General features: G+C 42.7%; 1 protein-coding gene across 2 annotated transcripts; it reads left to right on the forward strand.

Moving 5' to 3' along the window:
* Positions 1-1,057: 1,057 nt before the first annotated feature.
* Positions 1,058-106,325, forward strand: MB21D2 (Mab-21 domain containing 2). Of its 2 annotated transcripts, none has more exons than XM_030860616.2 (2): positions 1,058-1,304; positions 103,274-106,325. In XM_030860616.2, the coding sequence occupies exons 1-2, from the start codon at positions 1,094-1,096 to the stop codon at positions 104,536-104,538; spliced, it is 1,476 nt and encodes a 491-aa protein (XP_030716476.1). In that variant the 5' UTR covers positions 1,058-1,093; the 3' UTR covers positions 104,539-106,325. The 2 variants fall into 2 exon arrangements, with proteins under 2 accessions (XP_030716476.1, XP_030716491.1); XM_030860631.2 differs by lacking the exon at positions 1,058-1,304 and adding an exon at positions 1,567-1,695.
* The last annotated feature ends 37,854 nt before the right edge of the window (positions 106,326-144,179 follow it).

Consider the following 144,179-nt stretch of genomic DNA (forward strand, 5'->3'; position numbering starts at 1 on the left):
GAGATTCTGGCACTCTGCCTGGCAAATAGTGGACGCTCGAATTGTATTTGCTGTATGAGAGAATTTTCACCTGTCATTCAACATTCATTGGAACCTGGGGCAAGTCATTGTTCTTCCCCCTCCCCCACACCTACCCTTGAGTTTTCCTATCTTTATATTGGAGGGGGCTGAACCGCATTAAGTCATTGTATGTTAAGTTTAATAGGCTGTTATCCAGGAAAAATTAATTACCTCGGGCAAAGGTTGGGATACTTTAGTGGCTAATGGGCGTGTCTATACGGGACGGGGTGGGCACTGTCTTTTTTTTTTTGATACGCTTAATCATATCATATTTGGCAATCTGTGCAGAAATGGCAGAAGATTGGTTTATATTCCTTAAGGCAGGTTCCTTCACCACCTAAAGTCTTTGGAGTTCTAGAGATGGAAACGCTCCCATAGGGATGCCCTCGCCCAGGACACCGCCCTTAAAATCAGACAGAGGAAGGCTCCCTTCATGAACGCGCTTGGCAAGCCCTGCCCCCAAAAGGGGTGGAGGTAGAGAAAGAATAGGTCTACACCTCTCTCGTATGCCCGAGTACAGATTGGCAAGTGGCATAGCCGCGCAGACCTCTGTCATTTATTTATTTTTCTTTCCACTGGGTGCGCTGTCCCTTTAAATGGGGGACGCTGGTGCTGGCTCCGTAACACCGGAGCCGGCAGCTTGTTGATTTCAGAGCTGGTGAATTTCACATTGTTTCTACTTCACTTTCCTCGCCCGGGGGAGGCTCGGGTTGGCTCTACAACCGCTACCGCAGTTGCCAGCTAGGTCCAGGGGAGGGCAGAGACCTGCAGCATCTGGGCGGGCGTGGGGCCGCAGGGAAGGGTGTCGGGGCCACACACGCACTCTCGCTGCAGTCCAGATCCTTCTGAAGCCCGGACGCCCGGAGCGCACCGAGCCGGAACCGCCCGCCTAGACGCCCGCCCGCCAGCCCGCCCACGGGCCGGGGTCACAGCCAGGGAGCCGGCGAGGGGAGGAGACCCAGGGGGGCTGGGTGGGGGGGCGGGGGTGGGTGCTGCCGCCGCCGCCGCGGAGCTGCTACTCGGCGCGTTTTGTATGAAGATGGCGGCTCCCACCGCCAGCAAGGCAGCCTCCCTGGGCTGTAACAACAAGCCTGCGTTCCCGGAGCTGGATTTCAGGTCGGGAGCTCGGGTGGAGGAATTGAACAAACTCATCCAAGAATTCACGAAGCACGACCAGCGGGAATATGACGACCAGAGAGCACTGGAGATTCACACAGCCAAGGATTTCATCTTTTCCATGCTGGGTAAGGAGGAAAAAGAGGGAGGGATGTGTGTGTGTGTGTTTGTGAGTGTGTGTGTGTGTGTTTGTGAGTGTGTGTGTGTGTGAGATGGGAAGCGGGGTAAAGAACCCATTCCCCTTTCTCGCGCGCTCTTTCCTTCTTGATTTTCTTCCCGGAGCCGCCGGGTGCCTGGGGTATAACCCATCTCTGTTCCGCCTCTTCCCTTCTTTCTCCGCGGCAACCTGAGCTGCCTTCCCTCCCCTCCCTACTATACTTTGTGCCGGGTCCCTTTTCCACCCCAGTTCGCTGGCTCTTTTGTTAATTTCTCACCGACGGGGGCCTGGAAGGCAGGTGAAGTGTTCGTGGTGAAACGTCTCACTGTTTGGGGGAAGCCCCTGGAAGCCGCGCGGTCCAGGTGAGAACCGGCTGCGCCTTTCAATTAAGGGATTTGTCTCCAAAGACAAGGACCTGCTCCTTCCCAACGCCGAGTCTCGGGTCCTCTCCAGAGCTCGGGGCGCGGAGACAACCTGGGGCTCTGGCTCGGCGCCGGAGCGACAAGTTGCTCTCTAGTCTCGCTTGCGGCGCGGCGCTGTCAAGCCGGGCCCCCGGTGGCCAAACTTGTTGGGTGTTCCCTGGTAACCCGCTCAAGTAGGCTGGGCGCAGGGAGTTCCTGCAACTTTGATTTGCAAGTAGATTTCCCCTTGAAGCGGTCGGAAGCATTTCCGGTGCTTCTCCGGGCTTCTTGCTGAGCTCGGAATTCCTAATTCCCAGCTCGAAAACGACCACGCTCAAGATCTCTGACCCCGAGGAGCGCCAGCCCCTTCCTCTTTGTGTGCTGTCTATGCACCGGCCGAGAGAGGTGTCCTGGGTTTCGAACCCCGGCGACGTCCGGGTTTAGAATAATGCCGCCCCTCCCACCCCCCCAGCCTGGCACCTACAGTTCCTTACACAACTGAATGTTGTGTAAAGGAAAATAATTGAGTCAGGCCAGGGAGACCGAACCCCTCCCCAAGTGTCCTGTCGTTCGGCTTAGTGCTGTGAGTGTCCGCTGCTGGGAGCCTCTAGCGTAGCTTGCGGCTCCACCAGTGCAACTCTGCCTGAATGCAGTACGTGGCCTGGCGGTGAACTCTCTGCAGAACTGGGACTCCAGTGTAGCGCTGCCCCACCGCGTGTCTCTGTGCGCTCGACAAATACATTCGTAGGCAATTTTCCAGGTAGTGGGAAATTTAATTGAAATAGGTCTTGGACCACAGAGGAAGACTGAGCTTTTGCCTTCCTCCTGCCGTCTACTTGGATTTCAGCCGGCTGTCTGCTGTCCTTGCTGGTTCTATCATCGGGTATTTTCTCTCGGTTTGCTTCCTCCCCACAGCCCAGGTTGGGGGTAATACAAATTGTACGTGTGCCGGCGGTGGGTAGTAACGCTTTGGGAAGTTCGATGAAGCATGTTAAAACTTGGGGCTGGATTTTACTTTTTGCTCCACACTCCCCAAGTGTATCCAAGGTTGTGTATGGGGTTGAAAAGCTCTCCATTGAGAGATTCGACCCTTCAACTAATATTGAATTAAATGTGGTGTGTGTGTGTGTGCGCGCGCGCGCGCGTGCGTGTGCGTGTTTAAATAACTCCCTAACCTTGCGGTGGGAAGCTTACAAGCTTACAAAGCTTTCAGATCCGAAAACCAGCACAGTGATTGTCAGAAGGGTGGGGATACACAGAGAAGGCTCAGGGCAAGTTATTTAAGTTGCTTAATCATGTCCTTTCTCTTTGACGTATATAATGGAAGTCTGCCATTGTGTTGTTATAGCGCTGGCCTCAATTCCAATGTCTCCTGTCCTAGGTCGTTCACTAGGAAAAGGTGCTCGGTCACCATCAGTCAGGATAGTCATGGAACAGAAAATGGGAGGCTGTGGGGAGGGGTAAGTTTAAGTGCCCAGCTCATGAGGAAATCCTGTGCTAACCCCACAGCTGATAACGCTGATTTCTCAAAGCCTTTACGAAGGGTGAATTATTGCGGGTGCTTAATTTATTTTGTGTTTAATGTCATGAGTGGCATGGTGTTGGCAGGTAAACGAAATTCCCTTTTATTCATTTTTACCCAGTTGATCTTGCAAGAGAAGTCTTTCTTGCCCCCTGGGAATTTGATATTTCCACCTGCGGGAGAGAAAATTCAGGAGAATGTTGTTTAAGCCTCTTGCCCCTCTGGACACTAGCAGGCAGATGGCGAAATGAGCTTGCCTGTGTGTGGTGCTGCATTCATTTGTGAGTTGCTTGCTTTCCTTTAATGAGGTGCTGGCTGCTCTAGACAAGTGAAGGTTTGGCGACAGCAAGGGTCCCTGTGTGGATTTACTTTTCCTAAAGGGGATTTTCGCTTGGCTTGAAAAAACAAAATCTCTTTTTGTGCACTTTGTTTCACTTGCCGCAGTCCACAGTCTTTCATGAATATGCGAATGATGTGTCTTAATGACCCTCAGCTTGTTAAGGTGTTAACAGGGGTGGCACCAGGCCCTTATTTCTGGGAGCTTCTGGGGGGTGGGTGTGAGTCCTCCTGGCTTTGTTCCGCTTCTGTCTGAGCGGCACCTGAGGATTGTTGACAGCCTGAAAACATTATCCCCTCACACAGAACGAAATGGCAGAGGAGTTTGGTGCAAACCTCTTTAATGGAGCTTTGGATAACGCTACCTCTGTTTTTAGGCAGCTGGCAGGGGCAGCCACTTTCTGTATGAGATTGTTAGCCTGGACTAAAGCCCCCGCCCACCGGCTTCCCAGATCCTTTTTGTTTTATCGAGATTGGAGGCAACTTTACTACGCAGAAGGGCGAAGTTGTGGTAGGCTGTTGTCATAAACGGTGACCCGTCAGCACCGGGAAACTCCACTGTCCTATCAAAACAGGGGTCTGCCTAGTCTGTGGAGTTGATCTGAGCCTGCTGCTGGTCACCCAGCTGTCCATGGTCTGTCCTGGCCTTCTCTGCTTGTCCAGAGATTCTGATTCCTTTGGAGGCAGGTATTTGCGGGAGTCCTCTAGACTCACTATTTATTTCTCTACACCTTGATCTTTTAGGAGAATGATTGCTGTTATTATCTAGTTAATATGTGAGAGCCCAGATTGTGGGAGAGACTGGCAGTGCATAATAAACACCATTTATCAGAATTCAGGGAAATTGCCAGAGTTCATTAATATTTTAATAATATTTGGTATTTGCATAATGTCTCTGCCAGCTCTTTTGTCATCTTCATTCCCTGGTGAGGTCGAATGAAGACTGGTTGTGTCCCCATTGAACAGATGCAGAACAGGGGTTATGAAGAAGCTAGAAGAGCCAGGAAGAAATAAGAAGTCACTTCCCCTTCAGTCCAAATGGTTGGTACCATGGTGTGGTCATTAGAGTAGTTATCACTTACTGACTGCCTTCTCTGTGCCAGGAACTGCACACAACCTTAGGAGTGGTATTGCTTTCCCATTACGCAGACGAGGATATTGAAATTTACTAGGGTTAAGAATCATCCAGGGTCCCATGGCTAATAAATGGAAGAGATGTTGCTAAAACTCTCTTGGCCCTATTCTAAGTCTTCTTCTATCAAGAACTGAGGTATTAAATCCAGAGGAGGGGCTTTGTTTAAAAAAAAAAATTGTCTCTCCTTTCAGAATTTGTTTCTGCTTTCAGCTGTATTAGGGTAATCCAATCAGCATTTGACACGAGTTCTGGAGCAGTCTGAGTTGGAGTATTTTATTCCATAGAAAGATCATTCGTTTGAATTTCAGGTTAAGACACTGATGGTCATTAGAATAAAATGTTAAAATCTATAGTTCCTGTCTCAGTCTGCCTCTTGCTGGCTAGGTGGTCTTAGGTTTTTCATCCATTAAACACAGATAATAGTATTTTCATCTATTAAACATGGAATAATAGTAATGCACTGTTTCAGAATTATGTGTGTGAATATGAAGTTATTTTGTAAACTGACAAGGAATGTATATATGATTTTATTATTTATTTAAAGAAATGGGCATTGTTAGAAAATCTAGTGAACTTACACTGGAACTATTTCTGCAGCTTCCTATCAGAAAGACTATAGAGAATGATTAGAGGTGACCTAGGAGAATATAGGCTCTGGCTGGAGAGGGCATGATTAATTCCAAGCCACATTGCCATTTGTTAAGTTCATACTGTATGCTGGCCCTTGTGCTAGCTACTTTGCATAAATATATTCATGTAATTTTCTTCCAGAAACTTTTTAAGGATACATCCCATCATGCCTGTTTTAGAGGTGCAGTAGGTGGTGTTAATCCCCCTTTAAAGATGAAACACTAAGGCTCAAAGAGGTCAAGTACTTATGCCAAGATCTTACGGAGTTTGAGTTTGAACCCAAGTATTCCTGACTCGAAAGCTCATGTTCCTTCCACTGTGTGGGCAATCAGTTTCTATCACTCTTGGGCCAGACAACCAAAAAGGCCCCACCCCGTGGGGAATGCTATACTCAGTACCCTGCTTAGCCTGCACGAGCAGAGATGGTCTCTTTTGGTCTGTATTTCTTACTTTCGTGCGTTCAACAAATATTTACTGAATGTTATACTGTTTGCCAAGCAGTATGCAGGGTCCTAAGGATAAAATAATGAGCAGAAACTTTAATTCATATGAGCCTGTGGAGACCCCCTCCCTCTTCTGCTTTGCCCATCAACTTTAAGAGAATAGTTTGCTGACTCTTGTCTCCTTTCAGGCCCATGGTTGTGGTGTTTCTGAGTGCTGTCGGAAACTACCATATTTTTTAGGTACTTTCTATATCTACAGACTAGGCCATTTTGAAGCCCTGTCTTTCGAGTGTTTGAATGTCACTTTTCCTTAACGAATTCATCCAGCAATCTTTACTGAGGGAATTTATTGTGAATCTTTGCTTTGTGGGCCTCCAAGTCTTGGTACGTTCCTTAGTGTTCTGGTCACTAATGTGCTGTGGTATCTGTATAATGGACATCATCTTTGAAGTCTGTTCCAGCTCTGAAAACATTATGCATCTGGGGCAGGGAAGTCCCTCTGAACATTTATTTTTGCTTCTGGTTTGAGTTTGCTGCCCTTCATGACAGAAGAGCCCTGGAACCATTGATGATCCCTGGTCTTGCTATGATGCCTTGTTGGGCCACCCATTGGATAATGCATTGCTTGTGATTAGACTGGGTCCCTTTTGTATTCACAGAAACAGTGGAGTCTCTCATGTCAAACTAGGAATTTGTCCTTGAATGTTAGCTCTTTAGATTCTCCTGGAGCTTTTTAACAATTTGGAACCTCTGGTCCTGTTTTAGACCTATTGAATCCGAATCCCTAGAGATCCCCAAACTGGCTGCTCAGCACGCTGACATTGTGTCCCGTGTTAGGCGTGATGTTGTTCGTTCCCTGTCCAGTAGAGCTGCTTGTGCACACAATGAGCTGATCCCAGTTGACTTTTGAGACTAGAACTGGGCTGCTGCGTCTAATGAGCAGATATGTCCCCTGGCTTCTGGTAAAGCTGGAGTCCTTCCCCCTGGGACAGAGACAGGGAGGCATAGTGATTGAGATGATTATTAGAATGTTTCCTCTGTGTCAGAGGTTGTAATAGGGTTTCCCATCATTGGATCTTTTCCCAAGGACACCATAACCCTTTGAAGTAAAGAAGAATGGAGAACTCTAGGATTAGAAAAATTCAGGAATTTGTCCAAGTTTACTAGCAAGTAAGTGGTATAGCTGGGACTTAACCAAGGTCAGGCTGATGGAAAACCCTTGCTTTCAACAGTGATACTATTCTGCCTTCTAGAGGGGCAGGAGAACTGGATTCTAGCCCCAACTCCTCCAGTTAACTTGCTCTGTGATTTTGGGCAAGTCACTTAACAGACTCTTGAGTCTCAGAGTCTGAATATGTAAGTTGGGGCAAATAATTATACCTACCTCCTGTGTTCAGATGCATTCAGTTCTGAAGATGAAGGTACAAAAGAAGGACATTTCTGAGTTCTAGTAAAGCTCTGTTTTGTACTGTGTGGAATGTGTGTTACCCTAAGTCACCTAACCTTTTTTGGGCCTTTTTTTTGCCCACTTTCCAATTGTAGAAAATACAAAGAAGAAAGTAAAATCACCTCCAAATTCTAATTACTGTTAATACTTGATGTACATTTTTTCTGGACGTCTATGTTTATAAAACACGCTTACGGGCTTCCCTGATGGTGCAGTGGTTGAGAGTCCACCTGCCGATGCAGGGGACACGGGTTCGTGCCCCGGTCCGGAAAGATCCCACATGCCGCGGAGCGGCTGGGCCCGTGAGCCATGGCCGCTGAGCCTGTGCGTCCGGAGCCTGTGCTCCGCAACGGGAGAGGCCACAACAGTGAGAGGCCCGCGTACCGCAAAAAAAACAAAAAAACAAAAAACCACGCTTACACCCACTCATACTTACATGCTTGCAGTTTTACATACATAATCCTATTGGATATGTGGGGTTTTTTTTAGTAAATTTATCAATGTGCTGTCATCTACTGCACTTTTGGAAAGGAGCTATAACCTGTGTTAAGATGTTTTCTTGCTTCTTTCATTCATCTTTTATTTCAAAAGAAGATACTGTTCTGGAACTTAGAGCACATTCTGTGGTTTAATGATTGGAGAATGAAGAACCTTCTTCTTGGTGACTTCTGAGGGTTTGGCCATCTCCTTTCAATGCCATCTCCTACTTGTGTCTTTGCATGTTCTACATGGTCTCATAACATTACCCGAATTTCTCACTTTCTTCTTTTGCTTGGGCTGTTTTCTCTATCAGGATTTCTTAACCTGGGTCCATGGAAACAAAAACTTGGAATCTGTGAACTTGATTGGGGAAAAAGTACCTCTTTATTTTTATTGACCGCTAACTGCAATATTGCATTTCCTTTCATTATAAAAGTAGGTAACAAACCACAGTAGTATTAGCAGTACCTCTGTTTTTTGCTTTTGTTGCCAATAGAAATCACAGATATTTTCACTTCACATTACAGATATTACAGACATCTCAAAAAGCCATTCACTGCTGCTTTGAAATTATGGTAGATGTTAGACTTGCTGCTAGATTTTATTGAATGCATTATACTCTATCACAAATTTGTTTTTTAACTGCATTTTGTGTTTTAATACCAATTTTCTTTGAAGTCCTGTGTAATTTTATCATTCATTTAAATATACTTGTGTTTTTTGCAGGGGTCGCCAGGCTTTTCCAGCCTGTCAAGACATCTGTGTCACAGAAGCAGTTAAGAGTCTCAGCATTCTGACATCTCATCTCTGCTTTGTTTTCTTCTCCCAGCTCAAATGCCACTTGACTAATGAAGCTTTCCTATATCTCTCCAAGGAGAAAAATTTCCCTTCCCTCTGTGTTCTCCTAACACCTGGTCCTCTTTCATAGCCCTTACCACATGTTCCCCACGCTGTAGGCTGAATAATCCCTGCTCATTTACCTTTGCAGCGCCCAGTGGGCTTACGTAAACAGTAGGTGCCAACAGAGTGTTACGTGACTTCATGCATTTTAAAAGAGCCTTTCTGTGCACAGCTTCTGATTTCAGGCTCTATTTAAGGCATGAGCGCTTTCTGACATTGTCTCTTTATGGTTGCTCCCCTCATTAAGCCATATTCCGTCATCGTCTCTGGAGTCAAGAAAATCTTGATCTGATCTCCTCATGTGGTAGGGGAGTTCTTTCCTAGATTCCAATAATAACATCCTTAAGACTTATCATAGGGCAGTTTAAGAAATGTCCCAATTAATTTGCCGTAGCTTGTTGACCAAGAGTGGCAAACCGTGACTTGTGGGAAATCCCCCTTTCCTGAAGACCCTGACTTTTCTTCCCTGGGCATCCAGGGTACTTGCGAACCTCCTGCACTCCCACACCTGGGGCTTTAAAGGATGCATAGAAAGCATAAGTCACCTTTCTCATGAAGGTGTTCCTTGTGCTTACCAGTCAACCTCCAGGTGTTTGGATGCCTATTCTAGCATCCTAATTGCAGCAATTATTTATGATTATAAGCTAATTTGCCATCAATACTTTATCTTTGTGCAGTGCTTTATAGATTCAATACATATTAGCATCTGATACGGTGTGGTATTATTCTTTGGACCAGCCTTTGAGAAAGGACCTAGTAACCCCCATTTACAGATGGGAATACTGAGACTCTGGGAGGTGATACGACTTAGTTGGAGGTTATAGAGTAGGTTGTAGAACAGGACTCAACCCAGATCTCCGGTGTCTTCTGCTCCAGCATATAGCCTGCAAAGAGCTTATGGCTTTTCTACCCAGATATCTTTCATGGTTGCTGGGGTGAGTCTGTGTTCCCAGACCAGGCAAGGGTAGCAGCTTTCATACCTCTCTGGCTTTTCTACTCTCTACTGGGCCAAGGGTACACAGTGGGTAAGGCTGTCTGAGGGCGGCATGGCTCAGTACATACCCTGTAGGCACGCATTCTCCATGTCTGTTTGTTAGCCTCGCGTATCTGAGGGCCTGTGACAGCATTCACAATGGACTTGGGTGACTACTTGCCAGCTGAGCGATCTCTTTAAGGACAGTTCATAATTATGCCATTATGTGAGGCCCTGTCTCCAGGAAACAGCTATCTGTTTTTCGTCCACTTAAGTGCCTTTTCATGAATTCCCTCTGCACAAGATAAAGAGACAGATTACTAGGGACAGTGCTGCTATGAATAAAGCTGGCACGGGGAGCTGTTGTTCAGTTTGTTTATTTTTTATATTTTTTTTCCCTCAACACAGGAAGACTTGATTAATACTTGTGAGTTAAGTCAGTAGTGGGAGTTGGTGTAAGGCTTGTTGAGGTTTTTGTTTCTTCTAATGAGTATTTGAATATTTACAGTGTGCATAGAATTGAGTATTCATTCATTAATTCATAAAATTCATTCAACATATGTCGGAGTGCCTACCATGAACTAGTGTAATTACTGTGGTGAAGATCCTGTATTGTAAGAGTACAGAGTGGTGAGTTAGAGAAGCAAGGTCACTACCTCATTAAGACTTATGTTCTCTGGGGAATTCAACAAGATTTAAGCACATGAGTAAATAGGGATGTGTGCTTAAAAAAAAAAAAAAAGCACAGACCCTTATGATGGAAGGTTGGGTAGGATGGAGTGAAGAGTGATAGAGAAGGCCTCTCTGAAGCAGAGACATTTGAACTGGAAAGATAAGAAGGACCTGGCCACCTGAAGACTGATGGAAGTGTATTCAAGTAGGTAGAACATCATGTGCAAAGGCCCTGGGGTGGGTCCATTTGAAAGCAGCTTTCAAGGCTGCTTTAAATTATAGCAAGTCTGATTTGGTCTCTACGAGGAGGAATGGTCTATGTTTGGATTAGGCCCACAGTGGAAGGAATGGGCTGCCTGCCTTGGAATATAGCGAGTTTCCTGCAGGTGGAGGTTTTCCAAGTGGGGCCACCCTTTGGCTAGGCTCTTGTTGATAGCATTCAGGGACTGGAGGAGAGGGAGACAGTGTAGAAAGGTTGGGTTACAGATCCTCAAAAGGCCCTTTGTAGCCATGTAATTCTCTGATTTCACCTCTGATAGCCCTAAGCTAACAACAGTGAATTCTGTATTAGATGGTTTATGCGTCAAACTGCAGTTTTCATGGGAAAATGATAAACCTGTATTTTTTCATCTGGACTTCCACAGTGTACAAAATACTTTCATAGGCATAATCTAGTTTTGACTTCTCACAACAACCATATAGAGTAGGTATTATTATTGTCTCTGTTTTAACATAGGAAGAAACCCGTCGTCAAGAGAAGTAACTCACTCAAGGTCACTGAATGGTTGAGGTGGAATCAAATTGAAATCCTTTGAAGTTCACCCCAAATTCTTTGTATTAGGCTGATTCTAGAAACCTCCCTTATCCCACGCCACCTCAGGGTATGGAAGAAGGAGGATTTCTGGTCCAGAGAGAGGCACTGAGGATTGGTAAGAAGAACTAGGCTAATAGACTGCAGGTCTGCACGTGCCTGTTGTCGGGATGCAACTTGGAAGCACTTTTCTAGGCTGCTTCAAGATCACCCTTTTAGCAGCTGCAGCTGTTCCTGATAGCAGCTGCTTGTACGGATGATGCTGTGATTAATAAAGAAATCTCAACAGTTTGTTCTCAACTGTGCCCTTGGTGTGCGCAGCCTGCTTTAACACAGGCTGTGTTTCTGATCTGGAACAACAGAATCCTGCTGGCATATGGTGCCCCAGGGGCTCATAGCCCAGTTGTGAGAAGGGGCGGTCCCTCTAGTTCCGAACCAGGGAGCCAAAGGCCCACCAGGGACTGAGTGGTAAGGAAAGTGTGTGCAGTGTGCCGCGTGGTAAATGCCAGCTGGTTCTTGATGTCAGAGTCAGGGATGCCGGGCAGTAGGGGGCTGCACTGGTGAAGGAGATCACCTCTCACCTCCCTTGTAGGTCAAACTGTGGCTGCCAGTTTATCACCTCTGATTTGGAATCTGAGGCCCCAGAGAAGGGCCATAGTTCATCCACTACTGTACAGCTAGTTTGGGGGCAGAATCATGGTTAGAACCCAGGTTTCCCGTCTACCTGCTGTGTGTGTGTGTGTGTGTGTGTGTGTGTGTGTTGGTGTTACTTCTATCATGCCATTTCCAAATAAGTTTTCCCTTTGAATGAAAAACTATCTGTGTAACTGAAAATAATAATAACCACACTCAAATAATGTCTACCATGTTCCAAGAATAGTTCTAAGTGCTTTATACTTTATGTACATTATCTAAATTAATCCTAGCGACAACCCTATGAGGAAGGTATTATTCTTATTTACTGATGAGCAATCCAAAGCACAGAGAGATTAAGCAATTTGCCCGAAGTCACAAAGCTAGTGGTAGACTGGCAATTTGAACCCAGGAAACCTAGCTTCAGGCAGAAAATAGCAAATAACTGTGGATCTTTTTTTACCTCATTAAGAAAAAAAACCTTTCCTCCTGCAAAGTGGAAATCATTGATGGAATACTACAATTTAAAAATTGTTTTAATTTATTTATTTATTTTTGGCTGCGTTGGGTCTTTGTTGCTGCACGTGGGCTGTCTCTAGATGCAGCGAGTGGGGACTACTCTTCGTTGTGGTGTGTGGGCTTCTCATTGCAGTGGCTTCTCTTGTTGTGGAGCACTGGCTCTAGGCGCGTGGGCTTCGGTAGTTGTGGCACGTGGGCTCTAGAGCGCGGGCTCAGTAGTTGTGGCGCAAGGGCTTAGTTGCTCCGTGGCATGTGGGATCTTCCTGGACCAGGGATCGAACCCGTGTCCCCTGCATTGGCAGGCAGATTCTTAACCGCTGTGCCACCAGGGAAGTCCTGGAATACTACAATTTTAATGCTGTTAGGAAACTTGGAAGTTAGGTGGCCTGAGTTGCTCCCTCCTCCATTTTACAGAAGTGGAAACTGAGGCCCAGAAGGGAAAGGGGACTCGATCATCCTGAACACTGATTTTACTTTTGGGCAGAGTGGAGGTGAGTTAAATGTCTGGCAAGTGACTGCTTCCTGAGAAAGGTGTTTGTACCTAAGACTGTCCACTCAGTAGCATCTGCTCCCTGGGGAGCATCTGCCTGGGTTTAAAGTGAAGGGGAATCACTTTGAGAGGGCTGTGCTTCTAGATAGGGAACATTTCCCTGCTACAGAGCTGCCTTGTAGTTTGAAGTTTTTTTAAGCTATTAGGTGAAGAATGCTGAATAAATAACCTGGTGGGCACACTATTTCTGGTGTGTCATGTTTGCTTTTTGTCTTCTGATTGTTCCTTGTCTTTCTCTCTCGTTCCCCCTGCCGCCCACCCCGTGACGTGTGTCCTTTTCTCACTTCTCTGCTGTCTACACAGCTTTGAGTATCACAATGAATATTTTTGTCTCTGAACAGTCTGTATCTACGGTAAGGAAGGAGGCTGGCTGAGTAGACTGTGGGACACTGGGTCCAGCCTATGTTTGGGAGGAGTTGAAGCTCCATGGGCTAGTAAGACTCCTGGCAATGGACCTTCCCTCTCTGCTGCTGCTGAGACCTCAGAGCCTTAGGAGGATTTAGAGAGTTGTAATAGGATTCGAAGAATTATAGAGGAGTTAAGCTGGTGGGGATCTTCCTGAGACCAGTTCATCCACCCCATCATGTCGCTGGTGGGGAAATTTAACCCCATGGCGGCGGACAGTAACTTGCTCAAGGTCAAGCTGGTGGTGGTGATGATAATGACTGTATTGGGAAACTCTTCCCTGCTGTTTATCAGGCATTGTTCCAAGTGCTTTGTAATCATTAACCCAGGTAATCCTCACAACAATACTGCGATGGTAGCAATACTGCTACCATCCCCCTGCTTTACCTGTAAAGCAACTACAGCAGTTAAGTCACTTGCTCAAGCTGGTGAGAGGCTGGATTCAAATCTAGGCAGTTGAGCTCTTAACCCCATGTACCTTTCCATGACATGAGCGCCATCACCATGCCAGGCGCTGTGCTCGTTGCTGGCATAAAACATGAGGTGATGCTAAACGTTGAGGGAGAGGATGGAAGTGAGGGAATAGTGGGCAGAGTGGAGAAGAGGTTGGTTTGATTGTCCGGCGAGCCAGTTGCTAATACGATTCTTCTGGCTCCTGGTCCAGACTCTTTTCATTCTATCACTTGGCCTTTCTTGGCAGCCCTCAGGACAAACATTCTTTTGATGCTTGTGGTTTATGTTTATTGAAAGTCCTTTGTGTGAAATACCATCTCATCCATGCCATCTCCTCATTTTGAAAGTAAGAAGGTGTGTCTCAGCTAATTGATTGATTTAAGGCTCTATAAAGGTCAACTGGGCCCTTGATGCTAAGTAAATTAGGGCAAGTCTTATGAAGGTACAGGCTCTACCCCCCTCTTTCCCCCCATGTCATTCCGGATTTAGAACATTTAATTAGGACATAGTTAATGTAGTCTATCATTGTGGGGGGAATGGGAGCTCATCGTTTTTCAGTGAAAGGCAGATGCCAAATGCACTCTTAAGACAGTTACTGTGAAATCAAAATTTATAAATCGAATTGGGTTTTAAGTGAACTCAGGGATCTGACTCTTTAGTGCAGTAAGTGACTACTTTTGAAAAGGGAATAATTCTTTAGGTAAAAATTGGATCTAGCCGCCCTGCTTTGTAAGGGCAGATGTTTGTACGTTGACTTGGCATTGGCTTCATGCTACAAGATCAGTCGTTGGGATGAAATCACTTCTTGAAAATCTGGTGCTCGTGATGCAGAGGATTGGAACTGGAATCCTCAGAGAAGCCTCATCCCCAACCTACTTACTCATTTTTTCCTGGAATAAAATCTCAGGGGAATGGAGCATCCGGGATGGGCAAGCCCATCTGGACAGCGTAGAAACTCATGGAGAGAATTTTATCCTCTCTGGTTCTTGGGGAAGAGGATGGATGGGAAATGATCCTTCTGAGTATCTTTGTGTCATTCAGGACCAACCTACCTCTGTTCCTGTCCCCTGGGTCGCATCCTCTCTGCAGGCCCAGCCTTCTTCCCTGGGGATTACTTCTGCCCCTTTTATCTGCAGTTTCTCCTTCATTACTGATTCCTTCTTAAACACTCACACGTGCATTCTCCATATTCCTTCAACAGAGATCTTTGAGAATTTCTGTGCAACAAGCCCTCTGTGAGCAGTAGGAATACAGTGGGGAACAAACCTTCATATTTGGTTACAAGTCTTAGAAGGAGATGGACAGTGAAAAAAAGTTGTAGGTTATGACTAATGCCCTGAAGGAAATACCAACAAGAACAGAACAGGGTGCTGTGATGTGTCTTTCCTTCTCCAACTTGCCCTTGTGGACCATTCTCTCCTAAACTCTCTTCCCTTGGCTTCCATCCAGCATACTCTTGCTGGTTTTCTCCTTTTCCTCAGTCGCCGTGTAAGGGACAGATCTGTATTTCTTTGTCCAGCCCTTGGTGATCCTTCCGTCTTTTCTCCCCTCACGCTTTCTCTGATCCTCTCGTAGTGTCATTTTGCATCTCCCTTGCTGCCTTCCGAGCCTGTGCCCCAGCCTGGGCTTCACTGCCTCTTGGACAAGTCCACTTGGTTGACCCAAAGGTGCCACGAATTGAGTGTCCAAAGTGAATCTGTCTGTGCTTCAAGCCTGCTCCTCCTGGATCAGCCACACCACCTTTCACCAGAGTCATAAGACAGGAACTCGGGAATCATCCTGAGGCCCTCTCTCGTCCTCCTACCCCAAAGCTGAAAAGGAACTGAGGCCTGTCCATTCTGCCTCATCCTTTAGGCTCTGTTTTCTTCTCTCCATTCCCACTGTCACCACCTTAGTTAGGGTCACTACTGTCAGTTTCCTGGGTTACTGCAATAATCTCCCTGGGTTTTCTGCTTCCAGTCCCTTAAATCCATTCTCCATGCTGAGTCACCTTTTAAATAGGCCTAAACCCTCGGGGACAACCCATCATTCTTCACAGTAAAGTTAAACTCCTTAGTGTATTTTACAGTCTTTGGAGACCCAGCTCCTGCTCACATCTCTGGCTTCACCTCCTGCTACCCCTTCAGTTTCGCTGTATGTTTCTTATACACCTGCTTTGAGATGGGCGCTCTGTAAGGTGCTGACACTGCAATCTCTCTTGAAGTAAAAGCCTAAACATTCTGAACAGGATTAGAAGGACTCAGTGCTCTGTTTCCTAAGGCCTTTTCAAGCCCCATCTCAAACCTCAGATGTCCTCACTCTTTTGGTTTCAGCCACACAGGCGTTTCAATTCTTTGGAAATACCATATCCCCACCACTGAGGCCCTTTGCTGGAATGCACCATCCCTCCTCCCACACACCCATGCAACCAACGCCTTAACGTCTACTTCCCTAGATGACCTCAGCTCAATCCAAATGTCACTTCTCGAGGAGGCCTTTCAGGCTAGCCCAGGACGGGTCACCTTCTCCTAAACCTGCATTCTATGTTCATAGGTGTCTTAGTTGCACTGATCCGTTATGAGTTTGCTGATGTCTGACGTTTCCCATTGTCATGAAGGCTCAGTGATAGCTTATCTCAGACCTATTCTTGCTTGTCTTTTTCTACTTGCCTGAAACACAGTTGTTCAATAAGCATTGCTAGTGTGGTTGGCTACTTTGCTTTTGTTCTTGAACTTGAACAGTTAGGTAAAACACAGTTCACAATAGGCATTGAACTAGTCATTGTGTGCCGAGTTTTAAGGACATACCTTGGTGTGTTCAGGGGACTTCTCTTCCCAGACTCCCACCTCTCTGCAGCTTACAGCCATGGAATTATAAAAATGTACACTTTAGAAATTATCTAGTTCAGTCATTTCCAACCTTTTCTAAACATGAGAGTCTTTTTTTTTTTCAATTAAAAAATGATGAGGACTCAAATGGTAGTGGTTATATTTTTACTATCAGTTTATTGGAGAAAAAATGAGTAGTTATAGAAAGCTACTATGAATTTAGCTAACCATGTGAATTACTTTGAATTTTTTCATAATAGTGTCCATATATACTTGAAAAATAGTAGTATGTAGGCTTGAGAGGTAGTGCTTGGTGGGCACATGGATTTCTAGCACCAATAACTCCATGCCCTTGTGGTCCCTTAGTTAGGAACTAGCCACTTGGCTCTCCCTTTATTATGCAAATTTACATCAGATTTAGAACTGATTACCTGTGGGTTTGGTTTCCCCTATATGTGTTTGATTTGACCAACATGGTGGGTTTTTTTTTTTTGCGGTACGCGGGCCTCTCCCTGTTGTGGCCTCTCCGGTTGCGGAGCACAGGCTCCGGACGCGCAGGCTCCGCGGCCATGGCTCACGGGCCCAACCGCTCCGCGGCATGTGGGATCTTCCCGGACCGGGGCACGAACCCGTGTCCCCTGCATCGGCAGGCAGACTCTCAACCACTGCGCCACCAGGGAAGCCCAACATGGTGTTTTTAAATATCTAGAGCAAACATTTAAAAGTTGGGAGATTTTTCACAAAGCCAGATTTCCAGCTTGAAAAATGAGAAGGACTCCATTTATTTCCTGTGTGGCCATAATCTCCTGGTACTGAATAGCGGCTGTGTCCTTTAGAGGCACCACACTTTCTCCAGTTTGTCACAGTCCTCGCTCTATCTCTGTCGCTATATAGCAAGTTCATGGTAGAATGGGGACTAGAAACCCAGTGACTTCACCTGACGTGGGCCAGTGAGGCCAACTCCATCTCCACAGAGGCTTGTGAGCAGAAAGAGCCCTGGGCCCAGAGTCAGGAAACCTGAATCCTTGTCTGCTCGCTGTTACTGACTAGCTTGGTGACCTTGAACAAGCTGCATAACTTCTCTGAACCTCAGTTTTGTCGTTTTATAGTAAATACCTCTTAAGGCTCACCGAGTTGTTGGATCTCTGGACGGAAAGTTGTTTAGTCTAATGGAACATGTTGGTTATTAACTCCCTCATCTTCTCTTTCCTTGTCTTTCTTTTTCCTCTTACTGTTATAGAGGGATCTACCGTTTATTGTTGCACCTTGATGTTCATTTGAGAAATATGAGAAGGGAGCTATTGATTTCTCTCCCCAACCCTTTCTTAGCCACATCATGTCTGGAGGCAGCTCTAATCCTTTCGTCTCATGCCGTCTGCTCCTGCTGGGGGTACCATGGCCATAAGCAAGCTCCTGCTTGTGACATCCAAGACACCCCAGAGTTGAATTCCAAATATCAAAGAACTGGAGCCCACTGATTGCCTGTGGAGATGCTCAGTAACTAGCCAGCTCTGTCATTGCTCACATCTATGAAATACTAACGGGATACCAGGCTAACATGGAGGATTTCGTTTTTAGTGGCAATATCCTTGTAGCCAGATTTGTGGAACAAACAAATTTCATTGTTTCAGAGGAACCATACTGGTTATTTTTGTCCTTCTGGATCTGGAAGGGAGAGGAGGCATCAGTACCACAAAAGAGGAAATAAATAGGAGTGTCAGCCTCTGAGATTACAAGCAGGGTGGATCCTGGAAAACAAAAATGGGGACTTTGGAGTCAGGCAGACCTGGGTCTGTTACTGCATAGCTGTGTGACCTTGACTAGCTTGTGTGACCTTGAGCCAACCAGCCTTTTTGATGCTTTTCTTCATTCATAAAGCAGAGATAAAAGAATGTATTTCATCTTTTAATTTTATACTCAGTTTTAGTTTTTAAGGATTTTGCATAGAATGCTAACTTCATAGGGTTGTTTTAAGGATGAAATTAGTGCATGTTTAATATGTTAAATGAGCAACACAGTACACGAAACTGCCCCCTCTTCCAACTTTTGGCTGAAAATCCTTTTTTACTTCCTTTATATAGGATTAATAGGTCAGCCTGTGAACAGGGAAGCAGAACATAAAGTTGCCTGAATAAAGGTCTAGTGGACTTCTTTGCGCAAACCTTTTGGTTTAACATTTTACGGAGCAGGTAGAGTGGCGCTCCTACTGATTTTTTTTTTTTTTTTAGTTTTGTAAATAAAAAGCTAGGTTTTCCAGGAAACAAAGAAATTTTTTTGCCTTTATTAGTTTCCCAGACATTTCCAAAAGTGTAGGACTGACCAGCAGGATGCTTACTGTGGCCACCCTGTGAACCCAGCCCGAGGGGCCTTTGCAAGGGGAACAGAACACCCCTTGGCTGGATTAAAGTAATTGAAGTAAAGCTGAGGTTTTCAATCTGATGCTTATACGAATAATTTTCACTTAGAAGAGAGAGAGATAGTTTAGGGGAGACCGGACTTGGAGATGGTTGGGGTGTGTATTCAGCTGTGGGAGAATGTGGAACTCTCACTCAAAAGTCTGCATGTGGAGTTTAAGGTTACACTAATCCTTTTGAGAATTTAGGGTGGTGCTGGAGGTTGCGCACCTGCTGGTGAAATGAAGAAGGTGGGCACTGGACCGGAAGTAAAGGTATTAAGAAAAGGCATCCCCACCTACACGTCCCTTGAGAAGTGAGGGCCATGGCGAGATTCCCTAGCAGGTCCCCCAGTCCCTCACCCACCCCCCAGTTCTCTTCATTTCCTGCATCTGTAGGAAATCCCTGTGGCCAGCTGGTTGTGCGGAGAGGGTTGATGAAATTGGATTGATCATGAGTTGGATACGGAGAAGAATCATTTTTTTTACTTGAAGTACACTTGATTTATGATGTTGTGTTAGTTTCAGGTGTATAGCAGAAGATTCAGTTATACATATACATACATACGTATTTTTTTTTCAGACTCTTTTCCGTTACAGGTTATTACAAGATATTGAATATAGTTCCCTGTGCTATACAGTAGATCCTTGTTGTTTATTTTATATGTATTAATGTGTATCTGTTAATCCCAAACTCCTAATTTACTCCTCCCCACGCACTTTCTCCTTTGGTAACCATAAATTTGTTTTCTATGTCTGTGAGTCTGTTTTGTAAATAAGTTCATTTGTATCATTTTTTTTTTTTTTTAGATTCTACATATAAGTGATATGATATTTGCCTTTCTTTGTCTGACTTACTTCACTTAGTATGATAATCTCTAGGTCCATCCATGTTGCTGCAAGAGGCATTATTTTACTCTTTCTTAAGGCTGAGTAATATTCCATTGTGTGTATATACCACACCTTCTTTATCTGTTCTTCTGTCGATGGACACTTAGGCTGCTTCCATGTCCTGGCTATTGTTAGTAGTGCTGCTATGAACATTGGGGTGCATGTATCTTTTCAAATTAGGGTTTTCATTTTTTCTGGATATGTGCCCAGGAAGGGGATTGCTGGGTCACATGGTAACTCTATTTTTAGTTTTTTAAGGATACCAAGAAGAATCTTGAAGAGACTGAGAAGGGCTTGGGAATGTGCTCCGAGATTTCAGACAAAGAAGAGATTTCTTACCAATCCTTATCTTTCTTATTAGTCTTACCTTTTTGCATTGTGATTGGATGAGAAGAAGCCTAAGGGGGTCTTCCCCTTGAGGGATAGCTGCCTTATGAAATGGGGGCATCTCTGGTCAGAATGCTTGCTCCTGTTGCTCAGGTGGGAGATGGAGGGGTGGGGTGCTGGGTGGAGAGAAGAGGGCTTCTTTTTTTTTTTTTTTTGCGGTACGCGGGCCTCTCACTGTCATGGCCTCTCCCGTTGTGGAGTACAGGCTCCGGACGCGCAGACTCAGCGGCCATGGCTCACGGGCCCAACCGCTCCGCGGCATGTGGGATCTTCCCGGACCGGGGCACGAACCCGTGTCCCCTGCATCGGCAGGCGGACTCTCAACCACTGCGCCACCAGGGAAGCCCAAGAGGGCTTCTTAAAGAACGGAGAGGTGGAGCTTCATCTCCAGTTTGAGGAATAGAAGGGGAAACTCTGACAATGTTCTCAGGAAAAAAATTAGACTGTATGTTATGGACCATGGGCAACAAGTTTATAGGATTCTGGCAGCTTTTAAATGTTCTTGGGTTTGGTGTTCTATTTACCTGTTGTCTCTCTGTTGTGATGAGAGGTTGAGATCTTCCAGGATGAAAAAGGTCATGTATTTGTCTTCAGGTAGAGGGTTGGTCAGAAAGCTGGGCGGCACTATGCTGTACTCCAGAATCAGCTGGGGAGAGAAGGGCCTGGGCTGGGCTCTGAGAGATGGTCAGCGAAGCCTGCCTCGACAAGGCTAAGGATTGTTAAGGACGTTTCCCAAGCATTGCAGAAAATGGACTATGGTTTTATATGACCGGCGTTGGATACCTCATTCTGTTACTGTGTGTCTTCATCTTCAGCAAGGCACTTCCTCTCTCCAGCCCTGACTTTCCCCAACTGTCAAATGAAGAAATTGAGCTGCCCTAGTCTGTGATGCTAGGATTCCGTAAGTAGAATCATCTCTTAACTGATACCAAAACTTGCATCAAATAGCTCTACTTTTGAATCCTGGGATAGACATGGAGATTTGCTGCAGTGGTTGGTTTGGGGACAGTTATTTATTTTTCGAGGGAGTGTCTGGAGGGCAGTTTCTGTTCTCATCTGAGGCAGTCCTGGTGTCATGTCACAGGACACATGGGGAAGCCCAGATTCCCTCCTGTGGCTCTCAGAAGAGTGACTTATAGATTCCAGGGGAATTTAGCCCCTGTCAGGGTTTGGTCACTTGGCCCCTTCTGCTGTCAGTGGTACGAAAGCTCAGGGCTTTCTCCTGAGCAGCCTGTGTCGTTGCTATGGAAGGCCCCAAGGAGGCAGTTTACATTGGAGGTGACAGCCAAAGCTTTTTGTGCAAAGTAAGTAGGACACCAAATGGGAAATTCATCTTAATCTTCTTTAAATACTTCCTGCTCATCTGGCAAGGTTTTAAGTAATAAGGTTCAGAGGTGTCTAATATCATTTCCCCCCCTCTGTACATAATTCTGTGCCCATTGTGTAGCTCTATTAGAAGCACTCGGGTAATTATAGAGCTGCTTTCTGCTTTTCAATTGCTGTAACATTAGCCCCAGAGTCTGCCCAGACTGGCCGTATTAATAAGCAATGACTGAAAATTAAAAAGAATTCAGCAGAGTTTTCTGAGGCTTTCTCCCTCAGAATGTGCTACTACAGGCAAGCAGTGTGGTCAATGGCGATGCACTTCGGGTTAGGAGTTCAGAGGCTCAGTTTCTAAATCTTCATCTGTAAAATGGAGACAAAAGTCTCTGAACTCCGAGTCACTGGTGGGTGTGAGGACCAGCGAGCCTGCTGGGTGTGAAGGTAGGTACTTTGGAAGCTCATGACGGATCGTACATGTGATAAGCAGTGGGGGTTGTCTGAGCAACAAGGAGCTGCCACTTTCTCATGTGCTTCTTATGTGTGTATTTTGTGGAATAGAAATATTATATTTCATATTTGGGCTAATAATTGTAATATTTGTTTGACACGGGAATAGTGTACAAAGTGCTTTTACCCCCAAACCCTGTGAGGTAAGTGGTTTTGTTTTTTCCCCTCCTACCAACCCAGCAATTAAGGTGTAGATGGGTTAAATAATATGCCTAAAATCAGATTAAACTGTTGGAAAGTAATTTGTTAAAACTTTTGTCTTGTGTTCACAGCTTTTGGAGCTTTTCTTCTCTCATGTAGCGCAGTTTTACTTCGGGAAGGGCTACCCATCACCTCTGTAACAATAACAATAGTTGACATTTATTGAAGCTTGGTCTATGCTAGCACATTTTATAGATGGGGAAGGTGAGACACAGAGAGGTTAAGTAGCTTGCCAAAGGTGACACAGCTCATGTGGAAGACCAGTTCGAGCTTTTTCTATACTATTACTACAACTACTAAAAACATTAACATTGACATTTCTTGTTAACTCCTGTCTTTGCCCCTCTGTCACGGTCGATTTGATTGTCAAAATCCCTCTTTTGCTTTTCTCTTACTGATTTGGAAACAGGAAAAGTCAGTGCTTTTCTGACTCTCCTATTAGATTTGTTATTCTAATCCAGATGTTTTATGTCAGCTGTCTGCAGCCTGAATTTTGCTTGTAGACCTAATGTGTTTGGCCCTGATTGTATTAAAAACAAACACACTGTTGAATTAGATGACAGCATCTCAGGCGACTATTTAAAACAAATCTAGTAGCTAGTGGGAAGCAGCACAGGGAGACCAGCTCGGTGCTTTGTGACCACCTAGAGGGTTGGGATAGGGAGGGTGGGAGGGAGACACAAGAGGGGAGGAGATATGGAAATATATGTATATGTATAGCTGATTCACTTTGTTATACAACAGAAACTAACACACCATTGTAAAGCAATTATACTCCAATAAAGATGTTAAAAAAATTAATAAACAATATAAGGAGAATCCAGACTTCAAAGGTGTAAATTCAAGCATAGAGGTAGAATAAAGGGAGCGAAGTGGATAAATTTATTGCTACTGCCTAAATGACCTGCCTTCTATTACCAAAGTCAAAGATTATGTAATCAATCTTTTGTGTAACTAAAAAATAAATAAAACAAATCTAGATTTCTGGTTTCTCATGTAAAATTGTGGCAATATGGGATCTGCTTATCCACACACTAGAAAGGGAGTAGCATCTCAGACTACTCTCTTTACCCTGGAAATGATCTTCATTTCTTTCTCCCTATCTCCTTTCTCCATCCCCCTCCTAACTACTAGACTGAGATCCCTAGGAGTATATGCTTTATGCAAGAGAAAAAAATAAGTAAATTTTGGCATAGAGATGAAATTCAGTAAGTGTATGTTGAGTTGAATTAAAGTGGGTGGCTTAAGAAATAGGCCTGGTTTGGTAACAGAACATTTGCTATTTGTGAGGTGACTCGTTCTTAGGGTACTTTTTGCGCAGGTGGGCATATAGGGCTTAATCTGTTATGTAAGGGAATAAGGGCTCTATCCCTCTCCTTGAAGGTCTGTGACTCATCAAAAGTTTTAAAAGATGATATGCTCAGACCTGCTCTTAATAAAAGTACTTGATTATACTGCCCAGCATTTTGGAAATAGGAGGAAACCATTTTCTTTACAACAAATGGTAGAATTGATGAGTCAAATGAGATAACATATGTGAAAGCCCTTTCTGTGTTGTTGGGTATGAAACCAATAAGTTATTGGAGACGTTTGGAGAGCATTATCCCCTTATTACCATTTCAAGCTCAAGATAGCCTTTGAAATCTTTGCTCACTGCCACTTTGTCCCTGGCTCAACAAGCCACTTAACCTCTCTGAGCCATTTCCACAAATGTATGTAAATGTGGCTAATGCTGTCTCCCTCCCCCGCTTTGCCAAAGAGAAAGTGTCCAGTATATATGCTGAATAAGTGAATGAATAAATAAATAAATATGGTGATTTTTGAGACCTTATGCACACATTTTTGAGACCGAGCTAATGCACTTAACGCATCAGGCAGAGTGTCCGTGTATAGTAGACAGCTTGCAGTTTTTAGTTTAGGTTGGTTTTTAAACCTTTCTCCTGCATGCAGGCTTGAGAATGATCTAAATTCTTGGACGAAGGGAGCTGAGGGCTGGCAGGTATGCTGGCAGGCAGGTGACAGGAACACAGAGCCCCAGCTGCGTGAGAGATACTGGATAGAGAGGAGCAAACTCCTACCTGTGCCAGAGCTGCCCTCGATGCTCTGGTCCGTGTCTTTTCCCATCCAGAGCATGCTGCAGGCAGATAATTAGGCATGGGCAAGATGAGTCCAGACGTATGGAAATCTGGACCTGGACATGAAGACTATTGGAAATAAAATGTCAGATCTGGAAGGGCCCGTAGCAGTCATCAGGCTGAACACTTTCTTTTTATGAAAGCTGTGTAGAGATGTGGAAAGAACAAAGAGCAAGGACTTTGGAGTTGGACAGTCCTTGGTCTAAATTTCTGCTTTGCCTTTTCCTATCTAAATGTTAGCATGAGTCTTAACTTCCTTGACCCTCATGGCAATTCACTGGATGTTTGTGAGGTTGAATTAAGTATAAAACATTCTTAGCCCAACGCCTGATGTGTAGTTGGTACCTAAGAAAGATGGCCACCCTCCTTGTTATGGAAAAGAAATGGAAGCCCAGAGAGATAGGACAAAGGTACCAGCCATGCGGGGTGGAGCTGGTGCTGATACTTCCTGATGTGGGAGTGTGGTGGGAAAGGACAGGGTGAAGGGGAGTGGGGGAGGAGACGTGGACTTACTATGACCAAGATTGAGTTGCCTCTTTGGGAGAGGGAGCTAAGACAGTAAGTTTAGGACCATCAAGGCAGGACCTTACTCGCCTGTTTGACATAAAATGGCTCAGCCAATTAATTTGAGCAGGAAGCTTCCAGTGGAACTTTCTATGAGTCAGAAGATGATGTGTGTTTTTTAGTCTAAATAAATCTTTTGTTTCATCTTCCCCTTAGTGGTGTTCTTTTTCTTTGAGATAAGCTGTTAAGAAATGATGAGAAAATGACCTCTAAAAGTACAACTTTGAGCATGTCACCATCATTTTTCCTCCACTGAAGACAGTCTTTGAATTTTTATTATTATATGTTAAAATCTCCATTCTTCCTCTCCCCATTGCAGTGCCTAGATCTGATATTTCTGAGAGGCCTGCACATTCTATAACATAACCACCTGCCATGGGAGATGTGAGGGCGGCCGTTATGACTTCACGCCATGTTCTCATGTCATATATCGTTTTTGCTGAAATTCACTTGTTTCAGAGGTTTTTACAAGATAGCACAATCACTTGGCTTCATGGCTTTCAGAATTTATGATCCTCTGCAGTCAGGAAGAGGCATGGTTTGCCAACTGTTAACTTTATAGGTAAGGTATTTTCTTTACTCATTTCTTACAAAACAGACTTTTTCAATACCTAGAAAATTATCTTGCAGGAAGCTCAGGTTGTTTTCCTCCTTCATGTATTATAAGTACCCATATTTCAAGGCCCAGCCTGAAAACCATCTTAATGGAGACCTCCTGAATCCTCTCGTCAGAAGGATTCCCTCTGCCTCCTCTCAAGAGAATTATAGGATGTGCATGTGTGAGGGGGGAGTGAATAAATAATATTGTAATTTTTCTGCTGGTGACTTTCCACTTGTCTGTTTGTTGAAGGCAGGGACGGTGTGGATTTCTTCCATACCCTTCCTGTGGCTGGTCCCTGCTCTGCCTGTGTGAATGGTGAGGGAGGGGCGTATTCTGAGTCTTTCCGCTAGACTTTGGATCGCTTGGATCTGGAGTTCAAAGGGCAGAGAGCTAGTGCCTTTTGTGCAGCATCATTCCCTGCTGAGAAAAGCAAGAATGAACCTTTTAGGAAAAATATTTGCAAGGAGGCGAGGGATTTAGAAGCTTTAATTAGATTGCAAAAGACAATGAGTGAAGACAAAGCATTTTAAGTGAAATAATTCATATAAACTGCTCAGTGCTTGCCTAGCACTTAGCAAGCTCTCAGGGAGCTGTGAGATGATATGGTAATGGCTTAATCACATATCTTACTGGCTAAAGGAGGGAATCCTCGATTATAAATTATAATCCCTGCCCTCTGGGCATGCCTGGTCTAACAGATAATAGAATAGTCTCTGAGGACCAAAGACTTTGTCCTCAAGTTTACCTGATGACCATAAAACATTAGACAAACTAATTGGATTTTGTGGTAGGATTTTTACAGGTAGAAATTCTTTTTTTTTGGTTCTTGAGAGATTGATGGTTGTTTAGGAACATGCAAGCTTAAATGGATTTTTGTTTCTTTTATCAGATGGAATTTACTAGAGTTTCTAAGATATTTTGCTCTTTTAACCTCACAGCTTGTTAATGATTCCCAAGTCTTGCCTTGGCCTCTGAGCTTTGACTTCTAGACACGTTTCTTTGGTTTAGTCATTACTTAATAGATTTAAAAGCAGAAAACTATCAGGGCAGGAATTTTTCATTGTTATTTAATGAGTTTAGGTGTACAGGACTGGCCCTGAAAAAAACAAACTTGATTCCTGGGATTCTTCTGTTTTTGTCCTGTCCGTTTTGGTGGTTACCACTGGGTAAGTAGTGGTACCTGGTGCTGGGGTGCAAAGGAGTGAGGAGACCTTGCTCCAGAACAGGGCAGTAGTGTTGGTGCCCTTCTACTCCCCAGAGAAGCAATCTAAATAAAGCTTTGCTGACTACTCCCCTTGCAAACGCTTGCCGCCTATAAGCCTTGCTACTCAAGGTGTGACCCTTGGACCGGCAGCATCACCTGGGCACTTGTTAGAAATGCAGACTTTCAGGCCCTTCCCTACGCCTGCTGAACAGAAACCACATTTGAACAAGGTCTCAAGGTGAACCATATGCACATGCATTCAACTTGGAGAGGCACTGTCCATTCTAGAACTACAACAGGTGGAAAAGGTCTCAGAACCATTAGCGTTTGAAAAATATGCTGCTTTTAATTTCTACTTAAAAGCAAAACAACTGGTTAAGCAAGTTGGGGGGGGGTTGTGGCTGGGCTAAAACCCTTATTTAAATTTTCTTATTTTGGAGAACTTCAAAGATATAAAAGCAGGGAGACTAGTAAAATGAATCCCCATTTACCTGTCACCTAGCTTCAGTTGTTATCAGCTCGGCTGATTTTGTTTCATCAGTAACCCCCATCCTACACTGGATTATTTTAAAGCAAATCCCAGACATATAATTCTCCCCTAAGGATTTCTTTTTCCTTTTTCAAAATTGGTGGTAAAATATATAGAAAATAAAATTTACTAACTTAACCATTCACAGTTCAGTGGTGTTCAGTACTGCATTCATATTTCTGTGCAGCCGATCTTGAGAACTCTTTCCATCTTGCAAAACTGAAACTTTGTAAACATTAAGCAACATCTTTTGCCTTTTTAACATAGCCACAGTACCATCACACCTCAAAAGATGTTCCATTAATTCCTTAATAGCATCAAATACCCCAGCAGTGCTCAGATTTCCCAGAGTGTAGTTTAGCTTAAAGAAATCAAAGGCATTCAGTTTGGCATCTTCTCTGCATGAAGTTGGTGGCCTAGTTTGTTCAGTGAAGAATCTCGAGACAATGGTGAGAGTGGTTTTTCTCCTTTCCCAACCTGAAGCTGGGTAGGATTTTGTGTGAAGACTTTGTAATTTCTGATCTTATTCTATTTCCGGGTATCAAGAATTTTGCAGTAAAAAGAGCATGGGACTTTTGAATAAGAAGAATTAAGTCAGAGTCAATCACTGCTTCGTAGAATTGGGCAAAATATTTACCCTGTTACCATTTCAGGCACAAGATGACTATGAAAATTGAATTAAATTCTAATACCGTATAGCAATCAGAATGTATGAACTAGAGTCATATTTTCAACATAGGACAATGTCAAAATCATAACGTTTAGAAGAGAAAGTTGCAGAACGGTTTGTACAACAACACTGTTTATTTAATGTTCAACAAAAAACAATACTATGCATTGTTTATGATTACACACGGAGTAAAAGCACATGAAAACACATGCTTGAGAATGACACCTGCACATTTTAGGGTAGGAATCAGCACTCTAAATGGAATGGAATAATCGTATCTATATTCTCTATTCAAAAATCTGAAGGAGGGCTTCCCTGGTGGCGCAGTGGTTGAGAGTCTGCCTGCCAATGCACGGGACACGGGTTCGTGCCCCAGTCTGGGAAGATCCCACATGCCGTGGAGCGGCTGGGCCCGTAAGCCATGGCCGCTGAGCCTGCGCGTCCGGAGCCTGTGCTCTGCAACGGGAGAGTCCGCAACAGTGAGAGGCCCGTGTACCGCAAATTAAAAAAAAAAAAATCTGAAGGAAATGTGGCAAAGTATCAAGATTTGCCTGATGGATACATAGGTATCCATGGTATTATCTCTGTTACATACGTTTGGAAATATTTTAAAAGAAAGGCTTTTAAAAAGCTGGTCAATGTATGTACACATATTTTGTGAACTCAAGTACTCAAAAATGTTCACGTGATTTATTAATGCGCCCAGCTCATCACAAAAAATTGGATGCTGTGGACAAAAATTATGAAAATGATTTAACTGGTGGGGTTCAAGACAAAAAAAGTGAAAAGGGACCACTGTGAAATGTGGGAAATTTGTCTCAAATTTCCGCTGGTCTGTGCCCTGCCCACCTTGTCTACGTAGATTCTGGTGACGTTCCAAAGAGTTATAGTGGTGGGTCAGGCCCATTTTGATTTTATTGGAATTTATAGCTCTGCTGCTTCTGAGGAAGCTTTGAGGTGGCAAAGTCCCAGCTCTGCCGTGGCCTTGGAAGCATTTTACACTCCCAGAGCCTGCCTATTGCTCTCGCTTTCATCTGTTGCTGTCCCAGTCCTAGAGAGCACTACTTCTGAGTCCTCTGAGACAGATAGTGTTTTTAAAGATCACTGAGAAAGGGGGCTTCTCGGAGGACTGTTTCATGTTTAATCACCTCTCCCTTCGGAATGGCCTTCCTCACATCCGGGTTTTCCTGCTGTGCGAGTGGAGACCACTGATGAGTGGTCTCATTATAATAATCCTTGCCTAGAGGATGTGATAAAGGTCACAAACTTGATATTTATTCATGAGCGGAGTATAGAACTGAAACTGATCATAGCGGATCTTCTTTCTGGCAAAAAGGAGGAGGATTTGGGCTTTCAAACCAAAATACATTTGCTGGGGGTGGGAGCAGACACGTTGTTAATTGAGCCACATTGACAAAAATGATAGAATATGTCTTCCCAAGAGTTTAAATACTGTGCTATTTCTGAGGTCGTCTAGAGGCAAGATCCCTTCGTTGTGGATGTTTTATTGTTTGTAATTAAATGGAGCTCACAACTGTAGTCACATTGGTATCTGAAGACAGCCCGAAGGTCTGCCTCTGGTCTAATGTAACCCTTGCTACTATGATTTTATTTGCCTCACAGAACCGATTTTTTCCTCTTAATCATATTTATTGCTCTTATCTCAACTCTCAAATATGTCTAATCTTCCAGAAACATATATAATTATCTTTTAAGGGTCTGAATCGTGCCAGACGTAGCAGAAGAATTGCTTCTCTGCTCTCGCATGTCACTAAATCTTGCTGTACCAGGTTTTACCTCTTTGGAGTAGGAATGATACTCTGTCCTTTCCCATCTCTAAGTGATTCATGGATTTGTCCTCTTATTTAGGTATTCATCAGATGTTTTTTGAGCTCAGAAACATTCATGTGTTCATTTATTTAATAATTATTGAATGTCAGTTTTGTGCCGAGCGGTAGGATAGACGTTAGAGACATGTAACTGAATGAGGCAGATGATCCTTGCTCTCCTGGACCTCAGAGGCTACTCCAATAACATCCTAAAAGGGAGGCAGGGAGTTCTTTTCAGGAATTAGAAGCAATGGGAATGATCTTTGTTGGCTCTCAGTCCCTTGAGGTCTCAGTGCTTACAAGGCTGGGATAAAGGGCAAATATCACAGAGAATGACAACCAGAGCCCAGTACATTTGGGGACAAGAGCAGATAACATTGATGCCACTTCTTTTTGTCTACATCACATTTATACCTTTCTAGTGATAAAATTCCACAGGATCAAGGTTTTGTCATCTGACTCGGAGGGCTCCCACTGGCCCGTCCTGCCAAGTTTCTCCAGAGGCTTCCCTCTGTTTGCCTCCAGAGGTACAGATATGCTTATTAATTTAACCAGTTTGTGACATAAACTTCAGCAATTTCTGTAGCAAAGACCTGCTGGAGAGCCTGCTTTTTCCCAGCAGGGTGTTGGTAACTGACAGCTCAGATTCCATGACTGTCAGTACAGTTTTCTTACAACAAAGGTATGCATTTATTTAGGGTATTTGGAGGGTTTGTCAGTTACATTTAATCTTTCATTTCAAAAAATAGTGGTATGGGGGAGTGGCTGACGTTTCTCTTAGAACCATAAAACACTGGCCTGCAAGGACCTGTAGAGATCTTCCATCTTCCCCCTTCCCCAGCTAACAGGTGGGGAAACCAAGGTCCAGAGTGGCTGGAAATTAGCCTTTGTTCTCCTGGTGAGTCACTACCGGATCTAGGACTTTTCTCTAGTCTTAGGTTCCTTCTGCTATTATGGTGGTTCTCACTTGGATTCAAGGGTGGGATATAGAAGTCCAGAAAGGATGCTTTTGTTTTGAGTTTTCATCTTTGTATCTGTTTACAAAGACAGATGCTTGTTACAGAAAATTCAATTAATACTGAAAGATATTAAGAAAGCAAAAATCCTTTGAAATCCCAGCACCCAGAGATAATTATACTGAACATTTTGGAGATGTTCATATTGGGGAACATCCTTCCAGGCAATCCTCTATATAATTTTATACATTTTTATCTGTCTTAGTATACAGTTAGAGATGTATATAATTCTTTATAATTTTCAGTAAATGGGAAGAGCAACATTTTCTTGCAATTATTTTTCCTTTAATCTGAAAAATGATTATCAACTTATTTTAAGTGCAGATGGAAATATTCTCCTATTGGTTTGTATTTTACTCATATTAATATATCCCCAGTAATGTAAATTATATTCTTACTATTCTTAAATTTAATCATAAATATCAAGGCAGGTTATGTCTTTGAAGAGGTGGCTGTGAAGAGATGAGCTACTCAGGTCCCCTTTGAGGGAAGGGCTGGCTGACAGTTGCACAAGAGCGTGGTCTGCAGACAGCCTTGTGCTAGCTGTCAGCTCTGTGAGGGTCCCCTGGGCTGGGCTGCGCAGAGAGCTGCTCACCCTAGGACATGGCTTCCTGGGGCCACCTGCATTGGGGTAATATCTGGTGACATCAGGCGATAGGAAAGGAGTATGAGGTCTCCCCAGAAACCAGAACACCCCCTGATAGGCTTTGGATGCTTTGCTGCCTCCTCTTCTGCCCAATCCTGCTTCCTCCTCCCCTTACAAGGGACCCCTAATTAACATCTTGAACCCCAAACTCCGTCTCAGCTTCTGCTTCTGGAGAACCCAACTTGCAACAGTGGATATTGTCCTCGTGGTAATCATGGGTGCAGCAGGAATGCCTACTGCAGCCCCTCCTGGGAGCCAGTGGAATCCTAGGGAGCTCAGGAATCTCATTCTTTCCTCCTCTCCGAGTGAGCTCACCCTCTCACCCCTCCTCAGAGGTTTGGCATTTGAAGAATTTGGCCTTGGGCGAGCTCACTGCTCCTTGGGTTTAAGGGAAAGCTTAAAGGCTTTCTTGCTGTGAGGTATTCTCTGCAATAAAGATCTATTTTAATTGTTTATGACATTAGTCAGTTAAAGATTCATTTACTTTGGGGACTTCCTTGGCAACCCAGTAGTTAGGGCTCCCCCTTCCAATGCAGGGGGTGCGGTTTCAATCCCTGGTCGGGGAGCTAGGATCCCACATGCCTTGTGGCCAAAAAACCAAAACATAAAACAGAAGCAATATGGTAACAAATTCAATAAAGACTTAAAAAAAAAAAAAGATTCATCTGCTTTGGGAGAAATTTCTCTAGAACTGTTGAAAGCTCCTGCCTAAGAGTTGATTAAGAAGGGTTTGTTGTTGTTTTTGGGTTGTTTTTTTTTTTTTTTGCCTCCAGCAGATACCCCTTTCTTTAGCTCTCCCCCTTCTTCCAACCTGCTGCACGGTGATCGGCTTCCTGTCTTGAGGTTTCCTATTTGCATAATCTCTCCAATCATTCTTTCATTTCTGGGAGAAATTAATAATCTCACTAATCAGCTAGAAAGGAATACGGAGATGGAGGAAGCAGTGAATGCCTTTTCGAGGCCCGATGGGGGTTTGTTCCAGTCACTGCCTTTGCTCAAATGCTGTGTCGTCTTGGTTATTGTTGGGAGCATCCGTGGGTCCCGCCTCTCCATCTTCATGAGGTCCCCTTGGAGACTTTTAATTTCAAGGCTGTTTGTGCTGCCAGCCCTTGTGCTGGTGGCATCTGGCTTAAAAAGAGCCACATGTGCTCTGTGGTCCCTTGGAATCTCTCCTTTCTCTTTATTAAATACTGGTGGGGGCAGAGAGAGCCGTTCTTGATCTCTCCCCTCCTAACCCCTAAGATGCAGGTTTTTTGGGTGCTTTTAATCTTCAGCCTTAGCCAGCAACTGCTGTGTGCATTTTGGAATCTGTGAATTTTAGGGAGATAAGGAATGCATGCTGAAGGTTTAGTCATTGCTTCTTTACTACCTATTCTGTCTCTTTTTTCCCCGGGGGTGGGGGGCTGGGGCAGGTGTCTGTTCGTATTTTGCTGACACAGTGATCCTGTTCTTCAGCACAAAATGCCCACCACGTGATCAGCATGCGTGTAGCTTGGGCTGAAGAGTGGAATTGGGATTCTCACAGTAAGGTCTGCAAGACACAGTTCATATAAATGCAGACATTCAATAAGCCTCACTTGCCTAACGGATGTTTTGTTAAGTCTATAAAAAAGTTAGTTTTTCATGAGAGGGCAGACTAGACCAGAAGGTGCTGCTGAATAAGTCTTTATTCTATAGAAGGTAATAGGCAAAAATCTGGTTTCAAAGAAGTTGTTGAGCTTTTTATTTCTTGTCTAGTTTTCTCTATAGGGGGAGAAAGGTCTATAAAGGCACTCACCTGTGTCCACCTTTTTAATAACTTAGTCCTGCCACTGAATTTGCCTGGGGGAAGAGAACTTATAAGTAGATGATACACCATAGCGTCAAAAAGCCTTTTGAAGGCTTTTAGTTCACATTCACCATTTTGGATGTTGAGAGATGGGGAAAAGGGGATGGTAAACATTTGGTTGGGGGACAGTCCCTACCTAATTCCAGGTTTTTTTTCTCCACCATCGTGCTGCCTCTCTGCGGTTTTTTTCTTTTGCAACAGTAGGTTTGTGTGAAAAGGACGTTACGATTTACTTGGGAACCCTGAATTCCCAACAACTGATATCTTTGGTCCTTCCAAGTTCTGAGAACAAAGATGCCCATCAGAATTTTGACATGGAAAACCCTGGAGAGAAAGATGTGTAAAACCTGTGCATCAGTCTGTAATACTTGCATATGAGTAGCCTGGTGTCACTCAGTTGTCATTTATTCTTGTTAATAAAGATGCATTGGGGGCTTCCCTGGTGGCGCAGTGGTTGGGGGTCCGCCTGCCGATGTGGGGGGCGCGGGTTCGTGCCCTGGTCCGGGAGGATCCCATGTGCCGCGGCCTCTGGGCCTGCGCGTCCGGAGCCTGTGCTCCGCGGCGGGAGAGGCCACAACAGTGAGAGGCCCGTGTACAGGAAAAAAAAAAAAAAAAGATGCATTGGCTAGGAGTTTGAGCAAGTATTTGAATAACTACAGATAAATGTTGTAAAATTTGTATGTATAGTATGTAACTACAAATAAACAATATTTGAGTAATTTCAGATGAAGAGTGTGGACCATGAGAAGATCTCTGTATGAAGCTTTGTGGGGGACAGTGAGGTAAACTCTACCTTTATTCTCACTGACATGGGTGGCCGGGGAAGCCTTTGCGGATGAGTTTATATTTGAGATGGGCAGAGCTTGGAGTGGAGAACTGGGAATGGCACTGAAGAAAGGTTCAGATACTGAAAAAGTACATACATCACCTGTTTGGTGGAGGGTACCTAGTTTGAAATGGTTCTGAACACTCAGAATAATTGTCAGACTTCCTTACTTTGAAAGCTTAATTTCAGATTTAAAAAAAAAGTTATGACCTAGATAGTTATGAATGTTACTTTAAAGATGAGCTTGGAATCATCTGGAATGATTTGAGGGTAATACAGCTTGAGCACAAAATAATAGATGTAGTAATCTCTGAGAATTCATTCCGTCTCCTAAGTTAGAACTCTGAGAAAATGTTAAGTATTGCAGCCAAGGCCTTTATGGAATCTGTGGGGTCCTGGCTAACATGAATCCTGTGTGGTACAGGGTCTGAGACTTGCCTACAGATCAGTTGCTTTTCATCTCTTACTTCTTTCTTCTTTCTCCCTCTTTCTCTTTCATGCATTCATCCATAATCATTTTTAATTACTGTGGGCAGATATAGTTCTTTTTTTTTTTTTTTTAATTTATTTATTTATTTATTTATGGCTGTGTTGGGTCTTCGTTTCTGTGCGAGGGCTTTCTCTAGTTGTGGCGAGTGGGGGCCACTCTTCATTGCGGTGCGCGGGCCTCTCACTGTTGCGGCCTCTCTTGTTGCGGAGCACAGGCTCCAGACGCACAGGCTCAGTAGTTGTGGCTCATGGGCCCAGCCGCTCCGCGGCATGTGGGATCCTCCCAGACCAGGGCTCGAACCCGTGTCCCCTGCATCGGCAGGCAGATTCTCAACCACTGCGCCACCAGGGAAGCCCCAGATATAGTTCTTGATTCTGGAAATAAGTGATGAGAAAGCCTCTCGAGTTTCACTCAGAAAACAGGCTATTGTATTTCTGAATAATAAGCATAAGGTGCTACAAGGGCAACATAGGGAGACCATCTAACCCAGATTTGGAGCCCTAAGGAGGTTTCCGGAGAAAGCTGGAGCCTTAGGGACCAGGAGTAGGAAGTAGCCAGACCAACATGTAGGAAAAATGTGGAAAGGAAGACCGTTCTAACCAGAGGGCGTGTTGTGTTCAGAGGCCATGAGCCCAAGGAAAACGTGGTCCCTGGGGGAGCCGCAAATAGCTTAGAATGACTGACAATGGAGGGACAGTAGGAAGTGGCCGGAAGCGAGGCTGAGGGTCAACAGGGTTTAGATAATGTAGAGCCTGTGAACCGACCTGGAAATATAGGGCATTATATATATATATATATATATATATATTTTTTTTTTTTTGTGGTACCCGGGCCTCTCACTGTCGTGGCCTCTCCCGTTGCGGAGCACAGGTTCTGGACGCGCAGGCGCAGCGGCCATGGCTCACGGGCCCAGGCCCTCCGAGGCATGTGGGATCTTCCCGGACCGGGGCACGAACCCGTGTCCCCTGCATCGGCAGGCGGACTCTCAACCACAGCGCCACCAGGGAAGCCCGGGGCATTATCTTTAAGATAAAGGGCAATTGAAGGGTTTTTTTTTAGCAGGGGCGTGAACTGCTCTTTAGGAAGACCACCATGGCTACCATGTTGATAACAGATTGAATAGACTAACTGAAGAAGACCGGTTAGATGTGTGTTGCAATGGTCCAGGAGAGGGATGACGAGAGCCTGAGCTGGAGTAGGAGCAGCAATTATGGCGAAAACAGGAGAGGGTCAAGAGACAGGGGGCTTCCCTGGTGGCTCAGTGGTTGAGAATCCGCTTGCCAATGCAGGGGACATGGGTTCGAGCCCTGGTCCAGGAAGATCCCACATGCCGCGGAGCAGCTAAGCCTGGGCACCACAACTACTGAGCCCGCCTGCGAGCCACAACTACTGAGCCTGTGTGCCACAACTACTGAAATCTGCAAGCCTAGATAGAGCCCGTGCTCCGCAACAAGAGAAGCCACCGCAATGAGAAGCCCGCACACCGCAACAGAGTAGCCACCGCTCGCCGCAACTAGGGAAAGCCCGCGCACAGCAACGAAAACCCAGTGCAGCCAAAAAAAAAAAAGTAAATAAATTTATTTTAAAAAAAGAGAAGGTGAAACTGATCGGTTGAGGGGGTTTGATGTGGGTGGTAAAGGAGAGGCAGAAATCTAAGGTGATGGCCAGGTTGCTCTCCTGGGCACAAGAATACATGGTGGAGGCATTCACAGCAAAGAAAGACAGAGAGCAAAGGGGAGCAAGGTTTTGTGTGAGATAGAGAGGTTGGCATTGGCCCTATTGAGTTGGCAGTGCCTCGGGAATGTCCTAGTAATTGTATTGACATTCCACCTTTGCCATCAGGTGTCCTAACACTCTAGGTAGTGAGCGTAGAATGTCAGAAGTATAGGGACTTCCAAGTTTGGCATGGATCCTCTGATTTTCCACATCAGGGAAGTGGAGTCCAGAGTGGTAGAACAGCCTGCTGACGGTCAGTCACACAGCTACTTACTGATTGATCTGGGCCTAGTATCTGAGTCTCCAGCATCTGTGTAGAAGTATTTCCACTCTGACTGTAGCATCTGAAAAATGTATAGAAGTAAATAAATGCGTATAACCATGTAGTCCCCTGCTTGGGAAGAACTGCTGGCAGTAAAAATGTGGGCCATAAATCCATGTGGGGACTATGCCCTGTTTGCATCTCATTTGCTTCCATCTGCCTTGACTTAACGTGATTATGGCAACTTTGTTAGGCAAGTGGTTGCTTAACACAGTGGAAAGTCTTAATTACTCTTTAATGCTATGTGTGGAGGGAAAGTCAACTTTAATGTTTAATCATTTGGCTGTCTCTTATTTTAGTATTCCATTTGTGTACCCATAAAATATATAAATGCATATTTTTTTACATTTCCCTTCTCATTCCAGATTTCAGTGACACAAAAACATTTTCTTTTTAAAGTATTATTGCTATATAAACACTGCGACTTTAATGAAAAATTAAAAATTAAAAATCCACCCACAGTCTTTCCATAATAACAACAACAAAAAAATCAAGCTTTATGTTCTTTTACTTCTTTTCTCTCTACATCCATATGGTAATTCTAATTCATATTCAGTTTTCTGAATTTTTTCTTCCATCAGATATTTTACCGTATTGTTCGTTTGTCCATCCATCCATCCATCCATCCATCCATCCATCCATCCATTCATTCATTCATTCATCCATCTCCTTGGCAAGCATCTGAGTATCTTCTAAATGCCGGGTCCAGTGCATGGTGTTAGGGGATACAGCAGCATCAGTCCTCGCGAAGCTGACATTTGGAGAATAGGGGAATGGTTGGTGGGTAACATATTAATAAGTAACAAAACCTAATAGAAAAAAAACCTTACAATTGAGTTACTAAACATGGTGCAGGCTGTTGTTTTCATGTTGTAGATGTAACATACCTACTTTCTTGTTGTTCAGCATGGTATCAGTCAGGGTCTCAGGAGGAAACAGGTGGCACACCCAAATTAGGGAACACAGAGGAGCGTTTCCTAGAGGGAAATTTACAAAGGTGTGGACAGCGTGTAGGAAACCCCCAGGATGGTGCGGTACTCCAGGGCTGGGGACCATAAAGCACATGTTTGCCTGAAGGGGCCATAGGAGGAGACATTTTAAATGTAAACGTGTAAAAAGCATCTTCCAGCATTGTGCCCAGTGCTGAAGAGAAGGGAGGGAATGTTCTAGGGGAGTCTTCTGCTTCCAGGGAGTGGAGCTCACAGAACAGGACAGCAGATCAGAGAGCGGTAAGGGAAGGATAACAGGGGAGAGGCACTAAGAGGCTGCTTGGTTTCTTCAGCTGTGAAATTGGCTGAATGGTGGGCGTGGGGGGATGGGAAGAGAAGGGAGGGAAGCCTGGGTTGACCTCGGTGGTTCCTTCAGGCAGAGCTTTTCAGACTGGGGCAATAGACAGGTTATAGATGAGGAGGGGGAATGGGCGTGGAGGCCTCCTGGGACTTCTGGTCCTGGAAGCCTCTTCCCCTTCACCCCAGTATCATACTCACTCTCTTCTGTGTGCTATGACATGGTGACGCTGGGAAGTATCCAGGGGCTCTTTGAGTTATTAAGTACTGTCATTCTAGAAATTCTCCCTGAGGTGTCTGAATTGACACCCTTGAGTGCTGGTAACCATTACTCAACTCTAATGTAATCATATCAATAGTTACTTCCTGTACCGTGGCTTTCCATTGTCGAGGTGGGGGGAGGCAGATGGTGCCGGGAAGGGCTTGGAGCGAAGTGCATAAGCCCTGCCCCCCACTCTTGGTGTATAGGACGGGTGGGGGGTTGCTTCCTTGGGGTTTGTGTCTTCTAAACTGGTGAATTTCATGCTCGCTGCTTTGCTGAGCATTGCCCGTTTGGGGATCTGTTGGGCTTGGGGAGCTAATCACTTAGGCTGAGCCTCAAGGAAAAGGCAATAGAGGTCAGGATCCAATGGCATGTTTAATAGCTGTGTGTGTGTGTGTGTGTGTGTGTGTGCGCGCGCGCGCGCGCGCGCGTGCACGCGCACACCTTTGTCTTTCTGAAAGAGGGAAACCTTGGCTGTGGCCTCTGTTTTCAAAGACATAGTGTGGGGTCTTTAATGTTATCAAGTTATTTATTCGTCCATTGTTTTCTTTTTGCCTCATCTCATGCCTCTAGCCTCTTGGTGTTCTCCACTCTGGGTTCCTTCAAGGTCCTTTAACCCGACTCATTTCCTCTTGACTTCAGACCTTGGAACATGCTCTCTCTGCCCTCTCCCTCTCTCTCTCCTATTCTTCAGGTCTTTCCCTGACCCCACAGATAAGGCTAGATTTTTCGGTTCTATTCCCACGTCTGTACCTGTACTTGTCAGCTCTTCTCCATAGAAGATGCTCCCTACGAGGACAGGTATTGTGTCGTTCTTGGCACCATTGTATGCCTAGCTTCCTGCACAGTGTCTTTTTGTTGAGAAAAAGGAAGCATGTTTTACAGTAGTCAGGTTTTTTCTGACATTATTCATCCATGTTTAGTAGGTCCCATCACCTCCTAGATAACCATAATTTTTAATAAGTTAGTACCCTTCCTTTTCCAAAGAACCTGGATACCTTCAATCTGCAAATAGTTGTAACTTTCCACGCTAGGGGACTGTCAGCATGGGTGGCATGGGCAGAAGGTGGATTGTGTATAGAAGTGACTGACTCATGAACATGCTCACCTTCCATGTGAATTAAAGCTTTATAATTGGAAATTCTTATTTGTATAATATCCACTGGTGGCCTCATAATAACCTCTGAAAGTTCTTTATCCACATCTTGCAACTAAGAGATGTTCCTGGTAACTGAGTAGTGTCTGGTTGAGAAGTCGCATTGAATATTTGCTCTGGGGATGGAGATGACCAATTAGGCCACATTGATTAGAAAGAAAGCAGTATGGAGTTATAGAAGGAGACCATTCTGTTCGGAAGTAATATATTTTAACCTAAGCAAGGCATGTGATGAGAAGCTATCCCTGGACCTGCCTGTTTCAATGTGGGTTTTGTATTTTTAAATATAAAGGTAGCGTGGTCAAAACACCCAGCTGATCTAGGGCACTCACTCATTGCCCTCACTATGCTGTAAATGTTCTGGTTTATTTACCCATTTTACAGATAAGAAGCTGAGAGTCAGAGGATATCATTTCCCAGGGAGACTCAGTTGGGGGGATGGAGTTGAGGTTCAGATCCAGGTTTCCTGACTCATGTTGGGGAAATCCTCTCTGGGCACTTGAGAGTAAAGGGCAGCCCTGATTGCATGGTTTGGGGATCATTGTGTGCCTGAGCAGTTCTGGGCCAAGATCATCAGATTTGGTTGTATGAATGTATTTCATGATGGTTGTTAATTCGTCTCCTCCAGAAAGTCATTCTGACAAATCTCAGGCCCTTGTTCCACTCGAGCATCATCCATCCAAGTACTATTGCTGTACAATTTATTTTCCTCTGGGAATTGCTTCTCATGCCTCTGATAGAACGTGAGTGCTGCAGCTGCCCTGTTTCTTGCTGTTCAGTTCCCTTTCCTTGCTAAGTTTGGCAGTTGTAGACAGTGCTGGTGGCTGCCCAGAGAGCCGTGGTCTTTTCCATTATTCATGATGTTAGTGGCAGGTCTCTTGCTTTGGCCTGTGCAGGCTGGAATAGACTCATTGGTGGCAGGGGGTGCAGCTACTTCTCTTTCCTGTGGAACTGGCCATCACCCCAAGTGCAAGCCGAGGTCTAGGGCTATTGGGGTGGGGTTTGCAGAGTGAAGTGTCTCATCTGGGTAATTGGCAGCCTTCACTCTCCCTTGGCACAGCCAGGAAACCCAGCTGTGATTAGAGTCTGGGCAGTGTAAGCCATGTACTGTGTTGTGCTTGGGGTTTATTCTAGTGATGTGGGAAACAGGATTTGAGCATCAGACCTCAGCTGGAGCGAGCTTTCGGATTCTGGATCTCTTCCTTCACTGTGTCTTGTCTCCTTCACCACCCAATCCAGCCACATTATTCTTCCTCTTCTTATCCCATTATTAAATACAGTACATTTATTTTAACAGCTAGTCTGTGGCCTACTTAATCAGTTAGTGTTTTATTAGATGGACACATTTTCAGTTAGTAACATAATCCCCAAACTCTCTGTCATTGCCTCTGTCATTTCCCACTGTGCTTTCTATGGTAGTTTGCTTAGCTATCCACTAATACCAGTCTGCTGGGTTACCTTCAGTTTTTAATGATTATATGATGTAGTGAATAGCATGGACGTGTTGCCCTCACAGAATCCCAGGGATGTTCTTCCTAGGATTATTCTTTCCTAAGAAAGAAAGAATTCTTCCTTCCTTCAACATAGCTCAGTCCAATCTTTCATTTTAAAGACCAGAAAGTGAGGTCCTGATGTGTTTTATTTATTTTTTTATTTATTTTTATTTTTTGTAAGAGGCTTTTTTGGGTTTTTTTTTACATCTTTATTGGGGTATAATTGTTTTACAATGGTGTGTTAGTTTCTGCTTTATAACAAATTAAATCAGTTATACATATACATATGTTCCCGTATCTCTTCCCTCTTGCGTCTCCCTCCCTCCCACCCTCCCTATCCCACCCCTCCAGGCGGTCACAAAGCCCCGAGCTGATCTCGCTGTGCTATGCGGCTGCCTCCCACTAGCTATCTGCCTTACGTTTGGTAGTGTTTATGTGTCCATGCCTCTGTCTTGCTTTGTCACAACTCACCCTTCCCCCTCCCCGTATCCTCAAGTCCATTCTCTAGTAGGTCTGTGTCTTTATTCTGGTCTTGCCCCTAGGTTCTTCATGACCATTTTTTTTCTTTTTAAGTTCCACATATATGTGTTAGCATACGGTATTTGTTTTTCTCTTTCTGACTTACTTCACTCTGTATGACAGACTCTCGGTCCATCCACCTCATTACAAATAGCTCAATTTCGTTTCTTTTTATGGCTGAGTAATATTCCATTGTATATATGTGCCACATCTTCTTTATCCATTCATCCAATGATGGACACTTAGGTTGTTTCCATCTCCGGGCTATTGTAAATAGAGCTGCAATGAACATTTTGGTGCATGACTCTTTTTGAATTATGGTTTTCTCAGTGTATATGCCCAGTAGTGGGATTGCTGGGTCATATGGTAGTTGAATTTTTAGTTTTTTAAGGAACCTCCATACTGTTCTCCATAGTGGCTGTACCAATTCACATTCCCACCAGCAGTGTAAGAGTGTTCCCTTTTCTCCACACCCTCTCCAGCATTTATTGTTTCTACTGATGTGTTTTAAAATGTTGCCTGTATGTCTCCCCCTACTTCATCTACCTCCGAGATGATGTCTTTCTCTGCTACTGATGCCTGATTGGCTAGGAATGGAAGAAAGCAAGGGCCAGTGATACCCCTTTCTCCATTTACTGGCAGTTAGGAATTTCAGCAGCAGCAAAGTGTCAGAAAACTCAACATAAAACTGCTTAAGCAAAATGTGAATTTATTGACATGCATCACTGAAAAGTCCAGGGGTAGGTTTGCTCTACCTGCCTCTTCTGTTTCAAGTTCATTGGGGAAACCTCTGCCTTATTTATGTCTCATTGGCTCTGAGTAAATCAGTTACCCACTCCTGAAGCAGTCACTGTCATCAGAGGGATGGTCAGGCTAATGGGCATAGATAGGGGGTGGGATTACCCCTGGAGCAATGGAAGGTGAATCCCTTCCTTTTATGTGGACTGAGAGTGGAGAAGGGGTGGTTCTTCAAATGAAAATCTTGTTCCTGGGCTATGGGGAGGATGGACGCAGACGATGATCGTCCACCATAAACACGCACCCAACCCTTCCAACTTCTGGATTTGGCTGTCCTAGCGAGAATGGGGTAGGGAGTGGAGGACCACCAAGATGCACGAAGGTCACAGAATCAGAGTTGTTCGAGCTGGAAGGGCTTTTACGGGTCTCTGTTTCAGGTACTGATTGCTGCATGAAGAACTACCCTAAAACCTAGTAGCTTGAAGTAAGGACTTTTGTATTAGATGACCCTGTGAGACAGGAATTCAGACTCTACATAGGGGATGGCTTGTAATTGCTCTGTGGTTTCTGCACCTCAGTTGAGAGCTGGCCAGACACCTCTCTGCCTTGCTCCTTCCAGCCTCTCCCCCACCTCTAGTTTTTCTTTGTGACTAGTTTGGCTTATGTCATAGCATGACAGACTCTGTGTAAGTCAGACTTCTTATGAGGAAGATGAAGGTTCCCAGAGAGAAAGCTCCAAGAGGCTGAAAGTGGAAGCTGCTAGCTTCCTAAGGCCTGGGCCTGAAAGCCCGCAGAGCGTTCTTCCATGGTGTTCTGTTGATCAGGTGGTGGCAGAGTCAGCCTCGATTCCGGGGGAGAGGTCCTCTTCCATTCATAGATAAAATAAAACACCTGAAGCCCTAAAGGAAGCAGTGATGGACCTCATTTCTCAAGAGCCCTCTTTCCAGAAATAACATGGAAACAAACAACAACCAGGACCAAGTCCACACCCTCTCCAGCCAGAATGCCTGCCCTCACCACCTTTTGCTGCCTCTCCTTGTGCCATCTGTGAGCCATGGGGCCCAGAGCAGGGGAAGCCAGGGCATAGGGTTTCCTCTCTGCAAATAAGATGCTGACAAAATGCCGCTTGTTGGTTTGGGGAGCCACTTTACATCAGCCTTAGGCCGCTTGGCTCTGCTGGGACTCCTTCCTCAGCCAACAGCAGGAGCATGACCCCACGAGCCCGTCTGAATTGTGCTGCAGAGGATTCCTTCTTGCATTTTTCCTCCCTGCAAGGGTTGTGGGCGTTGGGTGCGAGGGACTGAGGGTTCCACAGCTTGGCTTATCTGAGCTGCCTTTTCCTCCTTTCACCCCAGCGCTGCTCCCACTAATTAGTGAGGCACTGACATTCCTGTTTGAAAGTTAGTCACTTCATAACCTCATATTTCAATAGTTTCTGGGTTTACTGTCTCCCTGCAACCCCTGGCTTCACACCATCTTGTGTGTACGTGCTCAGGAGAGGAGATGAGGGGGAAGGGGAATGGGTTTCTCCAATCCCTCTGTGTTCTCCCTTCTCTTCCGGGAGGAGGGAAAATTTACAACCTTTCCGCACACAGGGTGACACATCTATTTCTAGGTATGTGGGGCTGGAGGAGAAAGATGGTCAGAAAACATGGTTGTGCTTAGTATTTCAGCAATTTCCCAGGAAACCAGTGGACTCCTCTAAAGATGAGAACCAGCTTCTCTCCTTCTGAATTATCTCATACCTTGTATGAAGACAGATTGTTTTTTATATCCTTATGTTTCATGCGATCACCTAAGTGCCTCAAAAGCAGGTGCTGCCTTCATGGAAATGCAAGACAATTAAGTTAGTTCAGAATTCATTTGCAACCTGGGGCACCTGGAAAAGAATACATAACAGTTCAGAATGATATGAGCATGTGTGTGTGTGCGTGTGTATACGTGCATGCGCTCATGTATGCTGAGATGCATTGTGTCTTTAACATTATAGATTAGGCAAAAATAAATCCCTGAAACACACATACTGGGCTACGGGATAGGATGAGGTAAGGAGATTGATTAAATGTAAACTTTATTTCCTTGCATTAATTCCCTTTTTAATCAGAGAGACATCTTAAAACCAGAAGATGAGATCTAATTGATGTTCTTTTTGTTTTTTTAATCCTCATAAAGAGACAACACCAGTAGTATTTTCAGTTCTTTCAGGAAGAATGTGACTCTGGTTTGCACTTGTATGTTGCAGCTTTAGTCTGTATTTAAATTTTGCAGTTACTTTCTTAACTTGAGCATCTGGGAGAAATTCTGAGCCCTGGAAATGAACAATTGGCTTAATAGAGTGATACTTAAGGAAAAGTCCATGGGCACAAGGGTCAGTGATTCTGTTCTCAGTTTCTGATGAGTTGATTTCTTCATTACCATTGGTATCAGCAACTTCAAGCAACCTCCCTTGCTTTTGAAAGGAGGCAGATATAGTCATATATTGGACACAGAAGTCATATATTGAACATAGGAGCATGGCAGGGGTGGCAGATCAGGGAAGGGGTTAGAGGGGTCTGCTGGACCAGATCTGCTCCCTGAGCTCTATCGCAGTTACATGCATCCCACATCTTCAGTTCCTACTTTACCCTCAAGTTGTTTCTTAAGACACCCACATTCAGAATGTGGAGATGTAGTTATTTTGATGGTATGCATGAAATCTCTCTCACTTATAAGATGGAGGAAAGCAGGACTTGCTCTTTTTGACCTTCCAGTAGACTCTTCGTGTAAGTTGAGTAGTTTCCGTTTACTCCTGCTGAACCATCCTAGGAGTCCTTTTACATGCTTCAAACGGCAAACACGGGCTTCCCTGGTGGCACAGTAGTTGAGAGTCCGCCTGCCGATGCAGGGGACACGGGTTCGTGCCCCGGTCCAGGAAGATCCCACATGCCGCGGAGCGGCTGGGCCAGTGAGCCATGGCCACTGAGCCTGCGCGTCCGGAGCCTGTGCTCCGCAACGGGAGGGGCCACAGCAGTGAGAGCCCGCGTACCGCAAAAAAAAAAAAAAAAAGAAGTCGTCAAATACACAGAGCTACGAAGGCAGGAGCACCCTGGGGTCAGGAGACCGAGGTCTAACCTTGGGGTAGCCTCCAACTTGCAGTTCACTTAACCCCTGGGCCACCTCTTAACCTCATAGATGTTATTCGGCTCCATGGTTGTTATAAGAATAAAACCCAGTGACACGTGAGAGTGCTCTGGAAGGGGGGAAGCTCTCTACACCAGAGGTTATATAATTATGTTCTGAGAGTGCTCACAGCTGTCATGTGTGACACACTGACATCTTCTTATGCTCCTCCACTATTGAGAAGCAGCTGTTAGTTTCATTTCTGCTTCTCCCATCTCCATATGCCAGAGTGAGGAGAAATGAATGGATTAAAAATCTGGTGGGGCGCAGCGGGAGAGGCCACGGCAGTGAGAGGCCCACATACTGAAGAAAAAAAAAAATTTGGTGGGGGAAACCATCTGATGCGTCTAGCTTTTCATCCATGAGTTTTTTAAGTGTTGACATCCCCATTAGAACTACAAGGTGGACATGTATGTGTATGGCTGAGTCGCTTTGCCGTGCACCTGAGACTATCACAACATTGTTAATTGGCTATACTCCAATATAAAAGAAAAAGTTAAAAAAAATAAAACCCTGAAAAAGAAAAGAAAAAAAAAAAAGAACTACAAGGTGGTATATAACCAGCCATGGGGGAAGGAATCTAGCACTCCAGTTACTCTAAAATGAAACAATAAACATGACATAGTGTCCTGGGTGTGAGGGGGGCGGTAATTGAATAGGACTCTTAAAAATTGGAGTCAGGGTTGTCCAAGCACTTGTGAGGCTTCCTAGACTATTTCCTGTACAGGTTAAGGTGCTTCCCCTTAGCTCTTATTTTTTTGTCCCTTCTTAGGCCCTCATCTACCCATATCTGGAGGAGTTAGTCCAAGGCCTTTGTACTGGGCTGTCATGTGTAGAAAGCACTTCTTTATCTGGTTCACCTGGAGAACACCTACTTTTTAAAGATCTGCTTTTTAAAGATCTAGTGCAGATGTAACCTTTGCAAAAAGTCTTCCCTGCCACCCACTGTCACGGATGATATTCTACTCTTTTGCTTACCTCTGTGTTTATAAATGCCTCTGTTGCAGCACCCATCACTGATGTAAAGGCATCTGTCAAGTTATGGTAGAAGGTGGATGGTGAGTTCTCTGAGGGCAGGAATCGTGTCTCCTTTATCCTGTGTCCTCAGGGCTTAGCAGAATTTTTGTCACATGTTAAGCACTCAGTGAATGAGTTTTAAAAAAAACCCAACTAGGGCTTCCCTGGTGGCGCAGTGGTTGAGAGTCCGCCTGCCGATGCAGGGGACGCGGGTTCGTGCCCCGGTCCGGGAAGATCCCACATGGCGCGGAGCGGCTGGGCCCGTGAGCCATGGCCGCTGAGCCTGCGCGTCCGGAGCCTGTGCTCCGCAACGGGAGAGGCCACGACAGTGAGAGGCCCGCGTACCGCAAAAAAAAAAAAAAAAAAAAAACCCAACTAAACCAGTTTCCTGCCATTCCTTCTGATTCACAAATTAATGTTATTACTCCATCAAAATTCCCGCTTGGAAAACAACTTTCAGTTCCTAAGACATAGATAGAATGTCACCGGGTTCAGGGATTGCTACGTTTATCAATTCTGAAGGGCTGCAGTAACACATTGTCGCAAATTGGGTGGCATCAAACAAATTTATTCCCTCACAGCTCTGGAGGCTAGAATTCTGACATCAAGGAGCTGGTAGGGCCGTGCTCCCTCTGAAGGCCCTAAGGAAAGATCTTTTCCTTGCCTCTTCCTAGCTTCTGGTGGTCGCTGGCCATCCTTAGCATTCCTTGTCTTGCGGCTGCATGATTTCAGTGTGTGCTTCCATCTTAACATGCCGTCTTCTCTGTGTGTGTCTGTGTCCACCTTTCCCTCTGGTCACTGGATTTAGAGCTCACCCTAATTCATAAGGACCTCCTCTTCACTTGATTACATCTGCAATGACCCTATTTCCAAATAAGGGCATGCTCATAGATAAGGGAGCTGGGGGGTTAGGACCTGATCTTTTTTGCAGGACACAGTTCATCCCAAATTGCACTTTGACCTCTTATGGAATGATGACTCCTTAACTCCTCAGCCTCCTTTCTCAGTGGTTGTCCAGCCCCTGCTTCAGTGCCTCTAGCCCTGGGGAGTGACTCTTCCAGAGGCAAATTTTCTATATTTGGGTGGCAGCCTTTGGGGAATTTCTTTCTTTAGTGGGGGCCCATTCTCCCTCCCGCCATCTCCGTCATTCAGCAATCAGGGTGAACATGGAGTAATTAGCGTCCTCCTCTCGAGGGAGGAGGGAGGGCTTTCATGCTTTGAAGATGGTGCTCCTGGCTTCCAAGGCTTCTCCTCTCTAAATCTTCCCAGTTTCTTCAAGTCTTCGCCCAGGTATAGTTTCATCACCAAGCTTCCTCCACACTAATGGAACTTCCTATTGTCAGTGCGTTGGGTGAAATGAAATGAGAATCTTCCAGGTGTAGTGTGGGCACAAATCAAAGCAGACACATCTACTTCCAGAGAATCCACTTCTGTTCATGCAGCTTCGGTCACACAATCTTAGTGGTCAACACACACCCTTGAAACATTTGAATTACTCTCGGTTGCATGTGGTGCTGCTAAGCTCCGTTCTTCTCATGTAGCATTTTGGCCCCTAGAGCAGGGCCTGGCCCTAGTGTGATTATACTTTTCTCTGCTGCACTTGGCCTGTGGCCCCAGCCTATGGAAACAACTGTTATCACAGAGTTGTCATTGCACATTGGATGATAATGTCGGATGATAATGGACTGTGATGGGGGAGGGTGATAGGAGGGGCTGTCACTAGAAATGGGTTTTTGTTAGAGGTCCTGGTACTGCTTTTCTGTCCCCAGACAGCTAATCAGAACAGAACCCAGGTATTATTGGGGGCTTTAAGGAGCTTTTCACTGCTTCTCTGATTTGCTACTGAGGTGGCAGACACCTTTCATACCATTAGGTGGGAGGTCTCCTCCCATACTTGGGTGCTATTTGAATGCAAGTAGACTCTGGTGGCCTCAACCCTTTCTATTTGAATGAATTTACACAGATGAATAAATGAGTGCCTTAGATGAACAGAACCAGGAGGGGCTTGGAGAGGATAACCTGAGGGCACTATAGGGTTTGGATTAAGAACACGAGACTGGGAATCAGGCAGATTCGCAGTCCTGGCTCAGCAGATATTTGATCCTGTCCAAAATGCTCATAAGACATTTGGTTCATAAAACATTTGGTCCATGTCAAAAGGGTTTTGATATTCGGTCATATTTGGTCCCGTCCAAAATGTCCACGGAGATGGAGACAGTTGATCCACACCCAGAGGTTCTTGATATTTGGTCCTGTCCGAAACCATTTGGCACAGAACAAATATGCTCATGGACGTTTTGGATAGGACCAGCTTTTAAGGACCTTTTGGCGTGGACCTAATGTCTTATGGATGTCTTGGACAGGACCAAATGTCCAGCGAGGCCTGGCTCTTCCTCTTGCCTGTGAGTTTGGAAAAATTATTTTGTTAAATGGGGTTAATAATAGTATCAACTCAGAGGGTTGTTACAATTCAATGAACTAATAGTATCCATTTAATTCTCAGTAAGATGCAGTCAGGAAGGGAAGCTGAGGCCCAAGGAAGCCTAATGATTTGCCCAAGGTCACTTGGTGTGCGCTGCCCCAAAGCAGGAACGAAGATTAACCTTTTGGTTTTTCGTTCAAGGCACTTTCGTTCAAGTGGTTCCTCTAAACCACTCCAGCGCTTCAGAAATCATCAGCTCACGTTATTTATTTACCAATCTGCTTTCGTTTACAGAATAAAGAGAGAAATAAAATTGGTATTTAAAACCTTCCTCATTAGAACATCGATTGTATCCCTCTGAGTGTCTATGGATTTATTTCAGATGTGTTTAGATTACTTGTGGGAAATGGCTGCCTTCTGAGTCAGGGACATAAGTGGAAAAAGTTGCCGTAGACGTTGGTAATGTCGCCTGCTTGTCCTGGGTGGCTCCGGCAGTGCTGGCTCCTGGGGCGGGCAGGCAGACAGGGCACAGAGGCTGTCTGTGCCCACTCAGCAACTGCGTGTATCCTGAGGCCATGTTCTCTGCATTTAATATGCAGTGTGGACTGTATTTTCTCTCAATTTCCTGTGAATTGGAGAGGTACATTGTGCCAGCTTTCCTAAATTGCCACAATCAATATTCTACTGCCTTTATTTTTTATGCATGCTCATGACTTTTCTCCTTTTCAGATTTACTTGTTTCCCAAATCAGTCTTTGCAGCGTTAAAAAATATATGAATAAAATAACTAGAAAAGAAAAAAAAAAAAGCCCTTTGCATCCCCGTGAGTTTCTGCCCGGTTTTGTGGCATGAACCCGAAATGGGGGTGGAAAACAATGCGGGAGAGACCCTGGCTGGCCTTTCTGGGCTGTGGCCAAGGCAGAGTGAAGGGCGAGGCAGCGCTCTGGCTCAGGGAAACACTTGGCCTCGTGAACAGCAGCTTGAAGGCCTGTGCTACACTCAGTGGCTTCAAGCATCATTCTCTCCCCCTACCCTCCCCGCCTCCCCAGCTGAATTGCTTTTTAACAGGGTCTGTGTGAGATTGGGGCTACCAAAGTGGCCTCCTGAGATTGGGTGGTAGCCTTCCAGCTCTATTTATACAGAATTATGTGTATACACTGTCCCAGACATTTTGGGTTTCCTTGTACGGTATCTCTTTAATCATCTTGCATTTAGGACAAGGAACCCCTCACTGGTGTGACACTGTTTTCTCCACCTGTAATGTCTACTCTGACACCTACTCATGTCAGCATCTGTTTTTTGGTTTTTTTGGTTTTTCCTGAATACCATCCATCATTTCAGGATGAGGGCAAATGATGTTTTCTTCATGAAGCCTCTGATTTCTGTGTTTATTCATTGTTTTCAATAAACATTTCATTGGGTGTCTAATACACGCTTGATGCTGTGGATGAAGCTCTGAGGAAAACGGACAGAGATCACTGCCCATGGCCCTTCCATCCTACACAGGAGAGAGAGAGAAAAAGTGTATGCATAGGGTGTCAGATGGTGGAGCAGGGATGGGGTTGTCCTTAATCATATTGGTCCAGGAGAGAGGGCCTCACTGGGAAGGTGATACTTGAGTTGGGATATGAAAATGGCAATTCTGCCTTCTTCTCTGACTGACCTTCAGGCACTCTCTTAGTTCTGTTGTGGGCAAGGAATCCTTTTGGGGGGTGGAGGGAGGAGGGAGAAGGAAAGAAACACGAGAGAGCATGTGTATGTGTCCGTGTATGCACACACTTGCCACGCTGTCTAGCATTTTGTCTCATGGTGGTTAATAAGTGACTTTGGAGTAAAGATTGATGGCCAGGATTGTTTTACTGCTGTTCCCAGTGAGGTGAAGTGAGACCAATTCTGTATTGTGCAGTATTGTTCAGCGAGGGTCCATGGTCTTTGGTGGTGGTGCTGCCATTGCTGTGTGAGCCCAGTACCCAAGAGCCCCTTCCAAAGGCTTAGTTTTCTCAAGCTTAAAATAATAGAGTTGAATAACTGACTTTTTAAGAGCTCTCCCAGGTCCATAGTCCATCCATTCTGTGTTTTGAAATCCTGGTTCAAGTGTCATCCTGTGTAGGATCCTTTGCGGATGAGTCCAGCTCACAAATTTCTCCCCTGCCTATGCTGTGGTCTGTATCCTGTAAGTAGCATCTGCAGGTGTATCGTCTTCAGCCCTGTGTGTCCTGAGAGCCTGTCTTCTCCAACTAGATTGTGAGTACTTACGAGATAGGTCCAGGAAAATATCTTGTCCCATTTATAATCTGCAATAGATGATACTAAATTGAGGGTTAGCTGATTCATAACTTTATCCGTTGATCTCCATTATTTATTGAGTGCCTGGAAAATCTGTCAGCCTCTGTGTTAGATCCTGGAAATACTCCTCCGTGAGTCCACTGGAAGTTCACAGCATATGAGGTGAATAATATTACTGTAAAGCACTTGGTTGTTTTCACAGTGCTTTCACGTCTCTTTTACCTTCTTGGTCTTCAGACATCCCTCTGATTGAGGCAGGACTTATAATATGATGTTATATTTTGTGCCCTTTAATTACAGAAGTGTAATAATATGACTTGGAAAAAAATAGAAAGAGGGCAAGCAATTTAAATGGTGCTGGTGACTTGGAGTCTGGAGTCCCACCAGGAGGCAGTGTCCTCAGGGGCAGAAGATGGCAGATGGAGACAGAAGTGTGCACTCTCCTTTGGCCTCAGGTCCCGTGTGCTCTCTTGGTGTATGCATTAAGACATGTTGACCCTACCATCTGGGTGAGTGTAGGGATATCCAGGGCTGCTTTTTTTTTCAGTTTTAATATTTTTAATTATTTATTTATTTATTTTTAATATTTTTTAAATTGAAGTATAGTTGATTTAAAATATTATGTTAATTTCTGCTATACAGCAAAGTGATTCAGTTATACATTATATATATATATATTCTTTTCTAAATATTCTTGTCCATTATGGTTTATCATAGGATATTGAATATAGGTCTCTGTACTATACAGTAGGACCTTGTTATTTATCCATTCTGTATATAAAAGTTTGCATCTGCTAATCCCAACCTCCCACTCCATCCCTCCCCCAACCCCCTCTGCCTTGGCAACCACCAGTCTGCTCTCTATGTCTGTGATTCTGTTTCTGTTTCATAGATAGGTTCATTTGTGTCATATTTTAGATTCCACATATAAGCGATATCATATGGCAGTTGTCTTTCTCTTTCTGACTTACTTCACATAGTATGATAATCTTTAGTTGCATCCATGTTGCTGGAAATGGTATTATTTCATTCCTTTTTATGGCTGAGTAGTATTCCATTATACACACCACATCTTTGTTATCCACCTGTCGATGGACATTTAGGTCGTTTCCATGTCTTGGCTATTGTGAATAGTGCTGCTGTGAACACAGGGGTGTATGTATCTTTTTCAGTTATAGTTTTGTCTGTATATGTGCAGGGCTGCTTTTAACATATTTGATTTTTGCCCATTGACTTAGGAACCGATATCCTGATGTGATGTATTCCTCCTGCCTCTTCCCATGTCACAGGTGAGGAAACTGTCTCAGAGGGAAGAATTTCCGTCCTCTCTCTGCATGAGGGGCAGAGTGAGAATTGATCTCATGCCCTCCTAACTGCAGCCAGGGCGTTTTCCTCTTTAGCCACATTTCTGTAATTCCTCAGCGATAAGGGACATGTGGACTAGCAATGCCTATGGGAGGAAACGAGCGCAGGAGCTGGGTAAGATGCACAGGCTGGATGGGTTAATCAAAGAGTGGTTTTCCTTTCAGTCTTCAGCCAGCTGTGGGCTGCCTCGGGCTCCTCCTGGCCTGGGCTGGAGGTGCCTGTTCAGAAATCTGCGGCTGCTTCTCCTCTGGCGTCTAATGAATTCCAACTCACTTTGAATGCTCCCTCGGCTCAACTGCAGTTCTTTAAAGCCCATCTTCCACGTGGAATTGGCAGGTTCATTTAATTGTTTGGGAGCCAGATAAAAACGCTTTGTTCTTTGTTCCTAGGTTATGCCATTTCAGAATATTTCTTCTCCCACAAATTGCTGAGACTGTTCAGTTTGGGCTTTCAATCGGTTCTCTCTGAGAAGATCTTTCAATTTATATTCCAAGGCCTGTTCTTTTTGATTACACGTTTAGGATATCAGTTAGATTTCTTTATTCATATTTCTTTTTGCCTTTCTCTTTTCTTCCTTTATATCTCTTCCATCGTGAAAAGTGTGCAGTCATGGTAGCTTAATGAAACGCAGATACTTCTTTTTCCTGTTTGCCTGCTGTAGGATATTATTTTTAAATTTATTTTTGCTTAATTTTTTTTCCTTATGTTTTAGGGTGGTGGTAATAATAATGCTGATGACGAATATGACGATGATGTCTTCATTATTTTTAGGTATCACGTAGGCAGCAGGTTATTAGTGGACAAGAGAAACACCCAAGAAACCATGATTCAGACTTCAGAAAATGTGCCAAGTGCAATGCCAGGGGCAGGGGTAGAGCTGTGAAAAGGGTAAACTGGATCTCTTTCCTTGTGGTGCTTAGGGTCTGGATTCCCTCGTGTTTCCTCATTTCTCCTGTGAGATAGGCATTGGGATTCTCATTGAACCCGTGACGTAACTGAGACACAGAGTGCTGAAGTGATCTGCACCAGCTTACAGTGTTAAAAAGTCTGGAGCCTGGGGGTTAAAGCCAAGTGCGGAGGCTCCAGAGCTGGTGCTAAAGGAAGGTATCCCACATCTCACCTCCTCAAACCTGCCCTCTCATAAGCCGTGGAGGGGGCGGCCCGTCCTGAGTGTAATCAGAAGCTCTTCTGATTTCCTTTATTCTGAGCATAGATCTCTGCCGTCTTTGTCTTGCTTTATAACTTCTCCAAAGCTCCATTTTCTATCCATTAACTGGTAGGGGATGCGGAAGGGGGAGGGCAAGAGGGAGAGGAGGTTAATGTTCAAGAGAATGAGTTCTGGAATCAACAGACCTTGCACAGAATCCTGGCACTGCTGCGTTTTGACTCCGATCTTAGAAGCTGGAACCCCAGTTTCCTTATTTGTAAAATGGAAATGATGGTACTGACCTGAAAGGTCATTTGAGGATTTAATTAAAACGCGCGCGCGCACACACACACACACACACACACCCCACAGAAAAACAAAACCAGAAACGTAGGTGAAGCATTTAGTATAATGCCCGTCATTTAGCATAGTGCAAAATAAATGTCCGCAGACGTCATATTTCTGTTGGGGTCCCTTATTCATCGACATAGTCAGTGGGCATGTATTGAACGGCGCTCAGGTTGTAACCCCGATACTGTTGTTGTAACTGTTGATACTGTTGTTGTAACCCTTGTGTTGGCCCATCATAGGTACTCAATAAGGAATTGTAAATAAGACATGGTTGCATTTGTGGTGAACTGAAACTTGGTAAGCATCACATGATAAAAGTCTCATTGCATTAAATGCTACCTTAGTGTGAAAAACGACTTGCCACAGAAGTGCCCTGCAGAGAAAGGAGTGTTGAATTCTGACAGGGTCATGATGGAATAGAATGGCTGTGGAATGGTGTGGAGGTGACGAGTCAAGTGGCCTTAAGTGGGAGAGGAGCGGATGTGGGTGTGATTGGTCTAAAGGTCAGGCTGAGGACTTCAGGCTTCACTCAAGTATGCACACGTGTATTCATTCATTTGCTTATTTGTTCATTTATTTATAAATATTGGGGTGTGTAGAAGATGGATCAAAGAGCTATACGTATGTAAGATAAACCAGGTCAATGGCGATTCAAATAGTCTCAGGGGGAGGGAGATGTTGAGGGCTGGATTCAGGGTGATAATGGGAAAGAAAAGTAGCTGAGAGAAATCAGAGACGATGAGATGAAAGCACTTTTAAGAATCTGGATTTCTGAGTGCTCTGGAAAATAGAAAGAGGCAAACCCAGAGTCATTTGGAAATGGAATAAGATTGCTGCAGGCAGAGAAAATGGGCATCTTGATGAAAGTGACCTGGAGACACTGTCCAGAGAGTCTATGGTGAGGAGTTAATTCTGAAAATTCTAAGGCACAGTTTGAGGATTTGCTGGATGACTGGGCTTCACCTGTTTCTTTATCCATCTTCTAATTATGTTGGCCGTATTGACACCTTTTCTTTGTTCTAATTGTTTTAAATTTCCTATATGTAGAGCCTTTGGAGTCTGGAAAATGCAGGAAAGAACATTTATTTTTTCTCTCCATCATAAAAGGAATACACTATTTTCCTTTTCTTATTTGAGACTATAGCGCATTTCCCCTTCCTCTGTTTATTTCCTCCTTAAAAAATTTCTGTGGGGAAAATGACCTCTAGAACGTGTGTATGGGGCAGGGGGCAAGGATGGTTCAGCTGAGTGCTAGAATATATTTAAGAATTCTTCACTGCCCGCGGGTTCCAGAAAAGAAACTGTTGCTTTGAAATATGTGCCAGTTTGTTGCCTATGCATTCTGTCCTTACAACCCTCCTTTCCAGTTCATTTATTTTTGTAGTCATTACATTGATTAAAGGGAGGCGGTATAAATAGGTCTGCATGTTGAAAATTGAGGCTGGGCATGCTGATGGAGGACTCTGATTATGACCCCAACTGAAAGGATGAGATAGGCTCCGCCTCCCCAGCCCCCTTTTTAATCCTGAACTGATGCGTCCAAGTTCCGTTGTTTGATCATTTCCCCTGTTGACACAACCTGCTTTGACCCTCAGCCTCAGTGAATGAGTGTGTGCTGGCATGACTCCAAATGCCTGGGAGACCAAACTTGGCCCAAATTGGCCAATCATTCCTCGTAGCTGCTCAGTTGTTCTAGTCTTTGTTGATGTTTCCTAGAAAATTTTGGCTCCGCATTTGTCATCGGTTACTTAGTTTATCTGACGTTTAGTTTGTCTTGCTTTTTGTTGGGGACTTTGAGGGATACAATGATAAGACTTGGGCATAGTTCTGGAGGCCGTAGAGGAGGAAGAGGAGGGATAATGCCCTTTTTCTTTAAGGTGTGCAATTTAGTGGTTTTAGTCTACTTACAGCGTTGTACAGCGATCACCACTCTCTAATTCGAGAACATTTTCATCACCTTGAAAAGAAAGCCCATACCCATGAGCAGTCATTTGCCTTTCCCTCCTCCATAGCAACCCCTGGCAACCACTAAATCTACTTTCTGAATATAGATTTGCCTATTCTAGACATTGCATATAAATGGTATCATATAACATGTGGCCTTTTGTGTCTGGCTTCTTTCATTTAGCAGGTTTTCAAGGTTCATCCATTTTGTAGCATGTATCAGAACTTAATTTCTTTTTATAGCCAAATAATATTCCATTATGTAGATATACTTCATTTCGTTTATGGGAGTATCTTGAGTATTTGCTTGGGGTGTTTCTATGTTTACTGTTCCACGAGCTTTGCCTTCTTAAGGTCGTCTGTCCTCACACTTAACCTATGGTAGGGGCACTTGCAATCACCATTGTAAACCTAGTAATTGGCACAGCTAGTAACTGGCAGAGCAGGCTTGTTTTAACTACAGTCTGTGCTCTTAACCCCCACCCGCATTACAAGTCAGAGGATATGAAGCATTTTAAAGTGATTATAAACATGGAAGAAGGTTGCAAAAGTCTTAAACTGCTGTATGGGTCAGGAGCTCGGAGTCCGGGGTGGCTCGTGGTTCGAGGGTGGCTGCTACAATGTGTGTTGTACTCTGAATCGTTCTTACTTGCCCTTTGGATGACGGTGCACCGTGGATTTAGGTCAGCAAAAGCGATCCAGGCCGCGTGGCTGACTCAGGCAATGGGCGGGGCTGAGCCTGAGGTTCTCAGAGAGTCTGTGCACGTAGGTGGGGCTGGGGGCAGGCAGGGACAAGTAGCTCTTCTGGTGGCATGTAGAGGAGTACATGCAGGGCTAAGGGTGGTGCCTGGCTCACCGCACATGTGATGAGTGACGGAGTGAATGAGATACCATGGCTGGGTGCCAGATTGGAGAGCCTTGAACCTCGAATTGCAGAATCCACGCAGTAGGGTGCCTTGGGAGGTGCTGAACCCTGCAGGGATGAGATGCTTGCTTTTTGGGCGGTGTACGTCTTGTCCAAGTCTGTCCATATTTCTGTTACTCTGCTTGAGCTGTTGTCCAGCATCTTCCTGGGGTCCTTTCCAGGAGTCCTGTCCAGATCCTTTCCTGTGGCATTGTAGAGTAAACGCCCTAGGAGATGGAATCTTCAGGCCTAGTCTCTGCCTTAGCAGAGCCCCAGGGAGTCGTTCTGTCATAAAACACTTCCGTCTCTGGCAGTTCAGTTAGTTATTCATTCAGCCAATATTTGAGGCCCTACTATGCATCAGGAAGTGTTCTAGGCACTTGAGACACACATCATTGAACGAACTGGAGAAGGACTCCCACTCTCTTGGAACTTAAACATTCCAGCAGGGGAAAACAGACAATAAACAATTGACATGATAATAAATTATCATTTTGCTTTTTATTTATTTAAATTTTTTATTAAAAAAATTTTTTTTGGCTGTGTTGGGTTTTCGTTGCTGCACGCAGGCTATCTCTAGTTGCGGCGAGCGGGGGCTACTCTTCGTTGCGGTGTGCGGGCTTCTCACTGCAGTGGCTTCTCTTGTTGTGGAGCATGGGCTCTAGGTGTGCGGCCTTCAGTAGTTGCAGCACACGGGCTCAGTAGTTGTGGTTCACGGGCTCTAGAGCACAGGCTCAGTAGTTGTGGTGCACAGGCTTATTTGCTCCGCGGCATGTGGGATCTTCCCGGACCAAGGATCGAACCTCTGTCCCCTGCATTGGCAGGTGGGTTCTTAACCACTGCGCCACCAAGGAAGTCCCATTTTGTTTTTTATTGAATACAGTTAAGTGTCATGAAAAAAAAGGAAAAGTAGAGCAGGGTAAAAGGCAATGGGAAGAGGTTGCAGTTTTGAATAGAGTAAGATGGTGATACTAAAGCAAAAACTTGCAGACGGTTAAAGATGAGCCAAGAGAACATTGGAGAAGAGTCTTCCAGGCAGGGCACAATTCTGAAGATGTTCAAGGAACAGCAAGGGGCAAGTGTAGCTGGTGTGAGCAGAGCAGAGGAAAGTGGTGGGAAAGCAAGGCTTGTCACCCCTCTGGCCATTGGGAGGACTCCAGCCTTTCCTCTAAGTGGGATGGCATTTCAGGACTGAACAGGGGAGTGACACATTTGCACGTGTGCTTTAAAATGACCTCTCTGGCTGCAGCACTGAGAATCTTATAATGGTATTGAATCTGTAATACGTTAAGTACACTTCTTTGTGTAGGCAGATTAACTACTCAAGAAATAAAAAAATCATAACTGTGGTGGATCCAGAACTTGGGGAATTCTAGAGTTCTCTGTTAGGCTCCCAGGGGCCCTCTGAATACACTTGCTTTTCCTTGTCTGTGGTCAGTCAGAGCCTCAAGGGGAAATAAAACTTCCTATAGCAGAAGCTTATCCAATGCCATGGTCATGGGGATGGGTTTTCCTGCTGCTTGGCTGTACATGACCAGGCTTTGGATTTTATTCTAGGAAGACTTGGCCATTAGTACTGAATCACTTGTATGCCTTAAGTGTATATTTTAAGAAATAGAGATGTGTGTGTGTGTGTATATATATACACACACACAGAGTATGTAGCTCCTGGATGCTAGTGTATTAAACTGTTGTAGGTTGGCTTATTCCATTTTACAAGGTTTTCTTCAGGTTAGAAATACGAAGTCAGAAGTATACTCTTAGTCTGCAAAATAGTGGGTCTGTCACAATCTCAACTTACTTTGTCTGGAGTAGGAAGTGGGTCAGGAATTATCTCCTATATGAATGGACAGCCTGTTGTGGCATAAGTGTATAATAATATTAAAGTACTGATGTCACTTTTAAAAATCTGGCTTGATATTGGGCCTTCTCTGGGCCAGAATATTTTTGAAGACACCTCCAGTGTTTGAAAGTCGTGTATAATTGTTGTATTCCCTTCTCCCCTCCCCGTTAGGGATCTGTGGGATAACTCTTTGGCAAAATGTCAATGCAAATGTTTGTAGAGGTGGGTGAATGAATGAGAAAGCAGAGCAGGCATTTAACTGGCAGGTTGAAAGGAAAATGTCAGTTTTTGTGGGTTAAGCAGTATCTTTGCAGCATATTTGCACTTGACTTCTTCCAGATTTGTCTACATGAAATAACCTCTGTGTTTTCCTATAGGAAATATTTGCATAACTTTAAAATATGTGTGTAATGCTGGGTATGTGACCAGATGGACGAGCATTTTTTGGCTGAGACATGTAAACAAGCCGCCGCTAATGTTAATGTCACAGCTGTAGACATAAATATATTTTGGTTGGTTATATTTTATTTTTGAGAGTGTACAGTACTTTGAAACTAAGCCCAAATGGTGTTTCTATTTGAATCTGGTTGATGGAATTTTCATTTGTTTATCAATTTTGCCTGCTGTGAATCAGCTAGAGTATTTCAACCCCATGTTAAGTGGATGCAACTGTTTACATTTTTCAGATAGTGTCCAAATAATCATTTCCATCTCTAGATCCATGGAAGACAGTGCTCTGCAAACAGCTTTAGGATGTTGTAGTCAGTGAAAAGTTGTTGACTAGGTTGATGGGGTACTGAGTTTGTAAAAACTCTGAGCAACTGATGTGCTGCTGTGTTGAATTGGGAATTGTTTGTCCTGCAAGAACTCTGATTTGGGAGGTTATGTTCCATTGTTGTATAACCTGGGAATGAAGGAAGATGAAGTACCTACTCTGTATCAAGAAACATCCTGTCATGTGCTATCTCATTTAATCCCAGCTCTTCATGAAAATGGATATTATTTCTGTTTCACAATGAGGAAAATTACCCTTTGAGAGACACCATTCCCAAGATGCCTAACTACTAGTTAGTGGCAGAGCCAAGATTTGGAATCAGTTCTAATCCACTCAGAAGCCCCTGTTCTTTTTACTGTATTTGGTTGACTTTAGGGAGGGAGCAATCTGACGTTTGTCAAGCATGTCCCAAAAGATTGGGTCTGACAGGTCTAATGTTTCTTAATCTCTGGATAATTAAATGGAGAACCTATGCCTTTGCCTGATTGTGAGTTTATTTTCAACCCTTAATCAGCAAAGTAATATTGGGTCTCTGAGACCCAATCATCTGGATCTTGTTTTGACAAATAATTGTGCGATTGTCTTGGGGACTAATAAAGCCTTAGGTTCCTTCCAGCTCTGTGACCCTGAGACAGTGAAGACTCAGGAATGGCTTCTCCCAGGGGATCCCCGGCGACTCTGCTTCCATGTGGTTAGTTTCCCTGCATCTGGGCTCCGGTTGCTACCTCCAAATAAAGGGGTTCAGGGAACCCTGAAATCAGGTCATCTGGGAGAGCTTAAATTAACTGGCATTTAACAACAATGTTTGCAGGGATCAAGGTCCCATGCACACAGCTGCCTATACCATAGTCTCACAGGCCATTGCCCGAGTTAGGGATGGTGTAATGTGCTTCCTAAGACTAGTAAGGAATGAAGTGGTTGGAGTTGCTTTTTCCCTGGCTCTTAATTACATATGGAAAGAAAAACCTTACTCAGTAAATTATGTCATTTGAAGAAAGTGCCGGTCACCCCATAATCCTTTTACAATTCTTTAGGCTTCTCATCACTTAAGTCTGCAACTTCTGAGCTTCCCAAGGAAGTAGGACAATGAATACATGTGTTTCTTTTACTTTTGAATCCGATTTACTTAGCAGTCAAATCTTTGGTGAGTAGAGGATCACTCTGGTTAAGAGGCTGTTAATCACCCATTGTAAAAGTTCCAAGTGAGAACTAAAGGGCCAGAGCTTTAATCTTGTTGCCCTCCCTCTGGAGGAAATGAGGGAAGAGGTTGCCAACTGTCTGGCTGAGGGATGGGAGGCTTGGAGGTAGACTTTCTCCTGCAGATCAAAGAGGGGCTCTTTGCTTATTCAGACTTCTCTTTTTTAGGCAAAACATGGGCCGTGTGTGAATGGTGTCCTTGTGAAGGAGGAGGCTGGAATGGGGCCCTGGGGGTTAACGTGGGGCAGGGGTCATGCGCGGGGAAGGGTGTTGAAGCATTTCATCTCCCTCTGGGGTCCCCAGCCTGTCGGAATGTGGGAGCTTTGTCACAGAGGCACTTAAACCTCCACCCCGTCTCCCTCAGGGGGTTTTGCTGGCTCCACTTGCCAGAGGAGAGAAATGACAGGGGCGAGATCTGCTGGGGAACAGAAGGGGGTGCTGCCATTTTGTTTACCTCCATCACCTGTGTTTCTGGATTGCATGGGCGCTTTGGCATCATGTTAGCAGTGTGGTGCATCTGCCCATCAGTCTTTGAAAGGGCAGGAAAGGGCAAGGCGAGCAGCACCGCGGGGGAGAGGTGAATGGAGATTGCCAAAGGTTTTAGGGAAAAGGTGCTGGGCTTCCCTGGTGGAGCACTGGTTGAGAGTCCGCCTACTGATGCAGGGGACGCGGGTTCGTGCCCCCGTCCGGGAGGATCCCACATGCCGCGGAGCAGCTGGGCCCATGAGCCATGGCCGCTGAGCCTGCGCGTCCGGAGCCTGTGCTCCGCAACGGGAGAGGCCACAGTAGTGAGAGGCCCGTGTACCGCAAAAAAAAAAAAAAAAAAAAAAAAAGCTGCTGATGTCTCTGAAGTAACCACATGATTGAGGGCATCCAGCTCACACCAAGGCAAGGAATAGAGAGAGAGTTAATCACATGAGCTCTAACTAGCCTTCCAGGGTAACAAAAATTGTCTCAATCCATTCCTTCCAAGGGTTAAATAAACTTGAATGTCGTTGGGCATTGTGTATCCAGGCCCGACCATCGCAGAGACTGGGACGAGGTAAAGTGTCTCCTGAGACTTGGCCGGTGGGGAGGACCCCATTCAGGTGGTTTCAGTGTAGGTTTCTGACCAAGGGAGGCACAACTAGAAGAAACACAACTGAGCAGAAATCAAAACCTGGACGACAGCAGCGTATTTCATAATCAGCAACGGAGAGTGGTCGCTCCAGAGGGGAGGACAGGAGCTCTGGCCCAAATGTGGCAGTTGGGGACTCCGTCTGCAAAGGGGGAGTCCATTTCAGGAGGCTGCTTGTCTGACTCTGCTAGGAGGGTAGCTCTGGGTGCTTACATCCTGGGCCTGGGCACTGCGTGAGCACCTCTCTCCCTCAGGCTTCTTGACATGTGGGCAAAGAAGAGGGCATTTATTTCTGTTTAACGGATGAGGAAACCAAGGCTCAGGAAAGTGAAATAACCTGCAGGTTAGGTGGCTGGTAAGTCACAGAGCCAGGATGGAAATACAGGCGTTCCCTTCCAAAGTCTGGAGCTCTTTCTTCCCTGACCCAGCTATAGTTGTTTATATGTACGTACTGTACATGTGCCCTTAGGCAGATTTCACTGTTTCCTAAATAGAGAGATGTTTCTCTTTCTGTGACTTTATCAAGTCCAATTTTCAGGAGCAAACGTCCCTACCTCTATTGCTTTTGAACCGAGTAGGATGCTTGGTGTCTCTTTAGTCCTGATACAGCATGGTGTTAGCAGAGTTGTCCCTAAGTGGTGATGACAGTCCTGTGTCATCACAGCAGATGGAGAAGCACGGTTACTGAAGTTGGGTTCTTAGCACCTTCACTCCCTGGAAGGCTAATCGGCATTCTGCTAGGAATGTCAAAGACGGGAAGGAGCTTGCTTTCAGTCCTTGTCTTTTGTAGTTCCCCTGAAAGGACAGCCTTAGTGACAGACGATCTTGTTTAGCAAGCTACAGTTGGGGCTGATGGAGCCCCGCCCTGTCTGGGGTTGAATAGCATTACTCTCTTTGTAAAAGCATCCATGTCTCCCCATTACCTGAGAGATAAAGTTCACATTTCTCTTGGAATTCCAAGCCTCCCTGTGCACCTGGCCTCCCAGTCATCTCCTTCTCAGGCTTCCCTAGAGCCAGCCTTCCAGTGTGCACCATGGCCTTCCCAGACTTTCTGAATGACCTCTGCCACCACCTCCCCGTTAGGACCCTAACTGCACTCTGAATGTCACCTTCTCCAGTAAGTCTGCTCTCCCCTCACCCTTGATAGTCAGCCTTTGGTTAGTCAGCTATGACCATCTTCTGCCTCCACTAAAGTGCCCAAATCCCTGCTTCCATTTGCTCACAGACTCATCTCTACCTCACAGGACCTGGCAGAGTGCTGGGTGTAGGGTAGATGCTCAAAGTGTGCTGAATCGAAGGGTTCAAGTTTTGTTTCTGGGTGGAAGTGAATGTCAGAGCACAGTGCATTCCCTGGAGGCTGGACGAATCTGCCATCATCTTCTTCCTGTCCACCGTGGGGTGGAAGGAAACGAGAAGAGTGCCGGGCTGGGGGTTAGAGAAACCAGGGTGTAGTCCCAATCGACTCTCTAGGCTGCGCGACCTGGGCCAGTAGCTTTAAGTCTCTCTTAAGTCTCTCTCAGCCTCAGTTTCCCTAGCTGTCAAATGGGTGTGGGCCAGACGACCTCCCGCACATGCTAAACTACGTGGGCGCTAGCCTTGTAGGTCTGGGAAGGGATGGCCACGTGTGCTCTTCCTACCACGTGTGGCATGCTACCCTCTCTCCTCCGGTTCCTTGGAGACTCTGTGAGTCAAAGACAGTCAGCCAAAGGGTGGGGCCCCTTTGTCAGCTGTCCTGCTGTAATTTCACCAGAACGGCCCTCACCGCTCGCACGTTAGCAGCAGCTTCCGCAGCTTCTGAGTAATTGGAGAGTGTCACTTCCCAGAGAACCCCAGGGATCCCACAATGTAAATGTTGTCGGAACCTCCATTGGCATCTTGGTGATTTTTCTCCTGTTACATAGATGACAGGGCGAGATTGATAGGACTAATATTGTTTCTTAGGGCTTTCCTCCTCCCACCTGTCGCTGGCGTGAAGGATTGTTTTTGAATTTTCTGAGTATCACTTACACAGTGTCCTCTTTTATTAGTATTTGACATTATTAAGGATAACAGTGTCATTTAGAGTCCATTCTTGCAGTCGAGGTGATTTAAAAGGAAACAAAGCTTACACATTCACTGTAATTTTGTATCTAAATCATCTCCAATATTTATGGCATTAATTTCATAGTGCAATGTGTTGTATGCCGGAACAGCATGTTACGTGAATGACTGAAGGACGTGTCCTGTGGTAGTTGTGTCCTCAGGCATGTAACTGACTCCGCACACAGATTAAATGACCAAGTGGAGATTCAGACACCTCAGGCTCTGGCAGACGGCCATGCTCGACATGGTGGACCATGTTCATGATGTATCTCACATTCATTTCTTCTCTCCATTCTTACTTCAGCTGCACTCTAGGGCAGCTTCTTATTTCCGCCCCTGGGGCATTACAGAAGACTCCTGCTTGACTTCCTCGCCTCTGGTTTTGTGTAGCTAATTCATCTTCTACTACATGCCCACCAGTGGGAACTCTCAGCTCTAGTTACTGCCTAGGCATCTCCTTACTCAAGGATCTGTACTCACCCTCCACGGTCTGAATTAGAAGTGGCAGATGCCCTGGCTGGCATCCTGTCTCTCTCCGCACTGCACGTTGAACCTGTCTGATGCTTTCCTGCCTCTCTGCCTCGTTCACTCATGTCTGCAACCCGGTGCTGCCCCCTCACCTGTCCAACTCATCCTTCCTTCCAAACTTAATCCTTTGACAAACAACTCCCAGCCTTCAGGGATTTCTTCCTCTTCCAAACCTTGCAAACTTTTAGTGTAACCTACTGTATTAGTGATTTATTGCGGTGTAACAGATTCCTCCATAACTTAAAACAACAGACATCTGTTATCTCCCACTATTTCAGAGGGTCAAGCATCTGGGAGCGGCTTAGGTAGGTGCTTGGGTCTGGCTCAGGGTTTCTCAACCAGGGCTGCGGTCATTTGAAGGCTTGACTGAGGTTGGAGGATCCATTTCTAAGCTCAATTATGAGGCTTTTGGCCAGAGACCTGAGTTCTTCTCCACTTGGTCCTCTCCAGAGGGCTGTGCGATGATATGACAGCTGGCTTTCCCAAAGTGAGTGATCAGAGAGAGAGAAAGAAACACCAACTTAGATGGAAGCTGAAATGCCTTTTGTTACCTAATCTTGGAAGTGAAAACCATCACTTCTGTTGGTTGCATTGACCCACCTTGGTACACTGAGAGGTGACCACTCAAAGATGTGACTACCAGAAGGTGAGGTCATCAGGGGCCACCCTGGAGGCTGGTTACTGTACCTGCCTTGCCTTTTTCATTCATATACTCTGTTTTCCCAGCTAGCTTGGGAATTGTGCAAGTTCAGGAGCTGGTGTCATTCACTGCTGTGGCCTCATTACTTCATTCAAAGTACTTTTTCGTGGAGGTGCTTATTTTGTCTTCACAATAAGCTGTTGGCTTTAAAAAATGGGGGGGGGAAATGCAAGAAATTAAGGCCCAGAGGTGTTAGTTATCTAAATCAGTCAATCAGCTACTATGAGGCAGAGCTTGTGAATTCAGCCCTAGGTCCTTCTGATCTAAAACCTGTGTTCTTTCCATTCTACATGTGGTTTGCTGATTCTGATTTCTGTAAAATATTTTCTACAACCTGCTTCCTGTCTGTAAGCTCTGGTGAAAATTAAGAGACAACTCAGCAGCACCCAGTGATTGCAGGAAATATTTGTATGTAACAATCCCAAATTGTATGCAAGTTTCTAAGAGGTTGTGCTAATCAACTGAACCTCGTCTTCTAGGCCTTCATTTATTCAGCAATTGCTTCATCAAAGCCTCTGATATCTGGCTGTTCTAGTGGACAAGGTCGCTTAAGAGGCCCTTACCAGCTCCGTCTTTCAGCAGGATTTTTCTTATTTGGTCATCTGGGGAGATCCAGCCTGTCACCTCCCACCACAAGAAACTTCCTACCACAAAACCTTGCACATCTGTTTCAAACAACGAAGGCTCTTGAGAACAAACTCTAGATTTTTTAAGTTTGGTAGGATTGGGCTGTCATTTAAATGGGAATAACTCCTGATCAATTGCCCCAGATACTGTGACTTAACTTCACAGGGAGGGTGGAGGGTTTGTGGGGAGGGAAGAAAAGCAAAAAAGCAAAAAGGAAAAGTCCTTGCTGTACCCTCAAGCACAAAGTTATGGTGGTTGAATTAAAAGAGCTTTGATTTTCTTTTTCATTTCGAACAAACTCTGTCCCCCTTAGTTGACTTTGAAACTGTGGGATGAGTATAAGCGTTTCTAATTTCAGCCCATCTCCCTTTATTCTCTGCAAAAAGGGGAGCGCGGCAGGTGGCCTACTAAAACTTGAACCCCTCCAGTTTTTGTGTTCCCTCTCATGATCACCTTTTATGTCCGCAGGGGACCTTTACGCTTATTCTTGTAATGCTCCTTGAATTTTTGACTTATTAACTAAAGATACATTTAAAAAAATACTTTTGATTTAGGTATGTCCTCCAGGCCTCAGTGCTTGGAAGAGTTCCGAGTATTGTTTTTCAAGCTCTTTTCTTATCTCTGCGTGGGTATGCTTTTTGTTTTTTATTTTTTTCAAGGCCACGGGGTGGTTTAATATTACATGCCTTATTACCACAGTGAGTTTCCCCCAAACGGTGGAATTTCTTGGATCTCTTTAAAGAGTCTGAAAACCGTGGGGAGGAGGAGAAAGGGATTTGAAAAAGAATTGGGAATGAGCTTTCTCAGATGCGTTCCTACACCTCGGTGGTTATAAGTTTGTTTTCTGTGTAGATTGACGTTTCCTTTGGCAGCCGTACTCTGAGTCAGATTCCTCAGAGCTCCAAGGAAGTTCCAATTCTGATTACAGTAGAATTCTGTCTCACTATTTTGTTTTATTTTTGCATATAGCAGGCTTAGATAAATAACACTTAAATATGTATACATAGACATACCCACAAGCACAAAATATTTCCAGATGTGTCCATATTTATTTGCAATTCTTCTCACTCTCACCTTCAGTATGAATGGGCATTTACAAATTCAGGGGCACGGTTGTAAGTCCTTGAGAGGCATTACCTGATCAGGTAGCGTTAAGCAGTTTAGATACATTTTGCAGGGCCTGTGCAGACATAATTGCTAGAAACAGCACAGGTAGGATGTGTCCGCCAGAAAGAATTTAGAGCAGGGACATGAGTGTCCCTGTGGGTGGGATTTCCTTAGAGAGTGCTAAGGGACTGCTTTGCACCTAGAAGGAAGGTGTACAAATCCAGAGAGGGACTATGGAAAAGGAATTAAGGTGACCTGGGTATGTTGGCCTCATCACCTTCTGATGTGCATACCTTTGCTTATAATAAACATGCTAGTAATCATACTTATTAATATGTCTAGCACTTTGCTGTTTGTGCCGCACTGTCATGGATTTTATCTTCTTTGCCTTTGTAGAGTCTCTGCCCCCAACTCTGCCCCTTCACCACTAGTGAGTAAAACATAATTTTCATTTTGTAAAGAAAGAGGGTAGTAGCTCAGTGGCTAAGTGAGGTACAAAGCTAAACCTGGGCCAGTCGGGTCTCACACCCAAGTCTTTTTGACTTCTAATGTATTACATTTATGTGCCTCTGCCCCCAACCTAACTGACTGTTTGCAAGCTTGACTTCATAAAAGGAGAAGAATGTATTGGGTACCCTGGTCCTTTCTTCTACCCCTGCTCCCAGATTCCACGAGGGCAGCATCAAGACCAGAGATGCTTCTGTATTTCTAATTTCTGTTCCATTCTCAGAGTATGACATATATTGGAAATTGTAGCAGCTTAAAGTACGTCCACAGATTCTTTGACACTTCCTTTAAAAGATGAGGCCTATTCTCCATGAATGTGAGTTGGACTTAGTGACTCATTTCTAATGAATAGAAAAAAGTGAAAGTGATAATGTGTAACTTCAGGGACTGGATCATGAAAGGCACCGTGGCTTCCTCCTTTCTCTCTCTGTTGGATTACTTGCTCCTAGGGGAGGTACCTGCCATGTCATGGGGACACATAGCATGTCTTATGTAGAAGCCTAGGTGGGGAGGAACTAAGGCCTCTGGCAGCAGTCAGTGAGAAACTGAGGCCTCAGTTTGGAAGTGGATTATTCGGCCTCAGTCACGCCTTCAGATGACTGCAGCCCCAGCCAGTGACTTAATGGCAACCTCGTGAAAACTCTTGAGCCAGAAATACCCAGCCCCACCACACCTGAATTCCCAACTTACAGAAACTGTAAGATAAGAAACGTTTGTTGTTACAAGTCACTAAGTTTGGGGATGTTCTGTTATCTAACAATGTATAAGCTAATATAGAAACAGATGGATGGTACATCAAAGAACTCCAGGCTTATGATGTTTGTGATAGTTAATGATAATGACTCAATGATATAAGCTATTATTTGTAGACACCAGCTACTTCTCAGTTGTTTTCTTTCAACTCTGAGAAATGTAGAGTGGTTTTGAGTATCCCCCAAATTTTATACTCACCCGAGGATCACCTAAAAATACACAGTCCAGAGCCCCACCCTAGACCCGTGAAATAGCACAGCCTAAGGATGAGATTTTGAGGTTTATATTTTAAAAAAAAACCAAACCCTTTTGAGATGATTCAGATGCAGACAGCCTGAACATGTCCATTTGGGAACCAGTGAACTAGGACCTTTCCCTTTTTCCTTAAAGCCAGTTTTGCTAATCAGGGTTTGCTATGGATCGTTTCATCTGAGTTCTCTTTCAGGGCCTCCGTCTTCTGTGGTGGGGGGAACATGCAGCTAGGTCCCCCCTGGAGCCTCATCTCAGGCTTGGCATGGAGCCCATGTCAGCCCAGGGGCCCAGGGACTGCCTGGTCAGGTCTTGTGTGTGACCAGGAGTAGAGAATGGAGATGGGTTCCAGTGCAAATGCCTGATATTAGTCTCAAAAACAGTCATGCTTATGTTTGAGTGTCTCTCCCTGTACACAGACTTCAGGAGGCCCCTTTGGGAAAGACTAGAGCACAAAGGAAAGTCAGTAGCTAAGGTGAGCACTCCCTGGAGGAAAGTTGTTAGCCTTCTAGAGTAGAAGAAGTCCTAATACCTCCTGGATGCTGACAGAGTTCTGGGTAAAACAGGGCATGTTTTAAACATGTGTTTTCAGTTCAATGAAATACCATAATTTATAATTGGTCACTCAAGCATATTATGACTGTACACTGGGTATAAGTTCTTTGATACATATGTCTATGCCAAGTTTCAGTGTTTTATTGTATGACATGGATTGTTTTTAAGGAAAAAGTCCAGGCTGTTGAATATACCTATTTCCCTCTATAAGCTCTGTTCTCGTGTCTCTTCAGGCACTAAGTACCTGTGTGACCTTGGGAAAGTTACTTTCCTGCTTTAGAACTGAAGTCTTTTCATTGGAGAAAGGAGAGATGTAGACAAGAAGATCCAAGTTCTTATCTAAACAGGTGAATCAGTTCAGCATTGTATTAGTTGACAAGGGCTGCTGTAACAAAATACCACAGACTAGGTGGCTTAAACAACAGACGTTTATTTTCTCACAGTTCTGGAGGCTGGAAGTCCAAGATCAAGTGGTCAGCAGATTTAGTTTCTCCTGAGACCCCTCTCCTTGGCTTCTCAGTGTGTCCTTACATGGCCTTTCCTCTGGGTCTCTTTGTGTCCAGTTTCCTGTTCCTATAAGGACATCAGTCTGCTGGGATTAGGGTCAAATAGAGTCACATTTGGAGGTACTGGGGGGTTACAGCTTCAAAATATGAATTTGAGGGGAGCACACTTCAGCCCATAACAAGCATTCAGATTACCTTTGGATGTTAGAGGTCCACTGTGAAGCAATGGCCAGGGTTAGGTGCAGAGCACCCATGGGCATCTATAGCGGAGGCAGAACAGACAGTAAACCCCCCTCTAGATATCTGGTCCTTTCTCTGCTTTCCCAGAAACAAGCTCTGAGATTTTCTCTCTGTGTTAGCAGGGTCAAAGTTAGAGTCACAGGATGCTAGTGATAACCGGGACCTTTGAGTAATGCCCTTTATTTAATAATAGAAGAAGGTGAGGTCCAGGGAAGGATGGTGCTATGTTTATAATTAGGTCTCTTGATTTATGACCCAAGTCTATTCACTCAAAGCCAAATCAGAGCATATAACCATACTCTCTGACATCACTGTTGCCTCACTCCAACACCTCTGAGATAACCCAGCTTAGGAGAGGTAGGACATTTTTTTCAAGCTCCGAGGAGGGGAAGATATAATGGTTTTTCATAGGGAATGTGCTAAGAACATTCCAAAAATAGTGACATCCTGTAATCAAAGCTTTTTGTCCAAGGCAGGGCTTTTCTCACCACTTTGTTCTTGGTCTTCCAAAGGAGGGCAGGTTTTTCACCATGAGTTGTAGGATCAAGGCTAGTAAACCTTCAAACTGACAAGAGTTTTGTTATATTTAAACAGGTGAAGAAGAGAGAGAAACAGAAGTGAGCCATTTACTTCTTTAGTTTAATTCCAGAGTTAGAACTGGAAACGATTTTTGATATCTAATTAAACTGTTTTAGACCCAGCAGATTGTCAAAATGTTCTAAGCAATTACATCAAATTGTCATATTTCCTTCTGGAATCTGTAAGTGACTTGGGGATCAGAGACGTGACCTGGCCCTTTCTCTGAGTTAAGTGGAAAAAAATTGCAAATATTGCTACACGCTTTTAAGAAACTTTTTAAAGATGCAGGGGCAAATTGAATTAGAATAATCCTCTCAAATATCCATACCTGTTGTAGAAAGCAGTCGTCTACATAATCCAGATATTTCTGTCTATCCTGGGAAAGAAATTCTGTGAGAATCACACTGCTGGTCCCGGTTTGTCTCAATCTCATGCTAAAATAACTAGCATTTCATTGTGAACCCATTGAAAGAAGAAGGCTGCCCAGATTTTTCCCAGATTCTGAAACAGGGACATCCGAGTTTAAGCATCAGTTACGTGTTATCTATAAAGTGAATTATCTGAGCGCAAAAATAGAGATATCTTTTAATATTGTACGGGAAGGATAAGCCTGCTTTTGTTGTATCTCTGCTATTCATGAGACAGAATATTTGTACGACTGACCCACTCCTTATTTTTGGAGAGTTTTAAAATGATTTATTCATTCAACAAATAATTAATCGAGTGAGGCTTCCTGCACTAGGGATATAGCAGTGAATGGCAGCAACAAATACATGTTTCTACTCTCAGGGAGTTTAGTGAGAAAGCTGGACCTTCATAAAATAGTTTCACTTTTGAAAGTATAATTGCAGGCTGGGATACATGCTCCACAGGAAAGAAGCATGGTTCGAGGAGGTATGGGAGCAGATAATGAAGGAGCCTGCCCCGGGCTGGAAGGTTCCTCACTGAAGACCTGATTCTGGGTTGAGAAATGATGGATGAGGGAGAGACTAACTAAATTGGAAGGTCCAAGAAGTGGTGGCAGAAGACAGGGGTCTGACAAATAGGTCAGAGGTCGTGTAATAGGTCCAGTAAAGGAGAATCAGTGGGTTGGGAATGAGAAAATTTGGATTTTTGTCTGTCTTGTTTCCTTTTTTTTGGTGTAACTCTGGGAAAGGTGGGTTCTTTGGGCCTAATGTCCTTATTTGCATAATGACTGAATTTGAATCAGAGAATCTGAGGGACCTCAGAGTCCCTGAACTAGATCCTTTCATTCATACAAATTGACCAAGCACCTGATGTGTACCGGGTAATCTGATTGGTCCTGCAGTTCAAAGAGGAATTATCTAGGATCACTGACCTCAAGCGACTTGGTCCAGCAGCGGAGACAAATAGATAAGGCAATCCATTGTGTTGCCATGTTGTGAGTGTCACAGGAAGACAGATGAGAATGGGATTAACCCTGATGGGAGGAGAGGGGCAGTTGGGAAGACTTCACAGAGTAAAGGATCTTTGACCGAAAAAAACAGGGTGAAGTCATTGTTCAGGTATGAGGACATTTGTGGAGATTGGAAATATTTATTGGAACATCAACGAGTTAACACTATTCCATACTCTATATCGATAACTTAGTCACGTCCTTTTGAGCCTCTACGTGCACCTCAGACTCCAAGGTTGATTATGAAAATCCTTGCCCTGAGTCTCCTTGCTCCATAAGGCTGGGGAAGAGTAGAAGCAATTTCCATGTTCTGTCTTGGTATCCCATCTGTCAGAAAATGCCCTTTACACAGCAGGGTTGTGGTGACTTAATTATTGTTTGGGAGCTATTTAGACATTCAGGTCAAGGATGAAATTCTGTTGCAAAACTGAAAGCACATGAGTAAAATGTTGGAAAATGCAGTGGAAGATTTTTTTGTGTGTTTTGCTCTTATAGGGAAAGATTTTAAATGGCCTGACTCTGCTGCCATGGTTGGGTCAGATTGTCAGAAAATTATGTTATGCACCAGAGAAAACAAGAAGAGGCTTTTGAGGAGGTGCTCTAAAATTATTTTCTGTTTATTTGCATAAGTATTTGGCTTGAATAGGAAATCAACATTCCTTGCCAAGATGGGGTTAGCATTCCTGTGATGTTTTAAAAGCTGTCCAAGGGATTGGCATGAGAGGAGACAACCCACATAACTCAGCGAAGAGTTGCTAGAAATTGGATTGTGGTCGTTTAGTCTAAACGTGATTAGAAACAGAACAAAACAAAACAAACAGTATTCATTTTAAAATCTGTTTTTTTGCCTACTTTCAAAAAGACTTGTGAGTATTAAGAAAAAACACATGACCATTAAAATACACAACAAACTCAAAATCTCCCAAGAAGCTTTGTGCAGCAGCAACTATGTTTTTGACCAAAAATATTAATTATTTTTAATGTTATTATCATTTGGGAGGCATGGATTTTAGGTGAAAGATTCCTGGCAGTCTAAGCAAAAATGGAAAATATGGTTGCCTAGCAACTCTTATTGACTGATAAAAAAGGAAACAGGTCACAAACTACTATGTATAAAATAAATAAGTGACAAGGATATATTGTACAGCGCAGGGAATATAGATAATATTTTATAATTATAAATGGAGATTAACCTTTAAAAATTATGAATCACTATGTTGTACACCTGAAACTTATATAATATTGTACGTCAGCTATACCTCAATTTTTAAAAAAGGAAACAGATCAGCCTGTTAGGAGATACATTCTTTAATATATCTCCTCTAATATTATGCAGATCTTTACACTATAAGCATTGAATAGTATAATTTTCCATGACTTCAGTAAGTTTTCTAGTGATGGCAAATTCCTTTGTAGGACAGTTTGTTTTTACACTGACCTTCAGTAAAATCTTATACCAGATCGAAGCCCTTTTTTATATGGGGACATAGCTAAGGCAATCCAGACTTATACTTTCCTATTATGATTTGATGCAAGGAAAAATATTAATAAGGGATGGATATTATCTTGTTTTGATCAGTGTTTTAAATCTTGTGTGTACATAAGAACTGCCTGGGGCCCTTGGTAACGTATAGATTCCAACGCTCACTCCAGATTTACTGAATCAAAGTCTCTAGCAAGGGGTCTGGGTGTATATTTAAAAAATGCACTGAGTCATTTCTTATGCTCCAGCAAGTTTAGGGAGCATTGCCATAGACGGTTTTCCTTAACTATTTTTCCCTGTCAGTTGGGCTTTGTAGCAGTCATTTTGAGCATACATTGTTATAGGAGCCCGAGGCAAGAGCATTAAAAGTGAAATGATGAAGCCCAGCAGAGCCAGTTTAATTAGCTGGTCTGGAACCATAGTGCCATTTCCCTTTCTCAAGCAGTGGTGCTTCAGTACGCTGCCCGTCACTTCCCGCCTTCTCATCTGTTGTGCCGTTGATCCTTGTACCATCTCCATGTGGCAGGCAGAAGGCACATCATACTGTATTTCATCAATTCTAAGATGCACATCTTCCATCAATTTTACATCTCTAAAATTTGTATGCATTTGAGGACCTAAGAGGTACTAATTTGATGACATCTTTTTTTCCTGTCTTAGTGATATATAAAGTAATGGTGCATCTGTATGTTCAAAGGGGTTGACGATTGGGTGAACTGTGGTTGTTCCTTTTGTAGGTGAGGCATCTGAGGCACGAAGAAGATGAAGTGAGCGTGGAAAGCCACTCCTAGTAGGGGGAGCCCAGTCTCAGACCCAGCTCTCTGTCCTAGTACTAGTTATTTGTCACTGAATAAGCAATACTGCAAAATTCAGTGGCTTTAAAACAGCATTAAACATTGATTCGCTCACACGGTTTCTTGGGATCAGGCATTTGGGAGTGGCTTAGTTGGGTGGTCCTGGCTTGGGGTCTCTCATGAAGTAGCAGGTAAGGCGTTGACTGGCTCTGCAGTCACCTGACAGCTTGGCTGGGCCTGGAGGTTCCACCTACAAGCTGGCAGTCGGTGCTGGGAGGCCCCAATTTATCCCCATGTGGGCCTCTCCACCAGGTCTTGAAAGAGCCCCCCACATAGTGAAGGGCTTTCCACCCGCCTCCGCTCCCCACCCCAGCAAGTGATCCAAAGGACCGAGCCAGGAAAATGCTGCGGTGCCTGTTATGACCTTGCCCCAGAAGTCTCGTGCTCTCACTTCTACACATTCGATTTGCCACACAGACCAACCCTGACTCCGTGTTCGCGGGAACTGCACAAGGGCATGAATATCAGAAAGTGAGGGTCTTTGGGGCTGGCTGTTTCCTTCGCACCACGTTGCCTTTCCAACATAGTTTTGTCCCGATCTGCTTGGCCATCTTATATGCTTAGGTCAGGCTCTTGGAAAACTCTTTGGGGTTTATATCCCATTCTAGCACTTCTGAAACTTTAATGTGCCTACATTAATCAGGGGTCCCCTGATTCAGTAGGTGTAGAGTCCGGCCTGAGATTCTGCATTCCAATGAACATTCTAACATAATGCCCTTGCTCCTGGTCCATGAACCACGCTCTTAGTAGGAAAGTGAACTGAGCCAGGCAGGCCTCCAGTGGCCCTCTGCAGGGCTGCCCTGCAACCGGAACTCCTCTCTCCTCAAGGGGTACTTGCCCCCCCTCCTCTTATTTTGACTGAGAGACTAATGGTTTGGGGGAGGGAACTAGGGAAACCAGCCCGCTTCACTAAGTTGGTTAAGGGAAAGAGAGGCATGAAGCCGATAAGAACCCAGGCATTACTAGGTAGACAGCTTGCTGCAGCTGTGAGCCTCTTCACAGTGAAGGTCAGGTTTCAGACAGCAACAGCTGGGTGCTCGAAACAGCAAGGCAGTTAGCTTGCAGGGGGGTGGGCGGGTGGGATGGAACACAAACAGCGCTTAAAGTGAAACGTGTTGATGCATTGCTCAGAGCTCAGATGCCCACCAGTGGAATCCCCATCCTCCTTTCTTGCCTCTCTCCTCTCTCCCTCTTTAACACACACGTGTGCGCGCACACACACACACACATTAGCATTCAGGAAACCTTTAGACCTACAGTATATTTCCCTGAATAAAATGGAAGTTAGAGCTTCAGCAGTCCCATAAATGCTGCCACACTTTAAGCTGCTTGGCTGACATCTAGAATGCTGGCCCTGGCACTCTGCCTTTTTTCCTTGCCCATGGCAAAACTTCTGTCCTGTGTCTTTCTACACATCAGTTAAAAGGAACACATTAGACTCTAAGCTCAACAAGAGAGGAACTTTCTTTTGTTCATTTCTCTCTCTCTCGCTGTATGTACATATTTAATACATACACGTATACACACGTGTATACATTATAAATAAGGAGAAGAATAAATACACCAACATAATGCGTGGAGAGAGGGAACTCTTGAACCGTTTGAATCTATCAGGAAAACATGGTGAGGCCTCTGCAGTGGAACACAGGGCACTCCAGTTTCACATTCTAGCTGTTGTTGGGGACTTTTGGAAGGGGGTCAAGTTTATCACCTACCGTTTCTTTATCAGCCATGCCAGTCTATAACTGTAGAAGCTAAAAATTGCTATTTACCGGGCACTTACTGTGGGTTGAGCACACATAATTACATCATTTAATCTTCTGACAACCTGCGCGGAAGGTAATGATCACCTCCAGTTTGCAGAAGAGGAAATCAAGCCTGTGAGAGGTGAAAGTATTTACCTTACACAGCTAGTAGGTGGTAGTTTTGCAGGCCGTCCCAGACCGATTTCAGCCTAAAGCCGGTGTTTAGTGTCCACTGTCACAGAACAAGATGTCCAGAGAAGGAAAAAAGAGAATGATAGCGCTGTCAGACCCGGAAGGGCTCCCAGCGCTGAGTCCATGCACTTACTTTGCATCTGTCCTTGGTGCTGTGAAGGCTACTGAGATGCATTTCATGGGACCTCTGCTCTGGAAGAGTCGATATATTCATGGGACATTGATAGGAATTGCAGTCATCTGAGGCTACCCATTAAATAGCACCCAGTCCATATACATGGCTGGTGGGAATGCACAATGGTACAGCCACTTCGGAAAACAGTGAGACACTTTATAAGAAAGTTAAACACACACCCCACACTTAACAAGTGGCACAGTTATCACACACCTAAGTATTTACCTAAGAGAAATGGAATTTATGTTAACACAAAGGCATACAGTTTTTTTCATATTAGCAAGAAACTAGACACAACCCAACTGTGCATCACCTGGTGAGTAGATAAACAAAGTGCATCATATCCATACAGGGAAATACTGCTCAACAGTAAGAAGAAGCCAGCTATTGATTTGGTGAATTCAACAACATGAATGAATATTAAAAGTTCCATGCTAAGTAAAAGAAGCCAGCCATGAAAGGCTACATACTTTCTCACCTCTGTGCCCTTCAGGAAATGGTAAAACTATAGGGATAGAAATCAGATCTGAGATTGCCTGGGGCTTGGAAAGGGGATTGACTGCAAAAGGGCATGAGGACATTTTGGGGGGTGATGGAAGTCTTCTGTGTCTTAATTGTGGCTATAGTTATCAAACTGTATACCTTTGTCAGACTCATCAAACTGTGTCTGTCAAAGGGGTGAGTTTTATTGTAGATAAGTTATACCTCAATAGACTTGACTTTAAAAAATACATCAGTCGGTCCAAACCCACTATTTTCCAGATGGGGAAACAGGCCCCAGATGAGGGGAATGACTTGCTACAGTTGTGAGTTGGGAATACAGGTTTCTCGGCCCCAGTCCTGAGGCAAAAGCAAACTGGAACCTTGGCCTCGTGTCTCGGTCCATGGCACATTCCAGGGAGCCCTGGAGCACTGATCCTCAGCTCTGAATGCAGCTCCGTGGGTGGCTTTTTAAAAACTCACACTCCACTGTGCCACTCATCAGACTGTTGACCTGCAATTTGGCTAGAGGTCTCCTCATTAGAGAATAAAGTAAATTAGCATTCAGCCAGAACGAAAGCTCCAGTGATGAATTTGTGTGTATATATTCCATTGACTGTGTTGGGAAGAAAAGGCCTCAGTGTCGTACCATTAATTTATTCGGAAGAGTGCCTTGCAAGGCTTTGTCATCCAGTCTAGAAAGAACAAAATATCCCAGAGATTCACACCAACATCTCCTTGCAGAAAGCTGGTGAGATTTGGAGTGAGCCAGACCTGGTTTTAGTTCCTAAATTTCTTACTTCCTCACTTCATGCCATCGAGTAACCACTTCTCTGTCTGCAAATTAGTAATCTTAATACCTACCTCTTACAGTTTCTTCAAGGTTTAGGTGTAGGAGATTGGGAAATTAAGCACCCAGCCCGGCTATGATAGACTTCAGCGCGGCCCGCCGTGGGCTTGTGCTTGACACACATTAACTATCATCCTGCCCATTGTGGAAACGATCAAGCCCGGGGTAAGTAATCTGTCAGCCATTGTACCACCTGGCCACAACCACTGGGCTATGTGTAGATTTCAGTAAATGATTATGGATCTGAGTCAAGTCCTATTTATAAAATAATTGATTACAGAGTTTGGAAAGGAGTAGAATTTTGCTGCGTCATTTGAGAGAAAGCCTTACTTTAACTTTTTTGCTTTTTAAGAAAGAATGGGAAACCATTGAAAACAAAATTAGGGCCCTGAGTGAGTGCCAAACTCCCAGTTGAAGGGAGGGTATTTTTCCCACTCAGACTCCTCTATCTTTGCCCAGAAAAAAATACCCCAACCACTCAAGAGACCTTGAGCTCTTTAGGGCCCGGGGAGACTTCCCTCCCACCCCTCAGCAGGGCGGCTCTCTGGGGACATTCTCTGTAATCACAAATCATTTTGCCTTCTAAAATTGAGTCTGGTTTAACACTAATGGAAATAGGGTCTACTAGGCTTAGGGTGGACTTTTCTTAAACTTAATTGTTTTTCCTCTTTTACAGTTGTAATAATATACCAAGTAAGTTTTTCATCTTCACTTGAAAATATGTCTCATTCTGTCACACAGCCAGATTTACAAAACACCAACTAGTTTTAATAACCCAAGACAACTGGCAAAATACCAACTGGCAAACTTACCAAAGACAGTAGAATTAGTTTCTTTTTTCTTTTTTTAATTTTTATTGGAGTAGAGTTGATTTACACTGTTGTGTTTCAGGTGTGCAGCAAAGTGAATCAGTTATACACATACATGTATCCACTCTTTTTCAGATTCTTTTCCCATAGAGGTCATTACAGAGTATTGAGCAGAGTTCCCTGTGTTATATAGCAGGTTCTTACATGCTATGTCTGTTTAAATCCCTCCATTATATGCTTCATGTGTGTGGACTCAATTTTCCTTTCCCAACTACTGTCTTCCAGTATGAAGTGGTCAGTTACAGATTCTAGTGCATTCTCTCAAGCACAGTAACAACAATGGTTTAGGTGCCAGAGATTTCTCTGCTGCTCAGGGCAGAATTATCCTCTTGGGTAGTTAAGAGCCTGAGGACTAGAAAAACTGAAGTCAGGGCTAGTGGTCAAAGTGGGACAGTCTCCCAACACCAGCTCAGAGCTGTTTCCACTAGCCCACACCACATTCCCTTTGTGTAGGTTATTTAATAAATTCATTTCACAACCCATAGAACACAGTAGGAAACAATGCAATTACTGAACCATAGGAACACAGCTGCCAACATCTTGTTGATTCAGAATTGTCCAAACACTTCCATGTGTGGGCGGGACTGATGCAATTTGCTGGTTCAACAGTTGACATTGATAAATTGGAGTTTCGTTTCCTCAGCCTTCTGTTGGAGGTGCTAATGAGCATGAAAAGCTGGAGAAACACAGGCGGGAGAGGAAGAGAGAATCTTGCCTGATCTACATACTAAGTAATTGAGCCTGGATGATGTAGACTTGACACTGCCAGGTAATAGATGGACACTTTTGAAGGCACTAATAGAAGCCAGATAAAATTAGCCCTGTGAACATTTTAATTGAGTTCTGCTTGCAGATTGTGTGGGCTGGTATCTTCATTAGAGAGAATGTTTGCTTTTCCTAATATTCTTTCATATGTTTTCTGAAATATTCTTTTATAGTTCATGCAGCACTAAGCCAAGATTACTTGGCTTCTGGAAGATGAGGAGGTTGGGCCAGATGATCTCTGAGGTCTTTTCTACGCTCCATGTTTTTACTTGCTTGGCAAGAGAATTTGTCTGAAATGAATTGCATTCCCCACACACACATTCATCCAGGCCTCTGTTCTCGCCGTTCATTGTTTCCATTCATCCAGTAAGCACTTGGATGCTTTCTCTGTGCCGGTTACTGTGCTAGGCACTAGAACAGGCCACAACGCCACCAGGCCCCTACACCCAGGAGCTGACATTCTCATTGGGAGCTAGGTAAGTAAGTAGAGTGTATCAGGGATATGCCTGGGGCAACACATGGCAGCAACTAGGCAGAATCAAGGAGGGCTGCTCAGAGGATCTAATATTTTAAGTTGCTCCTTGAAATAAGGTGGAGACTGGGGGGAAGAAGATTTGGATGGACTTTGCTCTGTGTACCTCCCAGGACTTTTTGCCCTAAAGGTCATTTGGCTATCTGCGAGATGTCCTTCCAGTAGAAGTATTTCTGTTAATGCTTTGGCATAGGAGTCAATGATTACTTCCATGACTTCTATATTTTCTCAACCTCTTAATCTTAATTTTATTCAGAAAAAAATTGATTTGAATAAAATGGGTTGGCAAAAGTACTGAACTTTTGAAATTAACCTTTTACGTATACATATGTGAAGTCCAAACCAGCCATGAGTAATCTTTTTCCTATCCTTTCAGCTCTCAGCCAGGAGAGTACAATTATCTTGGAGAGATGCATTTTGTTAAGCCATGATCACAACCCAGTTAGGAATCCTCCAGCTACAAGTCATTTTAGAGATTATCAGACATTTATTATTATTATTTTTTTTTTGCGTTACGCGGGCCTGTCGCTGTTGTGGCCTCTCCCGTTGCGGACGCGTAGGCTCAGCGGCCACGGCTCACGGACCCAGTCGCTCCGCGGCATGTGGGATCTTCCCGGACCGGGGCACGAACCCGTGTCCCCTGCGTCGGCAGGCGGACTCTCAACCACTGCGCCACCAGGGAAGCCCCTATCAGACTCTGTTTTTAAAGCAAATTGGATTCATTTTGTATGGCATTAGTCAAAATTAAATCTGTTCTAAACAGAATTTCTTTGCAGGTAATCCTGATTTTTAAAAAAATGTTAAATGTGTTTGGTTAAAGTTACCTATAAATAGCGAACTCAGGATATTCAGTGTGAAAATGATGTTTTAAAAGATGCCAATTTAACTTTGAACAAATACTATAGTAGCTTCTAAATGTGTCAAAAACAACTTCTATCATATTATTATATTCTATCATAGCTGTTTGGTAGAAACCAGAGAAATCAAACGTTAACTGATTATTGGCATTAGTGTGATGGCCGGGCTGTCCTGTAAAGGACTTAGGTTTGTATATTTATAGCCCATCTCAGCAACTCTGTGTGGTCATACTTTACTCTTATACCAGAGTGTCAGTGCCGATCCAAGACTTAGGAGACCTTGACCCACTCCAGGCTCTGACACTCACTAGCTTTGTGGGTTTTAAGTGCTTGTAGTCCTGCTTTGGCATTCTTGTCCGTGATGTTCTCATCCCTACAATGAAGTGGTGAGACTAGATGCTCTAAGGACCCTGGCACTTTTGAGATGGATGAATGTGAGTGACGAATGCTTCCTTCCCATTTGCACGCAGAGAAGCAAAGCCATGAAAGAGAAAATGATCCACTTGTGGCTGTGGGGAGCGTCACTGGCTCAATAAGAATAGGTCAGCATGCTCTCTCTTAATCACCCTGATAGCACTTACTTGATATTGGATTTTATGGTTCACAAAGCCCAGTGATTTGCATTTGCTCTTCTGTTTGTGGGATAACTTCTAGGTGGATATTTAAAGGGCACGAGAGTAATAAAGTTAGTTGGCAAGATCTTGTTTTAATAGTGAATTCTATCCCACCATGCCCATCAAAATGGGTGTCTGAAATGAACTAATATTACTTTTTTTTTATTGAATCTTATTTCGAGGAGAAACGAATAATTATAGTGAAACAGTAAGAATTACTCTCCAGGGTATCACAGGTTCTCCTCTTCAACCACGTTTAGAAACAACTTCCTGTAGGAGTGAAGAATTGAAGCAGATTCCCCCACTCCCCATTGCCTTTGGATGGATTCTGTTAAGCTTGTTTGTGCTCATGTAATTGGCTTCTGTATGACTTGCTGTGAATAATGTCTCTTGGTAGCCTCACATTTAGGAATATGATGAATATATATTTGTTTGTTTGGAATCAGATCACATATTTCCATGTAAAAACACCCCAAATAATGCCTGGGTTCATCGGTGCCATTTTAACTCAGTCACCCGCTGAGCCCTAATACTTGTCTTCTTAGCGTGGGTTGGGGGTAGGAGTCCGTGTAGTAGGAAGGAAGAGCAGTTTTGAAACCAGCACATCATTTCCTTGGCCCGGCCTCTGGAGGCCTCCCTGTCTCTGACTTCTGTCCTCAGGGCCTTGCAGCGCAAATCACAGTCCAGTGAATCAAAGCTCGCATCCCAGCCAGGCAGGTGGTCTCCACTGTGGTGAGAACGTCTCACTTCGATTGAACACATTTTATACTAAGGAGTAAATGGTAATTAGCACCTTAACTTCCAAGAAGCAATTTCCATTTTCTCTTTTTAATTGTGAAAATGAACCTAATGGGTAGAATTTCAGGCAAGAGGAGAGGGAAAAGACAGAAAATCCAGGCCTGAAAATCTGTCTCCAGGTTCAATTCTCCCTAGATTTCCCAGCTTCTTTCATTTCTGGACCCCTAGTATTTGAAAGCTTTAGTCCCTTTGCCATCTCCCTGGAGCTGTGAGAAGGAGCTTAAGAAAAGGGGGAAACGGGATGTGGCTAGTCGTTCCCACTGACCTGTGTGAGATGTTTGTAAGTCAACTGTCTTCTTCTTTATGCATACATACATACATACATACATACATACATATATATATATATATATATATATAAAATATACATTGGTGACACTGCTTGGCATGCAGGGATCCCAATTCCCTGACCAGGGATCGGACATGTGTCCCTTGCCTACAGTGGAAGAGCAGAGTCCTAACCACCGGGCCGCCAGGGAATTCCCAAGTTTACTGTCTTCTGAATCAGACACCTGGGTTCAAAGTTCAGATCCACAGACTATGTAACTTTGGGTAATTATTTAACCTCAGAATCTCCCTTTCTTCATACCACGCAGGGGCAGTGTAAAGGTGAACAGTAATACATTAAAAATCCTTGGCTCAAAGTAGACGCTCAATAAATGGGCTATGTTATTAAGAGGCTAGGAGTGGTTGGATGATGGCATTAGCAATATCTGGAAGACAGCAGCATCAAGAAGAATTTTCGTATCAGTGACATGGACATTGTTATTTCAAGGAGGCATAATGTCAGACTCTTCCGTGTGTGTGTTTGAAATAGATTTCTGGGAATGGAAAACAGGTGGTGAGGCTGCACTGTAGGTACCCCAGGAGTGATACCTCCAGATGTGTGCAGGTGAGGCCAGCTGAGCTGCTTCCGCGGGGAGGGGGATGGGCCTTTGCAGTGAGAGCCCGGCGAGGGGTGTGCGGGGGGCCAGGATGCTGGGGAAGCTTTCAGACACAGGCTGAGCAGTCCCCAAGGCATGCGTGCTTTCATCTGCCATCACTTGTTGTCTGTCTGAGGCGAGAATCAATACCAGAAGGAGAAGGCGACAAATCATTCATTGCCCAGAGACTGGCTGTAGATCCGGCGCCCGCTGTTTTCTTTCTAACCGCTTTAAAGAAACTTCCCCGCACGTCCTTTCCCTGAAACGTGGAGCCTCACCGCTGGACGCGGAGAGGTCCTTGGAAAGCTCTGAAACGGCCTTTTGTGTTGTTAGGCATTACTCTCTCGGGGGGAATTTAAAATAGATGTATTCTGTCCCATTCTGCTTCAGTTATATCAGCACTCATCATATTTCGCTTTCTTTTTTTGCATCTGTTCCTTACTACTCATGAAGTTTAGAGAAACAACCCATACGAAGGGTCTGTATTTGCCTCTGCGTGTGTCAGTGGGGCATGTGCTTTACACCCATTGCACCCATTACACCCATTACACCCATTTGCTTGCTCTAAACTCACTCTTAAGACATCTCCCCCTCCTTCCCTCAGCTCAGAAACACACTCTTTTCAGTCAGGAAGAACATTAAAGAGCATCTTGTCCAGCCAGCTCTCTTGGTGGCAACGAGCCGGCCTCTCTTAGGGAGCACCAGGACTGGGGGTCCTGCTCAGTTCGGAGCTGGTTCGGATCCACCTTCTTCATAGGGCATTAGCGGGAGGGTCTGCCCTCCAGGCTCCTGCACCTCTGCCAGCCCCCAACCTGCCTTGCAATGTCTGGAAAGGGGTTAGAGAGAGTCAAATGAGCAAGTAAAGTGGGCATAAAGTGAAGTCTTTTTAGAGCTTTGGAATGATTAGAGCAGGGAATTTGGGGGGACCCCCCCCCGCAATCCCACAACAGCATTCTGTATAGAGTAGATCTTTTGTAAGCAACTGATTTATTTTTCTGCTGAAGGCTAGCCTCAGGCAGAATTGGGAAATAGCCAGCTTGATAGGATGCAGTGATTTTCAACCCTTTTTATTCCTCCCTTTTAAAACTGTAGGACTCTTACTTCAGATAGAAGCATCAGAGGAAGCCCAACATGTAAAACAGATAAAAGTGATTCTAGGGGGGGCGGGAGGCCCAGGGGCTGCCCATCTGGCGCAGGCGCAGTCTCCCTTACCCTTCACACGCCCTCACCCTCCACTAGCTACAGGACCTGAGAGGAGGCTTGGCCCTTGGCACTCAGTGTGGAAGCCACCATAGCAGTGAAAAACCCACGTGTGGGGCTCGGGCAACCCTGTGTGAGTCACCACAGCAAACCCCTTAACCACTGAGTCTGACTCTTTTCTTGTAAATTGAGGGTAGAATGTCAGACTGAAAGATTTTGCATATTAAGTAGTGAGATAACATGTAATATACTTGGTTCGTAGCAGACACTCAGGAAACAACAGGGCTTGTGGGTAAAACAGGGTGAGGAGCAGATCACTCCAAACCTATTTGACCTTGTAACCAGGAAATTAACAAAAGCAGTAGCAGTACTGAACAGAAAAAGACAGAATACTCTAATACAGGAGTTTACCGTTGAAAAAAGATTAGAAGTGGCTTTATGAAAAGGGTTTTGGGGGAAAAAAATGGAGGTAAAGTTGTTGAATTGTGGAGACAAAGAGGAAATGCACTAAAATCATACAAAAGCATTTCCATGACAGATCACATGCCGATTTGAGTCTCGAAGAATTTGAGCGTCATTCGTTCTGTGGGTTCATGCATTCTGCTGCGTTTGAGCATGTTTTGTTTGATGGCTATTCCTTGGTTGTACAAAATATTAACATTCTTGGAAAATTGCATATGAACTAACAGTACTTTTATTCTGCTGACATCATTTCGCTATTTGCAGTCCGAACTAGTTCATATTGTTAGGACACATTCTGTATCAGGATGGACTGTTTCTAGATCTCAGTAGCCTAACCCCCAGGATTCAGGGGGACTCGGGTGAGTCCTTAAAAAACTTACCTTGTGTGAGACTTGGGAATGAATTCAGATAGCTGTAATACAAGTCACCTCATAAATCTCATAAAATACCAGGTTAATCAAAAAGACTGTACAAAGAAAGAAAGGAAATAACATGTGTGAACGTGGGGGGTTAGGAGGCAGAAGCTTTTAGATGGAGTTGGCCGGATTTCAACAGGCAGGGATGGAGGGTCAAATGGAGAGAATGAGCAAAGACTCGGGAGCTGGAAAGCAAGGACATAGTTAGGGGACCAGTAGAGTTTGGGGGATCCACTTTGGGGCTGGAGCCACTGAGGAAGGTAGGGGAGCAGTAAGACCCATGTTGAAATGGAAGTTGGCCTCAGAATGTGGGAGGCCCTTTTTATTTTATTTTATTTTTTTTTGTGGTATGCGGGCCTCTCACTGCTATGGCCTCTCCCGTTGCGGAGCACAGGCTCCGGACGCGCAGGCTCAGCGGCCATGGCTCACGGGCCCAGCTGCTCTGCGGCATGTAGGATCTTCCCGGACCGGGATTCGAACCTCTGTCCCCTACATCGGCAGGCGGACTCTGAACCACTGCGCCACCAGGGAAGCCCTGGGAGGCCCTTTTTAAAATAATTAATTAATTAATTATTTTTGCGGTACGTGGGCCTCTCACTGCTGTGGCCTCTCCCGTTGCGGAGCACAGGCTCCAGACGCGCAGGCTCAGCGGCCGTGGCTCACGGGCCCAGCCGCTCCGCGGCATGTGGGGTCTTCCCGGACCGGGGCACGAACCCGTGTCCCCTGCATCGGCAGGCAGACTCTCAACCACTGCACCACCAGGGAAGCCCGATTAATTATTTTTATCAGTAGTTTTTGGCTGTGCCTCGTGTCATGTGGGATCTTAGTTCCCTGACCAGGGATCGAACCCGTGCCCCCTGCAGTGGAAGCACCAAGTCTTAACCACTGGACTGCCAGGGAAGTCCCCTGGGAGGCCTTGGCCACAGGGATGGTGGCCACCCTATAGGATTTGGAGCAGGTGTGATGCGATCAGATCCGACCTTGAAGGAGCTCCTTTTGACAGCTTATGCTGGGTGGTGGTGAAGGGGAGTGGAGTCCAATTAAGAGGGGTTGCAGTTGTCCTTGTGAGAGACATGAGGGCTTAAGCTCAACTGTGACAATGACATACAATGGCAACAGGGTGTATGGGGAGGGCATGACACAGCAGACATTTTAGAGACAGAATCTCAAGCATTTATCAACTGAATGGATGGTGTAGGGCTCTGGTGATCTAATGATGACAAATACACTAGTTCAGTAATGATAGCCAATACGGAGCTTGGTTTTGGAATGTTTGAGAGCTCAGGCTGAGGGCTGGCAGGGCAATGGCACGCCTGGGTTCTGGGACTGGTCTACACTGAAGTGTGGGCCAAGGTTGTGGCCCTTAGGTTACTGCTGGGTGATCCATGCAGACAGAATAAAAGAACCTGCCCTCAGCTCTGGGAGGGGAGATGGTGTTCCCTAGATTGAGACCTGCCCGAGCCCCAGTCACTGCTCATGTTCTGATCCTAGGACCATAGCATTTTTACATTTGAAAGACCTTAGGGATCATCTCATCTCTAAACCTCTTGCTAGATGGAAAACTATGACCCATAAGGGTTAAGTGTGTGTCCAGGGTAAGTCAGAGGCAGAACCAGACTAGAACCCAGGACTGTCACTTTCCAGTCTTTTAAGGAAATCTTTTAAGTAATGGCTGTGTATTAGAGTTCTCCAAAGAAACAGAACCAGCAGGATATAAAAGGAGATTTGTTATGAAGAATCGACTCATGGCAGTCATGGAGGCCGAGAATTCTCACTTATCTGCCGATTGCAAGCTGGAGACCGGGACAGTTGGTGCTGTAATTCAGTCTGAGTCTGAAGGCCTGGAACGAGGGGAGCCAATGGTGTAAAGCCCAGTCTGAGGATGGGAGGAGACGAGATGAGATGTGCCAGCTCAAGCCGTGAGGAAAGAAAAAGAGGGTGAATCCTTCCTTCCTGCACCTTTTTGTTGTGTTCAGGCCCTTGACAGATCAGATGATGCCCACCCACATTGGGGAGGGCCATCTACCTTACTGAGGCTACCAATTCAAATGCTAATCTCATCTGGAAACACCCTGCAGACACACCCCCAGATTTGGGCATCCCCTGATGTAGGCAAGTTGGCATCTCAGGTGAACTCTCCTAGGCTGTTAGAATTGTTGATCCGTTACTTAGTTCCTCCAGAGTAGTTTCTAATTTTTCAAAGTTTTAATTTACCCATTTCTTCTTTTGACCCTCATTTGATCTCATCAGTAGAGAGACATTGTTCCTCTTTCCAGGTAAGCAAATTGGGCATGACAGGTAATGAACCTTCCTCACCACACAGTGAATTAATGGACGATCAGGATTAGAGCCTAGATTCCTTAAATTGATTCCATTTTCTTTCCTGTAATTGGATTGTAAATTTTGTGACGGTGCTAAACCAGTTCTAAAAGCGTAGTCCTGGACCAGCATCAACGGGGAACTTGTTAGAAATGCACATTCCCAGGTCTTCCACCAGAACTACTGAATCAGAAACTCTGGTGGCCGAGGCCCAACAATCTGTGTTTTAATAATTTATGCAGATGATTATTCTGCATGCTCATTAGAGAACCGCTGTAGTTACAAGACAGAATCTATTCAGTATCAAGGATTTCACTACATTTTGTGCATATACCAAATTCACAGAGAACAAAAAAGATGCTATTAAGCTAAAACTGACCATAAAAATCAGTACATCTGTCTTTTCTTGTTCCTCCCGTTTCCCTCTCTGCATCCCTCCTACCAACCAGGTACTTTGCGCTGACTTTTCATTAAAAATGCTTTTCTGTCCCCTACAAAGCTGGCAGAGTTGTCTCCAGCTTTGATTCATTCAACCCACATTACTTGACAAACGTGGGGAAACTAAAATCAAAAGAAAAAACAAGAAGGGAGGGAGGGAGGGAGGGAGGGAGACGGTTGAACAGATAGGCAAATACTGGAACATTTCCTTAAAAAAAAAAAAAAAATCACATGCCCAGACAGCAAGGTAAAAGCCAGTAATATTAACTGACCCAGAGAAGTATGAACAGAATGCTATTTTAAAAAGAAAATTAGACTTTCTCAGCATCTGCAAAGTTCCGGAAATTGTATTGGGAGCTTTATGTAACTGTTTCAGGCAAGTCTCATAATAGCCTTGTGAAAGAGGTAGTATTATCCTCATTAAAAATTTTTTTTTTAAATGGGGAAACTAAAGTTTCAAAAAGTTCAGTCCACTTACCCAAATGTCACAAAGGTAATAAATCATGAAGCTAGGGTTCACTTTCAAGCTTTTCTGTATCCTAAAATTATGATCTCTCCATCACATCATCCACATTATCTCTTAGGGTATCTTCCTGTTCCATATGCCTTCTTTACCTTAAAGCTGTGGAAATTTATCAGTGAATGTATATGACATCCATCCCACTATTTCAAAAGAATTACTGCAAGCAGCACGCGGACACTGGGGAGTCACCGATAAGAAACACTGTATCCGAAACCCAAATCCATTTCGGACTCACTTAGAAAGCATATCAGGAAAATCAGGTATGAATTTTAAAAATTTATATCCAACCTTCAGGCCTTTCTCCAGTCCTTTGGCTTGGAGCCAGTCTGAAACCTTAAAGAAAAAGGAAGGCACGACCTCTAGTGGAAACATGGAAAATGTCCTATGGTTTTGCTCGAGGGTTTCTCCCCAAACCACCCTTCCCCCCTTTTAAAATGAATTTATGGAATTTTTCATCTGAAAGGTACTCTCATGACAAGACTTGGGTCAGTGCACAAATGTCATTTTCGTAACGACCTTAAAATGAGATTTCTACATCTCACAGTCACATCACGCTTGGGTTTGAGTCCTTTAATGACCTCTCTCAAGCTGGCACTACTTTTTAAAAGAATGCTTGTCATTTGGTCTTTTTCCCGCTTTACTAGAAAACCTAATCTCACTGGATGTTTGGAAGGGACACGGTATGCATATGGGTGTCTGTGTTAAATCCACCGTGTCTAAATTCACCTCCCGGGCAGTTGATAGCTTTGGAGATTGTACACTTCTGTCTAAACGGTGTGATCTTTGATTTCAAGGACTGAGCTGTGATTGTGCCCGTGGCCACAGGTGTATGGCTGGGCTGCCGAGTCATACCCCCCTGACCCACGTACGTGCTCCCGAGCGAGGGTGGTGCTTGGGCAAAGTACCCTTAAGGATTTCGGTCGATTCCACAGTTGCTTTGTCCAAGCTTAAGATTGAACAGAAGACAAAAATCAGCCACTGTCTGATGGGTACAGGGAGTTAGAGGGGTTGAAAAAATAATTGGCAGGAATCTAACAAAAATATATTTTTCATTCAAAGCAAACTGAATAACTTGGAGGTTGGAGAGGTAAATGAGTTCCCCAGGTGTGAGGCATGAGAGATGTCTCGTCTTTCCCGAATCTCAATTACTGGCATGTTTCCAAAAGTCCCGCCAAAGTTGTCTCTCTCCTGATTTGAAGGGTGGTTAATCTCAGCTCTTGAATGTTTTAAAGTATCACTGGTCCAGTGAACCCCTTCCTCTAACCGGACAGCTCTGCCTTTTCTTGAGTCCATGTAATAAAAGTTCCTGCTTTGAAATTGAGGGAGGGAGCAGGCAGCCTCCACTTTTAAAAGCATTTAAAGATTTGCTAGTTTAAACCACATATGTCTCCTTAGAGATTATGCTTCAGTCCTTCTGGGGTGGGATGGGGGGGACCCATATTTTCCCACCGTTTGGTTAGTGACCCCGGCATGGAGTGGAGGCAGCCCTTGACTGAGGGTCAGGACTTCGCGTTTGCTTCTCAGTACCCGTGCCAGGTGCTGTGCTGTGTCACCCTTGCTCTTTGGGCCTTAGCAACATGTTCTGTCCCATGACAGTTGGAGTACAGAACTTTGGAATTCATTTCTGGCCCCAATAATCTATGATTCATTCCCATTCTTTGTGCAGGGTACACACAAGTTCAGCTTCATCCCCTGGAGTCCAAGAGTTACCGAATTGGCAACTGATTCAAACAACATCCTTCAAAAGTATAAAGCTAAAAAAACAACCAAACAAACCCTTTTATATCTTTCTTAGCCACCATTTTAGTTTACAATCTCTGGCTAGAATATCGAATTTCCCTTTTCATCCTCATACCATTGACTCTTGCTCTAGTTTTTGATGGTTGGAGGAAAAGTAGGTGAAATAAGCCATTTTCAAAGTATCACTTGTGCTTGTCAGCATGAAGAGACTCCCTTTTTGACTTTCTCTTTGACTTTTTTTTTTTTATTGTGCCAGCCTGGATTTAAAAACACTGCAACAATTTGACCCTCTTTCAAGTGATCTACTCATGCTTTTAAACTGCAAATTTCAACCTCCTGCACAGGGCTTTTTGACTAGTTGTTTTATAAGTCTGACTTCTTTTGATGTGAACATTTTCAAGCCCAAACAATAAAGTATGGTTTCACCCAGTCACTGAAAGTAATTATCAGGTAGACAATTGTGTCTCAGAAGTAGATTCAGCTCTTTATTAGTGTGTCAGGCTGTCAGTACTTTTTTCCAGGTCTGTTTTCCTTGGAAATATTTATTTGATCCCCTCGTCCTTCCTTAAATTTTAGGTACGGGTGTAATTGTACTAATCTGAACTTTTGTATGGAATGTTCCAGCTGTATACAGTGGAAAAACTTTTAAGACTTGTTAACTGAGATGTTATTTTTTGAAGTAGCAGATTTTTAGGATGTTACTACTTTGTTGTTTGGAAACTTGATTGAGGGTATTAGTACAATGAAATAACATTTTTTTTTCAAGTTAAATGAAGATAAAGCCAATAGAGACAAGGGGGTCATTGCTAATAATACGTGTTATAACAATATGTGGATGATTAATTACTAATTTTAGGTATCTCATTATTTGAAACTTAAAGACGACTTATTTTCTAGGAATGATGTGTGTTTGTTTAGCAGGTGTAGTTAAGGAAAGAGGGGCATTTTGTCAGTAACCCAGTCAGTCTAGGTGTAACTCAGACCTCTAGGTGTATCATCCATAGATTGCCCCTGGCAGAGCAAGCTTTACATTTTCAGCCCTTTCTTTCTCCTTCTGCTAACTCTGTAAGAAACAAATTGATAACCTGGTAAAGACCCCAAGTAACACCCCCTTCCTTCTTTCAAAATAATTGTATGTGATCAGACTAGTTTTTAATCTTGTTCAGGCCAAAGAACTCTGTGAATATTTTGTACGCTTATCTTGGCTAGTCACTTAGCTGTCAAGAGCCAGCTTCCACGCCTGTACAATGAGAACTCTAGTGTTCTTCACAGCATTATTGCTGGGAACAAATGAGAAAAGGATCTGGGAACTGCAAAGCATCATACAAAGTAAGGCAGTGTTTATTTGGATTATTTATTGATTGAAGCCAGGTTTAAAAAAAATCGATTCCATCTTGGCTCCTGAAATCTTGGAGTGTGTTATTTGTAGTCAGAATGAAACAGTTTTGCAGCAAGAGCGGTGCCTTAAACCTCATACCATCAAAAACTGTTTACTCTGCCTTCTCTCTCCCTTATTCCTGGCACCTGAAGCTTTATTCATGGTTTTTTGTTTTGTTTTGTTTTCATCTCGGCTGCAACCGATGAGAGCTGAAACTGTACTTTGCAACAAGGTCTTCAATATACTCTTAAGAATCGTTTGCCAACCATGTTGCCTGCCCAGACAAAGCATCTTTCAGCCTGGGCTCCACCTAGGTGGAGCACATCAGCTCCCGAATAACCAGATTTCCTCCGGGAGACCAAAAGACAAGGTTTTGAGTTGCTGAGGGCAAATAGGCCCCGGAGTGGTGCTTTAATATAGTCTTATCAAGTCTTAGCCCTTTGCTAAGCCTGTTTCCCTAGAGCTTTCTTTGGAGGATTTTATGACTTTGGTTCCAAAAACCAATGGAGTGTGGGCGCCACCTTCTGGCAGTTACTGGGAATTGTTTTATAAGACGGAATCCGTTTATTTACCTGCTCTGTTCTCGGGCATCAAAGGAAAAATGCATTGTTATAATCCTTTTTAAAAATCAGGTATTAGATTATGATCTTAGCTCACACTGTAACTATATAGTAGCTTTAAAAAAATCTCTGGCTAAGGTTGTTGGCTGCAAAGTGGTGCTTTGGAAAATGTCCTAGAGTTAAATTATTCTCAGGACAAGAGGAGATTTTACCATGTAGTTTATATAGTCAGCTTATTAACAGGCTCCTAGTTTCTCCCTTCCATCTCTTCTGAGTATGTAATAGGAGTCCCTAGGTTGCAGATATAGTGGCTCTGGGGTCTCTCATCATGTCAGGAAATAACAGTGTCAGACTGACAGTGTCAATCCAAGTATATCACTCTGAAAATTTTCACCCTTGAAGATTCCAGTAAACTCTTGATGTGGTAGCTCACTTGGGAGGTGACTGTGAGAAGCACGACTGTTCATGAGCAGATTCATCTTGTGGGACCCTCTGGGAAGTTGTGTAGAACTCAGAATTGTCCCACCAGAGTCTTGGGAAGCGGGGCACTTGTCTGCTGATTCCTGCCCTCCCCTGCTGTTGGATTAAAGTCAGTTCTCCTGCATGAACTCCCCTGCACTTCCCAGTGGTGCCAGAGCAGAGATGACCCTCAGGCCAAGGAGCAGAATCATTGGCCTTAAGGAGGGAAGTTGCCATCTCACAGGAAACCACCTACCGTGGCTGCAGGTGCAGGGCATCAACAGCCTGTCGTACACATACACACTCATGTATTCACGCATATTAGGAAAAAGGTAAAATCAGTGAAGTCAATAATAGTAATAGTAAGTAATCATTTAAAATCTACTTTAGATATGAAAATGGTGGTTACAGTTTTAAAAGGTTTTGTCAGTTAGACAAGCATTTTGAAGTGTTTTATGGGTGAAATGGTATAATATCTGGGCTTTGCTTTAAAGAACTACAGCCAAAAGTGTGTGAATAAATGAAACAAGAATGGCAAGCATAATTGTTGAAGCTGAGTAGTGGGTACGTGGTGATTCATTGTACTATTATCTCTACATTTCTGTATGTTTGAACATTTCCAAAGTAAACTAATTTTAAGGCAGGACTTTAGCTAGCCAATGAAGTTTTAAAATCCTTTAGCTGGGTCTTTATATAAATTGCCACCATTTTTGAGCTAATGTAGCAAATCTGAGTGTGTCGTGTAGACCACAGCTACACTACTCTACACTGTGGAGTCCCTTTTTAGTCAACAGTGACATAGTTTCTCAGGCTGCTGAGTCACAGCAGGCATATCTCTTATTGAGACTCAGGATAACAGGTAGTTTAGGTTTGATTTGGGTTTGGGTTGCTTTTTTTTTTTTTTTTTTTAGAGAAGGCACAGAATTCGTCATGTTTCTTTCCCCGTGGCTCAGTGTGCCTGAGCTGAGTTTTGCACAGGAAAAAAGTGACGGTGGTAGATACTGCTGTGTCCACAAATGAAAAAGATTTACAACTCAGTAACAGCTTCTGGCTTTGTGGTTAGTATTTCCCTTGGTAATGGTGTTCTCAGCCACTCTCTGTCCCCCCAGTCTAGTAGTAAAAACTTAGGGGATAGGACTTTAAAATTTAGGCTTTGCTGTTGGATTAAAGTAAGCAAATTAAACTATGCATCTGAATATATAGGAACATTTTCAGAGTTTGTCTTGGGGGACTGAAAGAATTCCAAGGATTCCCTTGGAATTAAAATACTTGTGGAATGCTCTTTCAGAATTGTCTGAGTTAAATATGCAGCACACATACGTGCACGTACACATGGCTGTGTGTCACAGCACTAGATACTCACTTTTTTAAAAAATAAAGAAGTCATTTATAATCTTGTCTTTCCTATAATCCTTGACCCATTTTGCTTATAATACTTCATTTCCCAGGGACTGCTAAAATGAGCTTTTAATCTGCTTTAAAAATCATTTTAGGGCTTCCCTGGTGGCGCAGTGGTTGAGAGTCCGCCTGCCGATGCAGCGGACATGGGTTCGTGCCCCGATCCGGGAAGATCCCACATGTCGCAGAGTGGCTGGGCCCGTGAGCCATGGCCGCTGAGCCTGCGCGTCCGGAGCCTGTGCTCCACAACGGGAGAGGCCACAACAGTGAGAGGCCCGCGTACCGCAAAAAAAAAAAAAAAAAAAAATCATGTTACTCCAAAATAGAATTTGTTTTATTTTTGGACAGAGAAATAAGCTTCCACTAACTGTTTCTTACAGTGTTTCATGTGGCAATTTTAAAGGTCCAAAGATATTAAATTATTTATCCTCTCAGGAGAGCCCATTTAATGCTGGAAAGCATCACTGGGGTAGTGAAAAGAGTATGGAATGAACCTGAATTTTCATCCCATTTCAGTTTTTATGGCCATGAACAATTTATTCGACTGTTATTTATCTTGATTTCCTCATCTGTAAAATGGGGACAGGATGACCTACTTCCAAGTGCCAAGAGGATAGAAGGAAAAGACATAGGTGAGACATTCAGCCTATACCTTAATGCATAGTAGAGCCAATCAATGTTTGTGTCCTTCTCAGAGAGCCCTTGACATGAGATGTACATACTTTGAAAGTGTGGTTTGTAAAGTCAGTCCTTCTTTTGTTCTGATGTGATCTGCTACTATTGTGATCTCTTCTTTTAAAATCGGTGGAGTTGGTTGGGGGATTGTGATAGCAGCTGGGTTGCAGATTAGAAATGACAGAGTAAAACAGATGAGAGGGAAGAACAGCCTCCTCCACTGGAACTTAATAAATACTCCCCTGGATTTCTTCCTGCACCTGTTATGGGGCCCACATGGCACGGTCGTCGGTGGCTACAGCAGTCTACATGGTATCTTCAGTAGGAGGCGGCTTTGGTGTTGGGCAGCCACCTTGAAGGACACCTATACTCAGACCCCATCCCATGTTAGTATTTTTAGTCGTCACCCCTGCTGAAAATGCTGATTGGTCATTTCTTGGGACAGGAAATGTACTTCTTCCACAGGCAGCCTTGCTAGAAGATTCTACTAGATAGATGAGCCTTTCATTTACCGATTACACTGATTTTTTTTTTCTCTCTGTACACCTTCTACTTATTGGAATCCTAAAGTCCGTTTCTCCTTTACCAGGACAACTTATCACATATTTGAAGATGGATCTCATGGTCTTCTTGAATTTTTCATTCTCCAGGCGAAACAATTTGCAGTCCTCTTCATCCCCTTCTATGTTTTGGCTAGGACCTTTATTCACTTCCTTCAGAGTTATTATCTCAGCTTATAATTATATGTTCATTAGTGTGTGCTTGTTTGGTTAGTGTGGGAGTTGTTCATGCTGCTTATCAAATATTTCTGGCTCTCTGCTTTCCCAGCATGAGGTAGAACTGCAGTTTCTTCCCTGGGGTTGGATGGGACTAGTTTTGGCCAGTGATGTGTGAATGAAGATGACATATGTCCTTCCCAGGCCAAGGCGTTTAGCTGCCGGAAAGAGATCCCCCAGGGCTTCCTTTTCCTCCAGTAGAGGGCCTGTGAGTTTCTAGATGAGACGTACTGTAGCCACCTGGGTCCTGGATGAAGGAAAGAAGAGCCCTAGCCAGCAACCTCTGATGGTCACGTTGCCTGAATGAAAAATAAGACTTTGTTGTTTGAAGTCACTGAGGTTTTAGGTTTGTTACTCAGCATATTCACATCTCTCCTGATTGATACAAATGTAACTGACACAAATGTAACTGGCTTTCTCACTCCACATAAGGACCATGCAGTGGGGACAGTGTGTTTCTTTTCACTGTTGTGTCTTCAGTATCTGGCATAGTACTGGCTCAGAGGAGGCACTGATACTTACGGGTCACATGCATGAATAAATCAAACCCAAGTTTTGGATCCCACCACCATCCTTGCAATTTCCCAGACTTGGCCTCCTTCATTATTCCTCTTCTAAAATATAGAGCCTACCCCCTGCCCATCAAACCCAGACTTCCAGTTTCAGAGTACTTAAGTAGTTGGCATATACATCCCCAAATGAGAAAGGAATACAAACCACACTCAGCTGGGTCACAGGCTGAAGGAGGGTACATTTGACTTAATGCTGAACATCTCCATTAGAAGCTTCTTGCTGCTTCTGAAGATCAGGAGAGAGGTAATCTGGTCATCACTGGCATATTTCTGTATCCTTATGATACCGTATTGGCATCACTCTTACTTTTCACTTGCTACTGTTTTTATCTTTCAAGAATGAGCCTTCTAAAATGGTCACTCCTTTTGTAAACTAACAACCTATCTTTCATGCCCTGTTGTAGCTGTAGGCGGCTGCTAGGTGGGGCTAATGAGACACTCCTTTGAGTCTTGCCAATAAGTCTTGATTGGCAGAAACCATGAGTTTTTAAACTATCCTAAGAACTAAAAGGAGGAAAAGGCAAGACATATTGGATGAGAAAAATGTTTTGCTAATGTGGGCACATGCCCAGAACCCTCTCTTTATTGACTGCCAAGTGAGTACCAGACCACACACTAAGTAATTTGGTGTGCATTTTCTTGTTTTAACCTCATGGCCACCCAGCAAATTTTTTTTTTTTTTTTTCAGTACTCAGGCATCTCACTATTGTGGCCTCTCCCGTTGCGGAGCACAGGCTCCAGACACGCAGGCTCAGTGGCCATGGCTCACGGGCCCAGCCGCTCCGCGGCATGTGGGATCTTCCCGGACGGGGGCACGAACCCGTGTCCCCTGCATCGGCAGGCGGACTCGCAACCACTGCGCCACCAGGGAAGCCCCCCCCCCCAGCAAACTTTTAATTGTTATTCCCCAATGTCATTTAAGGAAACTGTTTAATTAGGTTGGTCCTGGATGAATCGGACTTGAGTCCAGGTCTGACTCATGTTCATTCTGTTCAAAATAGCTTAGTAAACTTTGCCAAGGCCCACCAATTTTTAGAACTTGAGTTTTAATTTTTAAGAAAGAAAATAATGAAAGATTAGACAGGCTTATTTTTTTTTCCAATCTGACTTTTGGATGATTTTATAGAGATATGCTGGTAGTATTTTCTATTACATTATATGGCAAATCTCATGATTCCCAATTTGTGACTGATGATGTGGTCAAGTTGACTGAGCTAAATGATGCACCCAACCCACAGTTGCCTTCTAATCCCAAAGTCTGTATTAGCCCCTGCAGTAGTAAAACCTTGACTGCAGGAGCTCATAGACTGTTGACTGCGAGAGCATCTTTCATTTACTGACACTTTTTGCCAATTACTGTGCCAGATGTTGTTATCTCATTAAGGAGGGACAATAAGCCATGAATACAACCCACTATGATTATAGGTGTAGAAAGTGCTAGGGTAAGAATTCAGATCAGGGTCCTTCACAGGGGTGTGTAGGTTGTTCATTTTGCAGGGCACTTGTTCTGAGGGAACACGAAAGGGCTGGAATCCAGCCAGCCTTCTACTGGCCAGGCTGTGCACCATGCTACCCGATGGCAGCCACTAGAGGAGGCATCCCTGGGCTAGCTTCAGTCTGGGTGCGGCTGGAGGAGAGGGTGCTCCATTCGTTTCCCTTCATCTAACATGTTTTGTAGGCCTTACACGTGCTTAGAGGCTTTCGATAGATTATCAACTCTGTGGAATAGGAGTTGTTTGGCCAAGCCAGTTTTATAGATGGTGGAGAAAGGGAAGACTATATGGGGAAAAGGAACTAAATATCTACAGTGTGCTTAGACATTTCATATCAACCCTAGAAGAGCGGTTTTATGGTTTTATTTGTTCATTTTGAATAGATGAGGAATTGGAAGCTCAGAGAGGTTAAATAACTTGTCAGGCTTACTTAAGTAGTAAATGACAAAACCAGGATTCAAACCCAAGCCTGTCTTGCTCTGACTCCAGTGTTCTCGCAGACATTATTAGTGTCAAGATGCGAAAAGATCAAGGAAGACTTCTTTGAGGAGGCATCTTTTGAATCAGTCCTGTTACTATATATATTTGGTCAATAGGTTATTACCATACGTGAATTAATCAGGTCTCTAAAAAGTTTAAATAACATTACCTGCAGTTGTCTCAGAAGTTATGCCAAATAAAACAGACTCTTTGACTTATGAAACATACTATAAAATTTTTAATATTAATGATCATTCAGCAGATAATTGAAAAGCTAGGAAGCTCCACTGGTGTCTTGCTTCTGTATTTCCTGTGTCTTATAGTGTATTTATTTGGGAATATGGGTAGCTTCTTGTAAGACAGGTCAGGTGCATCCTTCCTTCTGATAAATGTGGATGATGGGGCATGTTCTGCTGATGGTCCAAGGTCACACGAAAGCTGTGACCAACAAAAGTGCAAAGCTGGCACTTGGCCTTGAGACCTCTGCTACTTTCCTTCCCAGCCATTCTACGTTCATGTCAAGTCGGGTCATTGTCATAGGGAGAACAGTGTGCATTTGCCACTCTGACCGTCACAACAGATACGGGAATTAAAGGCAATGCTGTGAATCTGTCCCCAGGGCTGTGTGACCTTGAATGAGTTATTTCTCCTCTCTGAACTCAGTTTTTCGCCTATAAAGTGAGGGACTTCATATAGATGATTTCTGGCTGTGAATAAAGAAAATGAAAAAACTTTCCCCAATTTGAAATCATTAAAAATCTCATAGATTGGTGACTTTTTTAGAAGAAGATGGCCATGCCTACTTTTTAGAATGTTGCTCAGACTATCAAATAAGTTTGACAAAAATATTTGAAACATAGATGATAATATTTTTACAGGAAGGTTTATATTGTTTATTAACAGCTAAGGAGACTGCTACCCTAAGGGAATGTGTCAAAATCACAGAAGGACTTTGCAAAATCATCCCATTCTGTACCCTTCCTACTATTAAGGATCAATGCCATAAAGGCACTGTTATTGGTGTTTCACATGAGTTGAGGTGGAAAAGGTAATACTTTTTTTATGAAGCAATGAATATTATTGAGATATTCAGGTCTTTTTTATCTACATAGAAATCTTTTTTATATACATAGTCAAAGATATATACAGAGATAAAATGTATTCTGTAGCTTTAATTACAAGACGTAAAAGTCTTCTCTCTTTGATAGATCTTTATCTCTTCAACATAGTTAAGAATTGATTTTTTTAAAGCAATCTATATAAGTACTAATTTCACTTATCCATTTACTAATTGAGTTCTCATAGATGTACTTGAGGGAAGCTGTGAAGATGGGAGAGGACAAATGATACTTAGTTCTTGTGCTCTGGTGTCAGCCAGCTGGCATTATACGTTTGAGTGATGGGAATTAGTAATCTGAATTCAACAGAATGTGATAAAGTTTTGTTCTCTAGAATACAAGGGAGTCCAGGACAGACTTCAGTTTTTCACTTGATGTTCTGAAGGCAGTCAGCAAAGAACTAAGTGGATGATAGGGAACTCATTCCTTAAACTTGGGGCCCCAGTACCTAAAACAGTAGTTTTAAGGTCTTCATAAGTAGATACTACGAAATAAACTGAAATCAAGGAATCAGTTACAGGAAGGGAGGCTGGGAGGCACTTTTGCTTTGTGTTTTTAAGAGCAAACATGCCAGTTCTTTCCTGAAAAGAAGAGACCCGCCCAGGGGAATAAGCTACTTCTCCACCTCTCCTTTTCTCTGCTGCTAACAAGCTCAATGGTGTGGGTTCAACCTTTCTTTTGTTCCCACTGTTTCCAATAATTTACTAATAGCTAAACAGCCAGAGGCACTTGATATCACACAAATCTCCTGTAATTACACACAAAAAAACCTTAGATCAGTTCAGAGATGGCATCTGTTGGAACTAATGCCTACAGCCAAAGTGTACAGTAGAATTTTTTTTCCCTCTCAGACCCTGCCTGTGTTTTAGTTGCCTGGCAACCCATCTGGGATGACAGCTAATGTCAGCTGATTTTTACTTAAACTTAGCCCAGGAAAGTTTTCAAGGAGGGCCTTTGAGTTTGTGCAGTTCTGGGGAAGGCTCCAATTTGTGCTACCAAATAATCTGTAAAACTGTAGACTAATGGGCTCAGGCAGGCTAAATGTAAATGTGGAGGTCTCAGGGGATCCGCCTCCGGAACAGTGTGGCCTTACGGATTTTGTTGCTAACTCTTAGGAGCTTAGCAAATGAGCTTCAGCTATATTCTCACTACTGCTCAAGTTCTGTCTGCCCTTTTTAAAGGAATAAGAAATGTCCAACATTATCCTAACCCCTGAATATTAGAATTTAGCCAAATACTTTATACGGCTCTTTTGAAAGAAGGGTCAACATTTTAGGTGCATAAGCAGCAATTGGGAGGAAAGAGGAATATTCTAACAAGTGAAAATATGTTAAAACTTCTTCTTTAATCCAGTAGAGGGCAGAAAGGAATTTTAGCTTTTTTTCTCACCTGTAATTATCGGAACAAAACTGTGGCAATCCAAGGCAAAGTTCAGTGACACGTTTGTAAACAAGTTATCCCCAGCCCATTACTACACATGTTATTCTGGTTGTGTAGACAGGTTCTGGCTAGTGTGCTCAGAGCCAGTTGGATCCAGTCTAGGAGAAAAAGATGTATATAATTTTGAGTTATTTATGCCTAAGAGGGGACAATTATGTAGTGCCCATATAACAATACTACTAATCAATTCAGATCTTATTTACTACTTACAACCCAGCATGTCACGGTTTTCCCCAGGTGTGTTTGGGGTGCTCCAGATGCTGGAATGAAACAATATATGAAATAATGAGTAAATTATTTCAAGATCAAATGTTTCCTTTTGAAAGTATCTGTACCTCCACGTGAGCCTGTAAAATAGTAAAAGTGATTTTCACCACCTGCTCGGGATTCTGAAAGTTCCATCTTATCCTCTTAGAGCTACAGCCAAAACTTGTGGTGGTAGGAGCTATTACTTTGTAAAGATGAGGTTAATGCTGAAACACAATGACAACTGAGAAAAGAATCTTTTTCTCGGTGTTACAATTTCCACACTGGTTGCTGTCTGGCTTTTAAAAACCACTTTTAAAAGGAAAATAAATTGTTCACTGCTGATTTGTAGTGAAGGCTGCTTGGGTTAGTATGTAGTGTTTTAGATTGGGTTCCTCAGGAAGCAACCCCTGAGATGGAGTGAGGATATTTACAAAGGAGCACCCTTGGGATCTGCACCTGTGCAACGGAGGGGGCGGAAGCAGGGTCAGGCGGAGGGAGAAGTGTGGTGTCCTTCTCAGCGGGCCCCAGTGGGAACTCTGGGTGCCGGGGACTCATCAGAGTACCCTGAACTGGGGCACTTCCACACTGATTGGTTATGGGATGTTTACCTCCTACCCTAACCACAGCCCACGGTCTTAGTTGAGGTGGCTCTTTGCGGTCAGACCATCCTTGAGGGATAGGCACTGACAGCCTCAGCAGCTGAGACAAGAAGTCTTTATTGAAGAGGGATCTGGGTGCCCCATCACAGCACAGGGAGCGTGAGAAACAGCACACCCCCCCCAAAAAAAAATCGGGTACACTGAATTCTCTTTCTGATGAATTGTTGATTCTTTAATGCTGGATAACTTATTGATTGCTTTAAAAAGAAAGTGATCGTTCGCTCTTTGTTGTTTGGAAAATAGGATTTTAAAGAATGAAAAAGAGCACATTTTTATCAGAGTGTCAGATTCTGAAATATAGTGGGAGCATAGACACATATACATGGTTTATTTATTTGCATTGGTATTGCCTTATGAATAGAAAACTATGCTGATTAAAAGTAACTACAATGACTAATGGAATCATAATTTGTGGTCATTCTTTTCGATCTTTCAGGAAAAGTTGTTAAATAAGTCACGGAGTGATGCTGGTAGTTTGTCAGATAATGAAGCACAGGTAAATCCATAATAAAAAGACAGGAAGCAGGGAAGGTAAATTTGTATGTTGGTCGTGGAACAGTCATTTCCGTCTCGCCTTTATGTATTTCATATTTAAGCCTATTAATTTCATCTGTTTGTTCCTTTGTCATTCAGTCATAGCTTCAATTGTGTGCCTACTGGGAGCGGACCCCTGTGGCTGCTTCATACATCTTGAGACATGGTTCTCACTCTCAAAGAGCTCATAATATCATCCCTAAAAGTCACATTTGTTCTATCACCACCAATCTCATTAGAAAAGTATACAATTTAGGGCTTCCCTGGTGGCGCAGTGGTTGAGAGTCCGCCTGCCGATGCAGGGGACACGGGTTCGTGCCTCGGTCCGGGAAGATCCCACATGCCGCGGAGCGGATAGGCCCGTGAGCCATGGCCGCTGAGCCTGCGCGTCCGGAGCCTGTGCTCCGCAACGGGAGAGGCCACAACAGTGAGAGGCCCGCGTACCGCAAAAAAAAAAAAAGAAAAGAAAAGAAAAAAAGAAAAGTATACAATTTGGGAAGATGTTAAGTTTATGGTGCAGGAGATAAGTTTTCTAAAATAATGCTTTTTTCCTGAAAGGTCTGATGTTTTCATTGGCAATAAATATTTCAGTTGTTTTTGTGAAGTCAGTCTTAATTTGTTCAGTTTTTAAGAAAATGTCTGTTACATACTGAAGTCTAAATACCCATAGTTTATGTGTAATTCTTTAAATTAAAAATGGCGTTCCACGAAGAAAGCAGCTCATTTAGCCTCCAACTCAAACATGAGTGCTTTTCTTGAAGACAGAGTTTGTATTTCAGTATGCAGCAGAAGTGCCTTATGGTTACTTCCTATTTTGTCACATAAAAAGGAGGTTTGAAAGTTGGGATTCAACAAAATTAATCCAGTTTTCTTTTCCATTAAGGATTTTAAGTGAAACTGGATTATTACTAATTTTTAACTGCTAGTGCATGCCAATAAAAAAGAATCAAACGGGGCTTCCCTGGTGGCGCAGTGGTTGAGAGTCTGCCTGCCGATGCAGGGGACACGGGTTCGTGCCCTGGTCTGGGAGGATCCCACGTGCCGCGGAGCGGCTGGGCCCGTGAGCCACGGCCGCTGAGCCTGTGGGTCCGGAGCCTGTGCTCTGCAACGGGAGAGGCCACAACAGTGAGAGGCCCGCGTACCGCAAAAAAAAAAAGAATCAAATGACTGTTAGTACAGTTGGTGCCACTGTCTTGACTAATGCTAAGGCACCAGCAATTTTTCCCTTCTTTACTTTTGTACCATTAAAGGTCAGCTCAAGTGTCAACACAGTGAAAAAGGCAAATAATGTATTAGCATTATGAAAGGAGTCATGACCTCACTGTCCTCTGAAAGTGTCTTACTTTCAGTGTCCACAGCCCACATTGAGAATCATCAGAACAGAGGAAAGTTAAGCAGGGTGAGGATGTGAGGGAGAGAGACGGCTTTGGCAAGAGATGGAAGAGCCAGGCGTTGTATGATGGCAGCAGAGATGGAGAACAGGGAAGGAACAAGAAATGTCGCAGAGGCTATATAGATAAGATTTGGCAGTAGAAAGGCAAGTAAGACTTGAAACTTACTAAGGTTTTTCAGCCTGGGTGACTGAGTGGATGGCAGTGCCATTAACCGAGGTGATGACTGGGGGAAGAGGAGCCCTGGTTTATGATTGAAAATGATACTGCTTTCACCATGAGAGAAGAATCTGCATAATTCTCCCATTTGGAAAAGGATGGATTCTAGCACCGATGAAAATGAACAACGTACTGTTGGCTGGGTCCGTGCAGCAGCCTAAGATCTGGTTTTGTATTGATAACGAATAGTGGCTCTTAGAAGCTCAGCACATTCTCGATTGATGCATAAGACTCTTGTATCTGTGCTTCCTGTAACAGTGTTTTCTCCTTCTGTTTTTAGGAATGGTGCAAAAGCTGGACCAAAAACTTCCAGTGGCCAATGAGTATCTGTTGCTTTCCGGAGGAGTCCGGGAAGGCGTGGTAGACCTGGACTTAGATGAGCTTAATGTCTATGCCCGAGGGACCGACTATGATATGGACTTCACTCTTCTGGTGCCAGCCCTGAAGCTTCACGACCGTAATCAGCCTGTGACGCTGGATATGCGCCATTCAGCCTTGTGCCACTCCTGGCTGAGCCTTCGGCTCTTTGACGAGGGGACGATCAGTAAGTGGAAAGACTGTTGCACCATCGTCGATCACATCAATGGTGCCACCAACTACTTCTTCTCCCCAACCAAAGTGGCTGACTGGTTCTATGACTCCATCAGCATCGTCCTGTCAGAGATACAGAAGAAACCCCAGCGAGGGATGCCAAAGGTGGAAAAGGTAGAAAAGAATGGGACCATCATCTCCATCATTCTGGGTGTGGGGAGCAGTCGCATGTTGTACGATATCGTCCCAGTGGTCTCTTTCAAGGGTTGGCCGGCAGTGGCCCAGAGCTGGCTAATGGAGAACCACTTTTGGGATGGGAAGATCACCGAGGAAGAAGTCATCAGTGGGTTTTACCTGGTGCCTGCTTGCTCCTACAAGGGAAAGAAGGACAATGAGTGGCGGCTGTCCTTTGCCAGGAGTGAGGTGCAGTTGAAGAAGTGCATCTCCAGCAGCCTCATGCAGGCCTACCAGGCCTGCAAAGCCATCATCATTAAACTCCTGTCCCGGCCCAAGGCTATCAGCCCCTATCACCTGCGGAGCATGATGCTCTGGGCCTGCGACAGACTTCCTGCCAACTATTTGGCCCAAGAAGACTATGCAGCCCACTTTTTGCTGGGCCTCATTGATGACCTGCAACACTGTCTGGTCAACAAGATGTGTCCCAATTACTTCATCCCGCAGTGCAACATGCTGGAGCACCTGTCCGAGGAGACGGTCATGCTCCACGCGCGGAAGCTCTCCTCCGTCCGCTCAGACCCGGCGGAGCACTTGCGCACCGCCATCGAGCACGTCAAGGCAGCCAACCGGCTGACACTGGAGCTCCAGAGACGAGGGAGCACCACTACCATCCCCTCCCCGCAGTCCGACGGAGGAGACCCCAACCAGCCCGATGACCGTCTGGCCAAAAAACTACAGCAACTAGTGACTGAGAACCCGGGGAAGTCGATCTCCGTCTTCATTAACCCTGATGATGTGACAAGGCCCCATTTCAGAATTGATGATAAATTTTTCTGAGCGTTTTTGCTGCCTTTTTTTCCCCTCTGGTTCTAAAACTCTCATAATATGTAGTGTGGTTTGTGATGCCGTCTTTCTGTTTTTTACATATCCAGCCTAGGTTGGATCTGTTAAGAACACATTTTAAGTTTCCTGGTTCTGCAGGATGGTGCAGGCTCTGAAACAGTATATTACTATTTCATATTCTGCCTCTGATTTTGTTGTTTACTTTTTGTAGTTATTACACATTGTTTTGGTGTTTGGTTTTTGTTTTTTTTAAGGAGAACTTGAGCCATAGATGAAAATACCCATGAATTCTCTCACTTTTTTCCGTTTCATACTTTGTGCTTTCATACTTTTGTTCATGGGAGTGGGGAAACAAATCTCTTTCTCATGCTTCAGGATTCTCTTATTTTTTTGTTTTCCTTTTTTTGTCTTTATTTTTTTTAATGAGCGTTCATCACCACAGATATTTGAAAATCATCTGAACCTGGGAACTACCTGGTACGTTAGTTGGATTTATTTCTTTCGACCAGTGGCCGGGGTATTTTCTCCCTCTCTGCCAAACAATGTAGACTTTGAAAGTGGTAATGCTATAAATTGTGTTTGGAGCAACTTCATTGAATGTAATTGTCCTTAAATCAGAACTTTGGATGGTTTGGAAGGGTGTCTTTGACAACTTTCCAGATAGAATTAAGGTTTCCAAATGGTAGTTTTAGTGTGTGTAATTATTTGAAGCCTTATTTAAATCCTATTAAAGAATATACCATTATAATTGTTATTTGCACTAATGAGATTTTTGCCATTGTCGGAGTTCCAATGCGTGTATTTCAATATAAATTGACATCCACTGTTGAAATGCTGTCATTTCTTCATTTAGCCCATTTGTCTTCATCAACAGAATGATTCTTTGTATTTGTTTAGTTCTTTAATTGTGGGGTCCTGTTTTGCCCTCCTTGATATTCCTGGTTCCTATCTTACTGAGAAATTTTTAAAGCTTTATATCTGCTAAGTGACTTTATCTGAAGCTGGGGAAAGTACATGCTTGATACAGTAGTTGTCTTTGTATGTACAGTTGATCCTTGAACAACACGGGTTTAAACTGCGTGGGTTCACTTATACACGGATTTCTTCCACTAAATGTGTTAGTTGAATATATGGATTTGGAATCGTGAATAGAAGGTCAACTGTAAAGTTATATGTGGATATTCAACCTCACAGGGGTCGGTGCCGCTGACCCCTGCATTATTCATGGGTCAACTGTATTTCTTTTGACATTATAGAGGTAAGCTTTTTTGTAAAGTCTCTTTGCTTCTACTGAGAGTTTTGAGGAAAACTGGAAGGAAAAATTAATATCAGTCCCCACATAGAAGATACCATGCTTGTTCAAAAGCAGATTTTTCTATAGAGCAGGAACCAGGAGATAACTGTGGGTGGCAGCCTTGGTGTAGAGGTGTCCTGTCTTCATGAATGAAATTACTTGCCAGGTTTAGGTGCTGCAAGGCATCGATTGGCTCCCTGTTTTGGTATGAACTCGTGGCAAACTGTAGTGTTTGGGAGGTCAGGGGCCTGCCGATCTCTCAAAGGATGACCGTGATGTCTAGTATTGGAAAGGTCAAGCAACATTTTGATTTTGATCCTGAATGTCCAGTCTCACGGGTTGGATTTTGGCCGATTGAAATTAGGCATATACGGTCTTGGTTTTTGCATGGGAATTATTGTAATGCTTATAAATGAAAATGAAATCATTCAACCATCTTAAGTCAAACAAAAATAATAATAATAAAAGAAACATACTGGCCTTGGAATTTTGTTGTTGTTTGTTAGTTTGTAATCTGGAAACTATTTCCTTATTAGTAATCCCAACAGTAATTTTCAGTAGATATAGCCCTGGGCTTGCTGTTGTCTTTCAGGCCAGATGTCTATGTAGTGAACAACCAGTATTCATTCTTCCCTTTCTCCAGTTTTCCTACTAGTATCTACCTATCCTCCATATAACGTGTCCTTCTTGGGAAATGACTTAATCCCCAGCTTCAGACATGCACCCTGATTGGTGTAGGCCAATCAAAATAACCATTTTCCTGGCCACAGTCATTAGTTAGGGATTGGGCATACAATGTCAGCTGCTCCATTCGGGGACGTGCTCAGGATTCTAGCTTGGGATGCTGGGGGAGCAGCATGCACCCTGGATACGGAAGAGGAAGTACTTGGATTTGCTATCAGTACCGTAAACCTAGGGCTGGTAAGTCAGACCTTGTTGAAGGTGAGTAGAAATGAGACGTAGTCTGATACCTTTTCTTGTCTGAAACATAAGCAAATCATTGACCTACTAACCCTCTGTCCTTTTGAAGCCTGGAAGGTTGGTTAAAATAATGTTTCAAGTATAATATAAAATGCCTCAAGGGAGCAGTCATCATTTTAATGTTACCTACATATGCTTCTTTGGGTTGTGGGAATTTATAAGCTATAACTCAACAGGATTCCAGTTCTCTGATGGGACATGTTTTTACATATTTCAAGAGTAGATTATGCTGGACTGTATGGCTTTCTCATCTGAAATGGAAGATCCAAAGATGCAAGTAAAGGTTGGTTTCAGAGTGGATGGAGCCAAACAGGACCAGATATTTTAAAAATAAGAATGTCCCCGAAATTACTGTGCAAAGTTATTTCAGGGAAAATGAGAGGCAGGTATATGTGGCTAATTTTACTTTCAGGTGGAGATGTGAGCAAACAGGGAGGAGGCTTTGGGGGCTCGTTGAAGAGCCCCTAGTGACTTCTTCACCAACCCCTTATAAACATACACACAAACACACACACACACGCTTTCACATCATGAATTGGAGGTTTCTTTAGGGTGTTTTGTAACACTTCCTGGAAGGATTAAGCCCATTGGCTGGTCACAGCTAAGTGCTGATTATTTTGGATCAGATCATTACCTTGCTGAGAAAAATTTCCTGACTTGGAGTTCAGCCTTGGACAGGATGGCCGGGAAGGAAAAGGAAGGCTGTGCTTAGCAGCAGCTGCTGGGTCAGGGGGCTTCCTGCTGCTCCGTACCTCAGCGGTGGTCTTCGGGGAAGGTACTGAACTCCATCTTTATAAGCTCTCTCCAGAACCTCTTCCTTTGAGTCACCCAAGGGACTGCTTGTGTGGCTATTCCACTCCCCATCTGGTCATTACTGGGGGTCAAGGAAAGAATCCCTATATTCTTATCTGCAGGTAAAACTTTTTGCCATGAAATGGAGCACTAACTACTACCTATACTAAAGGAAGGGGATGGACATTATTTCCTGTTCCTGTTATTTTATTAATATCAGGTAAATACGTATATAGTTCTTTTTTTTTTTTTACGTATATAGTTTTAAACTGATTGAATCGATGTAGTTAATGCTCCTCTCTGAGAAAAATAGCCAATTTAGAAAATGTACCTCTTAACGCTGTAATTTTCATTAGGTAAACAAAAAATGTATGATCTAAACCTTGTTTAGAATAAATATTCGCCGATGGAGAATTATTTGCAATATGTCTAAAGTTCTCTAAATTTCTACCTTCTGTTAATTAATGGGAAAAATCTCGTTTTTTCATTTTTTAAGAAAATATACATTATACGTGGTAGAAATCAAGCTATAAAAATTTTAACTAATTCTGTTTCTTTCTCTATGCCCATTTTATAATTATACCCTATTAGCAGTAAGTTCAAAAGCAGCATGTTTAATAAATGAGGGCATTTGCCATATGGCACTGAACTCATACTAATGTAGTGTGACCCTGGCTTTCTAAGTGTGGGCTGGTGGTTTTCAATCCACACTTGGGTCCTGGCATTCATCAGACTTCAGGGAGTCCATGTGCCTGGGTCTGTGTGGTTTAGGGTAATGAAGAAATTTCACAAAACTCAAATATTAATCTCCCGTATAAAAGCATTGTTTTTCAAAGATCTTTAAAGACACATTTAGCCGTCATTTGGCATGGCAGCTGAGATGAAAATATTTGCATTTCTAGACCACATTCCCTCTCTTTTCAGGACGAATGGATTCTTAATGTGGCTTGGGAAGGGAAGGCACCTTTTTCATCTGCCATCTTCTGTTCCACCAATTTATCACAGATGCTTAAGGGGGGGCTAAGTGTGGGTAGAAGCAAAACCTTGTTTCTTTGACTTTACATTCTTATCTGTAAAATGCAGAATTGAGGCTGTTCCCTGCCTTTCTGGCTTTCACAATCTAAGATTAATTACCTCTGTTTCCAAAATAATCTCAATTTTAGATTTATAAATCCATCTATTTACACACATAGAGTATTCATTTCTGCAGAATGTCATTTTAAAAAATCTTATTTATTGCGCTGGCATATGTGGGGGGCCCAGCAAACATTTATTGAATACTTGCTGGTGCAGATCTTCTTGCTAGATGCTTTTACTCATGAACCTGTTTACGCCTCACAATAACTCTAAACATGTAAGGAAACCACAATTCAGACATTAGATAACTTGTTCAAAGTTCCAAAGACAATTAAGTGGTAGGGCAGGGCCAACATTTGAAACCATTTGTCTGTTTCCAAAATTAAGAACATTTTACTATGCCACTCTGCCTCTGATATTAGTATCTATTATTATTTAGATTAAATTCTGTGCATTTATACAGGATCTTCATTTAGTTAAAAGGTAAACCATAAATAACAGAACCTGGGTTAAACTTTTCTTCAGAGCTTTTCATCAGAGTAGATGGATCATTTAGAGAAAGTTAATTTTCTGTCACTGACAGATCCTGGGAGAAAACAGATGAGTGGGAAAGTTTCCGGCTGGGATAAGAAATGAACCAAATATGAATTAGCGGTATCACCTATGAAGTATTCTTGCCAGTAGTGAGTTTATTCAAATTTTTCTTACACCTTCTACTTCATACAGAATTCAGAAACTAGACAAACAACTAGCACCACAAGGAAATAAACAAATCTAGGAGGCAGGTCATCTTGTAGACAACTCGTCTGGACTTTTCAACAATTAATACCATGGTACAAAAAGAGAGTGGGGAGGAGGTGTTTTAGAGTTACATAATGAGCAAATGCTATCCATGATCCTTCAGAGGATACTGATTTGAACAAACCAGCTATAAAAAATTTTTTTGGAGCAATTTGGGATTTTTGAGTATGATATTAAGGAATTACTAGTAAGCTTTGTCAGGTATGATAATGGTATTGTGATTATATAAGAAAATATCCTTATTTAAAGACGCATGCTGAAGTATTAGGGAGTGAAATATATATGTAACTTATGTTAAAATATTTCAACAAAAAATTAAAGCAAATATGGCAAAATGCTAAAGAAATTTATTTTAATTCCTGAGCTCAAAGGAATGGGCAGTAGGAGAACTGTTATTAGCAAAACACTACTCATTTTTCAAGATGTAGGGAGAGAGGTATTGTCTTTGAAAGAAAAAAATGTGCAGTTGGGAACTTAGTTACATTTAAAAATTAACTACTAATGATAGGTAACCAACAACTTTAATAGATCTTCCAGAGGCATTGATGTAAAAATGAAATACATGTAAATAGAACAGCTTGTATTTTTAGAACTGTATTTTGGTAATTTAGGGTTTTTTGTAATGTGATGGTATTTAAAAATTTTTCTGGTCATTGGTTAAAACTTTGACTAAACCTCTATAAAATCTTACCATTTACATTTTATAAACCTATACATTTATTATTTACATTCATAAATCTTTTCATAGAAATCACACTCTTAAACCAGATTTTATAAAACCAGCTATCAGTAAATTAAAGACATGATTTTAGTGATGACTTAAGGGCTGGCCCCAAGGGGCAAGATGGCATTTCTTGGTTATGACTGTCAAAGCTATCTTGAAATAAACAGGTTCGTTTGTGATCCTTGCTTCTTCCAGCCTCAACACAGGCTGTGCTTGGAAGACTGAAGCAAATATCTGTCATCATGAGTCAAGCTCTTCCTCATTTATGGGAATGAATAAATGCAAAGAAGCTTTCCATTTCATGTGATAATAAGAATTATTAAAAATAAAATAAAACACTTGGTTCGCAACCAGGGAAGCTTCCCGAGTGAAATCTGAAATTCGCCCCTGTACACAGAGGGCAAGAGCTGAAGAAAGGGCCAGAAAACTCCAGGTTGGTAGGTGGCAGACTTAATAAGCAAGGGAACTTATATTTGAGGGTAGGCTTGTCTTCGGTGGCTGCAGGAGTAGATCTCCATACCTGCCACCCAGAATCTTTAAGTTTCCATAGAGGCTTTCACAGGGTTCAGTCAGTATCCAGTCCAGATGGTCTCAGCAACACTTTACTCTCTCAAGGCTGCATCCTTGCTCCTAGTGTGGGAATGGTGGGCGGAGCATACATTACCAGGACGAGAGGAGGGGTGAAGAGCCTCCCACTGCCAGGGTCCAGCTCTTGGGTCAGCTGGAGGTTTCATCCTCTTGATAATCTCTAGAAAACACACAAGATCTTCTACGGTGGTTGGCAGGTACTTTCTATAATGCTTATTGAAATTCACCGAATGACTGTCCTCTTCCCTTTTCTGGGTCTTGTTTGCTCTTGTCATTTATAAATTGAGGAGTGAGATTTGTGACCTCTAAGGAGCCCCTCCATGAAGAGTTGTTGGCTGTAGAAGGAGAATAAACACAAAGATAGGAGCTGGACACGAGGGAAGATTAATTGATGACACCTTATGACTAGTAGATGGAATTTGCAGACTCCAGCGGGCGCTCCAAATGAACTGAGGTGGATGGACATTTGGGGCAGTGCTCTGATAGGCTAGGTTAATGAGAAGACATCACTTTTGCTTATCCCATCCTTCCCCTCCCCCTTGTTTTAAAAATTTCACTCCAGGGTGTCATCATTGTTCTGTAAGTTCCCCAAGGCCAGTCTCATGGTCATAGGTACAAATCTCTCTGTGCCCTCCACACAGCTGTGTTTGTGACATTTTATAAAGCTATTGCTTACAAAAGGATTTTACTGGAAAGTTGAAACTGTTTTTGCTCTCAAGTTGCTAAATATAGCATTGACCCTGGCTAACTCACACATCAGTTTTGTTCAGCTTCTTTATACAAGAATTCTAAGAGGAAAAAAGCCATTTGGGGGTTTGTGTGACATGAAGCTAGATTGGGTGTATAATCCACTTAAATTTGATCTCGTGACTACTATGTGTTCACCTCGTGGTAGAAACCTTTGGGGCAATGTCTTCCATCATAATCCTGCGACTCTGACAAGATCACAGCATGACTCCAACCTCATACTGACCTTCCAGTCATTTTGTGTTTTTCTATGCTGATAGTGTGGGAAAGAATCATAACAGAAGTATAGCAGAGAGCCCAGGAATGGTTTCCTTATCTTCACAGTATAGGTCCTGGCCTACATCTCTGGCCTTTGGCATTGGCCGCTTCATTTTCCAAACATTCGATGCCCAGACTCAATCCTCCTTCGATTGTTTTTAACACCAGCTACGTAGAACGTTGAAAGGTCCCAGGTCATTACATGAAATTCCCTGTGTTCTACCTCCCACTTTTAAATATCCTGCAGTCTTCTTATAAACACAAAGCCTCATGCTGCACCCTCTCCTTGTGAGATTCTCTTAGACGTCCCTTTTCTACTTTCCTATTATTTGTTAGAGAATCACTATCTTCTAAGTATTCCCACCCGCCAGCCAAAAATATTTTGACAAGCTTTCTGAGGTATGTATTACAAAAATTATAGGTATTAGGGGGGGTTAAAAATAAATTTACAGGCTATGATTTTTCAGACTACACATTCTCCTAATTCCAAAATCCCATTATGCAACAACACTCCCCCGCATTAAGAATCATTTATGTACATAGAAGGGCAAGTGGGTGTTAAAGGACTTTAAAAAAATTTTTTCCTGTCTAAATTGATCTCACAGAAGTACCTGTCTCACTAGAAAGAAGGATTCATAAAGAAATGTCTCTATAGCTAGTTGATCCATAGATTTTGTTCATCCTGAATTTCCATGGTGGCGAGGGGCCACATGGAGTTTATAGGAGGTGAATATGGTATGGGGGGAATCAGCCCTAGTTGCTCAGATATAAACACACACACATATATTAGCATAGTATAATATTAGGTTAGTTCAACATAATAGGAACCTTTGTTCTGCACCTGTCTTTCAGGGTGCTTAATGAATGAACACAGCTTCAGTTAGTGACCTACCACTATCTAGTCTTCTGACTTTATTCTAGTTACTTTCACTTTCTACTTCAGTTTTCCTGATTGTTATTTGAGTGTAATTTGAGTGGGTTTGTTTCTCAATGTCCACCTTAGGGATGGACTGGCCGTTGGGCTCTGGATCCCTCACCTTGACTCAATGGAGCATCTCTATTTTTATCTGCCTTCCATGTTAGAATTTCCCATAGGAAGTTATTTGAAGAAAAGTTGCCACCGTCTTGAATATTAAAAAGCACATGGTGCACTTATCTCTGAAGGTCCTTCTACATTGTTAAAGGGTCAGTCGTTCCAGAAAGCAAGTGTTAAACAAATGTGTTGGGAAGAATGGCTAACATTTCAATACTTCATTATCCATTTAACAAACAGTCTAGTGAAGTGGGGGTGAATGGGAGGGGGGAACATCAGCCCTAGATTCGCAGATATAAAAAATAAGTCATATGAAAATGTCATAATTTAGAAGATGAAAACAAATACTGAGAACTATTTTTATATATCTCAGCCCACACTGGCACAGAAAATTACAGTTTCTCAACCTTGGTACTACTGACATTTTGAGCCAGATAATTCTTTGTTGTGGACGGCTGCCCAGTGCATTGCAGGGTGCCTAACAGCATCCTTGGGTTCTATTCACTATATGCCAATAGCATCCTGCACCTCCTAGTTGCCACGAACAAAAATGTCTTCAGATAGTGCTAAGTGTCCTCTGGGGAGCAAAGCTTCCTCTAGTTGAGAGCCACTGCAGGAAATAATTCTACCTTACCTTTTATTTTCTGGGAGTAGAGACAATTTCAGGTTTATTTCTATGACTAGTAGCCAAAAGTAAGTAAATACCTAGGAAATGTGAGTTCAATTAAATTTGTAAGAGCAAAGTGTGGATGAGTCTTTCCATAGTCCTTCATTTATTACTTTTATGTTTGCAACTAAAAATACCTGCTCAAGCAGTTAACCAACATTTTCCAGTGTTTCAAGTATTGCCAGCAGGGGCTGTGGATTGTACTCTAAGATGTAACTTTTTCCCTCAAGAAATTTACAGCGTATATGGGGAGATATTGATTGTGTAGGTGGATATACAATAAGCAAGAAAAGATAAATACACAAAGGGTCAAATGAAAGACCAGATAATAGTTATTACAGGAGTTGGGTTTAGGGAGAAATCTTGGGCTGGGATGTTTAGGGAAGCCTTTGAAGGTTAAGAGGATTTATAAAATTATGAGGATGGTTGGGAAAGTGCTGTAGAGAGAGAATTTTAAAGCGGGAGGTATGGTGGGGCCACATATGGGAATAAAAGATAAGAACATAGATAGTTCCATTCTTTCATACACTGAGGTCTGGAAAATACTCCTGGAACTGTAGTTTGAACTTGGGAAATATATCTGCTGCAAATTTGTGTGGAAATGGAATTTCATTTCTTGTTTTATCTTTGGTCATCATGGGAAGTGTATAAAGCAGTTTGAATGTACTTGAGATTCAAATATTAATTGTCAATGAAATGACTTTAGTATTGAATAAGTTTCACACATTAGCACTGTTTTGCCCTGTTATTAATTATTTATTTATTTATTTGCAATACACGGGCCTCTCACTGTTGTGGCCTCTCCCGTTGTGGAACACAGGCTCCGGACGCGCAGGCTCAGCGGCCATGGCTCACGGGCCCAGCCGCTCCGCGGTATGTGGAATCTTCCCGGACCGGGGCACGAACCTGCGTCCCCTGAATCAGCAGGCGGACTCTCAACCACTACGCCACCAGGGAAGCCCTGCCCTGTTATTTTTGGTTGAATTCATTAAGAAACATTATCAAGTTTGTAGTAACAGCTTATTTCCAAAGCCATTAAAAGTTTAACAATAGCCAATGAGGGCAGTTCTTATTCAAAAAAATTTCAATCTCAGCCCTGTGCCCAATAAAATCACCAAAAAAGTTTACTAGTGTCAGGTTGTTAACGTTCTATATGGTTGAGTAATTAAAGCTATTCAACTATTTCTGAACAAAAATTATCAGAATTGGGCTTTGTAATACGTGCTGAATTGTAATACATGCTGGCAGATTCCACACTTCAGGTTGTACAGAATTAGTGTTTTTCTTAACTTTGAAAATGTTCTCACCTGTAATTCTTCAGTCACATCAAACTCTGCATTGATTCCTCAAACAAACAAATCAGCAGTATTGATAAACCTATGAACAAACACATCAAGAGCCAAGGAAAACCACTCAAAATCCTTTTCTTATTTTTGACTGTTGGCTTTGCTCCCAATGTCATTTTCTCTTCTGTTATGATTATCCCTCCCACGTTTTTTAAAAAATTTTCTCTAACATTGAAATTCCACATTAGATTAGGTTTTGGTTTGACCACTCTGAGAAATATTTACCAGTTCCCTGGAGTTTTACTTCAGCTTATATATTCAATACTTTTTTTTTTAAATTTTAGAAAACTTTCTTAAGATATAGTTTTAAATATTTATTTTTGTTTTGATTTTTCTTTTTCTGAGATTCAGTAGTATCCATATTCCATTTCCCTGTTGGTCTTCCATATCTATCATTGTCTTAAAATCTTTTTGTTTCTAATTTTTAAAATTTATTTTAATTTCTTAACCATTTTTCATTTTCTTTGTTCTGCTTTCTGTGTCTATTCTTATCTTCCATCTAATTTACTCTTTTCTTTTTTTTGAAACAATGTCAAATTTACAGAAAATTTGGAAGTACAACACAAAGACATTTTCCCTTGAAACTGTTGAGAGTAAAATGTAGATATGATGCCCCATCACCACCAAATGCTTATGCTTAATTTCCTACTAACAAGGAAATGCTTGATTTCCTACTAACAAGGAAATTTTCCCACATAACTACAACTGTCAGATTTAGAGAACTGACATTGATACATTGTTACTATTTAATATCCAGCCTCAATTCAAGTTGGACCAATATCTCTAGCAATGTCCTTTACAACAAAGAGGATCCAGCTCAGATTCTTACATTGCATTTAATTGTCACATTTCTTTAGTCTTCTTAGCTATCTACAACCATTTCTCAGTCTTTCCTTAGGTTTTAGGGCCTTGATGCTTTTGAATATTACAAGGTAGTTAATTTAGACAAGTCAGTTTAGACTTGTCAGTTTTTCCTACATGTTTATAATTCATTTTTGTACCATTGACTGTAAAAACAAACTCTGTGCTGTTGTGTATCTATCTATCTATCTATCTATCTATCTATCTATCTATCTATCTATCTATCTATATCACGTCTTCTTTATCCATTCATCTGTTGATGGACACATAGGTTGCTTCCATGTCTTGGCTATTGTAAACAGTGTTACTATGAACATTGGGGTACATGTATCTTTTCAAGTTAGAGTTTTTGTTTTTTCCAGATATATGCCCAGGAGTGGGATTGCTGTATCTCTTTTTAAGTTTTTTAAGGAACCTACCTACTGTTTTTCATAGTAGCTGCACAAGTTTACATTCCCACAGTGTAGGATGGTTCCCTTTTCTCCACACCCTTTCCAGCATTTATTATTTGTAGATTTTTTGATGATAGCCATTCTGACTGGTGTGAGATAATACCTCATTTTGGTTTTGGTTTGCATTTCTCTAATAATTAGCGATGTTGAACATGTTTTCATGTGCCTGTTGGCCATCTGTATGTCTTCTTTGGAGAAAAGACCTATTTAGGTCTTCTGCCAATTTTTTGATTTTTTTTTAAAAATTGAGTTGTACGAGCTGTTTGTATATTTTGGAAATTAAGCCCTTGTCAGTCGCATCATTTGCAAATATTTTCTCCCATTCCATATGTTGTCTTTTTGTTTTGTTTATGGTTTCGTTTGCTGTTACACTGAGTTCGCAATGCATCCCATTCCATAGTACATTATTTAGATTTTCCTATTACTGGTAATGTTAACTCGGCCACTTGATTACAATGTTGTCTTCCAGGTTCCTCTACTAATTTTTTTCTCAAAAGCATTTTGTAAAGAGTTACTTTCAAACTATGTAAATATTCTATTCCTCAATATTGTTATTACTTAGATCATTTATTTAAATTAGGATGGACTTGTGGATTTTTAAGGTCTTATAATCCATTATTATCATTGTTTATTGTAATGTTCAAATTGTCCTAGATTTGGCCAGTGGGAATCCCTTAAAGATGGCTTCTGTGTCCTCTCGAATTGACCCTATTACTTCTTTATTTTCATGCACAACAAGATATTCCAGACTTATTTTGTACTTTCCCTGCCCTAGGCCTGGAATTATTCATTTTTCCAAGGAACTCTGATTTCTTTTAGTAGAAAATGGTATTTAAAAACCAAGATCTGGGTTCTGAGCGTGCTAATTGCTACTGGTATGTCACTTCTCCCAGGCCCTCCCAGTGGGGACATGAAGCAAGAACCAAGAGATCTCTGAGAATAATTAAGAAAGAAAAAAAAAAAACAACCCTCTTTTTAAACAATTTGGTCCAAAACTATTAGATGAAGCCAAACATGGTAGAGACTCACATGACGTATGTGTTTGTGTGTGTGTGGTGCATATTAGTTTGAAGGACTAATCTCTGAGATTCTCTGTTTCTGATTTGTGCTTTTCTCTCAAAGGTGCAATAATTTTCTTAATGTGTTTTAGTTCATTTTGTAATCTCAGTTTTCATCTGCTTTGTCAGCCATTTTTCTGTGTTCTCATAGTCAGAATATTATGAGGTTCATTTTAATATTTTTTCTTATAATTTGTAATTTATGGGGTTAAATTGTATCCCTTGTGTTACCCATGTTTAAATAAGGTGTTTTTCTGGGCTATTAGGAGTTTCCTGCTGAATGGGAAGGATGGAGTAGGATATATTTCCTAGCTGCTCTGTTATTACCATAGAAAACTTAAAAAATGGCCTCTCTTTGTAGCCTTGTTGGATTCAGTAACATCGGATTCAAGAGCCAAGTTGGATTCAATAACATTTTCTGCCTCTAGCCGTGTGCTCCAGCTTCCACCCTACAGGCCTTGCTGCCAGGTTGGTGCTCTCCACTTTAGACTGTGTTTTGCTGTTGCACTACTTTCTGGGATCTGCTTCCTCAGAGCCTTTTTTCTTTTAGCCTTTGTTGTCCTTGCTCTGCTCAATTTGGTATGTTTACAATGTTTTCTCTCAAGATAGAGCTTTATCCTTCTGGAAAATAATTCCTGGTGGTTATTTCTGAGATTCTCAAAGGCGCAGACAGCCTTAGCACTTTTTCATCTATATGACTTTTGCTGCTGCTGCTGCTGTTGTTGTAGTTACCAAAACTTGGACCTCAGGAAAGTCTTTCCCTATTGCTGTTTATCAAGTCCATACTGGTTTCCCATGAGGATGGTGTTTCCCTTTTTGTGGATGAGCACTTATTGGTAATTTTTTAGTTTTGATATCTTTTAGGATACAGTAGTGAACTTCCACCACACAACAGTTATTTCATGCAGATCCTACTGCTATTGATGGTTTGGCCACAGATGCCTTTGGGGGGATCTTGCTGAAAATGTTGTCCATGTCTTTTCCTCTCCTATACTGGTGGATGTATTTTCTTTTCAGGAAATTTTGGTAAAATTAGAAACTACACATGCGGTGCCAACCCACAGCAAGTGCCTTGGATTTTGAATGAGGTAAATTCTTCCTTGGCTAGTTATCTGCAAGAGGATAGTGTGGAAAACCCAGGAATTCTCTCTAACTCAGAATGAAGCTCATGTGAACCAGGGGCTGTGGCTATAAGGGGTTAAGTCCTGTTCATTTTGGCTGAGAAAGATTAGCAACTGCAGAGCTTCCTGCTCATCAAAATTCTTTCCAACCCTGGCACATGGTATCAGATGTGGCATGTTGGAATCTTCTTTTCTTCTGTCTCTTTCCTCATTTGCCCTTACTTCCTTTGCCTCTCTGTGACATTAAAGGGGATTTAACGAGGCTCTCAGATGCTGCTTCCTCATCTGCAAACAAAAGTTCATTGATTTTGCCCTCTTCCATGTCCCTCATATTTTAGAATCAGCTGCTTCCACTTGAGCTCTGTAGTGAGCATTCTCCCTCCACATTCTCCCTTCCCTGGTCCAATTGTCACCATTCCTGGCAGGAATTCTTCAAATATATGTGACTAGGGGCATGGGTGTTTCCTAGTTTTATCTCAGAAAGGATTTTTTTTTCTCACTTCAATTGTTGCTTTCAATTGATTGCTTAAAAAAGTTAGCAAAGATATCTTTACTACACCATTTTACAGCTGTTTAGCTGTTATTTATTGTCTTTTCATACACAGAAGTTTTGAGTTTTTCTTTACCTAAAACCTACCAATCCTTTCATTTATGATTACTAAAGTTATTTTTAGAAAGGCCTTTAATTATAAGAATGCTCATGTATATTTTCTTTTCGTGTTTTATTTTGTATATTTTTAGAGATTTAATTCCCTAATCCTACTGGAGTTTATTTTTGTATAAGGTTATTGTAAATGTTTAATTTACTTATTTTTTAAAATAAATTTATTTATTTATTTTTGGCTGAGTTGCGTCTTTGTTGCTGCGTACGGGCTTTCTCTAGTTGCAGCGAGCAGGGGCTACTCTTCGTTGCAGTGCACGGGCTCTTCCTTGCAATGGCTTCTTTTGTTGTGGGGCACGGGCTCTAGGTGCATGGGCTTCAGTAGTTGTGGAGCACGGGCTTAGTTGCTCCTCTGCATGTGGGATCTTCCTAGACCAGGGCTCGAACCCGTGTCCCCTGAATTGGCAGGTGGATTCTTAACCACTGTGCCACCAGGGAAGCCCTAAATTACTTATTTTTATGAATGGTTAGTCTGTTTACCTCCTAGCATTTGTTTATATCTGTCCTTTCCCCACTGTTATGTAATGCCACAATGTATTAAATTCTGATGTAGACTTTCTGGAGCTCAATGTGCTATTTAACCCAATCATCTGTCATTCTGTTTCTGTTTTAGATCCATAGTGTCTTAATTATTGTATCTTGAATATGTGGTTTATTATATGAAAGACTATCTCTTTTTTTTCCCCCCAAATTTGTCCTAGCTCTTCCAGCTATTTTTGAGGCCTTTTGTTAAATTGATTAATTGATATTTTGCACCCTCGAGGTCCCTTTCAGAAATATGGAATTTATTTCCATTATGTCGGTATATCAGTAAAGTTTTCTGATTTTCTTCACAGATTCCATTCCTGCAAATGTGATTTCCACTCTTTTTCCATTATGCAGTTTCTTAATAGTGACTGCAGTAATAGAGACAAATTTAATATCAAGTTGAGACTGGACCTGTGAAATTCATTGGAAAGATTGCCATTAAAAGTCCATTTAGAGTGTTTAAATATTAAGAATGGTCTATTCCTTGAATATTTAAAGAAATTCCATTAAAACCAGCTAGGACTGATGCCATGCTGTGGGAGGGCTACATTTGCTTTTCTTTAAGTTTTTAATAGATTTAATGGCATAAGAGAGACAAAACCATCCACTTAATTCAGTCATTTAATAAACATCACATGCCAGGCATTGTGCAGTGTTGGGGATACTAAAGTAAGACATGATTTTGCTTCCTAGTTTCTCAAGAATTTATTTTAACTGAATAAAGTGGCAAATACTCAGATATTAAATAATGATTAAACTGGCAAAATAATCTGAGTTAAAGTTCTTTTGACAAGTCCTTCTTTTGAGTTTATCACTTCTTAAAGTAATTCTGGAAGGTTGACTGCTATAATCTTCAAATGAGTCATTGTTTAGCTTTCTGTCTGAGCTCCCACTATAACTTCTAGAGCAGCAGTCTTATCTCTATCCCAACCGGCACACCCAAGGGATATTATGCAAAACTACTGATGCCAGTGATTCATTGGGTTAGTTTGAATTGTTTGAAGAAACCCCATGCTGATTTCTCACAACCCACTCCACACATGTGAAATCACCTTTTTAGAGCTTATAAAACTCACATGTGTTTATCCTTTTGTTACATATAAAATGAATTCACAATTATTTTTTCATTTCCTTCTCAGAACATTCTGTGGGGTAGTTAAGGTAAAGATTATTTCCTTCATTTTTCAATTCACAAAACTGAGGCTTAAACAGAATGATTTTTCCTAGGCTACACAGCTAGTGAGAGATGGCTAAAAGGCATGTTGGAGGAGGTCATTAATAGGAAGTAACCACTAGTTGACCAGTGAGCTTGACCCAGACATTCGGAGGCTCCTTACTCCCTCCCCTGCCCTTGAAATATATGTCTACCCACCATTCCCACAGTGGGAGTCATTTTCAAGGACGCAGCCTTGAGGGAGTAATGTGGCGTTGAGACCATCTGGACTGAATACATGACAACCCCATTATGACCTCTGTATAAACTTTTAAGATTCTGGTGGTCGGGGAACAGATGTACTCATCCTGAGAAGCCTCATAAGTTAAAACTGCCAACCAGTCTGCTGTGGTCTTCCCATTTCTCCTGTCTCTCCCTGCCTTCTTTGTATGAGGGCCACTCTGTGAACCAACAGGCGTAGATCCAGACTCCTCACTGCAAATGTCTGTGAAGAAAGTAGTTTTTTGTTTTTATTTTTAATTTTTTTTTGCGGTACGCGGGCCTCTCACCGCTGCGGCCTCTCCCGTTGCAGAGCACAGGCTCCGGACGCGCAGGCCCAGCGGCCATGGCTCACGGGCCCAGCCGCTCCGCGGCATGTGGGATCTTCCCGGACCGGGGCACGAACTCGTGTCCCCTACATCGGCAGGCGGACTCTCAACCACTGCGCCACCAGGGAAGCCCCCAAACAAGTAGTTTTTAATTTACATAGTTTCTACTACAGACAGTGATGACTGGATCTAAATTCTATAGTGACTAAATTTCCTTTTGAATTATCTTGTAACTGGATAACTGGATAGTTCTTCCTCTGTGCCTGGCAATGGCTCCTACCCTTCCTTTTATTTGGTCACACCGCTTGGCATGCAGGATCTTAGTTCCCCGACCAGGGATTGAACCCATACCCCCTGCAGTGGAAGCACCTAGTCTTAACCACTGGACTGCCACGAAGTCCCAGCTTCTACCCTTCCTTTTTAACAAGGAGCTGAAAAGCGCCATTGTGTCAGCCTTCTAACTTGGCATGTGGGTCCTGACTAAATAATAGGAGTTGTTTCTTCATGAAGACAACTTCTTTTTTATCTTACTAACCTTCCAGCTCTGTCCAATTTTATTCCAATTTATTTGTAATTTTTTTTCCTGAGAGAAAAATAGTCTGTGTAATGAGACTAGTAGGGAGATATAATTTTGTATTATTGAGATATAATTTTCTGTCCTGTTTTGTATTTTAAAATGAAAGAAGAACCTTAAAATTATTTCCTACCTTTGGGATTAGAGTCTTTAAGTGAGTGAGATAATATTTCCAAGAGTAAGCATGTAATTATAAACAGATAATGAAAATAGTGTTTTTTCACACCTTTTTTTGTGAAATGTAATATCGTTCAGAAAAAGGCATAAAGTGTAAATACACAACTTAACTTTAACAAATTTTTAGAAAACTGAACACCCATTTAACCACCACCCAGATCAAGAAATAGAACATCGCCAGCCCTCTGGAAATCTACCTGTGCTTCTTCCCAATTACAACCCCCTTGTGCCCTAACAAATGTAACTTTGCTAAACTTTATAATAATCTCTTCTTTGCCTTTCTTTGTAGCATTTCTGTATGCCGCTGCAGCTTTAGATGATGTAGTTCAGTTTGTGTTTTTGAATTTTGTATAAATGGAATCATTCTTTTGTGTCTGATTTCCTCCACTTACCTTTATGTTTGAGATTTGTCCATGTAATTTTAGGAAGTTGTAGTTTGTTAATTTCCAATGGTATCCGATATTCCATTACACAAATACACCACTATTTATTTCACTATATATTGTTGGTGAATATGAAAACATAGGTAATCATTAGTTAAATCATTATACCTGTAACCTGCCCTCACTAATCAAGGTCGTTTTAATGGTTGCTACAAAAAAACTTGCATATCCTCTGAGCCGCAAGAACCCTAAACAAGACGTTCGCCGGAGCTGTTTTCCAGGAACCTGGAGTCAGATGAGTCTAGTTCCAGCTGAGCTGGTTAAGACTAGATAGGACCAACTAACACAACACTGTAAATCAATTATACTCCAATAAAAAAGTTAATTAAAAAAAAAGCCTGGATAGGACCATTGACCCTCCAACTGGGCACAAGCAAATGTTCTCCTGGCTTTTTGAGGGCCTATAGCTTAGTTATGCCTGCGCAGAATGACTACCGTCGCACCTTTCCCCAATCACCCTTCCTCACGCCCTCCACGCTCCCCACGCCCCCCATGCTCCTCACGCCGCCCACGCCCCTCACGCCCTCCACGCTCCCCACGCCCCCCATGCTCCTCACGCTCCTCACGCTCCCCACGCCGCCCACACCCCTCACGCCCCCCACACCCCTCACGCCCCTCACGCTCCTCAAGCCCTCCACGCTCCTCACGCTCCTCACGCCCTCCACGCTCCTCACGCTCCTCACGCCCTCCACGCTCCACACGCCCCCCACGCTCCTCACGCCCTCTACGCCCCTCACGCTCCTCACGCCCCCCACGCTCCTCACGCTCCTCACGCCCTACATGTCCCCAGGCCCACCAGGCCCGTCACGGCCCTCACGGCCCTCACACCTCTCATGCCTCTGAGCACCCTGCTTCTTTATCGCCTAAATATCCGAGTTACTCGCCTTCCTTTAAGGCATGCAGGTTTGAGGTTTGTCTCCTTGCTTGGCTGCCTGGTGAATAAGCCCTCTCTTTGCTGCCGACCTCGGCGTCTTCTCGGCTTGGGTGGCTGCGCATCAGGTAAAATGAACTTGTTTCGGTAACAAATATTTGACTTCTTTCTAGCTTTTTAGTTTTATAAATAATACTGTTACATTCTAATCCATGTCTCCTCGTATTCATATGCACACCTTTTTTTTGCACATAAATCCTGGAATAGAATAGTTTTAAATATTTCAAATATCTTCTCCCACTCTGACTTGTGTTTTCATCCACTTAGTGATATCTTTTGATAAGTAGCTCTTAATTTTATAGTAATATAAAATTTATCAGTCGTTTCATCCTGTTTAGAAATTTCTTTGACCTGATGGTCGAAGCCATTTTCCTATATTATCGTCTAAAGGATTTATAGTTTTTCTTTTCAAATTTATGTTTACAATCCACCTGGTAATGTTAGGGTTGTTTCCAAATTTTGCCTGTTTTTAACAGCTTTTAATGGTTAGGAATAAAACTCCTATGTATATTTTGTACATGTCTTTTTATTGAGCATATGTACTTGTTCCTCTTGGGTATATATACTGTATAGGAGTAGAATTTCTGATTCAGGTGATAGTAGATAATTCCAAACAGTTATCTAAAGTGTTGGCCAATTTATACGTCCACAGCAATATATGAAATTTCCAGTTTTTTCACATCTTTGCCAGCACATGATATTGCCAAGGCTTTTTATCTGTGGTCATTTTGGTGGGTGTATACTGGTATCTCATTGCCATTCTAATTTACATGTTCTAATATTAATGATGTTGAATAATTTGTCTTATGCTGATATCTTCTTTGGTAAACTGCCTAAGTTATTTGCCCATTTTTGCCATTGTTTTGATTTTGGTTTTTCCTTATTAATATATGAATTCTATATATTTTAGAAACAAGTGCTTTACCATGTAAATGTAAACATTTTTCTCACTACATATCTTTTTTTTAAATATAAATTTATTTATTTATTTTTATTTTTGGCTGCTTTGGGTCTTCGTTGCTGTGCGCGGGCTTTCTCTGGTTGCGGCGAGCAGGGGCAATCTTCATTGCGGTGAGCAGACTTCTCACCGCAGTGGTCTCTCTTACTGTGGAGCACGGGCTCCAGGGCCGCGGGCTTCAGTGGTTGTGGCTCGCAAGCTCTAGAGCGCAGGCTCAGTAGTTGTGGTGCACAGGCCTAGTTGCTCCGTGGCATGTGGGATCCTCCCAGGCCAGGGCTCGAACCCGTGTCCCCTGCACTGGCAGGCAGGTTCCCAACCACTATGTCACCAGGGAAGCCCCTCACTACATATCTTTTCACTCTCCTAATAACGTCTTTGATAAATAGAAGCTTAATTGCAACAGAGTCCAATTTCTCTAGTTCTTTTCTTTTATGATTATTGTTATTTGTGTTCTATTAAAAAAAAATCTTTGCCTACCCCACGTCATAGAGATATTCTCATTTGTTTCTTTTAGAAGTTTTGTTTCATATTTGCCACTTAGATTTATAATGTATCTCAAATTAAAATTTACATGTGAGGTGGGGGTCAAGGTTTATTTTTTCCCTATGACTATCGAACTGACCCAGTACCATTCTATTAAAAGCTCATCCTATCTCCTGTGAATTGCAAAGATACCTTTGTTGAAAATCAAGTGACTATACAGACACACATATATTTCTGGATACTTTGTTCTGTTTTATGGTTGATTTCTCTATCCTATGGCCAGTGCTGTCACCTACCCTTTGTTTGGTTCTTTCCCTACCTGATTATTGTTCTCATCAATAAGGCGAAATTAGTTTTTGTAGCAGCAAACAGAAACCTTATTCATTGGCCAAGGAATGGAGAAGGGAGAGCTCATCCTCTGAAAGCACCTTCTCCCTGATTACAAGTGAGAACAAGCTTTTTATAGACAAGGGTTTAGGAGGTTATGGGGGGCAGGGGTGTATTGTCATTCTGATTAGTTGAAATGGGTGGCGATTTCCCAGAGTGCAGTTCTCACTTGTTTTCTGCCCTTGTATGGTCCTCTGGTGTCTGGGTCAGAAGCAGGTCCAACAACCTCGGTGCAGGCGGTGGAGATCTTACTATTACAATGAACTGTAGAAATGTAAGGAACTGTAGAGCAACCTTTGTCCCAGTTTTGAAGTTCAGCCAACTTATGCCAGTTTCTTGTGGTTAAGGCCTCTTGTTTCCTGTCATGTAAACACAGCTAGAAGATACAGTCAGCTTTGGTTTTCTGCAGGTTTGCCCGGAGGGGAGGTTTTTATTAGAAATGGGGAATGGCGTTTCTCGCCTCTTTGCCTCAAGACAGGTGCACTTGTATACTACTATACAGAGAGAGTTTAGATATGGATTAAGGACCCTGGGGTTGTTCCCCTGGGTGACAGTGCCACACTATGTGAATTACTGTGGCTTTAAAGTAAGTGCTGAAATCTGGAGATGTAAAACTTTAAAATTTGTTCTTCTTCAAAGCCTATTCTAGGTTTTATGCATTTCCATATAAATTTGAGGATTCTTTGTCAATTTTCACACACACACAAAGCTTGCTGGGATTGATTGGGATGGTGTTGAATCTACAAATTAACTTGTGGAGAAGGACACTTAATAATTTAGGGAGAAGATGCAATTTAAAATATTGCATCTTTCAATCTATGAATATGGTTTAACTCTGCATTTATAAGGTCGTCTTAAATTTCAATCATATTGGATAGTTTTAATTAGAGATCTTGTACATTTTATTAGATTTATTCCTAGATATTAGACTTTTTTATGCTATTGTAAAAGGTATTGTGTTTTTTGTTTTGTTTTTTTGTTTCTGAGGTACGCGGGCCTCTCACTGCTGTGGCCTCTCCCATTGCGGAGCGCAGGCTCGCAGACGCGCAGGCCCAGCGGCCATGGCCCATGGGCCCAGCCGCTCCGCGGCTTGTGGGATCCTCCCGGACCAGGGCACGAACCCGCGTCCCCTGCATCGGCAGGTGGACTCTCAACCACTGCGCCACCAGGGAAGCCCCTAAGGGATTGTTTTTTAAATGTAATTGTCCAGTTATGATTTTCTTATTATGTTTTCAGTTAAATCTAATCCTTTGGACACCTGTAATATGATGATACTTTGAGAAGCTTGTGTCTTTTCTAATCTTTCTTAGCTTCAGTTCACTTCTGTTTCACAGTTTCACTGTTTCACTGTTTCGTTGTTTACTTCCATTCTGGGTTTTTAAATTTCTGAATTGGATGCCCTTTCATATCTGCAAATTCTTGTTTAATTGTTTTGAACTCATATCAGAGCATTTGGGTACAGTTGTCTTTGTGATTGTTGTTTTGTGGACAGTTATCATTAGCTAAATATTTTCATTCTTAAATCCTGTTTTATTCTTGTAATCGCTTTTGCATGCAAAATTTTATTGGGGAGTACTCTCATTAAAAACACTTGTGGGAACCAACAGGACTCTCAGTGTTGTACTTGGAGAGCAGTTAAAATGGACAATCACTTAGAACAGTTAGAGAACTCAGAGGAAATAAGCGTTTGAATGAATCATTGAGCCAAACAAGAAAAGCTTCTGTATTATTTTAAATGCATCAGAAACCCCAAAATAATTAGTAGCAAATATGAGTACAGTGGAACAAGCCTAGATCTTTGCTCCAAGAGCAAAATGGTGAATCATCCTTCTGGGGCCCATCTAAAATTAACATTCTTCAAGACTCCCTTCATAGCATTTACTGTAGGTATGTTTCACTTCATCAGAGAAGAGTATGCATAAACTGGTGTTAAAATACGCAATCTAGCCCGAAAAAAATTATTATTCCTTACAATTTTCTGTTTTTCTATAAAATGCCACTTTTTGATATCACTATCCAAACAACTCCACTAAAAAAATAATGAAAATTAAAATGCTAATTGGCTATTGTCTCTAGTCTGTCCATAATAATATATCTGCTTGAAAGATCTATTTTTACACTTCTTCTTTAAATTAGTAATATCTGTGAATACCAAAAAAAAAATTGTATTTCTTGATCTGGATTGTGCTTACAGAAATGTCTTCACTTAAAAAGAAAAATCATGAATTTAAGTATGTTTTGTGTGTATGTTATACTTCAATAAAATGTTTAAAAAAAAATACTTGTGGGAACCAACAAGGACCTACTGTGTAACACAGGGAACTCTACTCAATATTCTGTAATAACCTGTGTGGGAAAAGAATCTGAAAAAGAATGAATACATGTATATGTATAACTGAATCACTTTGCCATACACCTGAAACCAACACGACATTGCAAGTCAACCATACTCCAATAAAATCAAAATAAAGAAAAAAAACCCAGAAAACACTTGTGGGAGGAAAAGAAGGAAGCAGGTTTGGGCTGAAGGAGAAGATGGTGCAGTCGTAACAAGCCCTCAACGTACCCTTTAGGGACCCTTGAAGTTGGGATGGCCCATTAGAGTTACCCCATTTGGAGTGAAGAGGTTATGCCTTGATTCCCGGTAACAACCAGTCACTGGATGCAGGCTTCCCTGGGAAGGGAGTATTACTCTAAGCTAGGCAGCTCTCTTTAGCCAACTACTCTCCCAGAAGCTGAAGGAATAAGTCCTTTGGTGGTGAAGGGGAATCTGAGTGGTACAGCACCCCATCCCGACAGTAGCCTTCACCAAGATTGGCCCACCAAATTCTGTTCATTTTTAAATGTCTTAGGTTTTCCTCCCCCAGCCATGGCAAATGTTTCTGTGAAGGAGGTGTATGAGGGTTTTGGTTCTTGCTGTGTGACTTATGTATGTTTCTTTTAAGTGTACTCTTGTGTCAGTTCAGTGACATGTAGTTTTATTAATAGATGATATTCTTTGTGGGGGGCAAGAGATGCATTATTATGACTTATGATTTTGTGATATTCTCATGTTAATTAAGAAAACCTATAATCTTGGATTTGACCAATGATTTCAGAATGTCTTTACCTATATCTGTTTTTTCAGTGACTGCTACCTATACTAATTCAAAATTTAGATAACATCAAATTTAAGGGTAAAAACATTTCTCAGTTCTAGACCTTTAAACACTACAAAAATCTATTCAACTTATTCCTTTGCAGGCTTTATTGTAAATCTCTAGTAAAATGTAAATGTCTCCACTCTATCTATATTCAGTTCCTTGGTTGCTGTTCTTTCTGTGATGGTTATTGGAATGCATTTACTTAAAGCTTCTAGTCCCCTTTACGGTAATATAGAAAACATTTTGCATTTCTGTACAGTGGTTACTTTCATTAGAGACTTTCAGAACACTTTATACACATTGAACGGTGGATAATTTTATTAGAAAGGATAACCAACAATTTAGATTCTTTCTACGTAACTTTATTGTGCTTTTCTTTTGGCAAGTAGGAATAGAAGAAACTGAACTCTTAGGAAGGCTGAGAGACTGATCCTAGTGTTCTATCATTTATGCTTCTTCTGGGATCAAACATTTTGAAAGTGTTGAAGATTAACCAGAAAGAAAATATCCAGATAGTGAGGAAGCTCAACTGACACCAATTTATCTCAATACCATCTTCAGAGTCTGAGATGCTAAGAGAATAGCTCTGTATTATAGAAGACAGTTTCAACCCTGAGGCTTAATTACTCTTCTATCTATTGCTTGCAGTTGTTCACAGAGATAAACATTTTTTCTCATAGGTCCATCAATAGCTTAGATGCTTCCCTTCATGCAGTTCATTTCATCACCAGTAGAACAAAGCCTCTCTCGGATGGCCAGGGTCCCCTAGGGGCAGCAGAGTAGCAGGTGCCATCTACTTGGCAGTTACTGGAGGAGTCTGGAGGAGTCCTGGGACTGTGGGGAAGCCCCAGTCTGCGAGAAAGACCAGAAGACAAGAGCAGAAAAGTGTCAGGACGTCAGGATCAAGAAAATACATACAAGTGTGCTCTGGGGGCAGAACTGTAACTGAGCTAGAAATGAGAGCTGGGTTTGTGGCAGTTAAATAGAGAAGGTAATGTGTACATTTTCAGCCAGTGTTTCCTGAGTACTTGACTTGGGATAGGCCCTTAAGGAGTATAATAAGGAGTTCTCTGCTCAGTGTGGTACTAAGACACATAAGCAAGTAATTAAAGTACAGTGCGTTAAGTGCCTCAAAGAAATGCAAAAGTGCTGTAGGATTTCAAGAAGGTGACTACGGGGGTGGTGGTGTGGTGGTGAGGAGGGGCTTCAAGGGTGGGTGACATTGATACCAAGTCTTAGAGAATGAGTAGTAAGAGAACAGGGAGAGGTTAAAGTATGTACTGCACATCTGGGCAGTGGTGGGCCTTTGGCTGAGCTGCAACATAATGTCCACATGAGGAAGTGGGAAGATGAGACGGTCAACTTTGCCATGTGTGCAACTGCCCTCGAAAGCATATCATCTCTGTTAATATACTCTGAAGATAAGGTCCAGGAACCTCATTCATCAGTATTTCATGGATCTTGGGGGTTCTTAAGAGAATGAAGACTAACTTGGTTTGTGGAAAGTTGGGAGGTTTTATAATTTGGTCAAAGCCTGAAAGCCCCAAGGAAAGTAAGCACTTGTGAGCCCTTCCTCAGCTACAGTGTTGCAAGGCTAGGACATGGGGGTGGGGAGGAGGGACTTTACCAACAAAGATAAAATAGGTCAGCTCATCACACAACCTTTGTTCGTTACTCCCCTTGCAGCTTCTCTTTGTGAGATCTAGACATCTTGAAATTCTAGGGCTTAAGTATTAAAGGATCGAGGTTTTTAAGATGTCTTGACAGTTGGGTGCTTTCCCTCACTTAGTATTGATATATAAGACATCCAGAAAAATATAGGTCTTGAAAATCAACTAGTGGAGGGAATTCCCTGGTGGTCCAGTAGTTAGGACTCTGAGTTTTCACTGCTAAGGGCCCAGGTTCGATTCCTGGTAGGGGAACTAAGATCCCACAAGCTGAGCAGTGCGGTTAAAAAAAAAAACAACAACTAGTGGACAGGTAACATACATCCTGTGAAAAGTGAGTGTGGGTAATCACTGGTTAGCTTGTTTGATGTGATGTGGGATGTGGTAGTACCAATTGCTTTGTCTGGAGTTAAGATTCCAGACTCCCAGTGCCTAAGTAAAGGCTCCCAGAACCTCTGCTCAATTCCATTTGCAGCAATATTTAGACTAACATTAGTGCCTGGACAGAATAAGCACTTGGTCAGTAGTTGTCAAATAGATGGATGAAGTCATCAATCAGCTGAACTGTATGAAAACAAAGATATTTGTGAGAGTTCCTAGTCCTGAATTTGCTGCTCTCTAGCTCTTGCCAGAAAATTCGAGAACATTGAAACCTGTGAAAGAAAGTCGTAGAGACATGCTAATTGTTCCCTGAAGCAGAGCTTCCCAACCAGTGTACTGGGGATGGTTTAATGCATGAGCGGTGAGAAACTGATCAACTTATAGCTGATGAGGTTCTCCCACAGCTAAGGCCCTTATGCTAGTTCCTCAGGACATATACAGCCTCATCTGAGGGTCCTCAGAGGGTAGCGTGATTGGAGAAGAATTTAAGGGTATGCCCCATGGTGCCCACAAACTCAAAGAATGAAAGTTGGCGTTCTCTGCTTGGTGACAAGAGACCGAGTGTCCAGGAGGTGCTCTTCCATGTAGATTTCTATCTCAGCTGCCAAGTACAGAGTGTGGCTGATCATTTTGGAAAAGATGTGTGATGATATAGGAGTTCCTGTTCCAGTTGACCAGAAAGCATTGCCGATGTAGCTCAAGGTACAGCTGGTAAGGGCTGGCAGAGGGCTGACTGTGGGCTCCTGGTGACGCACTTTTCAAGTCTGTCTTTACTAATAGGGGATACTTTTGTCACTTTTGTGGCCGATGTACCCTTTAAGTGGAGTCCGAACTAGCCCCAGGGGAACTGTTCTAACAATGCATGTACCATCTGCAAGTTAAAGCATTATCACTATTTTGAAATATTTGATATTGAAAATTTTTATTGCAGTCAAACCCCACTTAAAAGTCACATGAAAATTCACCATTGAATATGTTAAAAGTTAAGGAAAAGTTGTTAGGTTCTTTAAATGTTATTTCAAAAGTTTTACATATTTAGATGGTTGTAAAAAAAAAAGTGGCTTTAAACTTTTTATCATTTGCTTTTGCAAATAGTTTCTCATCAACAATGACTGGAGAATTTGAAAAGTTCACTAAGAAACTTTGTCAGGAATAGGCATTTCAAGTATAAAACCTGAATTAAAACTTACATTGACAAATTTTGATATTGACAAATTTTGTCATTGACAAAATTTCAACTTTCTCTTCAAATTTTGGAAAATATTTTATTCATAAATTTTATCAAATTTAATAGTATTTCCCCTAATATTTTATTTATCTTATATATTAAAAAGAAAATCTAACAGGTTTTTTTAACCAAACCCTCTAGAGAGTCTCCAGAATAACTCAGCTTTCTTCAGTGTGCCATACAAATACTGTCACTTAACTGTGAGAACCAAGATGTGCACAGCCACCCCTCCACGAGCACACAGAAGGGAAAAAACATGATCTAAGTCTCTGAGACTGGTTAGGACACTTACCTTGACTTTTTTTTTTTTTTGGTCCCCTTGAGAACTGCCTTTAGGTCTTATGATTTAATTCTTTATGCTTGGCTTATGTCAAAGATCAGAAAATTGCTGCATTTTTAGTCTTTTAGTTATTGCTTATTAAAATACCCAGATTGCATGTGATAGGAATCTTTTTGAATGTCTTTTTCTCCTAATGGACTGGTATAATCTGATGTGGATTTGTTTTATCATCCACTGAGAACTGAGCAACCTATTGGATTTCCTTTTTCCATGGCTTCCACTACAGTAATTCCCAACTGCAGCAACAATTACTGTTAAGACATAATAGAACTATTGCAGTTTGATATTAAAATAGAATAAATTATTCATACAAATAGGCAAGAGTTATAATCCCCTTTCATTGCAAAAAACTTGATGTTATCTGAGGATAAAAAGCTTAATCACCCAGTTATTTTTTGCTATAGATTAATCACCCAAATTAATCTACAGAACAGATTTTCCTTTTATTTTCCTCTGTTTTTTTCTCCCAACATTTAAAATAATATCTTTGCTGATGCCTACACATCATTCTTTTTATTTTTAATTTTTTTAAGGTTGTCTTGCCTCCTCTCTTATTTATATATTTATTTATTATTATACAGCAGGTTCTTATTAGTTATCTGTTTTATACATATTAGTGTATACATGTCAATCCAAATCTCCCAGTTCATCTCACCACGCCTCTCCCCCCCACCCCCGGCTTCCCCCCTTGGTGTTCATTACCTTTGTTCTCTGTATCTGTGTCTCCATTTCTGCCTTGCCAACCAGTTTGTACCATTTTTCTAGATTCCACGTATATGCGTTAATATATGATATTTGTTTTTCTCTTTCTGACTTACTTCACTCTGTATGACAGTCTCTAGGTCCATCCTCATCTCTACAAATGACCCAATTTTGTTCCTTTTTATGGCCGAATAATATTTCATTGTATGTATGTACCACATCTTCTTTATCCATTCGTCTATCGACGGGCATTTAGGTTGCTTCCATGACCTGGCTGTTGTAAATAGTGCTGCAAGGAACATTGGGGTGCATGTGTCTTTTTGAATTATGGTTTTCTCTGGGTATATGCCCAGTAGTGGGATTGCTGGGTCATATGGTAATTCTATTTTTAGTTTTTTAAGGAACCTCCATACTGTTCTCCATAGTGGCTGTATCAATTTACATTCCCACCAACAGTACAAGAGGGTTCCCTTTTCTCCACACCCTCTCCAGCATTTGTTGTTTGTAGATTTTCTGATGATGCCCATTCTGACTGGTGGGAGGTGATACCTCATCGTAGTTTTGATTTGCATTTCTCTAATAATTAGTGATGTTGAGCAGCTTATCATGGGCTTCTTGGCCATTGGTATATCTTCTTTGGAGAAACGTCTGTTTAGGTCTTCTGCACATTTTTTGATTGGGTTGTTTGTTTTTTTTGATATTGAGCTGCATGAGCTGTTTATGTATTTTGGAGATTAATCCTTTGTTGATTCATTTGCAAATATTTTCTCCCATTCTGAGGGTTGTCTTTTTGTCTTGTTTATAGTTTCCTTTGCTGTGCAAAAGCTTTTAAGTTTCATTAGGTCCCATTTGTTTGCTTTTGTTTTTATTTCCATTACTTTAGGAGGTGGGTCAAAAAAGATCTTGTTGTGATTTATGTCAGAGAGTGTTCTTCCTAGGTTTTCCTCTAAGAGTTTTATAGTTTCTGGTCTTACATTTAGATCTTTAATCCATTTTGAGTTTATTTTTGTGTATGGTGTTAGGGAGTGTTCTAATTTCATTCTTTTACATGTAGCTGTCCAGTTTTCCCAGCACCACTTATTGAAGAGACTGTCTCTTCTCCATTGTATAACCTTGCCTCCTTTGTCATAGATTAGTTGACTATAGGTGTGTGGGTTTCTCTCTGGGCTTTCTATCCTGTTCCATTGATCTATATTTCTGTTTTTTTTGTGCCAGTACCGTATTGCCTTGATTATTGTAGCTTTGTAGTATAGTCTGAAGTCAGGGAGTCTGATTCCTCCAGTTCCATTTTTTTCCCTCAGGATTGCCTTGGCTCCAATATAATTCTTTTTTTAAAAAAATTTATTTATTTTTGGCTGCATTGGGTCTTCATTGCTGTGCACGGGCTTTCTCTAATTGCGGCAAGTGGGGGCTACTCTTTGTTGTGGTGCACGGGTTTCTCATTGCAGTGGTTTCTCTTTTGCAGAGCACAGGCTCTAGGTATGCGGGCTTCAGTAGTTGTGGCTCGTGGGCTCTAGAGCACAGGCTCAGTAGTTGTGGTACACAGGCTTAGTTGCTCTGTAGCATGTGGGATCCTCATGGACCAGGGCTCGGACCCGTGTCCCCTGCATTAGCAGGCCGATTCTTAACCACTGTGCCTCCAGGGAAGTCCCTGGCTCTGATATAATTCTTGATAGCAATACATACCACTCCCCTGCCCTCAATGTATATAAAAGTCAGGCAACTTAGGATCTGTCCAGCCAAGCTGTTGATTATGACCTACGAGGGCTGAAATATTGTAATCTCCTTTAGCATCATTTCTTCTCTGGGAAGGAATAAGATCAAGCCCTGGGAAGTAAAGACCTCAAAAGTCGCGTCTCCTGCCACACATCAGAAAGCATTTTTAAATGATTTTATAAATGTGGCTCAAATTACATATCTGAGATGTGCTAAAGGTATCATATCGTCATGTCGTTTCTTCCACAGTGCCTTTTATTATAGGAGCATCACAATATTTTCTAATACCTATGAACCAGCTTTGTCTTTTCTAGGTTGTTCTCAGAACCATTGGTTCTTCGTGTCTTTCCCCTTCTTCTAAATTGTGTCCTGTATATATGTCCTTTTCTCTGTGTGGTATTTAGTAAAAGAGTTCTCAACTTTTGAGGAAGGATAGAAATCAGCAGGGGCTCTTATATAAGTATATTTTTTTCAGGATTATATTTGTTTTAGATAAGTGTACCACTGTTTCCTTCTGTTAATCTAAATTATTAAAAATAGACTTCATTTTATTTTATCTTTCACATGTATCTACCTGAGCTCTTCTGTCAGATTACATTCTCTTTGAGGAAAGAACTTATATCTTTTAAAAATCTAGCAACCAATGTATCTAGTATATTCTGATGAAAACAATAGTTGCCTCTCCCACTCAGCACTGTTTTGCTTTAAAGAAGTCTGGGTAGGTCAAGACTCACTGGTCTGAGAATCAGGAGAGCCCTGAATTCCCAAGTCTAACTCTGGTGCTAATTTGCTCTGATTTTTGGCAGAGTTTTCCATTTTCCAGTATTGTTTTCTTTATCTGTAAAATTCAAGGACTTGGGTTAGATGTTCTCTAAAATTTCTGTCATTCAGCAGTTCTGATGAAATTCTATAGTTCTGTGGAAATACATTATTATAGATCTTAAAATATATTTGAGTTAGCCTGGATTAAAATGAAATTTGAAGTCTGAGGCTGTTCGTTATTTTTTTTCAAAGCAGGAAACTTGAGGGCCTGATAAGCTGTTGACACAAGTGCTTTTGAAAAGGGAAGATGGAGTAATTATTAACTTATGCTTAAATAGACAAAGGAAAAGGTTGGTAAATGTTTACATATCATCATTTATCAAAAAATTAAAGTAAATCTATACTTACCTGTGTCTAGTCATTAAAGAAAAACAATGGAGTCTATATCTCAACTTACTAAAAGGGAGAGAGAAACTTTCCTACAACATTAAAATTTTTAATAGTTCCAAAGGCAGTTGGCTTATACATTTGAGATTATATTTATTATAATTGTATTTGATAAAATTATTTGTAGAAAATTATATTTATTTAAAATCATGAACTGTTTATCAGGGGAGATTGTGCATGCTCAAAAACTCTGATAATTAACCTGCGATGACCTCACCAATTTTCCTTAATTCACTCAACCAGTACCAAAAGCATATTCTTAGAATGAGAACACACCTGAGGTGCTATTCCCAATAAATAGTCATCTTACAAGTAAAATAAATGTCTCTAACAGATGAACTTTAAGACAAGATAGAATATAGTTACAGTTGTTACTAAGGAATCTAATAATCATCTCAACCCGTTGTTGAAAATGGAATAAGCTTATGCTCTTCTTTTTATTAAAAGTTTCACACTTGATCTCTTATGATGTGGAGCATCTTTCCATATGCTTATTTGTCATTTGTATATCTTCTTTGGTGGTGTCTGTTAAGGTCTTTAGCCCATTTTTAGTCATTTTATTTGTTTTCTTATTGTTGAGTTTTAAAGTTCTTTGTATAGTTCAGATAACAGTCTCTATCAGATATGACCTTTGCAAATATGTTCTCCCAGTTTGTGGCTTTTCTCTTTATTCTCTTGACTGTCTTTCACAAAGCAGATAATTTTAATTTTAATGAAATCCAGCGCATCAATTCTTTCTTTGATGGATAATGCTTTTGGTGTCATACTTAAAAAGTCATCATCAAACTCAAGTCCATCTAGATTTTCTTCTATATATTCATCTGGGATTGGTATAGTTTTGCATTTAACATTTAGGTCTGTGATCCATTTTTTCTTTTAATAAATTTATTTTATTTGTTTTTGGCTGTGTTGGGTCTTCGTTGCTGCGTGCGGGCTTTCTCTAGTTGCGGCGAGAGGGGGCTACTCTTGTTGCAAAGCGTGGGCTCTAGGCATGCGGGCTTCAGTAGTTGTGGCTCGCGGGCTCTTGAGCACAGGCTCAGTAGTTGTGGCGCACGGGCTTAGTTACTCCGCGGCACATGGGATCTTCCCGGACCAGGGCTCGAACCTGTGTCCCCTGCATTGGCAGGTGGATTCTTAACCGCTGTGCCACCAGGGAAGTCCCTGTGATCCATTTTGAGTTACTTTTTGTGAAGACTGTAATGTCTGTGTCTAGATTCATTTCTTGCATGTGGATGTCCAATTGTTCCAACACCATTTGTTGAAAGACTGTCTTTTCTCCATCGTATTGCCTTTACTCTTTTATCAAAGATTAGTTGACTAGGGCTTCCCTGGTGGCACAGTGGTTGAGAGTCTGTCTGCCGATGCAGGGGACACGGGTTCGTGCCCTGGTCCAGGAAGATCCCACATGCCACGGGGCGGCTAGGCCCGTAAGCCATGGCTGCTGAGCCTGCGCGTCTGGAGCCTGTGCTCTGCAACGGGAGAGGCCACAACAGTGAGAGGCCTGTGTACCGCAAAAAAAAAAAAAAAAAAGATTAGTTGACTGTATTTTTGTGGGTCTATTTCTGGGCTCTCTATTCTCTGCCATTGATATTTTTTTCTAATGCAAATTAAAACAACAATGAGATACCACTATACACCTATTAGAATGCCCAAAATCCAGAACACTGACCACACCAAAAGCTGGCAAAGATATGGAGCAACAGGAATTCTCATTCACTGCTGGTGGGAATGCAAAATGGTACCTCTATTTTGTAAGATGGTTAGGTGGCTTCTTGAAAAACTAAACATACTCTTACCATACTATCCAGCAATTACACTCTTGGTATTTACTCAAAGGCGCTTAAAACGTATATTCACACAAAACCTGCACATGGATGTTTGTGGTAGCTTTATTCGTAAATTTTTTATACCAAAATTTGGAAGCAACCAAGATGTCTTTCAGTAGGTGAATAGATAGATAAACTGTGGTACATCCAGATCATGGAATCTTATTCAGTGCTAAAAAGAAATGTACTATCAAGCCATAAACAGACATGGAGGAAACTTAAATGCATGTTACTAAGTGAAAGAAAGCAATCTGAAAGGGCTACATGCTATATAATTCCAGCTGTAAGACGTTCTAGAAAAGGCAAAACTGTGGAGATAGTAAAAACTATGGAGACAGTGGTTGCCAGGGTTTGGTGGGGAGGGAGGAATGAATAAGCAGAGCACAGGGGATTTTTATGGTAGTGTGGATACTCTAATGGTGGATATGTGTTGTTTATACATTTATTCAAACCTGTAGAAGGTACAGTACTGAGAGTGAACCCTATTGTTACCTCTGGACTTTGGGTGAAAATAGTGTCTCCATGTAGATTCAGTAATTGCAACAAATGTACCACTGTGGTGGGGGAAGTTGATAATGGGGGAGGCTACATGTGTGTGCTGAGGGGGGCAGGGAATATATGGATATCTCTGTACCTTTTTCTCAATTTTATTGTAAACTAAAAACTATCCTAATTTTTTTGAAAAAGAAATCCTGTACCCAGAATATCTTTAATGAATTTATTGCATTTCCTGAAAAGTAAAAGAAATCTCATGTTTAGTTTATGGTAATTCAAAACAACTGTTAAAGATTCATGCAAACCTCCTTCCTCCTCACTCAGCTCCTGGGAGAACAATATAGATGTGACTCTTGGCACAAGGGAAGTAGCGCTGGTCTCCTTGTCTCCTCTTCACGCTATCTTGGATGCTGGTTGGTAGCTTCTTCGACCCCCGCAACTCAGGAGAAGGGTTAAGTATTACTGGACGGCATGGATGCTCAGGTTCCAGGAACAGCACATGCCCCCCTGTTGTCATTGGCTGGTCTTTTAAGTCCAGCTGGGTAGCGGGTAAGAAGTTGAAAAAGTAAGAGAAAGCTTAGGTAAACTGTGAGGGAGTATGTGAAATATATAGCTAGTAATGACATTTTCTAGAATAATCATTTTGAAATACCAATCTTGTACTTTTGGAACCCAGAACTTGATTTTTGGAGTGGAAACCTAGGGATGGTCTCCTAAGGACTCCTTTCTGTAATCTCTCTTTCTCTCATCAACTTGCTTATTAAGAGAATCACTACATTAATGCCACATGACCCTAACCACTGACCCCAGTTGTTTGGCTCAGGAGTGGGTATACATAGCGCAAGCCTGGTCAGAGTCACTTCTCTCTGAGATTTTTTGACCTTCGGGCTAAGGGTAGGGTCAGTGTCTTTCTGTGGGCTAAAAGGTTAGCATGTAAAATGTCATTGGTGTTGGCAGATGTGTTTCCCAAAGTGTGGGGAAGGGTGATCTATTGCAAGAGAATAATGAAGCCATTTTTAGAGAGAAGCAGTGAAGAGAGGGGGAGGGCATCCTGAGGAGTCTCACGTCCCTGACTCCAGGTGTGCCTGAAGCCAGTTATGGCTTTGCTGTTCAGTTATTTTATAAGGTACTTATCTATTCTTCCAATATATTGCCATTTTACTTCAACCTGCTGACATTTTGTCACTTATGCCAAATAGAATCTAACTAACACAGCTTTTTATTGCCCTGTGTTCTGATTATCAACAGTATCTGAGGGAACTAGACTGAAATTCAGTGTTCCTAGAAAATTATATAAAATCCATGGTCTTTTCAGAATGGACTTGAGTTTGAAGCTGAAAATTATGAAAACTGATCTACTAATAATTCTCTATTTATCAGTAAGTTCATAATTTTGAATATCAAGTGAACTTGGAATAGTAGATATGAATACTCAAGCATAAGAAGAAATATAGATATGGATGTGAGTGTATGTTTCATATAGTTGCACATTCCTTTATGGGTGAGAAAAATGAAGAAAAAATACCTTAGAGGTGGAAGTTCTCTTAGAGGTCATCTAATGCATTCTTCTCATCTTTTTCAGATGGGTAAACTGAGGTAAGAATGGGGAATTGATTTATAGTACTTAGCAATGTGTCTGCATTTTTAAACTTCTAGATCAGTGTTCTCTATACAGTTATCTGTGGATAGAAAAATACAAACTTGATATATGACCTTTTCTTTCTTGGTTTCAGTTTGTGTTTTATAAACTGAGTGGTAATCACTAAGATAATCACTAAGATTCACTCTGGCTCTAATATTCTGTGATTCAACTGCTTTATGATGTAGAAAATCATTATACAATGTTTATAAAATGTCAGAGGACTTTGATTTTGTTTGAAAATCTGGATTGAAATTCTGCTCTAAAAGAGAAAGAAAAGACTGAGAAAGAAGAGAAGAGCTAGACCAGAGGACAAAAAATCCCAGAAGTGACACAAACTAAGATCAAAATTTAATTGATTTATTTGTTGGCAATTTACAAGTTGAATCTATATAGGCTTTTTAGGAATCATCTTGTGTTTTACATCTGGCTTACAAACAGATTTTGCCATTTACTTTTTTGCATTTAGTCTGAGCACAGTGTTTTTCATTTAAAAATACATCAGAATCAGGTTCAGGGAATAATTCAGTAGAGAACACTTACAGTTTCAGCCTTGAGGCTGAAATGTGTTATTTTAAAAGGCTCAGCTAAAATGATACTATTGAATTAGTCATATCTTAAAGCAACTTATAAGGAGGCTACTAACAATAATGTGTTTCTGGGTAATGTAGAAATTTCCATGATATCTTAAGAAAGACATTCGAACATATTCATTTCATTGAGAGACTTTGGTTTGAATCTAGGTTCTATTACTTATTATATGTGTGTCCTTGGGCAAGTTACCCAATACTTTTCTAAGACTCAACTTCCTTTTGTAAATGGAGATATTACTTATACCTCATTCAAAGAATTGTTGTCTGTATTAAATGAGATAATGTGGGTAAAGAGCTTAGCATGGTGCTTGGCGTGTGGTGGGTTTTTAGAACTGCTCCCAGAAGTAGGCTGTATTGAAGTATGACATTTAAACTGTAGATAACTTTGATAAAAGGGAAAATCGTCAAACAAGGTAGACTCTGTGTTTCTATTTGTATTCCCATAAATAAGTAACCTTATTAAATTAGGCACATGAATTTTTAACAATTAATGGGAAGGTTTCAGTCCAAACATATTTAAGATCATTGAAAAATTGTACTTTATAGAGTTGTTCGTGGTTTCCAACACTTATAAAAGTGTGTGTGTATAATTTTGAATTTTTTCTGTCCACCAAATAACCATATAGTTACTTTCACTCTTTCGATGAAGAAACTGATTTAGAGAGATGATGTTTACGTAGATAGTTGGGGTTGGTACTGGCACTTGGAATCAGATCTTCTGACTACTTCTGGCCCAGGGCTCTAATTAATGAATGTTTTTTAAGCATTTATTAGGAACAAAGCACCATGATGAGCACTAAGAGATATATTGGAGGGTGTGCCTGTTGTTTTGCTTACTCAGCATTGCTCCCTCCAACTGTCCTTTATAGGAACTTCTTGATTTTCTGACAACTGTGGCTACCCATCAATCTCTAACCATAGGGTGACTGACAGCTTCTGTGTCAACCTCACCCAAGCCATAGTAACCAGCCAATGTGATACAAAAATGTGAGATTCAGAAATCCTTTAATAGACTCTGCGTCATAGTTCATAGAAGAGAGAGAGAGAATGAATGTGTATTAAGTGTGTTGTGTGTGTTTATTTTAGGGAGAGTGGAACCTGATGCCTTCTGGGCCAATTCAAATCATCTCCTTGAGAATTTCGACTTCTAGAAGAGAAAGTTATCTGGGTGTATATGGATTAAAAAGATGCAGCACTTTGGAAATGATGGCAGTTATGTCCTGCCACTGAGGAGAGGAAGAAGCCTATCTGAGATGAGACAGGAAAACCAAGTAGATATTCAGAAGCCAGTCAAGATGTGAGACAGAAAGAGTTCTGACTTTCTCGTTGTTCTTGAGCCCAACTGCATACTTTCTTGCTGTTTCATGATCCACTCTAGTGTCCTTAGAATAAATCCTCCCTTTTTGGTTAAATTAGTTAGAATTATATTTTCGTTACATGCAGAAAAGGTTTAGAATTAATGCCAACATCAGGATTAAAGATATGAGCTCTCTGCTCCTGTGAGTAACAAACCAACATTAGTATTTCCCAAATGACTAATATTAGGCTAACTGCTTAGGAAGTACTGGAGAACCTTGTTAAAATGCAGATTCTAAGGCACACTTTACAAGTTCCAGTTCAGGATGTCTGCAATTTAGCCTGGAAATCTATATTTTTAACAAGATTTTCAAGTGATTCTGATCACAGCCAGAATGGGAAATCTCTGGAAGAAATACTTTTGTAAATGTTTGAGGGACATGGCAGTATAACTCAAAGATGGTGCAGGTCATGTCAATTATAATACATCAGCTATATTGCAGTTTGAGTACTGATTAGAGGGTAAAATTAAGCTTTTCCTCTTATAGGGTTACTATCCCTTTAATGTGTTAGGGTAAGGAGAAGAGAAAAGGCAATGCAGTCAGACCTGGGGACAAAAGGTTTGGTGAAACAGAGGGAAGAACTGAACGTCAGAATGGAAGACCTTACTTAGGAAAGGAGGAAGAAGTGATGGGTGGGCAGAGGAAGTGGTCACTTGTCTGCCTGACTCTTGAGGGCAATAATCACAGCATTAGGCATCTCTGGCCAGAAGCAAGGGGAAAAGCAAAGCAGAACAGAAAACTCTTTGGGTGGAAGAAGTCATTTCCATGTCTTTGTGTCTCCTTCCTTGACCTGGCCTCTGCTGGGAATGTAGTTCACAGATGTAGAGCGTATTTCCCTGATCTTTGCTTCCTCACCTCATGGGCTTCATCACCTCATGCCCACAGGTGGGCATCTTGGGCATCATGGGCTTTTGCCAGATGGGCTTCTTGGGTACTTCCTACCCCCCAATTTGACCCTGCTGTAATTTACATTTATCTCAGCATCTTTCAGAAATGCTGGTCATCAGCAATTCATGGAGCAGCTCTAACCACAATCAAACTTACAAGGACACTCATGAGACATTTTTCCATTTGAGCAACACAAACAACTCTGTCGATCTTACTAACACCCTAGAGGTAAGTGTGAGAAAAATCAAAGTGGTCTTGGTGTTGGAGTGAGGAGAAGGGATGCCATAATGATTCTTGAGTTGTTTCCTGACTTTACCAAAAAGCATTGCTGGAAAATGGAAACTGGGTGTGGTTAAATTCTCAGTAGTATCTTAGAATGTCATTACAGGAAGGGAACTTAGAGATTATCCAGTCCACAACTCTCTGAGCCCCAGAGAAATGAAGTGACCTGTCTTGATTCACACATCTAGTTGGTGGCAGAGCCAAGTCTAAAATTTTAGATCTTCTAACACCGAGTTCAGTGTTCAATAAATGCTCTACGATAGTAAAGCCTTGTACTATGTACCCCACACAATCTAAATATGAGTAAAACTCATGACTGTGTGTAAGGCATAAGAAGATAGTATGAGAAGCAGAATTATAACAATGATTGTATTAGTTAATTTAGGCTGCCATAGCAAAATACCACAGTCTGGGTGGCTTAAACAACAGAAGTTTACTCCTCACAGTTCTAGAGGCTGGGAAGCCCAGGATCAAGGTTCTAGTGAATCCAGTTCCTGGTGAGGACTTTTTTCCTGGCTGGTAGCCAGGCAGCCACCTTCCTGCTCTGTCCTAACATGGCTGGGGATGGGGTGGGGGCAGGGTGGAGAGAGGTGAGCACAAGTGAGTGAGCTCTGGTGTCTGTTCTAACAAGCACATTAATCCCATTGGATTAGGGCCCTACCCCTTATAACCTCATCTCACCTAATTACCTCCTGATTGACTGTATCTCCATACAGTTGCATTGGGGGTTAGGGCTTCAACATATGAATTTTGGAGGGACGTAATTCAGTCTATAGCAGAATCATCTTCAGACTAGCCCTCAGCCTCTGTCTTTCTGTTTATCCCATGGCTGCACTGATAATTTAGATGAAGGCAGGTACTTGCTCTCACTGCCACCAACAAAGATTTTGAAAGGAAAGGAAAGAAGAATTTCCTTTCATTTGAAGACTCCCATGACCCCACTCACAGTAACTGGAGTCAAGGAGATGTAGGATTGCCAGTTCTACACAACTTAGTCACCTTCTCACCCACGCCTGTTCTGATGACTTTGGCAAAAGCTCATTTCCTGGGAGCTCTGGGCAAACAATTGTCTTTGCTTAACCTTGCTTCTCCCTCCCCCCTCCCCCCTCCCCCCACGATATACTTTCCTTTTTTTTTTTTTTTAACATCTTTATTGGGGTATAATTGCTTTACAATGGTATGTTAGTTTCTGCTTTATAGCACAGTGAATCAGTTATACATATGTTCCCATATCTCTTCCCTCTTGCGTCTCCCTCCCTCCCACCCTCCCTATCCCACCCCTCCAGGCGGTCACAAAGCACCGAGCTGATCTCCCTGTGCTATGCGGCTGCTTCCCACTAGCTATCTACCTTACGTTTGGTAGTGTATATATGTCCATGCCTCTCTCTCGCTTTGTCACAGCTTACCCTTCCCCCTCCCCATATCCTCAAGTCCATTCTCTGGTAGGTCTGTGTCTTTATTCCTG

This window comes from Globicephala melas, chromosome 4 (genome assembly GCF_963455315.2).
Source record: "Globicephala melas chromosome 4, mGloMel1.2, whole genome shotgun sequence".
Classification (NCBI taxonomy): domain Eukaryota; kingdom Metazoa; phylum Chordata; class Mammalia; order Artiodactyla; family Delphinidae; genus Globicephala; species Globicephala melas.

What these genes read in the sequence shown, in the direction of transcription:
- MB21D2 (XM_030860616.2), top strand. Translation starts at nt 1,094, where the DNA reads ATGAAGATGGCGGCTCCCACCGCCAGCAAGGCAGCCTCCCTGGGCTGT. An exon ending in TTTCATCTTTTCCATGCTGG is followed by an intron (nt 1,305 to 103,273) that starts GTAAGGAGGAAA and finishes TTCTGTTTTTAG; the next exon opens with GAATGGTGCAAAAGCTGGAC.